At 41.1% G+C, this 144,179-nt stretch overlaps 3 protein-coding genes, 1 long non-coding RNA gene and 1 pseudogene across 4 annotated transcripts; 2 read left to right on the top strand and 3 right to left on the bottom strand.

Moving 5' to 3' along the window:
* Nucleotides 1-495: 495 nt before the first annotated feature.
* On the bottom strand, nt 496-30,732 carry LOC121192215 (immunoglobulin superfamily DCC subclass member 3-like). The gene is made up of 16 exons (XM_041053801.1): nt 29,877-30,732; nt 29,537-29,717; nt 25,354-25,361; nt 15,676-15,981; nt 13,946-14,090; nt 13,535-13,665; nt 12,963-13,100; nt 12,681-12,839; nt 7,368-7,533; nt 5,681-5,931; nt 5,383-5,547; nt 3,846-4,034; nt 2,093-2,212; nt 1,257-1,380; nt 1,009-1,123; nt 496-573 (listed from the first exon to the last, which is right to left on the bottom strand). Exons 1-16 carry the CDS (start codon nt 30,730-30,732, stop codon nt 496-498), a joined length of 3,132 nt encoding a protein of 1,043 aa, XP_040909735.1.
* Nucleotides 30,733-35,561: 4,829 nt separating this feature from the next.
* On the bottom strand, nt 35,562-49,345 carry LOC121192216 (NACHT, LRR and PYD domains-containing protein 14-like). The gene is made up of 8 exons (XM_041053802.1): nt 49,212-49,345; nt 48,432-48,554; nt 46,119-47,437; nt 45,557-46,040; nt 44,265-44,438; nt 40,041-40,214; nt 36,930-37,103; nt 35,562-35,763 (listed from the first exon to the last, which is right to left on the bottom strand). Exons 1-8 carry the CDS (start codon nt 49,343-49,345, stop codon nt 35,562-35,564), a joined length of 2,784 nt encoding a protein of 927 aa, XP_040909736.1.
* Nucleotides 49,346-65,613: 16,268 nt separating this feature from the next.
* Nucleotides 65,614-89,987, top strand: LOC121191542. The gene is made up of 3 exons (XR_005895117.1): nt 65,614-65,955; nt 71,644-71,646; nt 89,975-89,987. It is a non-coding gene; the product is annotated as an uncharacterized LOC121191542 (long non-coding RNA).
* LOC121192518 lies at nt 75,666-75,784 on the bottom strand (annotated as a pseudogene).
* Nucleotides 89,988-109,412: 19,425 nt separating the features above from the next.
* Nucleotides 109,413-119,960, top strand: LOC121192218 (protein NLRC3-like; the record flags this gene model as incomplete). The annotated part of the gene is made up of 8 exons (XM_041053804.1): nt 109,413-109,487; nt 109,650-109,878; nt 110,044-111,847; nt 113,722-113,895; nt 115,892-116,065; nt 118,136-118,182; nt 118,311-118,844; nt 119,872-119,960. Coding segments are annotated over 8 exons (3,126 nt in total), but the record flags the coding sequence as incomplete, so codon positions are not given.
* Between the last annotated feature and the right edge of the window lie 24,219 nt (nt 119,961-144,179).

Here is a 144,179-nt window from a genome sequence, read left to right on the forward strand (position 1 = left end):
ACTGAAGGCAAAAGTCAAGAGATCTGTCACAACATATTTTTGGCTTCGTTTGGGGTTTTTAAGCGTGCACGTCTTCACATGTCAGCTCACCAGGGGAGACATGAGAAATAGAATATTTTGGTTATGGAACAGACTCCCACTGGAAAAATGACATGAGTGTTGCTGTGACGTACACACAAAAAAAACAACGTGACAGTCCCTATAATCTGGAGTGGCAATGCAATTTGAAGGCTTTTTTTCAACATGCACCTGTGCACATACACAGGAAATAAAGGCAATAAGCTTTGGTTTGAGTTAAGGGTGGAGGATGGGGGTGAAGTAGCAAAGAACCAGTATGTGTCCCAGCTCTGTCACAGTATTCGTGGATGCTTAGCAGCAGCAGGTTTTTGAGGGGAGAACTAAAGCTATGGCTGACTCTTTGAGATTCTTGGGTTTCCTAGGTGAATAGAAGACATGGGATAGTGAGGGGGGGGGAGGGATGGGACAGGACCAGTGTTAGCCAGTGCCCATGCCAGGCAAACCCGATGACTGCTGCTCGATGACGACCTGGCACTGTGCTGGACAGACCGCCTGCTAACAAGAAGAGTCACACAACAGCAGGACAGAGAAGGACACAAGAGAGAAGACAGACATCAGACATCGTTCATGGATCGAACTATTTGACAATGCACAAGCAGCCATCCAAAGCACTACTGATGTTACCCCCTGGCTGTCCTGTGGAGCCATTGTACCACTGAACTAGTTTTACTTACTGTATAGTGGGTTTTTTTCTGGTAGCTCCATTTAACAACTAACAACCATCACTTGATTAGTTGTTTGAGGCAAGTTATCTGAGGATGATTTATTATTTTCACTCTTGACATAAGCCAACTTGCTGCCCCTGTTCCTTGCCTCAATAAATAGTGTACTTATTTTATTAAATAAAATAATAAAATACTTGAAAATGTAACCAAACTGTACTGAAATGAAATTGAAAACTGAACAAGCTGCATATTCTGAGTGACATACCTGAGGCACTGATTCCAACCTGGGGCAGTTTGCTCCATCTTTAGGGTTGCCCATGTGTCCTGTGTTGTCCTGAGGGACAGACCAGCTTTCCTGTGTCCCTTTACTGCAAAAAAGACTGCAAACAGGTTCCAATTATGAGTACATAGTCATATAATCTTCACATAATCTTGTGAACTAGCCTGCGCCAGCTATCTGCATCAGTAAACATGATACTATGCAAAGTACAAAGGATGTACAGGTGCATTTACCTGCGACGGTATCCAAACATGAGGAAGAGGACGCAGAAGATGATGCAGGCGGTGCCGATGTGGATGCCAATGACTATGCTGCCCAGAGAGGCCTCTCCATCCCTGCACTGACACAGAGTGTTCCCTCCTGGAGACAAACAGCATTTTATGATTTGATTTGATATATGATATTTTATTAAGTGGCTGTATTATAAATTGACTATGAGCAGCTTCCAAAAGACAGACATGTGTCGTCATGCAGTATGCAATATAAAAGTCACCACAACACCTTCAGCAACGTCCCTCAAATCCTGGAAATTTCTACTTCGGAGTCATAAAATATCTGATGCCTTTCTTCCAACTGAGTTGGAAGCTTGGGTTGGTGGTCTTATTCTGACTTATACTATGATCATCTTCCTCAGCTGTGTCCAGGCCTGATTCTCCTTCCACTACTAATATTTTTTTTTTTTTATCTAGTTTTGTGTGCTATTGAATATTTGGGATATTAGACATTTAAAGAACCTAATTTATATCATGCTGATTGTACTTCGTGTTGTGGAATGTGTTCATTAAATATCGTCTGAAGTCTGTTTTTATCAAGGTTACATGTGTGTCCAAAAACATGGATCTGTTCTTTACGTTAATGATGATACCTGACTGACTGAACATATTTGCAGCGTACAGGTTAAAAGGTGTGTATAGGCTGTAAACTGCTAACCAGGTTACAGCACTGTTTACTAATTTAAATGATTACTAATTAAAATCTGACCTTCCTACTACTTGGCACTCTTCCACAGCATTGACAGGTGTACTGAGGGTACCTGCTGAGAGCTGTTCCAGGACAGTCATGTGATCACACTCACCGGTGCTTTGGTCACTGAGGCCTTCCTCTGCCAGTGACACCAGTCTCTTGGAACAGTCACTCTCTCCGTTTCCATTGTAGGCCACCAGTTTGACTTCATACACTGCACCCGGTTCTGAAACAAAGGGCCCCACACAGTGTTAGTCAGGAGTTGTTGTTTTGTTTTACATGGAATGAGGATGTGTGTTCTTTTTAAGTGCAAAACAAAACCTAAACAGTGGCTGTTGTGTTGGTGGAGTGTGGGTTAAGATCAGAGGGAAAACTGGAATAGCTGGAGTAAAGACAATTATCAAAAGTTCAGTTTATTCATTTTAATTTCACAGTTTATTAAACCAATAAAACCTAACTGTGTCTTTGTTTTATACCACAACATACTGATTCTTGGTCTTGCCCCTGCCTGACATCTACCTCTTCGCTCAGTCATGTCCTCTCTCGGCTTTCTCGATCACCCATCACCCATCACCCCCTCTCCCTCTTACTCCTCCTCCTCTTTAATCTCCTATTAAATCAAAAACATCAATTTCGACCTGCTGCTGTGTTTCATGCTGTGAATTGGACTCGCTCAATCAGTAAGCGGCACCATCCCGTTTTGCAGAAACGGCCTTTTGAGTCCTTCTCTTAAGATGATAACTGAATCCTGTGTGCTGACACTAAGGCTTGATGTTGAGCCATGATACCACACTTTCCACTGCAATTAGATCGACGGTGGCTAAACGATGAACTGATGAGGTCATTCTAATGCGAGACGCTGCTGCTGTGAGGATCAGTACGTTTGGTGAATTGTCTACAGCAGCTGTTCAAGATGTTTTAAAGAGCAATCGTCGACTGATAACAGACAGACACAGACTTTTTACTTGTTGTAAACTGCTGTTGTTGTGGATCCCCTCTCTCAGAGGAGACCCTCTTTTATCATGCTGCATGTAATAAACTGGCGTAGCAGAATGAGCACCATCGGTTCTTTCCTCCCCTGAGCTAACAGACACTGTCAGCATGTAGCTTACTATGGCACTGGCTTGATTTCAGTGGTCGTCATTCATAGTTTTAACTAGATCTTTTGTCATGTATCTCAAGGGCTGTGGGCCTGGGTATTCACAGGGGAGCTGCAATGGCTATTGCTACTACTTCTGCTTCTTTAGCCTGAGCCATCTTAGTTGTGGGAATGCAGTGTGAGTGGGGTTTCTTTGATTTATTTTGTTCCTAATGTGTAAATCACGTGTGTCGCACTAATTGTCAGTGCCACTAATTGTATTTATTCCCTCCTTAGGGAAATTTCATGTGCTTCATGTAATTTTTACACATGATTAAGAGATAAGATAAGATAAGAGAATCCTTTATTAGTCCCTCAGTGGGGAAATTGCATTTAGCAACAGCAGGGATAAAGTACAGTAAGTGAGAGTGGGATATAAGTAAGAGGCCAATATGGCCAGAACAAGATTTAAATATGGTAGAATAACTAAGAAACAAGAAAATAGCTGCTGTAAAAAATAAAAAATATACCTACATAAATAAATAAATATGAGATGGAGATTGTTGAGTTGAGTGACTAGTACACAAATATTGCACACTAATAACTGGGTTATTGCACATTGATGTATGGACTATTAAAGTCAGTGTGTGTGTGTGATGGTTGGGACAAGAGTGTGTCATTTAGAGTCCAGTCAGAGACATAGCTGAGGATAAGCACTTAACCTCTCTGTTCCTGAATCTCTCTCTCTCTCACACACTCACTCACACATCCTCACTCTCACCCATGTTAGAGATGGTGTGGGCATTGATGTGACAAGGCAGCTGGATGGGTCCCTGGAAGCTGGTGTGGGGAACCTTGCGGTAAGACAGCCTGAAGCCCTCAGCCTTGCCAGCCTTACTGGGGAGCTCCCAGAGGACCTGCACGGCACTGGAATTCACCACCTTGGTGAAGAACGTGGGAGGGGTTGGCACTAGATGGAGAGCAGAGACAGAAAATAGTGGTGAGAAGCCTTCTTGCACCCGTGCAATATCATGAATATTCGGAACATTCTGCCTCAGAGTGATGCTGAAAAATTAGTCCATGCATTTGTTACTTCTAGACTGGACTACTGTAATTCCCTATTATCAGGATGTCCAGCTAACTCTGTAAAAAACCTCCAGCTGATCCAAAATGCTGCAGCGAGAGTACTGACTGGAATTAGCAAGAGAGATCATATTACTCCTGTACTAACTTCTCTTCATTGGCTTCCTGTAAAATCCAGAATTGATTTTAAAATCCTTCTCCTTACATATAAGGCCCTCAATGGCCAGGCTCCTTCATATCTCAAAGAGCTGATAGTACCATATCATCCCAACAGATTGCTTCGTTCCCAGAATGCAGGTTTGCTTATGGTTCCCAAAATCTCTAAAAGTAGAATGGGAGGCCGAGCCTTTAGCTATCAGGCCCCTCTCCTATGGAACCAACTACCAGTTTGGGTTCAGGAAGCAGACACCCTCTCTAATTTTAAAATTAAGCTTAAAACCTTTTTTGTTTGACAAAGCTTATAATTAGTTGTAGTTACAGTTAGTTTAGTCTAGTTAGTTATTATGACTAAACCTATAGTTAGTCACAATTATTTCTATAGACACTGTTACAGTAAAGGATAAAGCCCATAGTAGGGCTGGCTCAGGCAATTGAACCATCCCTTAGTTATGCTGCTATAGACCTAGGCTGCTGGGGGACTTCCCATGATCCTCTGCACACCTCTCCTCTTCTCTTATTCTCTCCTCAGACCCACTCTCACATTTATTAGCCTTTATTCCATGTCATTAACTCTGTGTCCTCTCTGTCCTGTAGTCCTGTGTTTGTTTCTCTCTGGTCTCTCTTTCTCTGTACCTTTCTGCAGGTACCTCTGGCTCCGGAGCTGCATGTTCTGTGGTCCTGGCTCCACCCACCTGCTGCTGTTTATTGTCTACAATGATCCATTTCTAACACATGACTATGTTCAATGTCCCACTCTGCTACAGATACATATTGGATTAATATTCTATGCAGACTGTAATGTAAATAATTACCAATCATGACAGCTTTTTGCTTCTGTGCTCTGTTTCCTATCATAACTGTAATCTGCTGAACACACATTATCTACTAACTGTCCTGTAATCTGAATGCTGGCCCTCTAACATTGTTCACTGCCAACCCTGTTTGTATCATTTAGATTTTTGATTGTGGAAGGAGCCATATAAATAAAATTGAATTGAATTCTTTTCATCTTTTCAACATAACTTCTCCAGGTCCTCATCTAAATCTCTGTTTTGGGCAGAGTGTTGCGTTCTTACCACCGCCCAGTGTTGTGGCTACCACAGTGTGAGACTGCTGGCTGGCTCCCAGAGGAGAGTAGGCCTTCAGGTAGAGGGAGTAGGTGGTGGCTGGTTCCAGGTTGGTCACATCATGCTGGAAGGTGCTTTTACTGATGGCTTCCTGCAGCTCCAGACTGTCAGGCTCTGAATCACACACACACACACACACCACAACACAGTAGATTTAGTAATTGTTAGAAATAACACTTTCTAATTTGAAATAAAAATTGTGTTTCTCCACAGAAGACTTTGACTGAGAGTGTGCACTGACGCTCACCTCCTATCTTGCGGATGTGCAAGACGTATCCGATGATGCTATCAGTTACGTTGGGGGCTGGCTGGTTCCATGTGATCTGCAGGGCGTTAGTGGACAGGACGCTGGCTTTGAGGCCCTGGGGGGTGGCGGGCAGGTCTTTAGCCTGGGCCACAGCCAGACGGGCGCTGGCCTGGTTGGTCCCGGCACTGTTCTCGGCAATGCACTGGTAGATGGCCTCATCCTCTGAGCTGATACGGGTCAGAGCCAGAGTGCTGTACAAACAACACACAGTCGTTAGGTTCCTCATTAAACATTAAAGACCAGCTGTATTTCATACATATGTATTTGGTTTTCTCCTCAGATGAAAATAGAAACCTTCCTGTGAATTTGACAAAGGTGCATCTGTCGGTTCTTATTTCAGATCATACAGTGTAGTATGACGTAAATAAATCAATGAACTGTGGGTTCTGTTTCCCAACTGCTGCCCAATTTAGCCCAGTTGGTAATCCAGTCCTACAGTAGTAGTACTAGTAGCCAGTAGTAATAAATATAGTAAATGAAGCAACAGTAAAAACAGCAGGAATATCAGGAATATAATATTAAAATATTAAATCCCAGCAAGGCCAAGGAAGTATTTTATTAGTACCCGATTCATTCAGTGAAATGACACTGTAAATTACATTATTATTATAATTATTGGATTCTTAAGTGTTACCCCCAAAATTTTGAGAATATGCACCACAGCACAAAATAAATGAAAAAAGCGGAAGACAGATAAAGTTAGCTCCTGCATCTTGAAGCCCTGTCTTATTGTGGGGGCTCTGTGTCAAAATCTAGTTTTGATACCTGTATTATTTTCAGGGCATATTGTGCTTGCATGTTGAATGTTGTAAATTGCAGATGTGTTTAATTACACATCAAACCTGTGTAGTTAGTTTAGCACAGGAGAAGTAGTTGGTTTCAAGGTAAAATATAATGAAGCTTTCTTGTGTGATTTTGCTACTTGCACTCTAAATACACACACAGTATTACAGTAATTGCTTTAATTAATTTAAAAGCAAACAAGAGATGTCGTTGCAATGAATGTTTGAAATATTTGAAAGAACACATAGAAGTTATACAGTATATTTGGAATACAGTGTAATTTAAGTATATATGTATATGTATATATAAATATAAAAACCAACATATAATCATTTATAAATATATAATACACACACAATTCTTTCGGTGGTAATCATAGACTGATTATCAGCAGACATTGGGGTCTAATGGGCTCTCCACTATCTGTGCAGTGCTACCACCATGTGGTACAACTGTTAAATGCAGGCTTGAGTAAAGCTCAGTTGGGTATTAATGGTGACTTGCATATAGGACACAGAAAACCAAAAGCCTGCGTGTGAGAATACAAAACCATTTCAGGAAATCTTCCCAATATGTGGATTTTCAGATCCTGGACTTCTGAGAAGAGCAGAAGACTTCTGCCTGCTTGTTAAACCATCGCTGCAGCCTATGTCTCCTTGTAACTCTTACTTTACTAAGTAACTAAGTTACTAAGTATAACTTTATAATCCATACGCTTTAGTCTTCCTTTTATAGGGCCAGTACATAACTTATAGTACAGTAACTGGCCCTGCAGGATCCTATTGCATTAGGTATGTTGAGTCAGACTTTACTTGTTTTGTATAATTTGATTTTAAAGATCTACCTGTTATTGTTGGTCAGCTTAACGTTGTGTCCGGGCATCAGGACCTTGCCGTTCTTTAGCCAGATGAGGTGAGGCTCGGGGACGCCCTGGGCCACACAGGTGAACACAGCACTGCCCCCTGCTGGTTTGGACACAGATTGTGGCCACTGCAGGAACTCGGGAGGAGCTGAGGAGGAGGACCAAAGAGGGAGAGGGGTCAAGACATAAACAACAAAAAGCATCAGGATATGAAACCAAAGCAGCTAACAGACTCATGTTCCTCATAAAACCTGCTGCACCCCATTGCCTGAAACACTAATATCAAGGAGACAGTTATTAAAATAGTGCTTAAACAGTATGAAAGAGGCCTAGTTGAAAAATAAGACTTTTATTGAGGCCTGAGAAACACTGCCTTAAAGGATAATTCCACATAGAGGGTTTTAATAAATAAAATTGTTTAATAAATCTGAAGAGGATTGTCAGGTCCCTTTACAACCCCCCCCTCCACACACACACAGCCTGCTGATTCCTGCTTGTCCTCATCTGTCCCTAGACAGATGCAAAGCTGCTCCTCTTGACACTAAGGTCAATAATAGAGGCACAATAGACATGCATATATATGCTGGGATATAGGGGCAGAGCTCTATAGGCCTCAGAGCCCCTCCCCACTTCAGCACATTCTCAGCTTCTCATTGATCTAATGACCTCAACACTGGTTGTGACCCCACACCCTATAACCATCTACCTACTGTGGACAAGCTGAGGGGGGTAGTAGTGTCAACAATATGACCGTTTCAGAAAGGACACATGGAGGGGACTGGTCAAACCACTTTGGTTGGAACCAGCTCACAGTTCAACAGAGCCAAGACTAACCCATGAAGGAAATGATAACCGCTGCCTGTCGGTGTGCATGGTTGCTATATGGTTTCTTCCTCTGTAGCATGTTTTTGCTTGCTTGAATTCACTTCCAACCACAAAGATAAATGTCTGCCCAGTTCTCCTGGCTTCCATCTTCATTATTCTATAAAATACAGTAAATCCACGGTTTTACTTTAGTATTTTTCAAAGCTGTATATGAACCATGTTTGGTTTTTGAACAGACATCTAACCTGGATATATTGGTGACAGAGTTCTTTTACATTCCGCACACCGTTTCTATTTAGCTAGCTGGCTGTCTAGCTAGCTAGCTAGCTAGCTAACTTGTCTAGTGATCTTGAACTGTGCCAATGAAAAAAATAACATTTTGTTATTTCTCAGTATCTCAGTATCTCAGGCAGTTTAAAGCATCTCAAAGTTAATTTTCATGAGACATTGAAATTAATGGATACAATCAGATGCCTCGAAAGGTGAAAAACACATTCATGTGCTGTACGTAAAGCTCTACATGATGTCTGTGATGATTAGCAGTAGTGTTAAGTCAATGAAATGTGTAAACAGCAGTATGATATTTGATGAAAGATCAAGTTCAGTGTGTGATTTCCTTCATTGTTATTATACATCAGGTTATACTTTCTCTCTCTCTCTTTTTCTCTTGCTCTCTCTTTGTCTCTCGTCTTTGTGTGTGCGTGTGTGTGTGTTTGTAGGTTCATTATGTCTCAGAGGGCATAGCTGTCCACCCCTTCATCTGTTCAGTTGTCCCGCCACGACGTTAGAAAGTGTCAGGCGTCCTCAGCTGACTGTTCATCAACCGATCCATACTCTTTATTGATCAGTGATTCTGTTGACCTTGAGTTTCAGTGCCCCAGACATCTTATTACATCTTATTAGCTCCTGTTGTTTGCAGCGTGTTTTTTGGGGGGGGTTCCATATTTATATATATTCACACAACCTTACTCTGTCATTTTATTCAGAAATCTGAACTTTATACTTTGACCACTCAGTTGTGTCACTAAGATGTCATTAAAGCACAATAAAAGAATAAAGACAGAATTTAGTGGCTGATCATGTGTTTTGTATGTGTGTAAAATCCCAGTCTAAACCAGATAAATATGGAATTGGAAAAAAAAAAACATGTCTGACCTCCTATTGAAGTGATATAACCTGGTACTATCAAAATTTGCACATTTATTTCAGGCCCTGATTATTTTGACTCTACTATTGAAAAAGTAAAGCCCAGCAGTGTAAATGAGATGTTATGCATGTATGCAATGCACTGTTCCATAAAATGGCTGACCATCCTTTGTGTGGGTCTCTCTCTACACGGTGACACCCTGGTTGCCCTCAGCCCTCTGCTGGGATGCTATCCATCTTCCAGCCCCCTCTAATTAACCCTGAGACCACACCTCCTTTGTCCTCCCACCTCCCTATGCGTCCTCCTCCCTCACTCCAGCTGTTTTCACAGACATACACCCTGAACCCCCCCCCCAGCTGAGGTCGAGGGTCAGGGGTTAGGGGTTACCAGTCATTCTTCACCTCCTTTCCCTTCCCCTTTGCACCCCCCCTCCTGCACCTTGCACCCTGAATTGACCATCTAGTCGCTCTCCAGTTTTTTGTCCCTCCGTATGTTGTGTTCTTTGTCCCCTTCCCTGTGACCATGGCCACAATGGCACACGTAGACACACACACACGCAGACTGTGTGAAAGTTCAGATCTCTGCTGACCTTCACACTACAAACACAGACAGCAGCCAGTCTCACTGACCCCTTCCCCCCTGAACTTGACTTGAGCTGAACAATAAAAACATTCACCTTCACTGAGACATCACATCTCTGCATGCACACTTGAACCTCAAGCTGTAGCACCTTCACTGCTGACTTCACTGTTACAAAAGACTAACAGCGACAGAGCAAATTGTCTCTTATTGTCTAATATAAGCATTTTTAAATGTGTTTAAATAGGAAACAAGTTACTTTTAAACATACAAATGGCTGTTTTTTCCAAAATCACTGTGGGCTCAAATAAAGTCTTAAACATTTTATGAGAAAAAATGTCATTGCTTAGACTGTAATTTGCGCACAAATTGTAATTAGGCATTCTCCGTTTCTCTGCAGTTTTTTTTCTGCACATTCAAAAACATCAAGATCAAAAACATATAATATTCATATAAATGTTAAACGTGCTTCCCAACACAGAGATACACCAACATAAAGTATATCCTATTTCCAACAATATACCCCTAACCCAGACCCCTTCACTTTTTCCACACACTTCGTTGTGTTCTAACTTCACATGTTAATTTAAAATGGATGAAATTGGCATAAAATGGTGTTTGTAACCAATCCATTCAGTTTTTTTTCACAGGTGGACACTAATCAAGTTCTAGACAAGGCTCAAGGATAAGACAGTTTTGTTTGAACATAATTAGCATGTCCTACAATGACCCGCTGTCATTAAAGGAATCAGAAAAGAATCATCTCACTTGTTAGTATTAACACACTTTGCCTGATATAGTTTTTGGGTTTATGATCTAATTTTGGATGCACCACTGCAGAATAATGAGGGCATTTTAACCACATTGTGGGTGGTCATGTTACCAGATGACCAAAGCCTAAAGTGTATTGTTCTCTATCCTCCTCCAAATGGAGAGCAGATAGATCGATAAATTCATGAATATATTAGAGATCAGGACCTCCTCTCCTCCTCTACACCACAGGCACTGCCAAGAGAGAGAGTGATGGGAGGGAAGTATTGATTGATCTGGACAAAACAGAAACTTGGATCTCCCTAATTTTATCAAAGCTCCTCAGCACCAGTGTAGTGGATTTTCATGTTACTCTTACGTTACCTTTACGTATTTAAGTTTGTTGTCCATGCTCTCACACTGTGAGTGGAAAAGTTTATCTGTGCAAATCTGGTGTGGGAGAATCTTCCTCCCTTAAACAGCGGAAGAACATTTGTTGTTTATCAGTGTCCGGATGTGATAAGCCAGACGCTTGAGATGCTGACACCACAGCATCCGAAGAGGGAATGGACAATTTTCAGTGAGCAGTATTGGAAAATACCGGGCAAGTAGAGGAAATGGGATCCCCCGGAAGTGACGTGTGCTTAGTATCAGTGATGTCAATGAGCAAAGAACCTTGGCATTATTTTAGGTACTCGGTGCTGTTATGTGGATAAGCTGTCATCTATTACCAACATGAATCCATACGACCTGACTGCAGAAAGCTGATGTACTGACCCTGCATTGCTCCCTCCAGCCTCGTGCTTGAACCTCGTCCTAAGAGCAAGGCTCAGCTGGCTATAATCGAGGTAACTTGTGCTTAGCATAGCAGACTTGACAGGTATTCCACTTTCCTCCCATTAAAGCATAGTTAGAAATGAACTCTCATGGGCAGGTATATGAGTGGAGCAGGTGGGAAAAGGTCTCACACCATCACTAGCTTCTTTTAAACAGAGATCCTGAAATATTGCCATGAGGAAGACATGTCATTATACCGGCTTTGCTTGCTTGTATTCCACCATGCTGACTCTCCCTTTTATACACAGGTATTAAGCAGGCGCAAGCTCACAGGCCTCCACCTCCACATCCAGGGCTAAGGTGAGAAGGAAGGGTAGAGCTTTGCTACTGACCCTTTCCTTCCCCACTACCACCACCACCACCACCAGTTCAAATGATCAAGTGCACACACAGACACCCACACACAGACAAGTTAATGCAACTATTATTGTTAAGACATTGTGGATAATCTAACCACGACATTAACCATAACCAAGTTATGCCTAACCCTAACCTTAACCAGGACTCTCACAAATGACGTTTTGCCTCATGAGGACTGGGCTTTGGACTCCATTAGGGCTACTATTCCCAATAAGGCTGGGGTTTATGCTGGAAAAGGTCCGTAAGAGATATGTTTACATTCTTTGCCTACACATATGATGGATTTTTCAAGGCTGATATTCATATTTATTAGTCTGGGTACTATTATTTCACAGTTTTAGACAAAGACTTAAATTTAAGAAAAATAAAGTTTTTTTTTTTTTTTTTGCATTTCTGTCCCAGAATTATATTCTTGACCGTGAAGGAGGTTCAGAATTGAAGGTAAATTAAATTTACAGAAAATATAGTTACATGTACAAAGTTTGAGATATACGACAGTAATGTGAAACTTTTAAAGATGTTTTTTTGCTAGCTAGTCATGAATTTATGAGAACGGGGTTGCTATGTGGAAATTCACATTCATGACCTCAGTATTTCTGAAACGCTGGTTATGGCCTTGTCTGTTCTGGACACATGATAACTTCTAACAATTTTCTCACCTGATGTAGATACGATAAACTTGACAGACTGTTCCTTGCTAACAAAAACAAAAACCTGTCTGTAGGGTTAGAAAGATTAGTGGCCAGCATTGATGCCCACGTTTGAGCTCTACCAGGCCAGCAAAGATATGGACTTACCTTGTACCACGAGTCGTCCGAGTGCAGTACGTCTCATTCTGGTGCCAGGCCGATTGGCAGCACACACATACACACCAGAGTGCTGCAGGGAAACATCTGAGATCATCAGGTTCCCCGTCCCCAGAACCTGGATACCCTCCACCCCAATGGAGCGTCCATCTGATGGACACACAGACACAGACACACAGAGATGGTTTGTGAGATAAAAGCTAAAACATGCTGCATGTTATTACCTGATCATCCTCCTATCATTCAAATTTGATTAGAATTTCTCAGCGGTACCTAGCCTGCTCCAGGAAACAATGGGCCTTGGGTTTCCTGTGGCGATGCACTCCAAGATAGCTGTCTGATGGACAGTGATGGTCAGATTCTGGGGTCCTGACAGGATGACTGGCTCCTTATAGATTCTGGGAGCTCCACCTGCAAAGACGAAGGAAGACAAAAAGTGGATGTAGATGAAATGATGAATAGTGTGGCTGAGATGTGTAAAGAAACTATGATATTTGTCTGCCCAGACTTGATTGCTTGACCCGTTGGAAAGTTACAGAGTTATAAATGAACCCAATACAATGCAACAGAGGACAAAGGCTGAGCTAGAGCCCAAGCATTGCATCAAAAAAAAAGAGGGTCAGCATTTATAAAATGGCAAGGATATCTGCTGAGTTCATATTTTCCATATGTTTTCAGCTGTTAAAGCCAGAAATTTTTTAAACAAAAATTATATTTTTGTTTAATTTAAGGACTGATGTTAGGAGAACGGCTAAAGATGTAAATAAAGGTAACCAATAGAGATCCACACCCTGGGTGACTCCACAGCTATTCCTGTATTACATTCTACATGTGTATTCACCCACCAGTGACATTGAGCACGGCTTCATGGCTGTAGCGAGTGTTGGCTGGATTGGTGGCCACACATCGGAAAACCCCAGTGTCCACCTGTCTCACGCCTGTCACCTGGAGAATGCCCATTGGCAGGAGAGTGTACCTGCACAGGGACGGGAGGTCAGGATGTAGGTGAGGTATTATAAATATGCTCAACAAAACAAATAAACTAAACAAATACATACACAATTGTACTGTATATACAATATAATGTAGGTCACAATTGTTCTAACCATGAATAAAACCACTGAAATATGGACCATCCCATATTTGCAAATACAGTATATAACTTTCAGTTGCCAGTCAGCAAAAAAAAAATAGTGTACTGTACATATTATCCAGTACGTTGTCCTTCAGCATAGTGTATATTTGTATGGTGCTACCTATTGTCAGTGGTGTTGAGTGGTACTCTGTCTTTCTCCCAGGTGATGTTGGCCTCGGGCACTCCGTTGATCTGACACTGGAAACGAGCAACGCCTCCCTCATCCACTGACATGGACACTGGGTGGGTGTGGAATTTAGGAAGAGCTGGGGAACAAACCACACAGAGATCAGGTTTAATGAGGAAAATACCGGACGTGGATATTGTGTTGAAACATGGAAACATTCCACCGATTTTACACATGAAAATCAAGTTACTAGTAATGGTTAGCATGACCTTAACCTGTGAAAACTCTTGTATAGTGTCTTTAGTAGCCTTACAAACTGTGGTTGTGGAGCTTCAAAGACGCGTCAGTTTATCAGAAATGGAAGGTCTAGTAAAATGATGCTGCTGGTTGCATTATGGAAGTGCTTGAGCTCTACTACCTGTAGGGACTTGTGTTGTGCTCTTTCAGTTTTGACCATTCATACATTCAAATACACACACACACACACACACACACACACAAATTCATAATAACCTGGTCACCATAATCAATAAGGGTGGATGAGGTGTCATAGAGGAGGGGTCTGCAAATGAGAAAGCATCACCATGGCAAATCTCCTGGATTACCCATAAATCCCTGGTTTTATTGGTCTATGTTGGGGTGGGGGTTGCGAGGAGAAGTTTGTACATTCAAGTAGTGCAGGTTCGTGTGTATTCAGCACATGTAACCATGTACAGTAATGCATAGGCAGTGTAATTTACTGGTTTTCCATAATGAGAATCTGGCATCTTCTGGTGAGGGGTTTCTAACTGGCTGCCTGTTCCCTCTGACAACAAAGGATCAGGAGTCCAGGGGGGGCTTGGGTTGCCAGGTATAATGCATAGTTGTTCACCATGTGAAGCATCATTTACAACAGAGGCTATGGGATGTTTTAAAAGAGGTGGCAGGTTTACAGCCTGAGTGTAAAGCAGGGAAATGGATATTAAAATGCCAAAGAAAATTACAGTTTGTTACCTTCAAGTGAGAAGGAGAGTGTGTAGCCCTTAAATCTAATTCACATTAACAAAGAATCATTATTACCTTATATATATTATTATATATACGTTATCTGTGTTTGAGCCTTTATCAAATACCCATTATACTCACTAAAACTTTAAGGTAAATCGTGTTTTAAAACAACTTGGAACTTGTAGTTTTGTCCATCATTCCTTCTGGATATGATAGCACTTTGTTCACCACTTTCACTGGAGAGTGGCTGATTTGAAGTCCCACTGAGCAAGACACTGAACTTCCACAACAGACCCCTCTGAACAAATGTACATGGATTTTTGAGTACGCTGAGATCATATCCTTCAGATTCTTTTATAATATAAATTCTTAAGAGTTTTCAGTACATTTAGGTTCAATGTATTTCAGTTTGACTCTCTGTTGGCCAATAAGTAGTCAAGTAAGTTCAGGGCATCTCAACTGGAACTTGACTAGGTCTGTGGCGAAGGTAGGTCTCCATATGGGGAAGGAAAGCTTTAAAATGGGTGAACTTTGGAGGACTCATGACCTCAGTAATTTTAAAATCCTGACAAAGGCCCATAATTATAATGAACTTCAATTAATACAAAACAGTTACTTGGAAATTTAATTTATATTTTGATCAGACCTCTACAGAAGTGGAGAAGCATCTCCTGAAAAAGCATATAGTAACATATATTGTAGCAGTCCTGTGTTGTGTTGCACTGTCAAACACTTACATGCCAAAAGGACTTTGGCCCTGCGGCTGACGAGCATGCCATAGTGATTTTGGGCAGCACAGTCGTACTCGCCCATGTCAGCGTCGCTGCCCTCTCTGCGTTTCTGGAAGCTTTGGATGAACAGCGTGCCATTTTCCAGCACTCGGACCCGAGGGCTGGTGAGTAAAGGCACCCCATTTTTACGCCACGTAACCGTGATCGGTTCCTCGCCTTGTACCCGACAGTCCAGCATGAGTGGGCGATCCCTCACTGCAATTACATCACTGGGCTCCAGCAGAAAAGACAATTCTGAGGCCAGACAACCACCTGCATGCAGACAGGAGAAAAAGAAGGACAGGTCATCAGAGAGAGATTAAGAGCTTGCTTAAAATGATCAATTGTTGTACAGTCCAAAGGAGTTCTTCAATCTCAGAAATCTAAACAGGGTTATGTACTTCTGTGAAATATCAGGAGTTTTTTCAGGACAGTTCAGAAACATGGTCTGAATTCAGACTGAATTCAAGAATATTTAGGGACCACAGGAAAAAGAGAGGAACTGTGGGAAAACAACAGAAAGACCTGGATTTCTGGGTCGCACAAACAAACACAACCATACTCCACATACACACACGGTGTGCATGGAAAGGGGCATGGAGAAAGGAACATTTTAAGAGGAGGACTTGTGGGATCTGTAGTAACATGACAGAACCAATAATTAGAGTAAAAACAACTTAGTTTTTTTTTTATTACAACAAACTTATTATTTACTTTAAGTGTTACTGGAGTTTTGATCTCTCCAATCCAGTACTGACCCAAGGAAAGAAAACTGTTAAGGGTTTTGTCAAGGCATTTAAAAATGAGAGTGGATCGTAAAATATTCAACACATTTTTCATCTCAGACCCAGAAACCAAATCCCATCCCAGAGACAATAGCACAAAGGAGGCTTCTCTGTCAGATACCAAGTCTCCGAGAACCCTACCCCAATCGCCCCAAAAAACCTCATTTAACAGCAAAAACCATCTCATTTGACTTATGGTGCATTTGGCTTTGCAGCCTGTAATGCTTTTACGGAAGGAGAGCCACAATGGAGGTTGAATGCCATTGAACCATCCAGCCAGAGAGGGAAACAACAATAGCCAAGCAGGAGAGGGGAAGACTGGCAAGGGTTGCTGGGGTCAAGTTAGGAGAGCTTCCATTGAAGGAGGAACCAATCGTGACAATAGTGTTGTGACGATACTTATTTGCACCCAACCCCCAGTAACCTCTGTAAAAAAACTCCTGTCAGCCACCATGGGCCCAAGGGCACCATCTGCCCCTTCTTATGCATCCCCCCCCACCCCGCCCATCTCGTCCCATCCTTTCAGAACCACCTCTGAGGTGACTTTCCCATGCCACCAGATCTCTCTTTGTCACCCTTGTTCCCTCTCGCCCATGACCTTGGTAATGCTCCCAGTCTCCCCCATTTTTGCCCAGTTCTTTTTGGTGTTAATGTTCTCATATGCAAAGAGCCATGAATCCTCGCATCGGCCACTTTCCTCCCCAGCTGTGAAGCGGCAACAATTGCAGTTGCACTTGAACCTATACACAATACCTCATCAGTCTCACTGCGGAGTTTTGCATCTGTTCAGTCAAATACACCCTTGCATCACATCCCACACACAGCAGCTTGAACTTGACTTCCATCATTTTGTATTTTTCTGTTCCCAGTGAAGCTCAGTTCCACTCTTAGGGTCAGCTGATGCTTTTAATTAAAAATCAAACTATATTTTTTTACTCAACACTTGCAATGTGAAGGCTGAAATCTCAAAACCTGGACAAGTAAAACAAAAATATCTGCATGTATAGAGACCTCTCAAATGCTTCCAGATCTAAGTGAGAAAATATTAATTTTGGTTCGACCTGCCCTTTCACAATTCCACTGCTCTCTACCCTGTTTTCCATCAGCACATGCAAATGAAGTGAATCAGTGGTAACATGGATGAATTATCCCCCCCAAGTATTTACATTAAGTGGTAGGTGCTGAGGTATCAGGGCTATCCACAACCTTAATCAGAGATGTTCCCTGTCATCATCATCATCTGTTATTGGCTTTACTATAATGTTTCACATGAAGAAATGAGCATCTGCCCTCGTTTTTAATGAGAGAGAGAGACCCCCCCACCCAGCCCCCAGAAGCACATGCAGCCAGCAGAGAGGATTGTGAGTCTACTGGTCAGCTGTGTCAGGACTAGCCGATAAAGCTCTGCCACCCCTGAGCCTCCCATCCCTCAGGCCTGGTAATGAAATTCAGTGCTCCCAAGGGGGAACCTGCATTGCATTCTCTAGCCACAGTTATCGAACACATGGTGTTGCTAACTGTGAGGCCTTAAAAGGCCAGTGGTGATACAACAGTGTCTAGATAGTAGGCACAAGATGGAGACCACACTGCAACATAACTTCTAAAGACTGGTTGCTCATAAAGTATATGTCACTTCTCTCAGAAGTTTCAAGTCTCGACCATGTGTAAAACACAACTCAACATAAGATAATGTAAGACAGGTGATGTAATGACAGGTAATGGAATGGAAGACAAGTTATGGCGACATAAAGAAACATAGTATGGGGTAACGTAGGATATGATAATATAGCTTCAAGGCAGTCCTGAGCTAACTACCCGAGATTTGTGCTTTGACACCATTGGCATCGTCATGAGATTAATCCCTTGTTTCTAGATTGAAGCCTCAAAACTCAGTGAGACTGGATGACAAATGATAACAGTGTGCCAAGAGTGAGGGATGTTAGACAACAACCTTTAAGGTGATTCCAGACTGGAGGATTTAAATGTTCTCCATACTAGTTCCAACAAGCTGAGCCTGCATGGGGTGTGATTAAGTGCATAGCATTAGAGATTGGACTGTTTTCAATATAGGGGCAGGACTATAATGAGATTTTTTTTGAAAGGAGGGGGTAGTCCAGAAACCCCCCACACAACCACTATGTGCCTGTAACCCCGAGCCCCTCAGGGGTCATGGGAGAGTCAGAGGTGAGGAGGATGGATGTGTGGATGAAGGTTGTGGTGTGTGTGTGTGTTTGGGTGGGGGGTGGGTGGCCTGCTATTGTTTAACGTGGACTGCTACCCCTGAACTTCACAGATTTCTGTCCAGCCCCCCCCCCAAAAAGGGTAAGAGAAAGAGAAGGGGGTCCTGACCACCAAATGATAAATCATTTCATCAACATCTTTCCTTTCCCCTCTCTCCATCTTGTTTTTAAGTTGGAGCAGTTTTGGAGGGATGTACGGTTTTGAACCAAGAATGACAACTAGAATGAAGTGGTATAATATTTCTGATGAAGGTTGCCTTTAATGGTTAGCTTTAGGACTGGATCTTCATATGTTATGGATTCACTGCAGATATACTCTTAAAGACACTAAAATCCCTTTAAACATTAAAAAATCAGAGCAATATTCCACATTCTAACACTCCCTTTTCTTTTTTCTTGCCCCTGATCTCTCCCTCTGTTATATCTTTTTTTCTGAAGAGGAAGCAGTTTAAACAATAAACGTGCAGTTAAAGGTTCTGGGCAGGAAGATGGGAATATCTGTTCAGACATGAAACCAATTGCCCCAGGGCTTCCTCCTTTGTCCTCCTAAGGAGAGCAAAACTCTCCTTGCATTAGAGATGGCGAGTTCTTTTTGCTGTTCGCTATTGTTTAAACCAGCTGATGGTTATTTACCAGGTGTCATATGCCACAGCGTTTCTGAGAATGAACTGGGAAAAAAACATGCTCGTGTCCATGAAATGATGGAAATGTAGTTGGATGACAAGCAGTTTTAGAACAGCTGATACTATTAAAAAATAAATAAATAAATAAAACTGGCAAAGTTCTGATTGAATGTGATTAAACAATAAATAAGATAATTAATCTACCAGCTTTCTGTACTGTTCAGTTATTGAAACCCTATGCTTTCAGTCCAAACCAGTACTAAAAATACATTGATATTTGGTACCCAGTTCTATTCAACATTTCCACACATTCTTGAAAACCTTCTTTTCATGTGACTTTCTTTTGACCAAATACAATGAAATCAAGGTTACATTTAGTGTTTGGATCAGGCCTAGTCTTTTTACAGCAGCATATGTTGGCTTGCTCTCCTATGCATAAACTGATAGTGGCCTCATGGGCCCTGGGGCTCAGGGCATCCAATCTGAATTTTGAGGGTGGGGGGGGGGGTTGATTTGGATGGATGGTCAGTGCAGATTTAAAAAAACCCTGACCAAAAAGAAGGTCCCCACCAGTGATGTGGATCAATAAGTAATAATCTCTAATGTGACAGAGAGGCTTCTTTTTTTTTTTTTGTTGCAGGGTTAGGGTTTTAATCAGTGAGATGTCAGCTCACAGAGTGGGTGCAGCAACTCTCATTAGGGAAATCTCACTTTAAGACAAAGAGCCTGTCAAACACTGAGACTTCACAAAAAGCAAGTTAATAAGACACTTGCCGTGGAGAAGTGATCAGCGAGGAGAAGCAGTAAATGTGGTGGTGACTGCTGTGCTTGATTTTCTGCTAACAATGTTTGTCGTTTGGAGAAGGAGCTTGTTCAGACATGATCGCCACTGCTTGTCCTGCTATTTTTATCCTCCTATGTTTATTTGAACCACCTTTATTATTTTTTTCTGTGACACTGAATGTGTGTTCTTTCTTTGTGTGTTTCTTTATGTTGCAAAGTTGGGATTACATCTCCTTTCACTTGCTTAAAACCAGTTTTAAGCCATTCGGGGACAACTTCATAGTATTTGCTTGCTGTAGTCCTTCCTTCTGTTCATACTGGACATGAAGAGATCCCTTCCTAATGAACTTCCAGTGTAACAGACATGAAATCCGCAGTCCAGAGTGTACACAACAGTTTATCTGAAGCTACTACAAGGCATCTGCACTTTGATTTCCACACATCACGTGGGAATCTTCCAAAGTCATAGTCTACTTGTTATAAAAGTAAGTGGTCTTTAGATGTCAGAATGAAAAGCAAGTTAAAAACTGTTTCCGTCACAGGCCCCTGACTATTGTTTTAAGAAAGACTTGAAAAATTGTGAACCTATGCTTTAACATGACAACTGAAGGACTGCCAACTAATTTAAGTCCAACATCAAAGAGACAATTTTCACACATCTGTTAAACTTTTCCAAGATAAGTCATCAGGGCTCCGTTTCATGTTTCACTTACACTCTGGGGAGCTGCTTAGTAAAATCCAGCTCATGATGGATAGTGGTCTTTGACAGTCTGGGACAGTCTAGCATCCTTTGCTAACAAGCTGGAAGTATACTGGTCATAATCATATGAAAACCGGTGGGTTGATGGGTGATTGTGCAGGAAAGCAATATATAAATACAGTCCATTAACTATTTACCATTTTACTTTGCTTGATAATGTCCCCAACAGTCAGGTTAATGCTGGATGATGCTTTTATGCTCTACATGATCCGAATCTTGTTAGCATTAGCCTCAACTCTCCACAGATTGGAACAACCTATTTTTGTTCACATTGCAGGAAATGCCAATCACCACTGGCCCTTTCTGGGTCTCTGCTGGAGGAGGAATCTTCTGACTGGCCTACTCCATCATGGACTCACTGTTTGTGAGACTGGGTGAGGAACCTTGATGGAGGGGTTGGAGGGGTGGATTGTCGAGGGCATGGTCATGGGCAGCTGTCGGGGGATTAACTCATACACATATCTTTAATAAGGTCTCAATCTGAGTGCAGACTGGGGGTAGTATTATGGAAATAACGGTGTGTTGGGGAGGGGGGGGGGCTATTGTGTCCATTGTCTGCCCTTCCACTGACTGTTTCGCTGACCAGGCGACTGCTAAAGGTCAGAGGTCACTAACTCCAACCCCTTATTATGGTTGAACCTAAACACAGAGTCTTCTACACCATCTGCACTGCTCCCCCTCTCATGCAAATTTGTTCTATGGTCACTCGAAAAAAAAAAAAAAAAAGTTGTCGCCATTCACAGCTTTTTTTTTTTGATCTACACATAAAAAATTTACAAATGTGTGCAATGCATTATGTGTAATTTTGGGTACTCCTAAATACCAAGCAAGTGCACATATCACAACCTGAATGATAATTTTATGTACACATTTTTTACTTCAGCTTCACAGATCTGATCATTTTCACTTTTGAAAAGTGTGTAAACAAACGTCTGAAAATATTTCTGACATTCTAGTGTTTTTATTTACAGACTGTTAAATGTGTTTGAACAGATCACCTGATATGCATGGATCAGGTTACATTTGCATGTGAAGTGATGTTGGGAACACAAGGATGCTCGGATGTAAATAGTTACATCAGGTGAAACGGTTAAAAATGACATTTTTAACCCAAGGTCTACTTAACAGCCTTTTTTTTCTGGAGCTTTCAACTCCTCTTCACAGCCTTCCTCAGCAGATGGAGCTTGCCTGGTGAAAATCTCCAGGAAAAGGGTGAATGAGTGAATGAACGAGTGGACCTTTACTGTTTAATCTGCTGTTTCCAAGTTTAGTGCACTTGCTTGCTTTGTCAAAACAGTGTCTGACGCACCTCCAGCTGAATTAATGTTCATTCAAGTTTAATTCTTACATCTTAGCACATATCCATATTACTGTTTTTTAGAGGAGACCACCCTGCCTCCACCTCCAAATAAGTGTCCATTCAATCACCTTCTACTGAGAAAGAGACACTGTGGCAAGTGAATTTACATAATCTTTTCAAAGCTAAAAAAAAAAGTTATTCAACATTTTCAGTGTAACATCTTTAAATGGACTATGAGGTATTTTTGCATTTTCATACCACAGCATTTTGAATCTTGATCTGAAACATTAGTCTGATGATAAATCCTTATCAGATCCACTTGGTTTTTCTAATTCTTGCCTTTCATCATGCGAATGAAGGCCACACGATGTGGCTAAAAGTTCTGAAAAGACTGAGTAGATGTTGTGATTAGTTTATGAGATCCACAGTTCTTGTGGAACTTCATATTAACTAATTTCCCTCTGGGATTAATAAAGTTATCTAAAGTTATCTATCTATCTATATTTAATTTTATATCCAGTTATTTACAATCACTTCGAGTTTGCATATCTTGCAGATTTGTGCAGGGGGTCAGTGGAAATCAATTCACATTCATGTAGATATTGGTAAGAGCCTGAGGGCATCTGGACTGAGTGGACCTGGCCATTCACTCTTTTGCTGGTTAATACTGGGATTTCTCCAATTCACAACAATTTAAAGTCTTAACTAAACTGTACTTACTCAGACAGAAGAAAGCTGCCAGGCAGATGAGAGAGATTCTTGATCTCATTTTGGTGTTCTTCATTCCAACCTCCTTCTGTGTTAAAGCTTCTTACCCTTAGAACCCTCAAAGATGAAAAAAATCAAAAAATGTAATCCAAATGGAAAGGTGTTTTATTCGGTATCCTGCTCCTACGTATCTTCTTTGGTAATAAAGCTAAAAAAATTTTTTTTGTTTTTTATTAAAGCATCGCTATTCTTAAGATTCCCTGGTCCAGCATCTGGCCCACCGAAGGCTGCAGGTCATGTCCAAAGCTACTCTGATAATAGAGAGAGAGGAAGACACCTCAGCCTGGACACAGCTCATTAGTTATTTAGCCTCATTGTTGTCACTGAATGGACACTGATACAGCAGCTTTCACTGGCCTCTGGCAGGTTGGTCTCCTGTGAACCAATCACGGCCCCGGCATGACGGAGGGGTGGTAGCTCGGCCTGTGAGGAATGATTGATATTCATTTAAGCAGAGGGCTGCTGGGTGGCTGCATTGCACCCCGCCCCGCCCCAGTGTCGGATGGACCAGCTGTGTCCTGAGCTGGACATACAGCTCCCAGCCGGGGTGATGAAGCACACTCTGACCTTAAACAGCTTTTATTAAGAATAAATACACATTTTCAGGTAACCATGATCAGACTGGAACTGAATTCACATAAGTGCTGAGATTTTGCTTTGAGGGTGTTCGAGGTTAGTCACATCCATTCCACCGGAGGAAAAGTGGAGGACCTTATATACCAGCTCAGCGTTATAAGAATCAAGTCCTTATTATTCTGCTCCTCAAAATTTATTACTACTAGTTTGTCACTAGGGTAGTGAACGGTTGTGTAGCTCATCTGACTTCCTGTCCTGTCACAGGCCTGCAATTCACGTTTGCCTTTTTATTAACCATGACCACAATCTTCCTCAACCCTAACTAGCTGTTTTAGTTGCTTAACCTTTATTTGCTGTACATTCCCAGTCTTTTGTTAACCTTCACTGTAGCTGAAAGCAAGAATTAAAAAAATTGAATACGTAAAATTATATATTATCATCATATTATTTTATGTTAAATAACATTTTCACTGAATGTAATCTAAGGTTTTGCAAAGTTGTCAGAATTGACATTCTGTCTAGTTTTAGATTAATGAAAATATTTTTTCGTACATAACTTCATCTAGCAGGTCATTTTCCCCTACAGTCATGAGCAGTTTGGGATTCTGTGTCTCACTCAAGGACACTGCCTTGCACATTACTTTTGCAGATTTGCTTATCTACATTTTTCTATTTGTTTACTGTGTATTTTATTATTGCTATTGTTATTGTTAGTTGAAGAATAAATCTGTATTCTCTGATTTGTGTTATAATTATCTGCATGGGTCTCACTAGCCAAATCTGAGGCACATGTTTGACTGTTTGACTCACAGGAAATAAATGTCTTTTTGAGACAGACACTGAATGTGAACTGTGATGCGCATGGAGACCCACATAACCTATAACATAGCTTACAACAGGCCTGCAATAAAATGAGCAAAGCAATTTGATTAATTGAATGATTTTGATCACGCTGATTTATAAAGCACAGAATCATAACAGATGTTTTTTTTCAGGGCACTTTTCATATAGCGCAGGTCAAGACCATACTCATTATTATATTATTTACAGACATTACAACATTTCCCCACCACTTAGAGACAGTGACAAGGAAAAATTCCTTTTAACAGTTAGAAACCTTGAGAGCCAAGCTCATGGTGTGCCCACTGGGACCAATGATAGCAATAGTAAAATTATAGCTAATAAGACTAATAGGACAAATAATAATAGTGAGACTAATAATGGGGGTAGTAGATGCAGACCCAGACTCAGACCCAAAGAGGAGCTTGGTGCATCAAGGGAAATCATATGTTGGCAGTGAGCAATGTTAGAAGGCCAGCATTCAGATTACAGAACAGTTAGTGGATACTGTGTACTCAGCAGATTACAGTTATGATAGGAAACAGAGCACAGAAGCAAGAAGCTGTAATTATTTACATTACAGTCTGCATAGTATATTAATCCAAAATATATCTGTAGCAGAGTGGAACATTAAACATAGTAATGTGTTAGAAATGGATCATTGTAGACAATAAACAGCAGCAGGTGGGTGGAGCCAGGACCACAGAACATGCAGCTCCGGAGCCAGAGATACCTGCAGAAAGGTACAGAGAAAGAGAGACCAGAGAGAAACAAACACAGGACTACGAGACAGAGAGGACACAGAGTTAATGACATGTAATAAAGGTTAATAAATGTGAGAGTGGGTCTGAGGAGAGAAAGAGAGAAGAGGTATACAGAGGATCATGTTCATCTTAGTTTGTGTTATGACCGGCATTCCTTTCCAGTGCTCCTCCCTCTCCAGAGGTACCCAGACTTATTAGCATGTTACCAGCTAAGCTACGAGCCACAAGAAAAATAGATAAAAGCTGCCAGAGTGCTCCCAACTACAGTTCGGAGCCGTCCAAACTGGTTCGGGTAACAGGACCAAACACAATGACCTTGGTTTTGTCTGAATGCAGAAGAAGAAAGTTACAGGTCATCCAGGCCTTCATGTCTTTAAGACATGCATTAACATGAACAAACTGGTATCTATCTGATAGATATGATTTAAACCAGCCTAGTGCTGAAGTAAAGGGGAGATTGGATATAGGTGTATAGTTTGCTAAAGTCCCATGGTCAAGAAAAGGCTTTTTAAGTAGAGGTTTGATAACTGCAACCTTAAAAGCCTGTGGAACATATCCTGTTACCAAAGAGAGATTTATCTGGTCTAATATGTTAGTGCCAATCAAAGGCAAAATATCCTTGAGAAGTTTGGTCGGGATAGGATCCAAAAGACATGTATGGGAGAGAAACAGTCTAACGACAAATCAGGACTGGCAGACATTTCTAAAGATGCTGTTCTAGACATACCTACATCATTAACAGTTGTAGGCAGGATAAGATGGATTCTGTCTCTAATGTCTACTATTTTGTTGCTAAAGAAGCTCATAAAGTCATTACTAGTGAGAGCTAGAGGAATGCATGGTTCAACACAGCTATGGCTCTTTGTCAGTCTGGCTACAGTGCTGAAAAGAAACCTAGGGTTGTTCTTGTTTTCCTCTATTAATGATGAGTAATAGGCAGTTCTTGCCTTACGAAGGGCTTTTTTATACATTATGAAGCTGTCTTTCCAGGCTAGGCGGAATTCCTCTAAGTTAGTGGATAACCACTTCCTTTCCAGCTTTCGTGATATCTGCTTTAAAGTACGTATTTGTGAATCATACCATGGAGCTAGCTTCCTCTGATTGATGACCTTGTTTTTCAAAGGGGCAACAGAGTCAAGGGTTGAACGTAATGAAGCAGCAGTACTATCAACTAGTCTATATCTGCTGGAGTAAAGCTTAGGCCACTGCCCTCTGTAAAACTGGCACATGGCAGCGGAGATAATAAAGATGGAATAGCTTCCTTATATTTGGTAACAGCATTATCAGACAAATATCTACAGTCAGTGGTGGAATGTAACAAAGTATTTGTGCTTCGTTACTGTACTTAAGTTTTTTTTTTTTTTTTACGTATCTGTACTTTACTTATGTAAAAATAATAATGCATACTTTGGATTTTACTCCATTACATTTTGCATTAATTATCTGTACTTTCTACTCCACTACATTTCTACAATTTATGCCGTTACTCGTTACATGTTGTGAACATAATTTCCTCAAAATCTTGCATGAAAAAAAAATAGACTGATTGCGTTGAGGCGTTGTTTGCCATTTCCAACCAATCAGCTTTGGGTAGCAGCACAAGCTAGTGGAGTGGCCTGATTCCAGCGAGAAGAAACGACATGCAACATCGACATGAACCCAGAGCCAACGTCGGCTGAGCCTGACTCTGAGCCCTCCAGCTCAGAATCAGACAGCCATCTTTGGCCGTATTTACGCAGGTGACATAGGCAGAGGCATAAATCAGTATATCTACATTCTTTATCAAAATTTGGGGGCGCAGCGCAGTACGTTAAGAGTGCGGCTTTGGACTTTGGACCGGCCTGAGATCCGAGGGTCGTGGGTTCGATCCCTCAACCAAGCGCAAAAATCGGATACGGTGGTGGTGAAGGAGACGCGCCTCCCCTGCCACTGCGACTATGGCTGTGGTGCCCCTGAGCAAGGCACCGATTCTCCCCAGCTCCCTGGCGCCTCACTAGGCAGCCCCCTGCCCCAGCGTCTCTAGAGTGCATGTTGCTCATGTCCATAATGCTTGTGTGTGTGTTTCGTTCACTTGGTGTGGGTGAAATGCAGAGAATAATTTCCCCAGGAGGGATCAATAAAATAATTTAAAAAAAAGAATAAAAAATGGCCTTGGCACTGAGACAACCCATTGCATGAGTACTTTTACTTTAAAAAATACTTTAAAGTAAATTTAAAAGTAAGTACTTAGTACTTTTACTTAAGTAAGATTCTTGATGCAGTACTTTCACTTTCACTTGAGTATATTTTTTGTGGGATATTTGTACTTTTACTTAAGTACTAAGCTTCAGTACTTTCTCCCCCACTGTCTACAGTAGTTTTTTTCCCAGGTGAATTCAGACAAAAACTCTGAGTAACATATTCTTCCCCTGACATACTCTTCCTCCTGCAGCCAGGTCTCAGTAAGACAGAATAAATCAATCTGCTGATCCATTATCAAATCATATACTAACAGAGATTTAGACAAGAGAGATCTGATGTTTAATAGCCCACATCTAATTGTGGTGTTTAAAGGTTCAGACAATTTGATAGTATAAATTTTTTTGAGGTTTTTGTGAATAACACCTCTTGCCTTTTTTTGGTTTATACACTTTTTGCATTTACATGTTAAATGACAAGATATGCATGTTCAGATGCTGTCAGTTAACATGCAACTCGTATTCCTTATGAAGCTATAATTTGAAATACACTGCTTTTTATTTTGATTTTCCAAACATACTTAGTTTTTGTACAAAGTATCGGTATTGGATCAGTATCGCCAATACCAGCCTGAAATTTACTTGGTATTGGATCAGTAAGGAAATCAGCGGTGTCACACATCACTACCAGGAATGCATTTAACTATGGTCGCTGGAGTCTCTAACTTCACATTTCGCAAAATGGAGCTGCCAATAACCAGAGTTTTTTCCTCAGCGGGTGTGTTGCTGATTGGGGAAAATCTGTTTGAAACATGAAGCTGTTGGTGATGAACCACGGGTAAGAAACTGTCTCAATAGTCCTGGTTAATTGTCAAATGTAGTTTCTTTCTGTTTTGGATCAGTTGTTAGAGAATTGTCTCAACCTTTCGGAGCATGTGTTTCAACTGATGTGAAACTGTGGTAATTCCCAACGCTGGGAGACACAAAGATTTTATCAGAGACAAAATATTATATGTTCAGCGCCCCCACCTACCCCCACCCCCTCAAACTATATACAGACAAGTATGTGAAGAAAGCTACAGTCCCTTCATTTTAACCCCCCATTCACCATCTACAAACATATTCATATCACAGCACAACATTAACACTACAATGTAAACACATTTATAAACAGAACTGACTCACGTCATCAGACATTTTTAGAAAAACAAAGGACAAAGGTCAGTTCAAAAGTTTTTTTTAGTGAATTAAATTATTAACTTATAGTGATTAAACATATTAGAAGTCTTTAATTATTCAGGTGGAAAACTGAAGGCTCAACATGTTAAAGCATGATGTGAAATATTCATTATTATAATCAGAATCAGAATCAGAATCAGAATAACTTTATTAATCCCCGTAGGGAAATTCTTGCTGTTACTTTAACTCCCAGTTGAAAAAGAAGAAAAAGAGGAAAAGAGGAAAAGTGCACAGTGTGTGGTAAGAGGAAAAAAAAAAAATTCTAGAATAAATAAGTGAAAGTGAAAAACAAAAATAAATGAAAAACAAGAGTATAGTATAATGAAAATCAAGTAAAAATATTGCAATAACTCCAATATCAAACAGAACAATATATACAACTAATATAAAAATAGAAAAGATAAGACATATTCATATTTTAATATTTGCAGATATGTACATGAGGTTTGTGGTTGATGGTTTAAAAATGAAGTATACACAGTATACATGAGTCCGTGATTCTTACAGTTCAGAGTTATATAGTTTGATTGCGACAGGCAGGAATGATTTCCTGTATCGCTCTGTTGTGCAGCGTGGAACAATAAGTCTGTAGCTGAACGAGCTTCTGTGATGGATCAGCACATAGTGGAGAGGGTGTGAAGGAGAGTCCAATATTGTCCTAACTTTGGACAACATTCTCCTCTACAACACTGTGTTCATTAAGTCCAGTTCCTCCCCTACAACATGGCTGGCCTTCCTGATGATCTTATTGAGTCTATTAGTGTCCTTCACCCTCAGACTGCTGCCCCAGCAGATAACAGCATACAGGATGGCACTGGCCACCACAGACTCATAGAACATCCGCAGCATCGTCCGGCAGATGTTAAAGGACCTTAGCCGTCTCAGAAAATAGAGACGGCTCTGGCCCTTTCTGTAAACAGTGTCCACGTTTTTGGACCAGTCCAGTTTGTGATCAAGGTACACTCCCAAGTACCTGTACTCCTCCACCATGTCCACATTGACCCCTTGAATGTTGACAGGGGTCACTGTAGCCTTGGTCCTCCTCAAGTTCACCACCAGTTCTTTTGTCTTCATCACATTGAGCTGCAGGTGGTTTCTCTTGCTCCATGTGACAAAGTTGTCCACAACCGTCCTGTACTCACTCTCATCACCACCTGAAATACATCCTACTACAGCAGAGTCGTCAGAAAACTTCTGAAGGTGGCAGGTCTCTGTGCAGTAGCTGAAGTCTGTGGTGTAGAGAGTGAAGAGGAAGGGAGAGAGGACGGTCCCCTGCGGAGCCCCGGTGTTGCTGACCACCCTGTCCGACGTACAGCACTGCAAGTGCACATACTGTGGTCTGCCAGTCAGGTAGTCCACAATCCAGGACACCAGTGGGGCATCTACCCTCATCGCCATCAGCTTCTCACCCAGCAGAGTCGGCCTGATGGTGTCAAACGCACTGGAGAAATCAAAAAACATGACCCTCACAGTGCTCGCCGGCTTGTCCAGGTGGGTGTAGACTCTGTTGAGCAGGTAGATGATGGCATCATCCACTCCGAGACGGGGCTGGTAGGCGAATTGAAGGGGGTCCATAAGTGGCTGAACCATAGGCCGGAGCTGCTCCAGGATGAGTCTCTCCAGAGTCTTCATGATGTGTGACGTCAGTGCAACAGGCCTGTAATCCCTGAGGTCGCTAGGGCGCGGCGTCTTCGGTACAGGGACGAGGCATGACGTCTTCGACAGCATTGGGACCCTCTGAAGACTGAGACTCATGTTGAAGACATAATGAAAAACTCCACATAGCTGGGGGGCACAGGTCTTCAGGGCCCTTGGGCTCACGCCGTCTGGGCCTGCAGACTTGCCTGCATGGAGTCTGTTCAGCTGTCTTCTCACCTGGTCAGCAGTGAAGCTCAGTGTGGGGGAGTCAGGTGGGGGAGGGGTGTATGTGCTTCCTTGATAAGTGCAGTCAGGGGATTCAGAGGAGGAGGGGGGAGGGAGAGAGAGTGGAGTTGATGGTTGCCATTGTGCTGCAGAAGAGTCTGTTTGGGGGTGAGCTGGGGTCACTTCGTCAAATCTGTTAAAGAACAGGTTCAGCTCATTCGCCCATTCCACACTTCCATCAGCTCCTCTGCTGTTTCTTGGTTTGAAACCAGTGATGGTCGTCATGCCACTCCACACCTCTCTCATGTTGTTATGAAACAACAGCAGATTGTAACACATGATTTCTGTGCAGTATTTCCAGCTTTACACATGAACTTCTACAAAAATAAACACTTCTGTAGTGATGAAGAAAAGTGTCCATGTAACATTTAGGGCTTGACCATGGTTCCTGGCCCCTAAACAGAGGAGGAGCAGAGAAAATGTGGGCCAATAGGAGCTGTTTTAGGGTACTGAGTAAAGTTGATCATTTTGAATCTGATTTCCAGAAATGTCATCTCTATATTGTTTCCAAACCTCTTTGCACCCACCCCACCAGGGATGGCAGCTGAGATGTTCAGATAAACAGAAGTGAACCATGAAGCACGTGCTGGGTTAAACATCATCACTGGCTGACAGATGAAGTCCAGGGTAAGAAAGCTGAGAGCAGAAGAGGAACACATTCACAAAGTGTGATATTAAAGAGAGTCAACAATGAAATCTGCTCTTCACCTGAGCTTCTTTCCACTAACTGACTCTAGAAGGTGCCAAAGCTCCTGAAGTGCTGATTTGGAAATGTTTCATATTATCTCAGGAATAATATGATGGAAACTTGAAATGATTGTGATGATTGTTTACTGTATAAGTCCATGTAAGAGCTCCTTATTTGTTATTATTTACTAGAGGAAGTCAGGCTGCTTCCTGAACGGAGACAACTATTCACAAATGTACTCAGTGGTTTCATTCTAAATTTAATTCTAAACTCCAGTGCACCCAGTCACTGCTCACTGGTAGCACATAGTAGGACAGACACTCAGCCCTGTACCCATTCATGGTTCATAACAAATAATTCCCCACTGTTTTCCTGTCACATTGGACACATGTTCATATACCATATACCCAACCCTCACAGTAAAACATAAGAAACACACTACACACCAGCTCTGTTATTTCAAGATGGTTTATTCACTCACATGCTTTTACCAGTGCTGCTGCCATCTTGGTCCTCTCCTTCTCTGTGCCTGGGGGCTGAACCAGAGCAGTTGAAGAAGGCTGCCTTATATAGTGGTAGGAGGTACCTGTGCAGCTGCTTAATTGCAGGTCATACCAGGTCCGACTGAGTGCTGAATAAGTAATATAATGGATGATATGATGAAGCAGATTCATGTATGAGTGAATTATTGAAATAATGATTTGTGTTTTGTTGTGGGTTTAATGTGGGACCTGATTATGAAGATGTGGTGACCAGAGATCTCATTTAATGCACTGATTGTAAATTGATTGGTCTTGGGAGGAGCTTAGGGTTTATAATGCTCCGGCCAACAAAGTACTCGAGGAGAGAGTGAGGGATGCAGCACCCAGTAAATTGTGGATTTCATTTTCGTTAATTTTGCTTTGGTTTATGGTAGCATATGGTAGCAAAAGAAAAACCATGTTTGTGTGACAATAATACACCTCAGCCACCTGGAGAGGGGGTAGCTGCAGCCTCACCACCTCTACTTTTGGCCTCTGCCCAGACTGAGGAGCAGCTGTGTCTGACGTGCATCAACAAACAGTGAAAACTTTCCTCAGTGCTCCTGAAGGTTTTTCACATTCTGCACTGAACACACAGACTGTTAATGCATCTCATCAGTCACATCAGTTCCCCTGAGGCTCCTTCTCCTCATGCAGTTCTTCAACCTTCCACATTTTTCCATCAACACATGTAAACATGTTTATTGACTGATCGTCTGATCTGTTTTGTTTATTTATTTTTGCTTCTCAGTCTTTAGTGTTGACTGAACAGGAGTCTTCTGCCCTCCAGTGGTCACTGTCAGTAACTACAACTCTGCACACAGCACTGACAATGATACTGATGTTCACACTGACATTATTCCACATTTACTGACTTATTTTAGCTCTAATGTTCATCAGTCTGATAATGACTCTCTGTATGTGAACACACATATTATTACACTGCTATAAATACTGATGTCTGACTGATGGACAAATAATCAGAGTTTACTGCCCTCCAGTGGTCACACTGACAAGTGTCCAACAGGACTCACACTGATTATTAGGATCAATATGTACCAATCAGTATTGATGACATCAGCAGGAAGATGAGGACTGGTCATAGTTTGAATAATGTTTCATGTATTATTCCATCCATGTTTTTGGTACAAGGAGATAGACAAGGAGATAAACTTCACAGCTTCTTGTTTTAGTCAAATTTCAGCTGCTGGTTTTTACTCTCATCTTTTCTGAATCTTTTTTTTTAAGTTTCCGTTAAAAATTCATAGAATCGAGGCTCAAACTCTTCAGTCAGGAGCTTTCTAACTCTGTGAACCTCTGAAAGACAGTTTGACAAGTTTCTATCTTAGTTTTTTCTCAGATCTTTCAGATAAACTGTGGCAGCATTTTAGTTTGAACTGAATCAGCTCAGTTGTCCCAAGATTCAGAGAAAGACAAAACACTGATGTTCACATTGATGCTTTTAATGTGAAAGGATAAGACCATAATTGGAATCTTAAAAAGTAAAATTCAACAACATTTTTCTCCTGTAATAATCGTAGCTTCCATCTTTAAAGGACTGGAAGAGGAAGAAGTTTACAAGGAATCATTTAGAAGAGTTTAACAAATAAACTGCTTTAATACATGAACCTGAAAAGGTGTGTGTGAAAGAGACAGACATGTACAGACTGAACTATCTGTTCAACAGTTTCTCTGACAGGAGGAGACTCTCTCTGCTACACTCTACACCAAACCTGGGCAAACTACGGCCCATGGGCCACACCCAGCAATTTGTGCGTCCCTGTCCAGCCCGCGTGAGGCCAATCATAAATTAGAATAGAAATTAAAAAATATTGAACCATCGTTTGCCCTGGTCTGCTCTACACAGAGACACTGAAGAAACACTCAACATGAGATTAAACCCAGGATACAGAGGTTCAGTGAATGTGCTGTTGAAGGTGTAGAGGTGGATCAGTGAGTCAGAGGAGACTCTGTAGAAGGACAGAGAGCCAGCAGGACAGTCCACATACACTGCTACTCTGTCAGAGACAGAGGAAGATGACGAAGAGCGGGGTGAGGAGGAGGAGGAGGAGGAGACATATGTGATTGTGTCATTGTGCCAAAAAGAGTAATGACCATCAGAGCAGCTCAGACTCCAGGACTGATCGTTCCTTCCAAACACACACACATTTTCTCCTTTTCTCCCGATTCCTCTGTAACTGACTGATATATGAACCCTTCCTCTGCACTCGACCTCCCAGTAACAGCGACCAGTCAAACCATTACTACACAGCAGCTGAGGACACTGGTCAAATCTGTCTGGATGATCAGGATATGACAGTTCCTTCCACAGATATGTTACCTTCCTGTTGTTGTCAGACAGTTTGATCTTTCTGTTTATTGTGTTTGTGTCGATGGTGAGTTCACAGAAATCTGATGGAGAGAAGAAGACACAACACAGCTGTAGTTATTGATCTATCACCTGATCATTGATTGACACTTTGAAGATGGTTGAATGTGAGCTGCTTTGTTTTCAGGAATCAAATGAAAACCACACTTACACTTCCTCAGACCTGGTATCAACCATCGGACTCCACCATTCTCCACCCTGAAAGGAGGAGAGGGGTCAGACCAGCACGTTCTCTTTCAGCATGCAAACATGGACATTACATGGCTCTCAAACACAGATGCTTTGATTATTCTGTTCATTCAGCAAAGAGACAAAGGACCTGGAGTCCTTATCTTGGAATGATACGGAGCAGGGAGGTGACATGGAGGAAAGATTTCATCATTTGTCTGTGACATCACTTTTGGTGTCAGACACAACAAAAGATCTCAGAATGACAAGATCAGGATCTCAGAGAGGTTCAGCTGATTATTGATCATGGATATTTTAGAAGACAGAGACATGATCAGAGACCTGATTTCATTTCCTCATTGGTTTGAGACACTGGCAGATGAATGTCTCTGAGCAGTGTAGATGCTCTTATTATTGTTGGGATGTTATTATTAGTGTGTCAGCACTGAACAGGTATCTAAAGTCTTTGGGGTTGTTGTGGTGAAAGCACTCTGAGTGCTCAAAGTGGCTCTGTTGGTTCAGGAGCAGTTCAACCAGCTGCAGCTCAAATGTTTCCACGCTGGCTTTGTGCTGATGCAGCATGAAATCCAGTCTGAGAAAGTCCTGCTCAGGTCACAGAAAACAGCTGACCACATCTGATTTAATGATTGGCACATATTTTCTCTTAAATATGACACAGTGAGTCATGATGAGATACTGAAGTCAGAATTAGAGAAAACCCCTCTTTGTGTTGTTGTTGAATTCAAAGCACTTCTGTAGAGATCTGTCATCAGCTGTGACACACTAAATGTTTCCAGCTCTTCCTCCTCTATCACACACTGTCTGTGGCTGCAGCAGGCCTCTCCATACCTGAGAGTGTCCAGTCTCCAGTGTGGATCCTTCAGTCCAGCAGACAGCAGATTCACTCCTGAGTCTCCTGGATGATTGTAGCTCAGGTCCAGCTCTCTCAGATGGGAGGGGCTGGAGCTCAGAGCTGAGGCCAGAGAAGCACAGCCTTCCTCTGTGATCAGACATCCTGACAGCCTGCAAACACACACAACATCACACAGGAACCCTCTGTCAACACCTGCTGCTCTGTATTGTTGTTCTTTTTCTGTTCATATTTTTGTTTTTGGTTCTGGTTCATTTTGGTCCAGGTTCAATGTATTTAAGGCAAATTCCTTAAACATCATCTGTAGGATTAAAAAAACAACAACAAGAGAAACGAATAACTGAGTCTAGTTCAGTCTGCTGAACTAAAATTTACTTTGAACAAACCTACACAAGTTGGCTGTTTATCCACTGATGTAAATCAGATATGAGCAAAACATCAACTGAACAGGTTGATGGATCCTGACCTGAATGTCTCCAGGGTACAGTGTGGACTCTTCAGTCCAGCAGACAGAAGCTTGACCCCTGAATCCTGCAGGTCATTGTTACTCAGGTCCAGGTGTCTCAAACTAGAGGACTGGGAGCTGAGAACTGAGGACAGAGCTTCACAGCTTCTCTCTGAGAGGTTACAGCTGCTCAGTCTGAAGAGGAAACAATGAAGAAAAAGTCAAATAACATTTGTGTTGAAAGGACAATCAAAGGAACAAAACTCTCAGTTTGCTCTGCAGCTCACAGCAAACTAACAGACCTGCATTTGAAAACTGGGCCAAACATCAAACACAGATTTGTTGAGTGAAGCAGAAATATCAGCTCTTTATCCACCTGCTAACCAATGAGGAGTTTCTACATTGATGATCATCTTTCATTGGCACTGATTCAAATCCTTTCTGTTTTATTCTCAACAATTAATAAAGTTATTCTGAACAAGTTGGAGACATGACAGTTAAATATGACACAATCTGTAATAAACACACATGTACAGTCAAGGCCGTAAGTATTTGGACAGTTAGACATGTTTTGTTCTTCAGGCTCTCAGCACATTCACTTTAAACTATAATAATGGATACTACAGTCAATGACTGCAAAGGATTTTACACTAAATATTAAATGTGATGAGTTTGTTTCACTTCATGTGTATTTGTCCAGTTACTGTTGAACCACTAAAAGGGCTGAGTCTCCCACACAGTTCTTTCTATACTGATGTCAACCTGCTCAAATTAAAGCTGAGACTTGGCTCTTTAATGTAGGATCCATTATTTTAATTCAGATTCAATGTGCTGAAGCTCAGAGTCTGAAGAACAATAACTGTCCAAATACTTCAGGTCTTGACTGTAACTGTGTTAATGTTGGTACCTGATTTGATTTAGTTTGAATCCTCTGATAAAATAGTTTATTAGTTGTAAGTACAGGACAGCTGTGTCTCAGCAGGTAGAGAGGTTTGTCCATTAATCACAGCTCTCCTCCTGTCAACATCAAGTGTCCTTAGGCTAAAAACATCAACCTCAAACCAGCCCTGATGGACAGACCAGCACCTTGTATGGTAGCTGGCTGCCATCAGTGTGTGTGAATGGGTGAATGAGAGGCAGCATGTAAAGAGCTGTAAGTCTCATCTAAACCACTTTATTACAAAGCATAGATGAGCTTGTGTATCTCAGTCAGAGTTCATATATGTGAGCTCTACAAAATATGAAGGATAAAAACAGAATAGACTGAAAAACTCAAAGATTGTATAAACTATAAAAATCATTAGATATGGGACTCAAGAAATATCTGCAGTCATTTCAAACAAACTGGAACTTGATCTGACCTGAGAGTCTCCAGTCTACAGTGTGGACTCTTCAATCCAGCAGACAGAAGCTTCATTCCTGAATCCTGCAGCGTGTTGTTGCTCAGGTCCAGGTCTCTCAGACTAGAGGACTGGGAGCTGAGAACTGAGGACAGAGCTTCACAGCTTCTCTCTGAGAGGTTACAGCTGCTCAGTCTGAAGAGGAAACAATGAAGAAAAAGTCAAATAACATTTGTGTTGAAAGGACAATCAAAGGAACAAAACTCTCAGTTTGCTCTGCAGCTCACAGCAAACTAACAGACCTGCATTTGAAAACTGGGCCAAACATCAAACACAGATTTGTTCAGTGAAGCAGAAATATCAGCTCTTTATCCACCTGCTTGGCTCTGATTCAAATCAAGTGTCCTTAGGCTAAAAACCTCAACCTCAAACCAGCCCTGATAGTCAGACCAGGACCTTGTATGGTAGCTGGATGCCATCAGTGTGTGTGAATGGGTGAATGAGAGGCAGCATGTAAAGAGCTGTGGGTAAAAGTTCTATATACACTAGGGATGCACCGAAATGAAAATTCTTGGCTGAAAACCGAAACACAGAAAGAAATTATTATGCCAATTATTAGTACCACTGCATTTATGGCTATGACTGTGTACTAACCTCATTAAAATTGCAAGGCATAGCAATTACATAAATTAATATGAATTTTTCAAAGAATAAATCAATTTAAACAAGACTGTAAAATTAAATGTTCTCTCATAAAAACACAAAGTGCAGGTCAAGTGCATTTTAAAATTTTCGCTGTAGGACTACAACATAATAGTGTATCAAAACAAAGTTTGCCATAGCCCATATGTTAACCGTAGGCCTTTAACAACAACAAATACACCAAGAGTTGCACCGCTTTAAGTTAAGTTTTAAACTTCCTTGCCTTTTCAAAAACGTCCGCCACAGACTCGTGCTCGGAGGGATTTTCCTTTTCTGCGCTGCATTCCTCTCATATTCAGCATAGTGATCGAGATGTTTGGATTTCAGGAGATAAATTAAACATTACATGTTTTGCAAATTGCAATCTGTGTGTCTTCCTCAGATTTACTGAAATCTGTCCACACCGCAGACATGTTGGACCTTCCAGACAAGCTCGTACTGGCCGCGGTTTTCGCTTGCGTCATCACAACATCCTGTTTCGGCGATGAAAGTCTTTTCTAAATTTTCGGTGGCCGAATATTTGGTGCATCCCTAATATAAATGCAGCCATTTACCAGTTTTTAGGTTTAGTCTGTGCAAGCTGAGTCATGATTTTTGAGTCAGAGCATTCTTATACTCAGGCTGTCTCCATCATCTTTGAGTGCACTTGCCATAGTTACAGTTGATCAATTATAACTCATTTGAAAGCCTCGTTCTTAGGTTTTCTCATCCAACCTGGAAAACATTACAGCCAGTTCAGTTTGTTGTAGTGTACCTCCCTCCTGGGCCGAACTCTGAGTTTCTGTCTGAATTCTCTGAGTTTTTATCAAGTTCAGTTCTCAGTACAGATGAAGTCATTTTTGTATTTTCAATATTCATGTGGATGTAAACAATGATAGCCTTCTTCTCTCAAAGTGTAAATAAACCACTTTCTCTCTAAGATCCTTGAGAAAGCAGTTGCCAATCAGCTGTGTGACTTTCTACAGTACAATAATTTATCTGAGTATTTTCAGTCAGGATTCAGAGTGAATCACAGCACAGAGACAGCATTAGTGAAAGTTACAAATGACCGACCAAGAGCATCAGACAAAGGATTCGTCTCTGTACTGGTCTTGTTAGATCTTAGTGCTGCATTTGAAACCACTGACCATCGCATCCTACTACAGAGACTGGAACATTTAATTGGCATCAAAGGAGCCGCACTAAGCTGGTTTAGGTTTTACCACTGAGATCGATTTGGAATAACTTCCTTATATTTGGTAACAGCATTATTACACAAATATCTACAGTAGTAATTTTTTTTCCCCAGATGCTGTGCAGTTCATTATTTTAAATTCAAATGTTACTAAAGAATGATCGGATAAAAGAGTCAAGTCAGTACAAGATCAAAGGTGTGATTAAAATAGTGAGTCGGTTTGTTAACATTTTGAAAGAAGCCAATTGAGTCTAATACTGAATAGAAAACAGTCTTAAGGCTGTCATTGTGGGTATCGACATGAATATTAAAGTCGCCCACTATAATTACTCTATCCGTACTAAGCACTAAATCAGATAAAAATTCAGTGAATTCAGACAAAAACTCTGACTAAGCAGCAGGTGGACGATACACCACAGCAAATAGTACTGGTTTTTCTGTCTTCCAATTTGGATGTGAGAGGCTGAGGATAAGGCTTTCAAATGTGCTATAACTACGCTTAGGTCTAGGATTAATTAATAAACTTGAGTGGTAGATTGCTGCCACTCCTCCTCCTCGGCCTGTGCCTCGAGGAATGTGATAATTAATATGACTAGCAGGGGTTGACTCAGTTAGACTGACATACTCATCCTCCTGCAGCCAGGTCTCAGTAAGACAGAATAAATCAATCTGCTGATCCATTATCAAATCATTCACTAACAGAGATTTAGACAAGAGAGATCTAATTTCCAACATTGTTTTGGCATAGTTACACACCGATTCCATATTAATTTTAGTGACCTGCGATTGGCGTAATCGGGTGTCATTACCACCGACGTGAATAACAATCTTACCAAATCTACGTTTATCCTTAGCCAGCAGTTTTAAATAGGATTCAACGTCGCCCGCTCTTTTTCCTCAGCGGGTGTGTCGCTGACTGGGGAAAATCTGTTTGAAATGTGAAGTGGTTGGTGATGAACCACGGGCCGTTGTGGTTTTCTATGGTGCAGAGCCGAGCCTCTACTTACTGCGAGTTCTGAAGGTTTCATTGAAGTCAACAGACATTATTCATGACAACTGACTGAAATGAAGTGAAACTGAAGGAATAATTCTTAGTCTGAGAAAAGAAAAAGTCACAATATGGAACAACAACTATTTCAAATCTCATTCATTCATTCATTCAAGATGAATGGATTCAAGTTGTGGATGAAGATAAACCAGGTTCAGTTGTGGATTAAAGATCTAAGATCTACAACAGTAACAGACAGTGAACTGACCTCAGAGTCTCCAGTCTACAGTGTGGACTCTCCAGAAAACCACACAGCAGCTTCACTCCTGAATCCTGCGGGTTGTTTCCCCACAGCTCCAGGTGTCTCAGATGGGAGGGGTTGGACTTCAGAGCTGAGGCCAGAGAAGCACAGCTGATCTCTGACAAACTGCAGGAACTCAATCTGAATAAAGAATAAATCATGTGGATAAAAATCATTTCTAATCCAATCAGATATGTCCTAATCAATGAGCTTTCACTAACATGAGTAGAGGGACTTTGTCCTTCTCTTATTGCGGATCATCATAATGTCAGCCTTCTACACACATTAGGGGTGGGCGATATGGCAAAAATATCACATCACTATTTTTTAATGGTAAAATCACGATCACGATTTTATCACAGTTCATTTTTACAGTGAAGTTAATTTAGAACCAAACTATTTTCTTTGTAAAAACTTAGTTATAAAAATAAAAAAAAGTCACGTCTTTCCACCGTTTGCTACTTCTCTCACACAGCGTGCTTTTATCAAAGGCTTGTGTTATAGTTGCTTGTTTCTGTGTAATGTCTTTAGCCGTTACCACTGGCTGATGTGTGGTTGGCCTCGCTGCTTGGCTCTCAGCTAATTGTTCCGGATGCTGCCTCTTCAGGTGGTTAAAGAGGTTCGTTGTGTTTGCGCTTTGTCGTTTGGAGAAAACCCAAACCAGTTCCATACGCAGTGTTGGGGAGTAACGGAATACATGTAACGGCGTTACGTATTCAGAGTACACATTCAGAGTAACTGTATTCCATTACAGTTACAGTTTAAATAGATAGTATTCAGAATACAGTTACATTGTTGAAATCAATGGATTACGTGACGATACTTCTGTTTCACGAGTTTATATTTATTCTCTAAATGAACGAAGGCAACCCGATGCGTTTCCCAGAAGCCCCAGCTCCACGAAAACAAACGGAAATAAACGAGCTATTTGCCTGATCAGTCGGTCAGAATGGAGTCGGACGAGGAGCAGCAGGAGCGAGAGCTTGAGCCGCAGCCGGCAAAACAGAGCCGGGACAGGAATGCGCTGGCCAAGACAGAAACGGCTTTACGTATTCTGAATACGTACATGTATTCCGTTACTCCCCAACACTGTCCATACAACTGGAGTTCTTTTTGGGAACCAACTCCAACCTTTCACTTTCGTAGTCGGCCATGGCTAACCGCTACACCTTGACTAAAACAGCGAGGGTAGTAAAAAAAAAAAAAAAAAGAAAGAAAAATCAGCACTGCTCGTACTTCGCCATGATTGGTTGGTCATTTTCACGTGAAGCAGGCTGTTAGTTGCCCAAGGAAAAAAAACTTCTCGTGCTTCTGTGCGCAAGCATAGAGCTGCAATTAATAGAATGTGCAGCAAAGTCACATACACACAATTGAATACAACTACTACTACTACTAATACTAATAATAATAATAATAATAATAATAATGATAATGCATTTTATTTGTTGGTGTCTTTCCAAACAGCCAGCGACACTTTACAATACAACAAGATTTGCAGTTAATGGACTGAAACATGTCAAACCAACAGTGTGGTCCTTTAAGTCTTTGCTCCTTAACACATTTAACAAGTCAATTCAACTCAATGAGAAAAGACCACAATTTACACACTTGTGTTAAATATCAAAACACACACACACACACACACTGAAGAACTGACATTAGTCCTGACACTTCATTGTAATGAACAAATATTAGTTCTGAGGATCTTCTGTATATTGTTAAAAAAAAATTGGACTTTGAACAACTCACGCTGGACATTTTCTACACTTCATTTAGAAAACATTAGTCTGCTGACTGTGACAAATACGAGTGTGTGAGTTCTGAAGGTTTCATTGAAGTCAACAGACATTATTCATGACAACTGGATCTGGTGGTTTTGAGTCTTTGGAAGGAGTTCTGTGACTATTCAATATTTTTATCCAGTTTTAAACCACTTTTTATTCCTCAGGTTTTAGACTCTGGTGGTTTTACAAATCTGTTTAAATTAGGTCAAAAGATTTTGTTAAGCTGCTTTTTCATTTTCAAACTTGCTTTACTGTACGAATTTTATTCAACATGTTTCACAGCCTGCCCATAACAAAGGCCACATTTTAGATCTATGTATTACCCATGGCCTGTCTGCAAATATTTCTTCAGTTGTGGATTCAGCCTTATCTGATCACTTCTGTGTTTTTTACTGTTCCTAATTGATAATTGACAACAGGAACAACCCCAAATCCTCTTCTCAACAATCGATCATCTAATTACTCCTGCCTTTATGAAGGTTGGCAGTCTGTCTAACAGCTTCAAATGTGAAGACTTTAGAGTCCACTTCAAAAATAAAACAGACTATCAAATGAAAATGATCTCAGTGTAAGCAAACAAATTCAATCACCACAGAACCTTTGTATGAGGAAACACTGGAGAAATTCATCCTGGTTGATGCTGAGATGCTTGATAAAGTAATTTCTCAATTAAAACCATCAATCTGACCCTTAGATCCCATACCTACATCCTTTTTTACAACCTTTTATAGCTTTTTTCATGAAGACTCACTTAACATAGAAAATGATTCTCTTCAAATGGGTGTCTTTCCTGCTGTTCTTAAGACGGCCAGAGTCAAATCCCTTCTGAAGAGAAACTATTTAGATCCCTCCATACTTAAAAACCACAGACCAGAATCCAATCTACCATTTTAAAGTAACATTTTAGAAAAGCTTGTTTTTAATCTTTTAATCAGTTGAATGGTTTTTTAAACTCTCACAGTATTTTTATACCAATTTGTCTTTCGGACCAATCATAGCACTGAGACTGCACTAGTCAAGATTGTAAATGACCTCAGGTGATATATGGATATGAAAAAACAAAACAAACAAAAAAATAAAAATAAAAACAAAAAAATCACCTGTATTAGTATCACTTGACTTAAGTGCAGCTTTTGACTTAAGGTCACACCATTCTTTTAGATAGACTTCATATCCTGACTGGCCTCTCTGGTACTGTTTTTATTTGTAGTAAGTCTTATCTTACTGACAGAGAATTTTATGTTAGCATGGGTGAATGTTCTTCTAAAAGCTATAAATTAAATTGTGGTGTTCCCCAAGGTTCAATTTTAGGTCCTACACTTTTAACCTTTACATGCTGCCATGCTACATGTCATCAAGAGGCACTGCATCAGTTTCCATAGCTATGCTGATGATACACAGCTTTACATTGCTGTGTCTCCTGATGACCCAGGGCCAATCCAGGCTCTTAACGCTTTTAACTGTATTTTAGATATCAAGTTATGGATGGCAGAAAATATTCTACAACTCAATCAGGACAAACAAACTCTGGCACTAAACGCCTGTAAACAAGTGAAAAATCAAGGAGTCATCTTGGACTCAGATCTTAGTTTTGAGCCTCACATTAAAAATGTAATTAAAACTGATTTTTATCATCTGAAGAACATTGCCAGAGTGCAACCATTTCTCTCTCAAGTCAATGCAGAGACATTGTTGCAGGCTCTTATCACCTGCAGAATTGATTACTGCAACGCTCTGCTTTCTGGTCTCTCTAAGAAGAACATATCTCAGCTACAAAATGCTTCAAAATTTAGCAGCATGTGTGCTGACAAAGGCCAGACAGAGAGCACACAATACACTGCTTTTTAAGTCTCTGCACTGGCTTCCTGTCTGCTTCAAAACTGATTTTAAGGTCCCTTTATTGGTTAATAAAGCTCTTAATGGTCTCGGTCCAACCTATTTATCAGATTTGCTTTTAACCTATGAGCCCTCCAGAACCCTCTGATCTTCTGGTAGTGGCATAAAAGGCAGAACCTCCAGACTCATCTATACTTTTAATTAAACCTAATGTCAGAACAAAAACCTATGGAGAAGGCTCCTTTTATTACTATGGTCCAAGTCTCTGGAACAGCCTCCCTGAAGACCTGAGGGCAGCAGAGAACTCTGATACTTTTAGAAGCAAACTCAAAACTATGAAAAGTGCTATAAAAAATAATGTCTGATTGATTGAACTGACTGAAATGAAGTGAAACTGAAGGAATAATTCTTAGTCTGAGATAAGAACAAGTCACAGTATGGAACATCTATTTCATATGTCATTCATTCATTCATTCAAGATGAATAGATTCAAGTTCTGGATGAAGATAAACCAGGTTCCGTTGTGGATTAAAGATATAAGATCTACAACAGTAACAGACAGTGAACTGACCTCAGAGTCTCCAGTCTACAGTGTGGACTCTCCAGAAAACCACACAGCAGCTTCACTCCTGAATCCTGCAGGTCATTGTCATTCAGGTCCAGGTGTCTCAGATGGGAGGGGTTGGACTTCAGAGCTGAGGCCAGAGAAGCACACATGGCCTCTGGCAACCTGCAGTGATTCAATCTGAATAAAGAATAAATCATGTGGATAAAAATCATTTCTAATCCAATCAGATATGTCCTAATCAATGAGCTTTCACTAACATGAGTAGAGGGACTTTGTCCTTCTCTTATTGTGGATCATCATAATGTCAGCCTTCTACACACATCATCCAAATGTCACCACAACATTCATACAACTATTCATGTCAACACAGATTCATAACATGCTGCTGACCTCAGTCAAGTCTGGAATTAGAAGATAAAGATCAAATCAGACACGTTGGACTCAAATCCTCTTCATCATCATTTATGAGCACGTGTCTACGTTACTGACTTGTTGACTGAAGTAACGGAGCAGAGCGGAGCGGCAAAGATCCGAGTTAGAATATTAATGGAAAGAGCGCTCACTCTGTCGCTGTTTCCAAAAACCAAGAAAAGTACAGAACACTCACTCTAATACAATTTCTATGAACTAAAGAAAAATACATATTTTCCATTTTTATACTTTTTAACACTTTTAACTTATGAACTTTAGATTTTATTTTTAACTTTTAAAGACAGCACACTTAGTATTTATTATTACAGCTTTTACTTCTTTTGTTTTTTTTAACTTTACTTTCCTGAACCCAGGAAACACTGTCTCATTTTGTCTGCACTGCAGTTGTATGTACAGCAAAATGACAATAAAACCTGATTTGATTTGATTTAACACAAAATATGGAAAGACTTTAAAGGAGAAGTGTGGAGGATTTAGGGGGATCTATTGGCAGAAATGGAAGATAATATTCATAATTATGTTTTCAGTAGAGTTGAATCACCTGAAATGTGAATTTGATTTATCAGGTTTACATGAAATCAAAAAGACTGAAAATAACATGAATACATTAACAAATGAATGTAGAATGTAACAGTTACTAATAAATAAACAGAAAAACTTAACAAGAATAATCACAACCAACTGAAAAATCTACGTTTGACAAACACAACATTTAAAACAGCTCCAGAAAAACACACAGCTGACCTAAAGATTATAAAACTATTATGAGAATAATGAGAATAATTTCATACTGTGTATATCTGAAAAAACTAAACTACTAATCTACACTGACTGATAATGTTATAGATCCTGTCTGGACTTACACAGCCTTTCTGCAGTTCCCCACAGCTGGGATCAGTCTCCGTCGTCCCTCTACTGATGTGTTGTACTTGTTCAGGTCCAACTCATCCAGAACCTCCTCTGACATCTGCAGAACGTAGGCCAGAGCTGAACAGTGGATCTCAGAGAGTCTCTTCTCTGATCTGTTCTCTGACTTCAGGAACTCTTGGATCTCCTGATGTACTGAGTGGTCGTTCATCTCCATCAGACAGTGGAAGATGTTGATGCTTCTGTCAGGAGAGATATTACCTCTGTTCATCTCCTTCAGGTTGTTGATGGCTCTCTGGATGATTTCTGGTCTGTTCTCTGTCTGACCCAGAAGGCCTCCTAAGAGTCTCTGGTTGGACTCCAGAGACAGGCCATGAAGGAAGCGAACAAACAGGTCCAGGTGGCCATTTTTACTTTGGAGGGATTTCTCCATGGCATACTTCAGGAGGACATCGAGTGATGAGTGGCTGCTATAGTCATATTCGTCCATATGTCTCCTATGTCTCCTATGTCTCAACGAGCTAAAAGAGTCTGAGTCCTGTTGTTCGTCGTCTTGTCCCAGGAAAGTCCTCAGCTCTCTTGTCTTCCTCTCTGTGTGACAGTGGAACATGTAGACTGCAGCCAGAAACTCCTGAATGCTCAGATGAACAAAGCAGTAGACTGTTTTCTGGAAGATCACACTCTCTCTTTTAAAGATCTCTGTACAAACTCCTGAGTAAACTGAGGCCTCTGTGACATCAAGACCACACTGCTCCAGGTCTTCTTGGTAGAACATGATGTTTCCTTTCTCCAGCTGTTCAAACGCCAGCCTCCCCAGCTTCAGAAGAACTTCCCTGTCAGCCTTCGTCAGCTCCTGTGGACTCGTCTCATGTCCCTCATCATACTTGTGCTTCTTCCTCTTTGTCTGAACCAGCAGGAAGTGTGAGTACAGGTCAGTCAGGGTCTTGGGCAGCTCTCCTCCCTGTTCTTTGGTCAACATGTGCTCCAGAACTGTAGCAGAGATCCAGCAGAAGACTGGGATCTGACACATGATGTGGAGGCTCCTGGATGTCTTGATGTGTGAGATGATTCTTCTGGACAGCTCTTCATCACTGAATCTCCTCCTGAAGTACTCCTCCTTCTGGGCGTCAGTGAAGCCTCGTACTTCTGTTACCCTGTCAACACATGCAGGAGGGATCTGATTGGCTGCCGCAGGTCGGGAAGTTATCCAGACCAGAGCCGAGGGAAGCAGATTCCCCTGGATGAGGTTTGTCAGCAGTACGTTGACAGATGACTTCTGTGAGACATCAGACACAACCTCCCTGTTGCTGAAATCCAGTGAAAGTCTGCTTTCATCCAGGCCGTCAAAGATGAACAACACTTTACAGACAGCGAGCTTCTCTGCTGTGACCTTCTTTAATGTTGGATGGAAAACGTGGAGCAGCATGAGAAGACTGTACTGCTCATCTTTGATCAGGTTCAGCTCCCTGAACGAAAGCAGAACCAGCAGACTGACGTCTTGGTTTTCAGAGCCCTCTGCCCAGTCCAGAGTGAACTTCTGCACTGAGAGGGTTTTTCCAACGCCAGCGACGCCGTTTGTCAGAATGACTCTGATGCGTTTCTGTTGGTCAGGTAAGGCTTTAAAGATGTTGTGGCACTTGACTGGAGTGTCATGGAAGGTCTTCATCTTGCAAGCTGTCTCCAGCTGTCTCACCTCATGTTGGGTATTAACCTCTTCACTCTGTCCCTCTGTGATGTAGAGCTCAGTGTAGATCGTGTTGAGGAGGGTTTCACTTCCTGTTCCATCAGTTCCTTCAGTCACACGTTCACATCTCCTCCTCAGACTGATCTTATGTTCATCTAAAACCTCCTGCAGACCACTGTCTGCTGAAAATCTGCTGACACAGAAGAAATAATGTCAGACTAAAGAAAGAGAATCTGAGAATCTGCTCATTTCTTTCATCAGCTGCATAAAAACTAAAGACAAGCAAAGAAAAGCTTTTTCATTTTGTGGTATTTCTAATCATCTTAAATGTCAAAGCTGTATGATAGAACAAATGACTCTGTATCAAACCACAGGTCCTGTTTTCAGAGATGATGACGTGAGCAGACGGATGTACAGTCTTACTTTGTACAGTACTGCTCTGACTGACTGTCTGCAGTCCAGCTCTTGTTCTGGATCTTTCTCTCAGATTTTATATCTTATACATTTTCCAACAAATATTTGAACTTACTGAGATACTCTTGGATGTTTTAGATGGATTACTGTGAGACTGTTGGGATTCTTTCAGGTTCTGATAATGTGTTTTATTTTGATGATGTATTGAATCCTATCAGCTCGTTGTCATGTTGGCCATTTAACTCATGAAGACCCTGTAGGGTCAAAACGTTTCCTTTTTCAGTCTGATCAAACTTTTTTGGGAGCTACAATCCAGTGTGAGGACATTCTGCTCCTTTCCAACAGTCATTAAATCCCAGAAACCTGACAACAAATGATTTTAGCAGCACGACCTGTGCTGAGACTAAATGTTCTGTTTATTGATGTGAACAAATATCCAGATTTGGTTCACAATGTCTAGAAGCTGTTAAAGGCTCAGACGTGTAAATCATTAAAGTGGAACCTCCAACATGGAGACACTGTGTTTCTTCTTTGTCCTTCTTTTCATTGACAGGTCTACAGACTTTGGAATCAGGCTCGTGTTCATACACCAACTCTCACAATGACTGAGACTGATAAAACAGCAACATGAGAAAGCTCTGCTTTATAAATCTGGTGAAAAGAGTGTGTGTGCATATTTCTGTCTTTGTGTGGACACAGAGTTTTATGGATCTGGCCCCTGGTGTCTCCCTGAATTATCCTCAGGTCAGTTTACACTAGAAACAGTCTCTTACTTTGTGTCTGAGGATCCAGGTTCATTACTGAAGTCTGGAGGATTAAACTCTTTGGACCAGTCCCCCTTCATAGACGGACAGCTGGATCCTAAAGACTCTGCTCTCAGTCTGTGGTCCTGACCTCTGAAAACACAAACACATTTTTATTCATATCACATCAATCACTGATAAATTGTCTGAGGACAAAGTCATTCTGGGAACTCTCAGCTGACGTCCTGCAGCAACATCACCATGTAGCACTGAACACTATACTGAAGGATGGAGGCAACACACCAGCATCCATAAACAACACTGTTGTGTCAACTGTAGTGGGACTATTTTGATCTGTGGATTTATCTACATTTGGTGCTCTGTGTGTGTGTGTGTGTGTGTGTGTGCGCGTGTGTGTGTTGATGGAGATGAAGGAACATGTCACCCAGTGTAACAGTGTGGTTCACTGATGTGTTTTAATATTTCCTGGCTCAGAGGAATCAGATCTATCAGGCTGTGATACACATTCTGTGGGTTTGACTCTGCACATGGGATTTATTGGTAATAAGAAAAATGTGGAAAATCAGTAAAAGTAAAAATGTTCTTTAGTCAGATCATTTCAATAGAAAAAAGCAGCCTCAGCAGTCAGTATTAATACACTGATGAGCCAGAAGAACCAGGAAGAACTGATTTTCTGTCGACGCTACAGCAGCTGTTACAGACAGAGACGACAACTGCAGGACCTCAACACACTGAACACTGTTATAGCCCAAAGTTTGGAGGTTCACAGGTTTGTAGCAGTTCTCTTACTTTGTGTCTGAGGGTCCAGGTTCATTACTGAAGTCTGGAGGATGTAAGTCTTTGGACCTGTCACTCTTCATAGACAGACAGCTGGATCCTGGACACTCTGCTCTGTCCTCTTCTTCCTCCACACAAACACTCATCTTCTGGACTTCAGTCAGTCTGAGAAGGAAACCAGTAAAACAGACTGTGAGCTCAGACACACAAAGAATCAGGACAAACAAGTCTGATCAAGACTCACATGCAAGACTGAGAGAACAGGAAGCTACACACTCATCATTCTCATCCTCCTTTTCTGTCTCTTTGTGTGAATAGAATTTCATCCTGAGTTTTCTTCTCTCTACAGTCCACTGACAGAGACTTTGACAGTAAAATAATAATAATGTTGTACTAATACTCACCCTGCCTCAGCTTTCAGTTTTCCTCCTCCTGCTCTGTTCAGTTAAAATGGACTCTGAACTGACTGAACACTTTCAGTTTTAGCTGCTCCTCCCCTCTCCATTTACAGGAAGTCACATGGTCTCTCTCTCTCTCTCTCTGTGCGTATGTGTGTGTGTATACAGTGGTATGCAAATGTTTGGGCACCCGTGGTAAGAATTTCTGTTCATGTGAGCGGTAAAGCAAGTGGAAGATGAAATGATCTCCAAATGGCATAAAGTTACAGATGACACATTCCCTTTATATTTTAAACAAAGTCATTTTTTTTTTTTTTTTCATCTTTTACATTTTCAAAATAACAGAAAAGGAATAGGGCCAGGAACAAAAGTTTGGACACCCTGCATAGTTAGTACCTAGTAGCACCTCCTTTGGCAAATATCACAGTTTATAAACGCTTTTTGTAGCCAGCCAAGAGTCTTTCAGTTCTGGTTTGAGGGATTTTCACCCATTCTTCCTTACAAAAGTCTTCCAGTTCAGTGAGATTCCTGGGTCATCTTGCTCACATTGCTCTTTTGAAGTCTTTCAGCTTGCGCCTCTTGAGGTAGTCCATCTTGGATTTTGAGGTGTGTTTAGGATCATTATCCATTTGCAGAAGCCATCCTCTTTTCAACTTCAGCTTTTTTACAGATGGTGTTATGTTTGCTTCCAGAATTTGTTGGAATTTAATTGAAACCATTCTTCCTTCTACCTGTGAAATGTTCCCTGTGCCACTGGCTGTAATACAACCCCAAAGCATGATCGATCCACCCCGATGCTTAACAGTTGGACAGGTGTTCTTTTCATGACATTCTGTGCCCTTTGTTCTCCAAACGCACCTTTGCCAAAGAGTTCTATTTTAACCTCATTGGTCCACAGGACTTGTTTCCAAAATGCATCAGGCTTGTCGAAATGTTTTTTTGCAAAATTCAGACACTGAATTTTGTGGTGAGGACGCAGTAGAGGTTTTCTTCTGATGACTCTTCAATGAAGGCCATATTTGTGCAGGTATTGAACTGTTGAACAGTTGAACAGTGTACCACAACTCCAGAGTCTGCCAAATCTTCCTGGAGGTCTTTTGCAGTCAAACCGGGGTTTTCACTTGCTTTTCTAGCAATCCTACGAGCAGTTCTCTCTGATATTTTTCTTGGTCTTCCAAACCTTGTCTTGACCTCCACTGTTCCTGTTAACTGCCATTTCTTAATTACATTCCAAACTGAGGAAATCAGTACCTGAAAACACTTTTCTATCTTCTTATAGACTTCTCCTGCTTTGGGGCCATCAATTCTTATCATTTTCAGAGTGTTAGTCAACTGCTTAGAAGTACCCATGGCTGCTGAGTGTTGGGACAAGGTTAGAGGAGTCTTGGTATTTATAAAGCTTTGAAATTTGCATCACCTGGGCTTTCCTAATGATGATTGTGAACAAGCCATGACCCTAACAGTCTAATTAAGGTCTGATACCTTGGTCAAAGTTATCTGAGAGCTCAAGTCTCCTGGGGTTCCCATTCTTTTGCAGGGTGCTGCTTTCCCTTTTTCACTCTAAAATTGTAGAAAACAAAAATAATGCACTGATATTGATTTTGCAAAAGAGTGTTTCATGTTTAACTTTATGCCTTTTGGAGATCATTTCATCTCCTACTTGCTTAACTGTTCACATTAACAGAAATTTTGACCAGGGGTGCCCAAACTTTTGCATGCCCTCTAGCTCCCTGGACCACTATCTGGCAGGTATTCACCAACAATCCCATCACATAGAGCAGTTTATAGCAGAGACTAAACTCCCTCTGGAGGAGAATAATGAGATCACATTTCATCACATCCTCTGCTGGTTTCCTCTTGTCGTCTGCCTGGCATGGGAGGTAAACTAAGGCCTCTACATCCGGATTCACCAAACTCATTTAAAGTTCACCTGATGTCAGTGATACCTTCACACATGCATCTATAGAGACACAACTCTGCTGTGTTGAAGCTGTGTGTGCTACACAACAGGATGCAAAGAACTAAAAGATTTCTCACAGATCAAGCCTTACATTCTCACAGACCAAATATGAAACATTAACTAACACTTGATCTTATCCTCACACACACAGACAAAATATATATATTTGTATTCTCTCTCTATTGTTCAGTGTGAGAATATACTCCAGCCTGACATCCCCTGGGCTAAACAAGCCTGTTTAAAATCTCAGAGGAAAAGAAGAAGGAACAAACAGGATCAAGATTCCTTTCAAGAATAAAAGTGATGAATTTAAAACCACCTCATAACCACAGTCCTGCTTTGTTTGAAACAGTCCACAGGGAGAAATCTGACAGAGACTTTGACAGTAAAATAATAATAATGTTGTATTAACACTCACCCTGCCTCAGCCTTCAGTTTTCCTCCTCCTGCTCTGTTCAGTTAAAATGGCGTCTGAACTGACTGAATACTTTCAGTTTCACCTGCTCCTCCCCTCTCCATTTACAGGAAGTCACATGGTCTGTGTATGTGCGTTTGTGTTTGTGTGTGTGTGTGTCAAACCTGAGATAACCATTACTGTTAACCCTGTATACATTATCAACAAAGCCTAGTTATGGTTAAATGTTCTGAAAAGTGTTGAAATCAACTCCCACAGAGTTGATTTCAACACTTTTCCAGGGTTTATATGGCTCCACACTTTCTGGAGTTAGATTAACACTTTCAAAATAGTTAAACATTCAGCACTCTGTGGGAGTTTCTTCTTTAACTGTCAGGGTTCACTCTGGGGAGCCAGGGCGCTCTTATTTTGTTTTGTGGATTTAGGGTTTCCTGTTTTATTTTGACTATATCTTAGTTTCCGGTTGTTCACTGTTCTTCCTCTCGTTTCAGGTGTCTCGACTTTCCCCTCTCCCCGTGTGCTCCTCCCACTTCCTGATTACCCTTCCTCTCCTAATGTGCTTCACCTGTTTGTAATTGACTCACCTCCCCCTGATGTATTTAGTCCTCGTCTTCCCTGCACTCGTCGCCAGATTGTCTTGTGTGTTGTTGACCAAGCTTTCCAGTGTTCTTTTCCCATTCGTGTTCTAGTGTGTCTCAGTGTTTGTGTATGACCCCGGCCTGGATTTCTGGATTTTGAGCTTGCCTTTTCCCTGTGATACCTTCGCTTCCTTGGACTGATTATCTGTGTATCGAACCTGGACTGATTAAACCGTTCTTTGATTCCTCACCCTCTGACTCTGCGCCTGTGTCCTCTTCCCTTCTCCCTCGAGCCTGACATTAACTCCCACAGTGGAGTTACATTAACACCCAGGGATTTGACATATAACCCTGGTCAGAGTTACATTTTTCACTATTTGGGTAGTGTTTGATTTCACTCCTGAAACTGGCAAGCTATTAACACTGCAAGTGTTAACATATGAATATATAAAATAATAATAATGAGTTCAACCAAATATTCTTTAGTAATAACATTTATTTTCTCCCTTGCAGTCATGGACACAACTGAATTAATACATTGTGAACAAAGGAATAATGTACAAGCATTCATCTGAAACACAGTATGAGCTTTGAATATCAAATGGTTTATGAATTTTAAGCTCAAATATTTTTATTAAACACCTTTCCTCACTTCATAATACTCTGAATGCATGATGATAGTCATCAAAATTCTCTGTGAATAGCTTGTTTGATCTTCAACCAAAAGTACATCAATTACTTGACAAAAGACTGGCACATCTTCTTCTAATGCACTACATATGGCAAGTCCAGCTCTATATTCTACACTATCGATTTTAGCCCAGCTCGATGAGAAAACCTCTGTTGATGATAAGATCATGTGAAACACTTCATTGTTGACTACATTCTCATCTCTGAGGGAAAAAGATTTCATTGGCCCGTACTCAGTTTTTTTGCGAGTGAAGGTTTCCCAGTAATGCAATGGCCATCTGATGCTTCTTAGCAAGTGATTTAGTTATGTTCTTGAAATTAAAAAAAAAAAAAAAATCTTTAAACACTTTGTTTTGCTTCAAACTTCATAGACCACATATGTAATAAGGGGCCAATGTTGCTTATACAAGACGGGTAATGGATCATAAAATGATGTTTAGGTATCAAATTTCTGTGTGGATATAAGTGTTTAAACAGTTTGTGATGGTCACCAATCAAATGCTTTAAATATATTGTCATACTATGAGTGAGAGTAGGTGAAAACACAATGTTCATTATTTGAAGTAACAACAGTAACAAATTCCAGTTTTCGTTTCCTGCAGGAATAATGTCACAAAGCAAATAAATATTGGAAAGCAAATCCTGTTCTGAAATAAAGTGCTGAGTGAGATATCCAAAAAGCAATCTGATCTCATACTGAGCCACACCCTCAAGAAGATCATGCATGATATCAAATGAATAGTTATTACTAACATGGAAATACTTCAATGAATTAAGTGTGATTTTTTTTTTTTCAAACCATATACAGACTTGAGTTGGTTTTTCTCTAGAGAATGCATTTCAAACATGTCTTTTCTGCGAAGGATCACCTTAGGATCATCTTCACTGAATACTGTTTGAGAATCTATGTTCTCAATCAAACAAAGGTGACAGAAATGATGGCTACTGAATGACTCATTAAAACCAAGAATTGTGTGCATCTCTACATTATCTCCGGTGATCTGTGAGATTGTACCATATACCAGTGCATCAGAAAATGGAACACTTCGCCCTTGGCTCTCCAGTTTACTCACATCATTTATTAGTGGCTCCAGTATAACATCAAAACCATATTTGTGCAGATCTTGTGTGTGAAAAAGGGATACCAAATGAATGTTCATCTAAACTGAATTAAACTTTGGGGGCAAGTTTCTTATTACAAAATAAAGACAATTTTGTGAATTCCTCGTTTGGAGCCAAGGGGATTGGCTTGGGATTGCATGTCTTCTTGTTGAAAACAAAGGATGGGTTTTAAAATAACTGTCATGAGGCAGCTCTGCTGCCTCTGGGGTTTGCTTGCTGTCTTCCTGTGGGCATGTTGGTGTGTGTGTTCTGTGTGGGTGTGTGGATTCCAGGGCGGCTCCTCCCTCCTCCCTCATCCTCATCAGGATGATTCCTCTCACCTGTGTGCAGTCTGGCAGCAATCTACTTCCCCAACAAGAGTATAAGAGGCTCACCTTTTCCATCAAGAAAAGTGGTGGTGACTAGTACTCTGTGCTCCTAGTGCTTTGCTCTTGTGTAGCCTTAGCCTGATTTTCTAGAGGATTATTATTACCTGAACCTACTAACCACCGTGCTCTCATCTCCTGCGGACTCGCACTGTTTCCCCATCCAGCGTCTCAACCATCACTGCTTCATCCGACTCCACCACGCCGCCCTGGAACTCCTCCTGTCCTCTGTCTCCTCTTTGATTTAGTTTGAACGTTGAGAATAAACTGTTTTTTCACCGCTAAGTCTCTTCGTCTGCTTTTGGGTCCAGGCCGAGACAACTTGACTAATCATAACAATAACTTCCATCAAAAAAGTCAGTGTAAATGTCAGGCTCTGATCTACATTCTTTCTTTAGATAATCACAAATGTCTGGATTTCTGCACATGAACTTCAATGTTTCCAAAATAGACACATATACAAAAGTATCCTTCACAGATACTTGATCATAAGTACTGGATTTTTTATTTCTCCTGTTGTCATATCTCACGCCCAGTGTTATTTCTACTGGCTCGACAATTCCCCATTTTTGGGTGAAGTATTTATTTCGCTTCCATTCTGTATTGAGATTTGTGAAGGGGTTTTCAAAATGTTCAAAAGATTCATTTATCACAGATATATTAGGGTCAGTTACATATAAAGCTGAGACAGCAGTATGCTTTGCTTGTGAGCAAAGCTCACTTGTTAGTTCCTCCAAATCTCCAACAATTGAGGACACCAAACTGTTAGAAATCCCACTACCCTGTAATTTGGCCACAATAGATGCACACATTTCTTTGGTTGGATCTTTTCTAACTCCTGAAGAGCTACATGGATCTGGTGGAATAAACCTGTCCTCCACAGTATGTGCCTGAGAAGATGTTGCAACTGGCTCACTAGAGCAACATGCAACAGTTGAAGTTTCAGCAGTTTGCTGAACATTGCTATGAGTACTGTTAAGCTGCTTACGAAAACCTGCATATGTTAGAAACTGATGCCTACAACCTTGCTGAGAACAAAACAATTTGAACTTGGGTCCAGGATAGTAACCATGTTCAACCCTTAAATGTACAATCAACTGCTGGGATACAATTTCTGACACATGAAACAGGTCAGCATTATTTTAGCCTCCTACTCAGAGTGTGAGAGTGCAACTGGCTGGCTAAGAAGTCTGGCTCTCACATCTCTAACTCTGGGCGACTCCTTCATTTTCCCCACATCAATGTTATACACTGTTGTCTGTAGGAATGTGTAAAAATTCACAAGTGCAACATCATAAGACAAACTGAAAACAAAATGTGCCTTGAAAAGTTCATCTGCTTCTCTGCTTCTGAGGAGTGCAGACGTGTTTCTGACTGCTCCTACTGTCTCTGGCTTGCTTTTTTGTTTCTCTTGCCTCGTCTTTGTGATTTTCTTTCCTGAGCACCCTGCTCTGCTGCTCTTGGGATATATTTTTTTGAGATGGAGCTTATTAACTGGTCACTCAGTGCATTGGACAAAATTTTCCCACAAAGAAAAGAATCACCGGGAGAACCACTCTGCCCTGAGGGGACATTCGCTGCGGGGTATGTCCGAGATGCCTGGGAGTCCTGGCGTCTGGTATGCCTGGAAGCGCTGTCCCTGGAAGACGTGGAGGATCTATTTATTTAATGAACATTGATAGCAGGGATACTACTGATTGGCCTGGGTATTGTCCTGATCTATCGGAGAATTGGAAAAACCGCTGCTGGCAGATTGGCACTACCGCTAAGCACGGAGATAAAACAGCACCTCGGGTTCATGGATACTCGGCTGACGGAATTCCATCAGAAGATGGCTCGGATCGAAGGACTGATCAGTGACATCTCAGCCCGATCTGAGGAGGAACAGAGACGGAGTGATAACATCGGAAGACAGTCCGAATACCTGTTGAGATCGGTGAAAGGACTGTCTGTCAAGCTTGAGGAGATGTCGAAGCTACTCCATGCATCTGCAGGGGATGATGAGCACCGATACCAGTCCGATTGACTACTGATCCAGATAAATTCAACGCGGATCGATAAAATTGCTTTGTGCATATTGGCTGTATTGTTTCTGTCCCTCGCCCCCCCCCCGGCCTAGAAGAATAGCTCAGCAGCTGTGCTCCTATCAAATTCCTATGCAGCTCATATCTCCCTTCGAGGACAACTGATGAACTGACCTGTAAACATCCTGGCAGTCTAGGTCATACAAATCGCAAACACTTCTCATAGACTGATGCACACACACTCCCCCGCCCTACCCACCCCCATCTACCGTCTGCCTCCGCACCTTATCTTTTGTAACCCCCCCCCTATGTGTCCATGAAAAAATTCCAGCATGTTTCCACGTGTACTGTGTACAAAAGTCATAATGTATGATGTGACTGTGTGTCAAATGTATGTATTGCAACTTGCAAATTAACTTTCAGGAAAGCGTGTGGCGGCGCAAACATTTTGCTGCGGCCCGGAGGCTATGCTCCTTAACGAAATTTCGCCTGTACTTCTGTGCAAGTGACAATAAAGTTCCTATCCTATCACATGCCCCAAGGGAGCAGTTTGCCTGGCATGGGATGAGGTGCTTATCCATGGTGATGTAGAAGCTGTCAATCTTGTTCTTCTGACGTCCAACAGCGAGGAGATATGGCTGCCGACTCTGCTGGTTGCGGAGATGCTCCTCCAAACTGCAGCATGACTAGGACTGAGATAAAGAAACCTAACATCAGACATAATGATAATGTGCAGCAACAGGGAAAACTACATTAGACCAAAGAAGTGACTATTCAAACATCTTCTCCGTGCAAGAGGAGAATGTCTTTAATTTAATTAAGAAGGTGGCAAATTATTATCACCATAATACAATTACCTTATGAAAGACTACAAGTCTCTCAGCTGCATCGCATGCATTGATTTTTGGAGACTTCGATCCCCCTGGTGATGGTGGCAGAAGATGTAGCAGCAATAACTGGGAGGCCATTTCTTGGTCATAAGCTTTTAACAAAGAGTCACAAGAATGAACTGAAAACTGTAACTATAACACATTTTAAGTTTGAATGAGAACAAGGAGAAATTGTGAGATAGTTTTACAGAGTCATCCACCTATTGTTCATATTTAAAACAGTAGTTAAACAACAACTCACTTGTTGCCTCGTCAAGATCACATCCTATGGGACTTTCTGCTGACTGCACCAAGCAACGCAGCTCTGGTGTGGAAGTCAGCTGCTTAGCCTCTTTTATGACTTGAAAAACACATCCCATTTCTGAAGGAGCCTGGCGGACGTCTTGTCATCAAATAGGAGAGTGAAGTCTTGATCCACCTTTACGATTAAACTATTACTACCAAAATGCTTTCAAATTTTAAGCCATTCTAAGCATCTCACCAAACTTACCAATCCTTTGGTATCCAGGAACCTCAGAAGGTGGAGGTGGAGAGGATATCATCACTTCTGCCTGGCTCACTAACAAGCTTCTGACAGTAATGAAAGGTCTTTCTCATCTTCTGGAAAATCAGAGACTTGTCTGTGGTGTGACTGAGCAAAGATATCGCATATATAAACCTTAGTTCTTTATCATTTTAAGCTTACATGCGAAATACTGTTAAAGTTAACTCTTCACTAATTAAGTTGTAGTTTAACTCTGAATGTGTTGAAATTACACTTTAGGAGTTAAAATCAACTCCTAAATGTTTAACCCTGAAATTTTAACTCTCCAGTTTTTGCTGTGTGAGCTGCATGGAGCAGAAAACAAGAATCAGAGCTGAGAGTCTAAAGTGGCAGAGTTAAACTTCCAAACTTATTCTGCCCTCACAGTCATCAACAGTTTTCCTCCTACACTCAAAACACTGCAAATGAACACTCATCCAAATGCATCACATGCCACCTCAAACACATCAGCATATTTTAGATTCCAGTTTCAGGACTAAGGTTTTCAAGGCAGGAAGAATTCTCAGCAGCCTAAATTTACTCCACAGTGAGGAAATCACTGATTGTTTTACTGTCCCTTAACCAAAGAGGGTAAACATGAACACAGCCTGAAACTCTTCATGCAACAGCTGATCCAGCTTTAAGTCCTATGACTCATTCTGGAGATTTACTACAGGACATAATTGTATTGAACTGGAAATGAACTAAAAATCAAGGCTCAAAGCCAAAAAGAGATTTGAACCTAGTGTTCAGTATAAGACACAAGTGGACTCAGTGATAGGTAAATGTAAGAAGGCTGAAACTTTAAAGCACAATAATAAGTAGATGATTGTAGAAGTGGAAACAGTGTGTGCTGGTTAGTTTGCATTGGACTGGGAGATTATTTCTCCTGAGTCTTAAACTGTGCTTCTTTGTTTTTGGGCCAAATCTTGAGAGATGATGAAAGTGATTCACACATTGGAAATAAGAAGATTTTACCAACACATCAAACTGTTTCCTGTTCACAGCACTTAAAGTGAAGTCCTCCATCAAGTATCATCATACATCACAGACCTGACCTACAGTACATTGACGTAACTTCCTAAAATAACACACAGCACACTCCACTTTGTGCTATGACATCCAACTCTATCATTTCCATTAGAATTTCTTTAGAAAGGATCTTGTTGCAGACAGTACAGACTTCCTACAAATCCTTTCCTTTAACACAAACTACAGTGCATCACACCAAAACAAAGTTAAGAAGTTGAGCAACCATGACAATATCTCACAATCATGATCAGCATTAAAAAAAAAAACTCCATATTGTCCATGAATGATAAGCACACAATCAAACCACTGGGCTTATGGGTATGATTACTTGTCGTCACAGTTTCACAAACATATCATTTGGACAAAACATTTCAAAACATTAACTTCTAAACTAAACACTGACATGAACTACTAACATGTACTGACTTACTGAAAACCTTGGAGGTGATCTGGACTTTCCTGTAGTTTCCTCTTGTCCTTGTAACAGCAGTAGCTCCTCCCTTCCTTGTCAATAATTGTGCAGAAATATCTGAGTGCTTCTTTCTTCCTAAATCATGAGCAAGTCCTGTCCAGTCCAACTGTTTCTGCTCCTGTTTGACTTGTGAACTTGTCTCTGGCTGTGTGTCCACTTACTGCAGCCTGTGACATCAGACTGTAGAATGTTGATACATCAAAGGCATCAAAGGACAAACACACACACACATATACATATACATATACATAGATAGATATATATTGCTTATTATTATTAGAAGTTACCTCATATGCTGAAAATGCAGAGTGTTGTACCACCAGGGCTGAAGTGAAATCAAGTTTCCTCAATGTTAAACTCAGCACGATTTTCAGCAAGGTTTAACTGACACTACATCAATTCATGACACTCCATACCATCAACATGAGCAGAGATGGAAACATCAAAGGCATCAAAGGACAAACACACACACACACACACTCATGCACACATACTGGTACTTATGTCTTTGTGAGGACACTTGCTGACATAATGCATTCCTTACCCTAACTCTAACCAAAACCCAATTCTAACCCTGAAACCAAGTCTTAACCCTCAAACAGCAACATGAACACAGATGGAAACACTGCAGAGCTGCTTTGGATGGTTTAACAGGTAGAGATCATCAAATAATGGAATGACCTGATACCTTCATCTGTTTCCATAAACACATGGAGGAAATCTCCCAAACACAAACTTAACCACAATGTGATTCACAGTTAACAAACACACTTGCATGTAAACTCTCACACCAGCATAAAAATAAGTCATTGTTTTAGGATCTGAAGAAGAAGATCCAGGATGAAGGAGATCAGGAGACAGGAGCCCCACAACAGAAGAGAGAGAAATAAAAGAAATACAATTAAAACACAAACTTACAAACAGATGAAGAATCACCTTAAAGTCATTGTAGTAAACAAAGAAAGTTTTGTTTCTGGACCCAGACTGAGAAAATACCAGTAACTGAAAATAATGATGAAATAATGTTGGAGGAAAAAAAATGCTTCCTCCTTCCATCCAGCCTGGTTATTTTACAGCTTCTACTCCCAGAACATGATGATATAGTGTCAGCTTTAACTTTCACCATCAGCTTCCTTCTTGATTCAGGTGACAGGTGTAACTGTTATCTCAGTGTGATGCAGAGAAGAGACCAACATACAGCAGGACTCTGTGGATTTAAGGTCTAACAGCACAAGATAAGTTGAACGAGATCTAAAAGAAACATGAGTCAAAATGATTCTCTGTGCAGCAGCTGATCTGTTGCAGAAACAACAACTAAAACTGTCTGTGGCAATGGAGAGATAGTGAATATCACTCCTCACTTTCAATAAAGAGGTGAAGACAGAAAATAATGTCTACTGCAAAGTCACAGGAAAACCAGAGTGTGAGGAAAGAGCACGTTACTGTATTGATCAAAAAACAAAGATGTGATGGACAAAAACTCTTCTCAAAGTTGTAATGTAGGTGGTGCAAAGCACAGAGAGCAGAGAGAGATGAAGATGAGTGTGTGTGTATCTCAGGATGTGGGTTATAAGGAAAATTAGACAGATGAGATGTTGGTCATGAGTTTGGAGTGACAGTATTTTTGTTTATGTTAATGTTAATCTTAATGGAGAAAGCACAAGTCCACTCTACCTTCTGTGGGTTGTTGCAGTGGAAGTGGCATTTTCTCCAGCATGTGGCATGTCCATTGGTGTGTCTTCCTCCATTTCTAAAGGAATAGTGCTGTGAATAGTTGTGCCTGCCTGATTGTGCTGTTTATGACATCAGTTGAGGTTTGGTATATGTTGTTCTGTAGTTCAGGCTCAAAGACCTGGGGGTCACATGCAGCGTCCTGGAAGCAAAGAAATATTAGTTAGAAGAAGTGTCAAGGAAAGGGTCATAGTTCTAGTTTATCAGTCTGCAGAAACAGGAAAGCACTTACATATAGTAGCTGCAGAGCCTGTCGGATTTCCTGTACATGTGGGTGGTTCATTGATGGCAATTTTGAGGGTGAAGAAAATGTCATGTCTGTGAAGAACATGAAAAACTTATAAACAATGCAGTATAGATAAAGTAAGGTTTAGCATGTGTGCATGCAGTAAATGTAAATTATTTAGAAAGAGTTTAGTGTTAAAAATGTTGTCATGGGGAGACCCCGTGCCCTAAAGTACGGCACATGCACTCTACACAGTCTTTCTCGCTCTTTTTATCAGAATGTCGATCCCGTATTTAGTTCAATTTGCGGCCATGGCGCAGCAAGTTAAGCGTGCTGCTTTGGACTTTGGACCGCCTGGAGATCGGAGGGTCGCCGGTTCGATTCCTTGGATATGGATGGTGCTGAAGGAGAACCCCCGCCTCTGTGACCATGGCGTGGTGGCCATGAGCAAGGCACTGTTCTACCCCAGCTCCCCGGGCTCCTTCTAGGCACCCCCCTGCCACAGCGTCTCTATTGGCAGGGGGCCACTCTAGTGTGTCTCTAGTGCACTCCAGCCAAACCTGGAGTGGTTAAATAGGAAAGAAGCCAAGTGTGGTAGAGTGGGAGGGGTGTTTTGTCTTTTGCAGTGGAATGACCAGTGTAAGTATCTTGTTTAAAAAAAAAAAAACAGGTGTTTTTAAAGTAAGGTTAAGTGAACGTCTGTTTGATCATGATATTTGATGTTGTTGTTATTGTAAGTGTGCTGGAAGAGATACAGTGCATCACAGCGCTTCACTTTTTCCACATTTCGTTATGTTAAAGCCTTATTCCAAAATGGATTAAATTCATTTTTTCCTACAAAATTCTACACACACCACCCCATAATGACAATGTGAAAACAGACTTTTTGGAAATGTTTGCAAATTTATTAAAAATTAAAAATCAAGAAATCACATGTACACAAGTATTCACAGCCTTTGCCATAAAGCTCAAAATTGAGCTCAGGTTTATCCTGTTTCCACTGATCATCCTTGAGATGTTACTACAGCTTAACTTGAGTCCACCTGTGGTAGTTGAATGGACACGATTTGGAATGGCACACACCTGTCCCACAGTTGACAGTGCATGTCAGAGCACAAACCAAGCACGAAGACAAAGGAATTGTCTGTAGACCTCCGAGACAGGATTGTCTCGAGGCACAAATCTGGGGAAGGGTACAAAAAAATTTCTGCTGCTTTGAAGGTCTCAATGAGACCCGGCCAGTGGTCGGAACTTTTTTTACCCCTTAAAATGCAGCATCAGTGTAAAGCAGCAGCTTGTCCTCGGTGGCACAGAGTGGAACTTAACGTTAGACCGGGATGATTCCGCACCGCTGGACTGGGTCAAACTAATATTTTGCATATTAAGGGGGGATACGAGCGGCCCCTCCTAATTTGAGCTGATCCCTGTTTCTACTGAAATGTGATTGGCTCAGCCGCTCAGTCAGTCATCAAACTGTCAAAAGAAAACAAGAAAGATGGGGTTAATTAAGAAAGAAGCCAGAAATATGGAGCTGAAAAAATCAGGTCTAAAAAGAAAAAACAGTTAGCGCAGGTTGCAGCCAAACGCGCTAAATTGACGGAGCTTTTCCGTGGCAGAACTGATCAGCAGGGCCACAGAAGGTTATCAAGGACTGCCCACATGTTCCTATCATCCCAGACTTGATGTGTTTAGGAAACACAGAACATTAAAGGTAGCCTCTCAGCAATGATACACCATACATGAATAAATCATTAATCTGCTTTATCAATTAAAAATAAAATCCATAGTGGCTGACCAAAAGAAACACACTTTTCTTTATTGTAAAAGAAAACATATTTCAGGAGAGAGTCTGGTTTCAAAGTTAAAAAGATCATATTTGAATATATAGGCTACATATCCTGTACTCCTGCTCTGTCTGTACATTAATATATGGCCGTGTTGTGGTGTAGTTTCAGTATATGGATACAACAAGCCATTTGTACCAGCTCAAGAAAAATGTATCATTGTTGCTGTAATTGTTAATTACTGACAAGGCCAGTGTAGTGGATGCAGAGGGACAGGCCAGTCAGGAGGAGACGGTGGAGGAGGGACAGAAGAAGGAGGAGGAGGAGATGGAAGAGGAGGAGGAGAAGGAGAAGGAGGGAAGTGGAGCAGGAACCACCAAAAAACAGTGACAGGTACAGGTGCAGTGTGCAGGAGTGGGTTGGCCATACAGTAGGTCATTGCATAGAATGATATTAAGATGTCATATGTTGATGCTCCAACTCCAGTCACACAGAACAATAAGCCTATCCACTCCTGCAGTGATGTCAGTGGCTTTCTGAATTAGACATTCTTTCCAATGTCAATGAGCATCTTCTTCTCCATGTTTTCATGCTGCCAAATAAAGCAGAAATTGAACAAAGTTTTGCCAATTTTTTTTTCCTCTGTTCTCTGCACACACACACACACACACACACACACAGTAGTTTTAATTAGTGTTTGAATATGCATAGCATGTGTGAGCATATATAGCTTACTTTAGTACACTCTATTGACTGTATATCATGTATATCATTCGATTACTTTTATACTGCATTCATGTTAAAATCACAGTTCTGCTTGCGTCCGTCATGCAATCGGATAAAAGGCCTCTCCAAACCAAGCTCCCAGGCTGAATTTCAACCCCAGCCCGTCCCTGCTTGTATACTTTTACTGCTGATGTTTTCATTTGTTGTTTTCATTTTCACACTGCATCACATATTTCTGACAGTCCTTTCCCTTGTGATGTTTTCCATGTTGTCACCCTGGTTGTTGTGTTTTTAACAGTGCAGCCTAACTTCCACTTCACAATACATCTGCTGCTTTTTATTTTTTACATGTTCATAACACTGTTGTAATATTTTACAGTTCATCCTCTGGTTGTAAGTTAGTCCAGAGCTCATCTATGACCATAATTTTTTATTTGATGTATCCTGTGTCACCTTTGTTTCCATTTTACACAGTGCACAGCCTTCATTAAATTCTTCTACAACACAAATTCTTTCCTGATAATCAATGTTAAAATTTTTGACAGTGCATCTCCTATTTATCATTTTAGTTGTCACATTTTTACAGTGTATCTGCTTGTACTGAAAACATGGATGGAATGATACATGGAACATTATTCAAACTATGACCAGTCCTCATCTTCCTGCTGATGTCATCAATACTGATTGGTACATATTGATCCTAATAATCAGTGTGAGTCCTGTTGGACACTTGTCAGTGTGACCACTGGAGGGCAGTAACCTCTCTGATTATTTGTCCATCAGTCAGACATTAGTATTTATAGCAGTGTAATAATATGTGTGTTCACATACAGAGAGTCATTATCAGACTGATGAACATTAGAGCTAAAATAAGTCAGTAAATGTGGAATAATGTCAGTGTGAACATCAGTATCAGTCAGTGCTGTGTGCAGAGTTGTAGTTACTGACAGTGACCACTGGAGGGCAGAAGACTCCTGTTCAGTCAACACTAAAGACTGAGAAGCATCAATAAACAAATCAGATTGGAATTGGAGCATTGTGTGCCCCCCATTACACCCCTACACCTCCCAAAATGACTTTTCAAGTAAAAGAAGAAAATGAGATACATTAACAGTCTGTGTGTTCACTGCAGAATGTGAAAAACCTTCAGGAGCACTGAGGAAAGTTTTCACTGTTTGTTGATGCACGTCAGACACAGCTGCTCCTCAGCCTGAGCAGAGGCCAAAAGTAGAGGTGGTGAGGCTGCAGCTACCCCCCCTCCAGGTGGCTGAGGTGTATTATTATTAGATTGTTGCTTTACATCCAACTTTCCTGATCCCTGTCACTCACAACAGGCCTATCCTTTTACTAAATACTCATACTAAAGTTTTCCAGGTAGTTTGGTTTGTCCTGTACAGCTTCCTGTAGTGATCTGTCTGTAGTCTGATCTGTTGTGTCAGAAGGTAATCCTAGCCATGTTTTGGAGCAACAAAGATGTTGTGAGCATTGTGGAGCAGAGAGAGGTGGTTTTCCATGGAGGACTGGATGTATGACCAGTCTGATTTCTGCAGCTAAGAGGAGACAGTGCTATGAATCAGCCCCTGCTCATATACAGTGAATACATGTGGCAGCCACTTCCCTTTGGTCCTCACTGTGGCTCATTGTTCCTCAGGTGTGTGTGGGTGCAGCTGTGCTCATAGTGGTGTAGGTGTGATATCTCTTCTTCTGTGGTTGGTATTGACACTGGCAGTGAGGCTGGAGGGTTGGCAGTGTTGCTTGCTCTGTCAGTCAGAATGAAATAGCTAAACTGATGGATTTCCATCAAAGTTTGTTCTTTCATAGTCTCTAGAGGATGAATCCTGATGACTCTGCTGTTTTCTCTGCCATTAGTAGGTCAAATGTTTTGTTTGTCCAGTCACATATCTTCACATCTATTCAATGTATTGTCACAGAATTTGGTGAAGACATTTTCCTTCCCAGCAGGATGAATCCTAATGACTTTGTTAATCCAGCACCACTATAGTAGACACAGGAGTGGAGGTTAGAGTGTGACACAACATCCAGTTCAGTCCCTGACTGATTTTACCATGTTGTCACATACATCACAGTAATGTTTGAGTCTGCTGAAGTGCTAATGAATGAGGAAAAAAAACTTTAGAGTCACTTCTCTGAATGATGCCTCGATTACACTGAGGAACAATGTTTCTAGAAAGTAAATCAACTGACTTTATGTTTCTTGATGTTTCTTTAGTTGAAGAAACTATGACAATGTGTGTCCTCTGTCCTACTCTGACACTGATGCAGTCCTTATCTGCTTTGACATCCGAAGACAAAAGACATGAGACAGTGCTCTTAAGAAGGTGAGTGTTAGGAAGCAGTGATGGCTCTTAGAGCCCGATCTTTTAAGTTAACTGGAGCCGACTCCTGCCTGGGAGCCGGAGCTGCTTTTTTTTTTTTTTTTTTTTCTGTTCAATCTGCAAGTGATTGGTCAAGTACATGATGTCTGGTGGTGTCTGTGTGTCCGCACAGAGCAGGAGGGGAAGACTTTTCTTAATGCCAATCTTCTCTAAAGACGAGCTAAAACTGTTGGTTGCTGATATATACATATTTTCTTCTGTGGTTCTGTGGAGAGATTGGATCTTTTTGTCAAATTGAGATGGGGATTTGCTTTTGTACTTAAAATGTATTTCTTGTTGCGCTCTGTTGTGTAGCTTGAGTATAATAAGCCATATAAATAATAAACTTTTGATATAATGTATGTTTTGTACATTACTAATTCATTTTACACATAATTTTACATTATTTTAGTAATAAATTCATTTAGGCAGCTAAATAAATAAATAAATAAAAAAAACACTGAGGAGCCACATTGATGCAAAAGAGTCGGCTCTTTTAAGTGAACCGAGCCACAAGAACCGGCTCTCTGAAAAGAGTCGGAATTCCCGTCACTGTACTCCACGGTTGCTGCAAATTTACTTTCACTTTCGCTGACGTTTGTGGTGCAGAGTTCTGTCTGAAGGTAAATGTATGCACTTTTAATGTTTTACTCGTCAGAACTTTCTGTAGTTACCGGAATTATTTGATGTTCAAATTTTTAGTGTTTTATTGTTTTGTTTTGTTTTTTTTATACTGCGTTGTGGTGTTTAGTTGCGTAGACTCAGTTGTCACTGTAAATGAGGCAGGAGGAGGGCCGTCATAATCCACCATGTTGTGTGGATATTTGCAGTAGAAGAAGAAGAGTCAGAGTAGAAGCAGAGTGAGCTGATGGTCAGTAGCTGAACACGGAGCCTTTGTTAGTCTGTGGCTCCACTTACTGCTGACTGAAGGCAGCTTTTCCTGCCTGAATCAGCCTGTGGAGGAGGCGGACCTGAGCCGCTGCTCTCCCGCAGTCTGAGCCGCTGAATGCGGTCTGAGCTCGGCCGGACAGCGGCTGGAGAACAGCTCTGACTTTCTCTGTCATTAGATGAACTCTACGGGACTGAGCTCAGAGGAGCTGACAGGGTTTTTCAGGCTCTATGTGATTTTCAGAGAGACAGTTAACACTCCTGGTCCTATCAGGACAAACTCTACCTGATGAATTAGATGATAAAGACCCAAATCCATAAATACTCTCACAATAAAGCATCTCAGCGACTCTGATAGGTGATTATATCTCTGTGGCTGGTCACAGTACAAACAGAGAAACTGTCTGTCAGGACATATTTGCTGTTTTTATTGATGTCTATCTGTGTCTCTGCTGTTTGGTCTGGTTTGGTTTGTTGTTGCTGCTTCATATTGTTCAGACATTTAAATTAGAAAAGGCAGGAAAGTGCCAGGGGCCCCAACTTAAAGGGCCCCTGGAATAATATTGAGGAGAAATGAACTGAGTCTCAGTTGTTTTGTGTGGAATAATCACCTGCAGCTTGTTTCATCAAGTCATTTTCTACAGAAACACTGCAGACAAACAGATTGTCAGATAAAATCAGTGGATCTCAGTCCATCTGTGTGTCAGTAAATGGAAATGGTCGCCTCTGAATCATGTGTGAAAGATATGAAAGAGGAAAGAAAAGCCAATCAGTGGAGGAGCAGCTGATATTTCTACAGGACAAATGATGGAGAGGATGATTTCAGCTGATGTGCAGATGAATGATTTGTGTTTTCTCTCCAGATGAAGGTAGAAAGTGTGTGTGAGCTGATGTGGATGTGAATTCAGCATCATGAATCAGTGTGAGGACAGAGAGGAGGGAGCTCAGAGGTGAGATGAGGATCTCTAACTGTCCATGACTCTTCTCCATGTCAGAGCTCAGCACTCACATCACTGCACCATCATTATTCACACTCAAAGCTCTGTGTGTGTTGTGTTGAAGGCCAGAGCAGCAGCACACACCAGACTCTGCTGGACCTGGACCTGAACATGGACCTGAGCCCAGCTGTGTGTCCATGAAGAGTGACAGGTCAAAGGGTGGCCTCATTAATTTCAAAGGACAGCCTCCCTCTGCTGCAAAGAAGTGAGCTGCAACTGACTACATGTTTTCTTCTTTACTATGAGAACACTGTATGAATAATAGATATGTTGTCCCTGTCCCTATGTCCCTGATGGTCTTAATTTCTGTGTCCACCAGGATCCATCAGAGACCTGATTTCCCTGGACCTGAACCCAGCTGTGTGTCCATGAAGAGTGACAGGTCAAAGGATCATGTCATTAATTTCAAAGGACAGCCTCCCTCTGCTGCAAAGAAGTGAGCTGCAGCTGAGTTTAAAATGTATCAGACAGCTGTCCTGTATAACTGGTCTTCTATGAAAGATGAAGTGATTGTGTTTTGTCTCCAGGCTTCATGAATGACACAGTATATGAACATGATCAGGCTGAAACACAGGCTTTAGTGGCAAAGTTGATGTTTCTCTTTTCAAGAAAAGCACTTCTTATGTTCTTATATGTGTCATTCAGATCAGAACTAAAACTCCCTGTAACTCAGCATCTATCCAGTTCCAGTGTTTGTGTTAGTGTCCTGTAGCAGAGGTGAGACTTCTGTCAAACCCAGTGTGAGTCCTTAAAACCCATCATTTAAAAGGTGGACTTGTTGTGATGACTCTAGGTCATGAGGTACAGAACTGATTGCTTGTTTCCTCTCATTGAGAATGTCACAGCACAGTATTGTTTGCTTTAATCAGGACAGTCACCACAGAACATAAAAGCAGCTGTTGTTTGTGTACAAAGCATAAAACATTCACAGATGCTGCAAACATAATGTGAGCTAATTCTTCATGATTCCTCCACAGAGTGGACCAGGAGAGCTCAGAGGTTCCCAGTGCTCAGTCTGCCCAGCAGCATCAAACACACCTGGACTCCATATTTATGGTCTGTACATGGACAACAACTACTTTGACATCTGTTGTGTTGACAATAATCTCCATGCTGCACTTTTTAGAGCAGTGGATTGTCAGTGTGTCCAACATGGATCTGATGTTTGGCTCCATGGTTTTACTTTGATTGTGTCATTCATATAGTTTTCTGTTTCAGCTGCTGGAGGAGAACATTGTCACTTTTGTGAAGAAGGAGCTGAAGAAGATTCAGAAGGTTGTGAGTCCAGATTACCCAGAATGCTCACAGAGTCAGAGGGAGGATGAGGATGTGTTGGACGGTGAGGATGAAGAGCAGAGGAGGAGCAGCAGAGAGGCTTTTGTGAAGATCACAGTGAACTTCCTGAGGAGAATGAAGCAGGGGGAGCTGGCTGACTGTCTGTACAGTAAGAGGATTTCTCTAAAGATTCAACATGATGGACAAATGGGACATTTATTAACGTCTCAAGACATGGAGGGAAATATGTTCATGTGTGTTCTTTAGGGGGATGAACATGTCATGTTTTCTTTATGAATCAGTCATTGATGTTGTTTTTTGTTTGTTCATTCAGGACATGTTGCTCCAGTTTGTCAACATAAACTAAAATCTACTCTGAAGAAGAAGTTCCAGTGTGTGTTTGAGGGGATCTCTAAAGCAGGAAACCCAACCCTTCTGAATCAGATCTACACAGAGCTCTACATCACAGAGGGAGGGACTGGAGAGGTCAATGATGAACATGAGGTCAGACAGATTGAAACAGCATCCAGGAAACCAGCCAGACCAGAAACAAGCATCAGACGAGAAGACATCTTTAAAGTCTCACCTGGAAGAGATGGACCAATCAGAACAGTGATGACAAAGGGAGTGGCTGGCATTGGGAAAACTGTCTTAACACAGAAATTGACTCTGGACTGGGCTGAAGACAAAGCCAATCAGGACATACACTTCACATTTCCATTCACGTTCAGAGAGCTGAATGTGCTGAAAGAGAAAAAGTTCAGCTTGGTGGAACTTGTTTATCACTTCTTTACTGAAACCAAAGAAGCAGGACTCTGCAGGTTTGAAGAGCTCCAGGTTCTGTTCATCTTTGATGGTCTGGATGAGTGTCGACTTCCTCTGGACTTCCACAACACTGAGATCCTGACTGATGTTACAGAGTCCACCTCAGTGGATGTGCTGCTGACAAACCTCATCAGGGGGAAACTGCTTCCCTCTGCTCGCCTCTGGATAACCACTCGACCTGCAGCAGCCAATCAGATCCCTCCTGAGTGTGTTGACAGGATGACAGAGGTCAGAGGGTTCACTGACCCACAGAAGGAGGAGTACTTCAGGAAGAGGTTCAGAGAGGAGGAGCAGACCAGAAGGATCATCTCCCACATCAAGACTTCACGAAGCCTCCACATCATGTGCCACATCCCGGTCTTCTGCTGGATCACTGCTACAGTTCTGGAGGATGTGTTGAAAACCAGAGAGGGAGGAGAGCTGCCCAAGACCCTGACTGAGATGTACATCCACTTCCTGGTGGTTCAGTCCAAACTGAAAAACGTCAAGTATGATGGAGGAGCTGAGACAGATCCACACTGGAGTCCAGAGACCAGGAAGATGATTGAGTCCCTGGGAAAACTGGCTTTTGAGCAGCTGCAGAAAGGAAACCTGATCTTCTATGAATCAGACCTGACAGAGTGTGGCATCAATATCAGAGCAGCCTCAGTGTACACAGGAGTGTTCACACAGGTCTTTAAAGAAGAGAGAGGACTGTACCAGGACAAGGTGTTCTGCTTCGTCCATCTGAGTCTTCAGGAGTTTCTGGCTGCTCTTCATGTCCATCTGACCTTCATCAACTCTGGAGTCAATCTGCTGTCAGAAGAACAGTCAAACTTCAGCAGGTCTAAACTGTTCAGATACCAACCTGATCCAACTCAGCTCTACCAGAGGGCTGTGGACAAGGCCTTACAGAGTCTAAATGGACACCTGGACTTGTTCCTCCGCTTCCTCCTGGGTCTTTCACTGCAGACCAATCAGACTCTCCTACGAGGTCTGCTGACACAGACAGGAAGTGGCTCACAGACCAATCAGCAAACAGTCCAGTACATCAAGAAGAAGATTGAAGAGACTCCCTCTGCAGAGCAAAGCATCAACCTGTTCCACTGTCTGAATGAACTGAATGACTGTTCTCTAGTGGAGCAGATCCAACGGTCCCTGAGTTCAGGACGTCTCTCCACAGATAAACTGTCTCCTGCTCAATGGTCAGCTCTGGTCTTCATCTTACTGTCATCAGAAAAAGATCTGCACGTGTTTGACCTGAAGAAATACTCTGCTTCAGAGGATGCTCTTCTGAAGCTGCTGCCAGTTGTCAAAGCCTCTAACAAAGCTCTGTAAGTGTATAGATAGTTGGATTCATGATTATATACTCTGGTATTTTATTCAGCAGGAGGGAAAATAAATTCCTCTCTTCTTTAATTCCTTATCATCATCTCTGAGCTTCATCACATTGAATCTGAATTAAAATAATGGATCCTACATTAAAGAGCCAAGTCTCAGCTTTAATGTGAGCAGGTTGACATCAGTATAGAAAGAACTGTATGAGAGATTCAGCCCTTTTAGTGGTTCAAAAGTAACTGGACAAATACACATGAAGTGAAACAAACTCAGATAACAAACAGATTTTATATTTAGTGTAAGATTTACTTGATCTCAGTGCTACATTTGACACTATTGATCACAATATTCTATTACAAAGATTGGAACATGTCATTGGGATTAAAGGAACAGGTTGGGTCGAGAAAGAGAGAGAGAAAGAAGGATGGAGGGGAGGAAAGAGAACATAGGACAATGCAAGTTTCATGAAGACAGCAAGATTAAAATTTATAAGACAACAATAGCATGATTAGTAACAGCACTATTAGTAATACAAACAACAACAACAAAAGAACTACACTGTGTGCACAATTATTAGGCAAGTGCGTTTTTTGACCATATCATCTGTTTTATGCATATGTTCCAACTCCAAGCTGTATAAACTTAAATTATTACTGGATTTAAGCATATCAGCTGATGTGTATTTGTATAATGAGGGAGGGTGTGGCCTAAGCAGATCAGCACCCTATATCAAGGTGTGCATACTAATTAGGCTGCTTCTTTTCCTCAGGCAAACTGTGCCAAAAAAGAACTTTAACTGACTCTGAAAAGTCAAAAATTGTAAAAAGTCTTTCAGAGGGATACAGCACTCTTGAAATTGCAAAGACAGCAGCAGATCCAGGCTCTACAGCTCCGAGGGCAGATGAACCTGCAGAGAGCGACAGCAGAAGAGAGGATAGAAAGAACAAAACTACAGAAAAGGGAAGAAGTTGAGTTAGTAACATGTGTTAACGGGAGTTAATGAATGAGTACAGATAGAGAGAGAGAGAGAGAGGGAGGAACTTGGTGCATGATGGGATGTCCCCTGGCAGTCTAAGCCTATAGCAGCTTAACTAGAAGATGGTGTGAGCTGCAGAGCAAACAGAGTTTTGTTCCTTTGATTGTCCTTTCAACACAAATGTTATTTGACTTTTTCTTCATTGTTTCCTCTTCAGACTGAGCACCTGTAACCTCTCAGAGAGAAGCTGTAAAGCTCTGTCCTCAGTTCTCAGCTCCCAGTCCTGTAGTCTGAGACACCTGGACCTGAGTAACAATGACCTGCAGGATTCAGGGATGAAGCTTCTGTCTGCTGGACTAAAGAGTCCACACTGTACTCTGGAGACTCTCAGGTCAGGATCCATCAACCTTTTTAGCTGATGATTTGCTCATATATGATTTATATAAACAGCCAACTTGTGTAGGTTTGTTCAAAGAAAATTTTACTAAAGTTGATGGGAACTTTCTGGACTCAGAATACATCATTTTTTCTTGTTTTCAATTCAGTTGATTTTTTTAAATCCTACCGATGATGTTTAAGGAATTTGTCTTAAATACATTGAACCTGGACCAAAATGGACTAGAGCCAAATACAAAAACACGAACAAAAAAGAACAACAAAACAGATCAGCAGGTGTTGACAAAGGGTTCCTGTGTGATGTTGTGTGTGTCTGCAGGCTGTCAGGATGTCTGATCACAGAGGAAGGCTGTGCTTCTCTGGCCTCAGCTCTGAGCTCCAACCTCTCCCATCTGAGAGAGCTGGACCTGAGCTACAATCATCCAGGAGCCTCAAGAGTGAAGCTGCTGTCTGCTGGACTGAAGGATCCACGCTGGAGACTGGACACCCTCAGGTATGGAGACGCCTGCTGCAGCCTGAGACAGTGTGTGATAGAGGAGGAAGAGCTGGGAACACTTAGTGTGTCACAGCTGATGACAGATCTCTACAGAAGTACTTTGAATTCAACAACAACACAAAGAGGGGTTTTCTCTAATTCTGACTTCAGTATCTCATCATGACTCACTGTGTCATATATAAGAGAAAATATGTGACAATCATTAAATCAGGTGTGGTCAGCTGTTTTCTGTGACCTGAGCAGGACTTTCTCAGACTGGATTTCATGCTGCATCAGCACAAAGTCAGCATGGAAACATTTGAGCTGCAGCTGGTTGAACTGCTCCTGAACCAACAGAGCCACTTTGAGCACTCAGAGTGCTTTCACCACAACAACCCCAAAGACTTTAGATACATGTTCAGTCCTGACACACTAATAATAACATCCCAACAATAATAAGACCAACTACACTGCTCAGAGACATTCATCTGCCAGTGTCTCAAACCAATGAGGAAATGAAATCAGGTCTCTGATCATGTCTCTGTCATATAAAATATCCATGATCAATAATCAGTTGAACCTCTCTGAGATCCTGATCTTGTCATTGTGAGATCTTTTGTTGTGTCTGACACCAAAAGTGATATCAAATGGAGAAGACAAATGATGAAATCTTTCCTCCATGTCACCTCCCTGCTCTGTATAATTCCAAGATAAGGACTCCAGGGACTTTGTCTCTTTGCTGAATGAACAGAATAATCAAACCATCTGTGTATGAGAGCCATGTAATGTCCATGTTTGCATGTCGAAAGAGAACGTGCTGGTCTGACCCCCCTCCTCCTTTCAGGGTGGAGCCTGGTGGAGTCCGATGGTTGAGACCAGGTCTGAGGAAGTGTAAGTGTGGTTTTCATTTGATTCCTGAAAACAAAGCAGCTCACATTCAACCATCTTCAAAGTGTCAATCAATGATCAGGTGATAGATCAATAACTGCAGCTGTGTTGTGTCTTCTTCTCTCCATCAGATTTCTGTGAACTCACCATCGACACAAACACAGTAAACAGAAAGATCAAACTGTCTGACAACAACAGGAAGGTGACACATGTGGAGGAGGATCAGTCATATCCTGATCATCCAAACAGATTTGACCAGTGGCCTCAGCTGCTCTGTAGTAATGGTCTGACTGGTCGCTGTTACTGGGAGGTCGAGTGGAGAGGAGGAGTTTATATATCAGTGAGTTACAGAGGAATCAGAAGGAAAGGAGGCAGAGAAAACTGTTTGTTTGGATGGAACGATCAGTCCTGGAGACTGTACTGCTCTGATGGTAGTTACTCTGTTTGGCACAATAACAGAGAGACACCTGTCTCCTCCTCTTCATCATCTTCCTCTGTCTCGCATCGAGTTGCAGTGTATGTGGACTGTCCTGCTGGCTCTCTGTCCTTCTACAGAGTCTCCTCTGACTCACTGATCCACCTCTACACCTTCAACAGCACATTCACTGAACCTCTGTATCCTGGGTTTGGGTTCAGGTTCTGGTCATCTGGTTCCTCAGTGTCTCTGTGTAGAGTGTAGCAGAGAGAGTGTCCTCCTGTTAGAGAAACTCTCTCACTGTTGAACAGATAGTTCAGTCTGTACATGTCTGTCTCTTTCACTCGCACACACCTTTTCAGATTCATGTATTAAAGCAGTTTATTTGTTAGACTCTTCTAAATGATTCCTTGTAAACTTCTTCCTCTTCCAGTCCTTTAAAGATGGAAGCTACGATTATTACAGGAGAAAAATGTTGCTGACTTTTACTTTTTAAGATTCAAATCATGATCTTGTCCTTTCACATTAAAAGCATCATTATGAACATCAGTGTTTTTCTCTGAATTTTGGGACAACTGAGCTGATTCAGTTCAAACTAAAATGCTGCCACAGTTTATCTGAAAGATCTGAGAAAAAACAAAGAACCACACTAGTTTAGGGATGATGTTTTTTGTTTATTCGGAATCAAAAATGGAGATAAAAGGCTTACAGAACCTAGTATTCCCAGGCGGTCTCCCATCCAAGTTCTAACCAGGCCCTACTCTACTTATCTTCTGAGATCAGACGAGATCAGGTGTGCCCAGGGTGGTATGGCCGTAAGCAACACCAACCCATATAAAAAGTCTCTTTATACATGCTAAAACGCCACTAACAAATCCAGTGTTTAACCATCTGGATTTCTCTACAAATACAAGCACAAGAAGCAATCAAAAATGACCTTATCCACCTGACGAGAATTTTCTGACTATCTATCGTCTGATAAAGGATGTTACTGAGTCTGATCACTTATAGGTCCATTCCTGTCCAACATTGAGTAAGACATAAATGAACCACACTAGTTTAGGGATGATGGTTTTTGATTATTCTGAATCAAAGATGGAGGTAAAAGGCTTACAGCACCTGGTATTCCCAGGAGGTCTCTCATCCAAGTACTAACCAGGCTCTACCCTGTTCTCCTTTTTCCAGATAAGATGGAAATATTAAAAACAGCTACTTTTTGTGTGTGTGCCCAAACACTTTTGGGCTGAACATCGTGATCTCGTGTGCTTATGTTACACCCTGAAAAGGGGAGATATTAATAAAGACTCTCAAACATGAAGCTTCCTCTCTGGCAGCAGGATCGAGAATTGTATTGTTTTCAAAATTGTTCACAAAGTTACAAGATCTCTTTAGATGCAACATATTACATATTACAATAAAATTATCAGTTTCCTTTACAGTTCTACAATGATTTCAAATTTAACCTTTTCTTTTAATCTTATTTTCTTCCAGATTGCTTTTACAGGTAAGTAAAGAACATATATAATAACATTTCTCTTTCTTTTCAACAGGAAAAAACACTAGGTCAATATTTATAAAATGAATCTATAATCAAATAAACATAAGCTGACACCATCAAACTCTACTGTATTGCAAATAATGATAAAAAAAAATAATATTCTATAAAACATCTGCAATAGTGTGTTTTCTATATGCTCCTTATCACAGCTACACATTTGAACAATGAGCATACTATATTCAAAACACACAAAGATTAAAAAACTATCCACACACTAACCTTAATGCTCTAGATCAAGTCGAGCACAATCAAACAGCGCACAATATATGCTGTAGCGGTGCTAATCACGTGCCTTCCGGTGCTAGCTACTGCAGAAACGGAAATTAGCTGCCTGCTCACCATACCTCAATTAACAATCAAACACTCAAACTGGCTAAGAGAACATCAGAAATATGTGTCAGCAAACATATGTCAAAGTTCGGGAGGATTAAAACTTTTTTTTTTTTTTTTTTTTTTTTTTACCTGAAAAGGGGAGATACTAATAAACACTCTCAAACACGAAGCTTGCTCTCTGGCAGCAGGATCGAGAATGAAGCATCGTGGCGAGAGCTCCCCCTGTCGGACCCCGCAGACATAATTAATCAACAACAGATTTTTAATCTCAAAGGATCAAGTCGATCATGGATTAATTCATTAAATGTAGGTATACTTAAACCTTTTTACATGTTTTTGAAATCCACATGAACTGTTTTTAGCATTTTAAACCCTTTTGCAGGATTTTTACATTTTTTTACCCATTTGCACTCTTTTTCTACATGACTTTGCGTTTTTAATAGGACATTTTTACCTTTATAGCCATGAATTATCATAAATGAATTTTCTGTCACTGTCTATTTTAATGAAATTTTAAATAACAGTTTAAATGCTTAATGAGCTTCTGTACTCACTGAATGGACAATCAAAAAAAATAAAAAAAAATCTTCAATCTATCACACTGTGAGTCCTGAACCATGAAACGCTGCTTTAGTAGCAACATACTGAGCACACACACACAGAGAGACAGAGGACTCACACACAGACACAGAGACAGAGACAGAGGACTCACACACAGTCTCTTCCTCTCTGGATAAAAGTTCCGTCCGTGTGAAAGCAGCAGAAGAAGCAGCGACAGAGTCTCCAGCTCTTGTGTTCATCAGCAGCGTTCACACTGGGATTTCTTCCTCCGCTCGGCTTCATCTGCAGCGCTTTCTCTTCTGGAAATGAACCGCTGGACGCGGAGCTTCGTCGGGAAGAGCGCGGAGCTTTTGCACCCGATTAAAGGACACCATGCTTTACTTCTGGATACACACCGTGTGGATCCCCGCCGTCGCTTTCCTCTTTGGATTTCAAGGCAGCGGATCGTTTCACTCTTTTCATTTCATGTCCTGGCGTTTTCCACTAGGAAACACCGGAGCTGAGAGGGAAATTCCAGCTACCGTGGATGTTTATTGTGCGTGTGTCCGTCTGATGCTGACTCGAGTTGTGAAAGTGACGTCCCTTCCTGAAAACACCTGACATGACAGAGAGGTCTGCGCTCCTCACGGCGAAGCCTCTGACTTTCTGCTGCTTCCTGTTACAGCAGAGCTCTGTTTGCTCTAAATGAAGTTAGTGATGAGTGGAGCTGAGCCGAGCTGACAGCAGTCTTCATGTACAGTAGCAGTGTGTGACACAGAGGCTGATGGTACAGCTGACAGCTTCAGTACAGTCTCCTCTCAGCACAGAAACATGTGGAGCCTGTTGGACTGTCTCCACTGCTGGACTTATTTCTGAGAGCTGGTCTCTCTGATGAAATGTGTGTGTGTGACATTTGTATTAGGCCGTATGCAAGTTAGCTTGTGTGTATTGTTAAATAGCTGTAAATACCAAACCTAACCACAGAGTGGACTCTGGATACAAACCCCAGTCTCCCACCTCCACTGCTGTTAATAAACTTCTGTTTCCTCTGAACATCATCCAGCCACATTATGTTTCACACATCATGGATTTACTACAGTTTAGTGTATTTAGTGTATGTGGTTGTAGTGAGCGAGGGAGTGAGAGAATGAATACAGGAAGACAGATGGATCAACACGGTGAACAAAACATACAGGTGTACAATGACAGTGTTGTGGTAAAGCTGAGTTACAATCCAATATCATAATACAGAGAGGGAATATATACTTCATTAAAATGAGCAGTGAAAGAGCACAGACGAGTCACATCAATTCACTGAACTCCTCCTGTCACAGTCACAGAATAATGATCACATTACTATAGAAACTTCTGGATAAATGATGGAACAGTTCGTCATTTTCTCCGACCAACAAGAAAATGTGTTTTTCTTTGAATCATGAAAATCTTTAAAACGAGTGTTGTGAGAAAAAAAAGGCAAAAATGACAGAAGAAAATTTCTCCTCTCTCTTCAAAAACTTTCAAGAGTCATCATGAAGAAATAAAGTTACCTCAACACCTCAGACCAACGGGGGCAGGTGGCAGGGACTCCAGCTCATCACAGACTACAGAGAGAAAAACTTGTCTCCAACTACACCACACTCCCTGATGAGCTCAACGAGATTTATGATCGCTGTGACGCTGCCAACACTGACCAACCGGGAGGAGCTGTGGCCACAGAGGGGACACAGGACACACTGCTCTCTGTGACATCAGTGGAGGTGCAGGCTGCTCTGCAGAAAACACACCCACGGAAAGCAGCGGGCCCAGACCAAAGATTTACCAATGACCCTATGTATGTACAGAAAAGGTTCCAAATAAGTTACAATGATTGGTAATAACGTCCAATTGTCAATGTATATATATCTCCATGAACGCAAAACCCCATAATATGCTACTTTTCAGGACACCTCTGTAACAACCTTAAGCTTCTGAACATCTACCACAACATCCCTAATTCAGTTTCCACTGGAAACATTGATGCCTCTGCCTCCACCTGATTTCCTGTCATCTCTCTAATGTCCATAATAAAGGCATAAAAAACCCAAATCACTTAAAGATATACTCACATTCCCATTTCCACATTCAAAGCACTGGTGTTTGATCTAATTCTTCCTGCTGTCCATACTGGCTGCCAGGAGATCCCTTCTTTAAACAATTTCTGTGGAAATGATAGGCCACAAAATCCACAGTCCTATTTCTGTGCAGATAGTAATTCCAAAATTCATCAGCATTGTTAAACAAAATCAAGTGGGAATCTTCAAATGTTTGTCTTTTAGTGCAGAATTTCCTCTCTGTGTTTCCATCTCTCCACCACAGCTTTGCAAGGAAACATTAGGTGTAGAAACACAAAGAGGGGAATTTTGGACTAAAAATACCTGGAAGATAGAAACTTCTACTCAGACTGTTGAAGCCTCATGTTTGCTTCTTTTCAACTCTGGAAGTCAACTTTTCCACAGGACAGGGACTGTGGATTTTATGCTCCATCATTTCCATTAGAATTTCTTTAGAAAGGATCTTGTTGCAGACAGTACAGACTTCCTAGAAATCCTTTCCTTTAACACAAACTACAGAGCATCACACCAAAACAAAGTTAAGAAGTTGAGCAACCATGAGAATATCTCAAAATCATGATCAGCAATATTGTCCATGAATAATGAACATATCATTTGGACAAAACATTTCAAAACATTAACTTCTAAACTAGACACTGACATGAACTACTAACATGTACTGACTCACTGAAAACCTTGGAGGTGATCTGGACTTTCCTGTAGTTTCCTCTTGTCCTTGTAACAGCAGTAGCTCCTCCCTTCCTTGTCAATAATTGTGCAGAAATATCTGAGTGCTTCTTTCTTCCTAAATCATGAGCAAGTCCTGTCCAGTCCAACTGTTTCTGCTCCTGTTTGACTTCTGAACTTGTCTCTGGCTGTGTGTCCACTTACTGCAGCCTGTGACATCAGGCTGTAGAATGTTGATACATCAAAGGCATCAAAGGACAAACACTCTTTCTCTCTCTCTCTCTCTCTCTCTCTCACACACACACACACACACACTGGTATTTATATCTTTGTGGGACACACTTGCTGACGTAATGCATTCCCTAGCCCTAACTCTAACCAAAACCCAATTCTAACCCTGAAACCAAGTCTTAACCCTCAAACAGCAACATGAACATAGATGGAAACACTGCAGAGCTGCTTTGGATGGTTTAACAGGTAGAGATCATCAGATAATGGAATGACCTGATACCTTCACCTGTTTCCATAAACACATGGAGGAAATCTCCCAAACACAAACTTAACCACAATGTGATTCACAGTTAACAAACACACTTGCATGTAAACTCTCACACCAGCATAAAAATAAGTCATTGTTTTAGGATCTGAAGAAGAAGATCCAGGATGAAGGAGATCAGGAGACAGAAGCCCCACAACAGAAGAGAGAGAAATAAAAGAAATACAATTAAAACACAAACTTACAAACAGATGAAGAATCACCTTAAAGTCATTGTAGTAAACAAAGAAAGTTTTGTTTCTGGACCCAGACTGAGAAAATACCAGTAACTGAAAATAATGATGAAATAATGTTGGAGGGAAAAAAATGCTTCCTCCTTCCATCCAGCCTGGTTATTTTACAGCTTCTACTCCCAGAACATGATGATATAGTGTCAGCTTTAACTTTCACCATCAGATTCCTACTTGATTCAGGTGACAGGTGTAACTGTTATCTCAGTGTGATGCAGAGAAGAGACCAACATACAGCAGGACTCTGTGGATTTAAGGTCTAACAGCACAAGATAAGTTGAACGAGATCTAAAAGAAACATGAGTCAAAATGATTCTCTGTGCAGCAGCTGATCTGTTGCAGAAACAACAACTAAAACTGTCTGTGGCAATGGAGAGATAGTGAATATCACTCCTCACTTTCAATAAAGAGGTGAACACAGAAAATAATGTCTACTGCAAAGTCACAGCCGTGACTGTATTTAAGAGGCAACATACTATGATTCACATTAACAACTGGCAATCATATCACTAATAAAATCTGTTTCATACTTGAAAGTGGCTCAACAGGACAAACTAAAACATCAAAGACATTTCATCACATCTCGTGTCCTTTCTATTCAGCAGCAATCAAATCAGTTCCATTGGATGTTGTCTGATGGAGAGTTTGTTCCTGGCCTGTGGACTGAGGAGCAGACACTTGGCTGTTGAAAGTCAGGTTATATTAATCCATTATATTCACCCTGATATGAGAGTTTGATTTATTAGTGCTTAGATTATATTTAGTTTTCCTTTGTTAGAGTTGAGAGCCATTAAATTAACGTCATTTTCTGTTTGCTGTCGGTTAAAGTAAATGATTAATGTGGAAGATGAAAGCAGTTATTGATAAACACAATTAACAAGTATCAGTTTTACAGTAATGGATCTCAGTGAATTTTTTGTATGATTTGCAAAAAGCACGGTTGAGTTTGTGACAAACTGTTTTTATTGGAAAATAAATATGAACATGTATACAAACGCCTTTCTTTTACAGTGGTTCTGTCAACAATGAAAACCAAACAAGTCTAAACACACTCAAGCATGCACATTTTTTATATGTAAAAATACACAGCCACTGTAATGAAAGGCTTTGTGTTTTGTGGGTCCAGCCTCTATTTTTCTTGCAGCTGGCATCTTTTACTCTTTGGAGGAGTGGTCTTTTGTCCAATATCTGATAAAAAAAATGGAGAGGTATGATTAGTGTTTATAACAGGATGTTTTGATATAGTTAAATATCTTGTTTGGTCATGTTAAGATATTGCTACATATGTTGTAGTGCTTTTACCTTGTGTTGCCTGATCAGTTGCATGCTGCTGTTCAGGATCCTTGACATCATAGCCTGGATGGTCTGTGTCCACAACTTTCTTGTCTACAGTTTCTAAAGAATTAGATAAAAAAAATATGATTGCATTTTTTGCAAAGTGGACGGAATGAGTGTGTGTGTATTTCAGGATGTGGATTATAAGGAAAATTAGACAGATGAGATGTTGGTCATGAGTTTGGAGTGACAGTTTTTTATGTTAATGTTAATTTTTATCTTAATGGAGAAAGCACAAGTCCACTCTACCTTCTGTGGGTTGTTGCAGTGGAAGAGTGGCATTTTCTCCAGCATGTGGCGTGTCCATTGGTGTGTCTTCTTCCATTTCTAAAGGAATAGAAAAGATAATTAGTTTGAGAAAATTCAAAGCAGGACACGTGAAACAGTTTTGTATTGGTTTATAAATGTAGAGATTCTTATCTGTGAGTTTTCAGTACCTGGTGGAATAAGGGCGTGCAGGGCTTCCTGATAACGCTTTAGTTGTTCTTTTGTCTTTTCAAGTTGTTTTTGTTGGAATTCTAGCTTTTGTTTTAGTGCTGTGAATAGTTGTGCCTGCCTGATTGTGCTGTTCATGACATCAGTTGAGGTTTGGTATATGTTGTTCTGTAGTTCAAGCTGAAAGACCTGGGGGTCACATGCAGCGTCCTGGAAGCAAAGAAATATTAGTTAGAAGAAGTGTCAAGGAAAGGGTCATAGTTCTAGTTTATCAGTCTGCAGAAACAGGAAAGCACTTACATATAGTAGCTGCAGAGCCTGTCGGATTTCCTGTACATGTGGGTGGTTCATTGATGGCAATTTTGAGGGTGAAGAAAATGCCATGTCTGTGAAGAACATGGAAACTTATAAACAATGCAGTATAGATAAAGTAAGGTTTAGCATGTGTGCATGCAGTAAATGTAAATTATTTAGTGTTAAAAATGTACTTACTGTTTTTCCAAGAGTAAGCAATGAAGTCCACTTGATGTGTAGAAACCTGGCTGCAGGCAGAAGTGTTCTAAGTGGCAGTTTTTGGTCGAGGGGATTTTAAACATGGAGTGGCTCCTCCCCTTCATGGTGTTTGTTTTTAGTGTGTGAAAATGCAGAGTTTGGTCAGAGGAGAGAATGTGAGAGGAAATGGGTCAGGTCAGGGTCTGTTGAGAATGTATTTGAATAAGTGAAAGTTACAGGTAGGTGGTTATCTTGTGTAAAGGTGAAGTGTTTGTGTGAGTGAATTTACATGTAGAGGTGTGTATTTTGTCTGGCAAGTATTCAAACTGCATAGACAATAGGTTGACTGAGTTGTGTTAGGAGTGTGTCCAAATGTTTGTAGACAGAGCAGGCACTCTTTTAATCACATATTAAACATGTGGTTTAATATGTCACATGTTAAAGTTAAGTCAGGCAGTATTTGGTATGTGAGAGTATGAGTGAGTTTCACCATATGTGGTTTATGAAAGAAATATGTTGTTTCCCATTAATGTTAAGGGGATGATTATGGCAACTTGTATTACAGAGTATGCATCAATAACAGTCATATGTTTGGTTGTAAAATTAGTACGTTTGGAATAACTAGTGATAACTAGAATAAAAAGTAATAATGTATGATAACATGGAGTGCATGGTCATAAAGAACATATGGCATCACCACCTTTGACATTCCAGTCATTCTTGCAACCTGTTGAGCTATTGCCCCTTCTGATTCATGGGGCAGTTTGTGCTCATATTCTCAATTACTGAAACATAGTTGTTTTTTAAGGTGTTACATCCCCTACGGGAAATAGGATAGCCACGGTTCAACAAAGAAAACTGAGAGAGAGGCAGAGCAGTGGACAATACAAAATTATTTAATCCTAGTTGCTCTCACATCACAGAGGGTTACAACAATGTGCGGGAGGATGATAAAATGAGGTTGTGCCAAATAAATGAAACCAATAAAACAAAACCAGACCTGACTGCTCCCTACCTCTGACAACCAAATCAAACAAAAGGGCAAATTAGCTTCTCTAAATAAAAGGTGATTTAACCAAAACCAATACAGGGGGTGGCACCAACCACTAACCTGGTGTGTCTAACAAAGGAAACTAGATGTGTGAAACAGTGTATAGTGTACCCCAACTCACCTATTGTTCCCTCCACCTCCCTCCACATACTTCTTTTTAACAGACATTAAATCAAAGCTTTCTGCTGTGGCATGCAGGCAGCAAGGAGAAAAGAAAGAGAGAACGATACTCTGCGAGCCTGGTCCTTTTATTCTAGGGTCCTGGATGAAGGCAGCTAGTCACAGGTGAACACTAATCACTAAGGCAGCACCTAGAGAGCAAACAGGGGGAGGAGAGAAAAACCAGGAGCAGAGAGAAGGAAAACCAGGAAAGAAAAGAACACACACACACACACACACAAACACTCCAGCCTGGCATTAGAATGTTTTAATAAGATCAATGTCAGAGTAAATAAAAAAAAGAATATGAAACGTGTAAGAGCTCCTTTTCTGTGGTTATGAATGTATGAAAAAAATAAATTAGTATAAAGAGTGAAGTTTGATGTGTAGCTGTAGTTTTTGTGGGCTTTTGTGTTTTACATGAGCTATTTGAGAGTGATGGTCAAAGGCAAACAAATGGAAATGTAAGCTGTGCTGACAGTGTCTTATGTGTGGGTGTATTGTCATTTGATCAAGAGGTGATATAAATGTGAATTGAGGCAGCTCTGTGATGTCAGCAAGTATGTAGCAAGTATGTCTGGAGTTTTGTTTCAGCCAGGTCCTTTTGATAGGGACAGTTCAGCCAGGTGTGTCTGTTATCTGTCAGGCCTTTTCAGTGTGTAGTTGAGCTGTTTGTCAGGGATGGGCAAAGTTATACAAATGGAAATGAAAGTAATCCAGATGGTTGCTTTGTGTGGATGTACTGAGAGTTGTTCAAGAGGTGATATGCATCTGATTCTGTTTAACTCAGGGATGTGATCCAAGATGTCAGCAATGTTGTTGTATGGCAGGGAATTTAGGTAAAGAGAGTTGATTCATGTTAGTATAAAAAGTTGCATCATGTTTAAAGTTTGTATTTTATTATATTGTGAGAGTGATATATGTGGAAACAAAACAAGCTTTTATTAGCAGGTAAGAAATGTGTCATTCTTACCAATTTTACTACAAATATATAGCTTTTCATTTCCAACCTGCATACAGAGCATGCACGCCATTTTGGATGCATGCATGCATCCAAAATGGCGTGCATGTATCAGTAACATGTGTTCCTGCAAACACAGTGCAAACAAATACCCTGTTACCTTGATCCAATATGGAGAGGTCTTTATTGCCAGTGACGTTAAAACCTAAGCTTACATATAAAGGGCATTATGAATATCAATTCATTAACACCTCACAAATTAGAAACACATTGATCTGTTTAAAACAGCAAAACCATCTGAACAAAGAAGTGATGTTTAATGAGGACTGGGTGAACCAGTTTTGTTCTCCAACAAATGTTGAGAATGATTCTCCTAAAGTGGAACTTGTTGTTGAAGATGAATTATTACATGATCGTCAGCAACATTGCATGTTTCAGAACACATGTCTTATGCCTGTTGATACTGGACAGGAAGCTTTGGACCAGTATTATGATTCTGTACTGAATGTGTCTCCTGCAGAAGGGAATAATCCTGTTAGAATGTTATCCGACCATGATAATGAAGCTAAATGCTTCCCTGTTTTATTTCCCAATGGAAGTAATACATTTCATACTAGTAACATCATATAACTCGATCAAGATACTTTAATAGCAGGATTCTTCGTGCATGTTTATATGTCGTCCACCAGCACTTGAAGTTAATAATGAGTCATGCACTTGTAGTTAACCCTACTAAGAAAAAGTGAGACTGTACGTTTGCCACTTAGCCAGCCAAAACTCATGGAAAAAAGAGGATGCACACACTATACTAACAGCCTTTAAAAAAATGTTAGATGAGGACGCAACTTATGATCATTTTGTGCATTTACTTAAAACATTACGCATCACACAAGAAATTTTTGAGGAAGCATATCAGCATCTTGCTAAAAAAACGAGGGTGATATTAAAATGTGACATCAATGCAGTTTAGATAAACCAATATAACAAATCACTCCTTAAGTGTTGGAATGCCAATTTAGATAATCAATATGTTGTAGATGCATATGCATGGGTTGTATATATAATCTCGTACATATCTAAATCTGAGAGGCAAATGAGGCTTTTATTTTTTATAGTTTTTGTTCCAACTGGAGATAATATTGTTAAGATGAGTTTACCTATTACTGTCCTAAGGCAAAAGGCAGCATCTGGAGATGTCACAACATCAGATGTGTGGATGACTGGTTTGGTTGATCGTTACAAGAATGGATGCTCATCATCCCCTGTAGATGCATGGAGTAGCCTCGTCATCTCCTCAAACTGACAGCCCCTTCACTGTTCTCAACAGGTGTTCGGACTGATGTTATCATTCTGTCTCCGTTCCTTCTCAGATCGGGCTGAGATGTCACTGATCAGTCCTTCAATTCCAGCACGTTTCCACGTGTACTGTGTACAAATGTCATAATGTGACTGTTGTGTTAAATGTATGTATTGCAACTTGCAAATTAACTTTCAGGAAAGCGTGTGGCGGTGTGAACATTTTTGCTATCTATCTATCTATCTATCTATCTATCTATCTATCTATCTATCTGTCTATCTGTCTGTCTACATGCATCGTAACCTCTGTTTTTTTCTGTAGGTTTCCCCACCTTACACTCACTCTCCAACCTTCATAATCCAAAGCAATCCTCTCTGTCTCTTTATATCTGTTTCTTGCTCTCTCTCAGTCTCTCTCTCTCTCTGTCAAAGAGAGAGAGAGAGAAAATGTATACCTTAGTATACATTATTTACTTTCATTCAAGAGCGTGGTGTGGATTTTTCAGACCAGGCTGTAGACCCAGCTGAGGGCCAGTCTAAACTGAGTCCAAGTCCGGCTGAGTCCCCACACCGTACTCTTTTACTCTTAATTCTCTAAGTCTTTTTCTTCTTTTAAAAAGAAGAGTGTTCAACTCTTCTTTTTAAAAGAAAACACAAAGAGGCACATCTTAAGCACTGGAGACCAGGGAAGTTGAATCCATAGAGCTTTATTCTTCAATACAGAATTCAAAAGCTTGAGCTGCCCTGCAGAAAAAGACTGATCTTTACCATCTGTGCATCATTTTTTATATTATATAATTATATAATTGTAGGTGTGTTATAGACCAAGGGACATGTCTGACCACGTCCCTTTTTCCTTTCATTGGTTATTTTTGGGATGATTCTACTCATATCTAAAATTTAGCCCTTCCCATAGCCCTGCATATAAAAAAGTACAGCACGTGGCCTTTACACATGACCAGTGGCAGACTGTTGACCAGGTTCAAGGACAGGTCTGGGCGTAACTGGGTATATCCCTTTCTAATTCCCTCCATTTAATTGGTGTGCGTCTATCTTTTTTTTTCCTGGTATTTTGCAGGCCTGATCTCTAATGGAGTTTTTTCTCATCTCACGTGCACCACAACACCCTCCTAACAACCACTCTCTAACCACACTTTGTTTTTTAATGGAATCTGGGCTTCTTTCGATTGGGTTTTTTAAAAAAAAACTTTACAGTGCCTCTAAAGAACCCAACACATGCATGCAAAGCATGGGTGATTATCCCTTGCGATGCAGCAATAGCAGGCAGAGGCACACAAGGCAGCAACAAGTGCTGCAAGAGCAACCACCAATGGAATTTCCCTCATTGAAGTACACACAGATGGGTGAAGCATAGAAGGGTGAGGAGGGGTGAAGCATAGATGGATTCTTAACTCATTGCACAAAACCTGACACCACAAGTGTGTACTCTACACAAATTGTCATAGCAAATACTTTTGTGATCTCCATTTCATCTGAACTATGACTTACACCATTTTCTTGTGGTGTCAGATTTGTACAATGTATATTATGTATTCTTCAATGTGTGCAAATCCATTTGTGTTCTGCTTATCCTACACCTGATCCTCTGTCTGCTGTCCCCCGCTCTGTCTCCCCAATACCCCTACTCTGTCTCCCACACACACATACCCCTACTCTGTCTCCCACACACATCTCCGCTCTGTCTCCCACACACACATACCTCTGCTCTGTCTCCCACACACATCTCCGCTCTGTCTCCCCCACACACACACACCACATAGCCCTGGCGCACCGATGGCACTGTTATGAGGAGATGTGTGGAGAACAATGTCAGTGTATGTAATACTGTCAGTGAATGTAACGCTAGAAAAAGAAAAGTGTATGTAACATTAGAAAAGAATAGTCTGGAAAGTTTTTAATGAAAATTAGTCAACAACACCACAGATTCCATTACAAACAGAGTGTGGGTAATAGGAGTGGGTGGTGGTTGGCATGAGATGGGGGGAGACATCAGTGGAGATCGGGCCAGCTGGGAGCGGGGAGAGGGATAGGTTGGACACAAGTTTTGACGTAAGCAAAAAACGCACCAACCAGACAAAGGGAGATGAGAAAGGGACATGCCCAGTTACACCCAGACATGTCCTTAAACCTGGGCACAACCTACAATATAAAAAATGATGTACAGAGGATATGTTTCAGTTTTTTTCTGCAGAGAAAGCTCGAGCTTTTGAATTCTGTATTGAAGAATAAAGCTCTATGGACTCAACTTCTCTGCTCTCCAGCACTTGACTTTGACTCTGTGTTTTTTCCTTTGAAGAAAAAACACTTTGATATTTTTTTGGAGAAGGGAACCAATAGAGTAAAAGAGTACGGTGAGGGGACTCAGACGGACTTTGACTCAGCTTCAACTGGCCCACAGCTGGGTCTACATCGAAACTGGCGAGCCAGCCAGGAGGGACACCTGTCAACAGGACCTGACCTAGACCGGGACGCAGATCGGCATTTGCCATTCAGACCACAAGCGCACCAAAACTAAGGTAAGCAGAGGGGAGAGAGGAAAAGAGAAAAAGGGTTCTTGCTGCTTAGCCTGTAGATAAGAGTGATAAATATATCCACTAGCTGCCCTGGAGGGAGAGGGCTGCTTAAGTGAGATAGAGATTTGCCTAGGATTGAGTGTGGGTTTTGAATAAACCTTTTATGGTTACTGCTCTCAATGTAAAGAGGTCTGCACAGGTAGGGGTGTTTTGAAGGATCCTCTGCGGATACCACTTTTGGTGTTGAGAGGTCTGTACGGGTAGAAATGTTTTGAGAAAACATACCTTTTACAGATACCGCTCTCAAATATCCTAAAATACAGGATGAGAGGTTTGCATGGGTAAAAGAGTATTGTTCTGCTGTGCCCTGTTTTAGTGAGAAAACAGGAAGGGTCATCTTGGGATGGTGATCACTTGCAAGTAACGTCAAGGCTGACGAATATTGCTGAGGGCAATACTGGCCAGTTGTTTAAAGTGTACATATGAGACTGCACAGATAATTGTTGTATGTGTCCAGTTGTCTGCAGCAGTTGTATATAAAGTATATGTGTGTAATTTGTGTTTATTATAATTGTGAGTGTGTTTGAGACGTGCTGTAGAGAGGAGATAGTGTAAATAATATAAATTGTGTAAATAGTGTTGATAATCTGAGTGAAAAGTTTCCCATTGGACATATAATTTGTGGAATAATAGCATTAGTAGCTTTCTTATTGTTCTTTAGTGGAGTTGAATGGAGAGTGATCGAAGATATCAGCTAAAATACAGTGATCAGCTGAAGTAGTAAAAATAAAATAATAGTAAGTTATATGAATGGATCCAATATAATAATATAACAAATAAGAATAATAAATATATTAAATAATATAACAAACAAATAACAATATTGAATAAAACTAGCAAAAAATAAAGAAAAGTTTTTAAAGTTTATAGACGGATGGAAGATGAAAGCAGTGGTGAGGACAAAATAGTGTCTTTAGACCATTCTGTACAGGAAGGAAATCCAGAGACAACAGTGGCAAGATGATTCATTAACCAACCTAAAATTGTGGAACATAAAGTTTGTTAATCTGTCTGCAACAATAAGAGAATTTCCAGCTGTAGACTGGACTCATATACTGCACAGGCTGTGGACCCCGGTCTTATTGGCTCCTCTATTCGAACAACTCTGTGATGCTCCTAGTGCAATAGTAACTGTGCCTTTAAAACCGCTCATGAGAATTCCTAAAAACAGATCCCTAGTGGGGTTAAACACAGGATCGGAGAATCCAAGATTTTCTGTTTCAGTGGTGCCCAGGAGACTGCAGTGGGAAACAAGAAAATTTGGCTGGCTGGTCAAAGTTCCAGGTGAAGACGGAGAGGAGGGCCTGAGGTTTGATTACAGACAAAACAGAAAATTAAAACCCTGTCTTACTGCAGATAAAATTATTGTATTAATAAAAACCAAAGAAGTTTCTAGACCCACACCCAGTGAAGCCAGACAAGCATACATGGGGACAAAAGTGATGAAGGGAATTGGTGCATCGACGTCGCTGGAGTTGGTGATAAGACAGCAGCCAGACCATGAAAAGCAGACTAGATGAAGAAGTGGCACAAAAGAACCACTGGACGGCTACAATGGCCTAAGGAGGGAATCTTCATGGAGGCCTGTTGTGAGGTGGAAGCTAGCATCAAACATCATAAAGCTAGAGAGACTATCAACAGCAGATTAGGCATAAGAGCAAGGGAGAGAGCGGTATTGAGATGGTTTAGGCAGAAAGAGCGAAGACAAGTGCTAAATGTAACACAACTGCCAATAGTGGAGGAGAAGCAGGCGCCAATAAAAGTGAAAACAGCAGAGAGACACACACAGGCAGAAACAGAAAAGAAACAACAGAAACGGCCTTCAGCCCCACAGTAGCATGATAAGCCTCCCCCATATGCATCTAATACAGCAACGCCACTGTCAGGGCTATATCCTCTAGTGCAGGTAAAAGATCAGCTTCAGGGAGAGATTAAAGGAGCGCTATCAGGAAAATGTACAGGTAAAGATGGAAACACTGCCAGAAGAAGAGGGAGAAATAGACAGTGTATGTATTGTCCCCAGTAGTGTGAGGAGTGAAAGAAGCAGTGTAAATATGGAGGATCAGAGATTCCTTAATATGAGGCAATGGATTAGGAGCCAGACCCCTGGAGCACAAGCTGATAGAAAGGAATACACAGAGATTGAGGAAAAAAGCAAGAGAGGGAAAGAAAAAGAGCTGTAGTACATGCTGGAATGAATTGAGCTTGAAGAAAAACAAAAAATGGAAAAATATCGTGCTGCAGCTGAAAAAATAAGAGGCAGCTCAACAATTCAAAATGTGCGAAATGCGCCTACATCACAAAGTACTCCACACCACTTCTCTATTCTGATCAAATGCCAATCAATCTACTAGGGAGAGACATTTTGTCCTCTCTAAGAGCTAATGTCATGTGTACACCAGATGGAGTTTGGTTGGATCGGCCCCCAGACTCCTCAACCTCCCCAGCCATCATGATGCCATCCTCTGTAGTCCAAAATTCCATGACAGCAGAAAAAAGCAGCTGTATATTGGATACAATTAATGCAAAAGCCAAACTTGGAGCATGAATGGTCCCCCAGTGGAAAATATGGGCACAGAGCCAATTCAATGAAGCAAATGAATTATGATTTCCCCTGCATTGTACTCTTCAGTATGATGCACAACAGGAACATGTGGACTATGCAAAAACCTATGAATCTCATGACTTAGGACCAGTGGTGAAATCTGCGTTGCAAGTTCCTCAATGGAAACGATTTCTGAATAAAAACCTGCATGTATCTGCAGACAAACAATACAGTAGAATATAATTTAGCACACATGATGAGGGACAGGCAGAAAAGGTTTTAACTGTTAGAGAAACTCCTAAACAATTACCACTCACAGTAAAACATGAACTACTTAAACAGATACCTACACAGTTATGGTCACAACACAAGACAGATGTAGGGTTAGTGAAATCTGCACAGCCCGTCCGAATTAAACTCAAACCTAACATTACATTGCCCTACAAAAAGCAATATCCACTAAAACAACAGGCTGTAGAAGGCATCAAACCCACAACTAAGGGTTTGTTAGCTGCAGGGGGGGTTAATTAAAACCAAAAGCCCCTGCAACACTCCAATTTATCCAATCCGAAAGCCACATTCTACTGATTATCGTTTAGTGCATGACCTGCACATTGTCAACTCCATAGTTGATGCAGAAACCCCCACTGTGCCAGATTCACACACACTTCTATGAAATATCCCACCAGACACCCGATGGTATGCTGTTATAGATCTATGCTCAGCATTTTCAGTGTACCTTTACATCCTGATTCACAACACTTATTTGCATTCACATTTCAAAACCAACAGTATACTTACACTCGTTTGCCAGGATGTGGAGAGCCCAATAATATTCAACAGGGTTCTAGCTGAAGATTTGCATCATCTCAATGTCCAGAGCACTATAATCCAATATATGGATGACATTTTGCTCGCCAGCCCTACTAAAGCTCAGTGTGGAAAAGATTCTATCACTGTGCTAACAGCATTGGCTAAGGGGGGGACACAAAGTTAGCTAAACGTGAGATTAAAAAAAAGTAAAAGTAAGATAAATTCCAATTCTGCCAAGAAGAGGTAGAATATTTAGGAAGAAAGCTTAGTGGTAATCACAGAAAAATTGCCTCCTCTAACATAGAAGCAATCACCAACAGACCAAAACCACAAACAGTAGGACAAATGCTGATTTTTCTGGGCATGGCTGGATACAGTAGAGCTTGGATTTGTGATTATGCTATCAAAGCTGCACCTCTGAGATCACTGATTCATGCTATAGTACAAACAGACAGCTCAGCCACACTGCAGTGGACTGATGTTGCTGAACAAAATTTTCAAGCACTCAAACATAATCTGCAGACTGCTTCTGCACTAGGAAACCCTGATTATAGTAAACCATTTTATCTGTATGTTGCAGAAAGATCGGGCTATGCATGTGCAATATTGATGCAAGACACTCCAGTTGGTAAGCAACCATCAGCATATTATAGCACCAAATTGGACAATACTGAAGTAGGGTTATCACCCTGCTACCAAGGAGCAGGGTGCTAGCTGCAGCAGTCTTTGCATTTCAAAAAGCATCTTCTATTACCATGAGACATCCAGTTACTTCATACACATCCCATCATTACATGCATTACTGACAAGTCCCGGTTTTGTTTTAACACAAGCAAGAAAAACTGGCTATGAGTAATTCTCTCTGCGCCAGAACTAACTATCCAACATTGCAACACAGTTAATGCAGCAACACGCATGGTATTACCTGAAGAGGGCACTCCTCATGACTGTGTCCAACAAACAAAGGCTTTCATGAAACCAAGAGAAGATATACATAATCAAGCAATACCAGCAGCTTTAACTTATTTTGTTGATGGTTCATGTTTCAGAGATGCTACAGGAAATCATGCAGGATATGCTGTGATACAAATGAATTCTGATGACACATTTACAGAGGTACAAGCAATGAAACTGCCTCAGCCTTGTTCTGCACAATTGGCAGAAATCAAAGCATTGACAACAGCCTGCCAATTAGCTGAAGGCAAGCGTCTGAATGTTTATACTGATTCAGCACATGCATATGGTGTATTTCACATCAATGGCAAAATTTGGCAACAGAGAGGCTTCAACAGAGCAGATGATATGCCAGTCACTCATGGTGCCGCTACCTCAGAACTATTAGATGCTGTTCACCTTCCATCCGCCTTAGCTATCATTAAATGTCCAGCACATCAGAAAAATGAGTCCTTCATAGCTAAGGGGAACAGTGAAGCCGATGAGGTGGCTAAGCAAGCGGCTACTGAAACATGTATAGGTCCCTCACTGGTAGCAGAGGACTGTGAACCTCTCACTACTTTAGCTTAATTGATGGAAGCACAGCATCAGGCTAGCGTCTGTGAGTATATTGTTTGGCTTAAACAAGGGACTATTAAATGTATGCAAGCTGGACCAAATAAAGATTTGTGGCGTAGTCCGCAACATCATTTTGAGTTACCCACATCACTGCTAAAAACAGCTGTTCTTAATGTGCATGGTCCTGACCATTGTGCAGGGGGCCAGATCTTGAAACTTAAAACTTTGAATGACTGCATCGTATGTGCACAACATAATGTAGGAAAGGCTTTTTCAGCACCTATAGCCCATATACTGCCACCAAATGGTCCTTTTAGACACCTAATGATGGACCACATAGATATGACAGAGCATATAAGAGGCTACAGATACGTTCTTGTGGTAATTGACAGATTTAGCAGGTGGATAGAAGCTGTTCCTACAAAAGGTCCAGATGCTAATTCAGCAGCTAAGTTTTTATGTAAAGAAGATTTCCCAAGATTTGGTTTCCCAAACACCATCAGTTCAAATAATGGTCCTGCATTTGGAGCAAATATAATGAGGATAGCATTAACAATGCTAGGGATCAAGCAGAAGTTTGGATGTGTCTATCACCCACAGTCACAGGGTGTAGGAGAATGAGCTAATGGAACACTGAAAGCCAAGTTAGCAAAAATAATAGCAGATAGTGATTATAAGCTTAATTGGATGGATGCTTTGCCACTTGCTTTAAGGCCTTTGAGGTCACAAACTAACCAACTAACACACCTAACACCGTATGAAATGATGACTGGAAGACCTATGCCTGTGTCATATCTTAGAGGACCTTATCATGGGCCACCCCTAGAACAATATGAAAGAGAATTGGTGGCCTATTTGCAACATTTAACCTGAATGCAAAAGGTGACGCCTGGTGACTGGGTATACGTCAAGGTGTTCAAAAGAAAGTGGGACCAACCCAGACGTGAAGGTCCTTTTAAGGTTACTCTAGCAACCCCAACCGCCCTTCAAGTGCAAGTAGGCAAAACATGGCTGATTGGTGCCTCAGCTCTCAATATATGCCCCCCACAAAGTGTGAAGAAGAACCCCAACCTGGTCCCAGTCAACCGGTCCAAGGCATCAGCCCGCAACTGCCAACATCATGGCCAAACCCACAGCCATCTCCTCCACATCGCCAACCACGATGGGACCAGTTCCGGCCTTGGCAGCAGCCCCTGGAGTCACCGGAGCCACCTCCGTCAAGAGCTGAGTCAAATGGGACCTCTGGCAGCCCCACCTCACAGGAGACCCCTGGCAGCCCATGGCCTTCTCCTTGGCCAACCCCATGCAGCCCATCCGATCTGAAGGTCCTCACGGCCATTCCCAGCGCTATGTCCAGAGGGTCATCAATACCTCACCTTACAGGAGGTGGGAGACCTCTCCACAGCAGAATATATCCGTATTCATGATAGCCTCTCACCTGAGAATCAAATTCTCATTCAGGTGATTCGCGGAGGCTTAAGGCACCTCCGCGGAGAGCTGCAGAAGATGAAGAGTGTGCCAACAGCCCGTGCACTACAAGCTATTCTTGGTAGGGTGGAAACCCGCTTTGCCATCTGCTTGGGAAATCCTCAACACCCGCAGAAGTACAGGGCAAAGATGTAGGATGTGTTTTGCCCATCACCGTGATCTCCGGCTGGAGATCACTAGTGCATTTAATATATATAACCTGCTTCCCAGGATTGGACAGTTTCTTCTCTTGAATAGACTGTTTTCATCTCTGGACTCACGCAACAACATATACTCACACTACATATCTTATCATGGGCACAACTCACATTTCATGCAATATGATTATTATTATATTTTACTTGTGTGTGCATTAATATTCCCTCACATGTGTGACGTCTCCATAGTTTCACCGTATAGTTGACAAGTTTATATTTGCATGATTAATTCACCTTGTTAGCTTTGTTTGAAGTGTTTCACCATATAGTTGACAAGTTTATATTTACTTGGTAGAGTTACTAGTTACGTTTGTTTTCTTATTGTTCAGTCCAAGTAACAATGGCAATGTTCTCCTCTATTTTATGATTAAGTCCTTTATTCCGTTCCTTATTCTTTATCCTGTTCTTTAATCTTCCTAGTTTCTTTTTAACATGCTGCTCAAATTTTAATGCTTTGGATCCTTACATGTATTATGAACCAGTGTTTGACATTGCACCAGTTTTGTGATGTAGCCATCACGAAAGGGGGGAAATATAGTGTCAAATTTTGTGCAATGTGTCCTAACCCATCTGTGTATTCCTCCTGTATATCTGCATATTCCTCCTGTATTCTTCCAGGAAAAAAAGGCCATTTGTTCTCTTCTTATCTTGCGCCTGTGGCTGCCTTGGGTGCCACTGTGGCTGTTATTGGTGTATAAGAAATGAGTTATCTCTCATGCTCTGTTACTTTAATGACACTGTAATGATGAGATATGTAGAGGGATGGTGTCAGTATATGTAGCATTTAATAAAAGAGATAGTCCGTAAAAGTTAAAAAAAAAAAAAAAAGTCCATAGACACCTAGATACTATTAAAAACCAAGTGTGGCTGATATGAGATAAGGAGAAGACACCTGTAGAGCTCAGGCCTGCAAAACAAGGGAGCAAAAAGATAAGTTTGACTTTACACCAATCAAATAGAGGGGAATGCAGAGGGACATGCCCAGTTATGCCCAGACCTGTCCTTGAACCTGGTCAACAGTCTGCCACTGGTCGTGTCTAAGGTAGGAAGGGCCAAATTAGTGATGTGGCTCGTTCAGGCTGGATGGGTGAACCCCGTCAAGGGCCAGTTGAAGCAGAGTTCAGGTCCAGCTGAGGCCCCACACCTTCTTCTTCTTGCAGTCTTTTAGTCTTCAGTAACAATTCTAAGTTTTTCAGATCTTAGTCAGAGTAAATGCACAGAGTCAATCAAACACAGGATATCAGAGAAGTTGAGTCCAGGATGCTTTATTCCTCCAGCACAGAGGTCAGAAGCATGAGCAGTCCTGCAGGAACAACTCATTTTCACCAAGTGTACATCACCTTTTATACGGCGGGCTGCACCTGTTTTGAAGGACAAGTCTGGGCGTATTTTTATGTTTGGGCATGTCCAATTCCATTTTCATTGATCAAGGTCAGCCAGTTTTTATTGGAGTCAGGAGTTATCACATCTACTTTTGTCTCTTCAAATACACTCCAGGGCTGATTTTTACAGGTGTCTTTTCTACCCCGCACGAGCTGTAGACGCCACCTGTGCCTTGGCCCTAAGTCGTTATCTAATGGTGTCAGGGAGTTTCCTTGTTCATTTTTTAAAAATTGTCCAAGCCAATCTCATCTCAGTTTTACTCCTGCAAAAACTGTCCAAGGCAATCTCATCTCAATTTTACTCCTACAACCTTTAATAATAGCTCTTTCAATGGTTCGGCAGTGCTAGAGAAAGAGTGATACACAAACAGCAGGTGTCTGTCCTGGCAGGGAGTGATACTCAAACAGCTGGTCTCTTATCAGGTAGACACCCTGCGGAAATTCCCGTAAATCCCCATATTTCAGTGCACACACAGTGAAACAAAGTATAGATGGGTAAAGCATGAACAAATTTGCAACAAACAACTCAAGACCCTGTCACCACAATAGAATCATCCCAAAAACAAACAAATAAGGGGAAAAAAGGGGCATGATCAGACATGCCCCTTGGTCTGTAACACACCAACTATTTACAATATAAAAAATGATGAACAGATGGTGAAAGTCATTTTTTCTGCAGAAAATACTCTGGCTTTTTGATTCTGTATTGAAGAATAAAGCTTTATGCACTCGACTGCTCTGGTCTCCAGCATTTGACTTTGACTCTTTGTTTTTCCTTTAAAGAGAAGAATTGAACACTTAGAAGTTTTTGGAAAAGACTAAGACTAAGGTGACTAAGGTGTGGGGACTCACCCGGACTTTGACTCAGCTTCAACTGGCCCTTTGCTGGGTCTACAGCCTGGCCTGAAAAATCCACATCAAGACAAAATCCATTTCTACTGATTTGAACTTTAACTTTCATACCATGCTACTGGCTGCTACCATTCAGCTCACATAAGTTTGAAAAACAAATGTTGAAATTGTGACTCAAGAACAGCATCTCTTTCCAGAAACAATAAGTTGGTTGCTATCACCCACCAACCTTGTTGTGATAAGAATCACAACCACAATCGATGAGGAGTAGAGGCCAATTCAAAACAGGCCTACAGCATCTCTAGTACATGGCACAGGAATGAAAGACAGGATTATTCTTCTTTTGCACGTCTCATAATGTTGGATTCAAACCTTTTACTTCTTGACTCATATGTTCATCATGATGGACTGAAGCCAGAAACACTGTTTTGAAAGACTTTTATGTCTTTTATGTCTTTACTGATAATGAAACTCATAAATTGAGGCTATAGTGTGTTTCTCCTCCATTTTTTACAGTGCAGAGAGCAATCTTGTTAAAACACAGACAGAGTGTCATGACAGTGCTTAATGACTTAATGAGAAGTGTACATGTTTATATTATAGTACACTGGGTGCCCCATGATCATATAGATATGTCTGTATATGCCTGGAAATAATTAAACAGGTCAACAAGGCTTCGTCTTTACTTTTTATACCTTTCTATTGAAGGTCTCTTACAAGGACCTTCCCTTAGATAAACAGTGGAGAACTGATGTCCCAGAACTTAGACATGATTTTGATTGGGATTCAGTCTGGTCTAATATTTTGCTGACTTCTCATAATCCAAATCACCAGCAAATCCATCTGAATTCTGCTCATAGAATTGACCTCACTCCAAGAAGACTGCACTTGATGGGTCTTGTGGCTGATTCTCAATCTCTTTTTTTTTTTTTTTTTTTTTTTATTTGACTATTCCTGTGTCAGTAACTACTTTACTCCTGAACAATTTATCTCAGCTGGCGATGCCTGGGCACCAGAAAAGACTTATTCTTGCCGGCTTTATAACTTAGTAGCTATGAGGTGGAAACACCTTGATAAGCTCTCTGTGACTGGATTCTCACATTTCTTGATAACATTTACTTGGAGTTTTCCACTGCTCATGTGATTGGTGTCAAGGAATCCAAGATTTATCTATGGGTGTCGGCAGTGGGAGAACTAAAGGAGTGGATCTAGCCATCGAGCCTGTTTGGAACATTTGATTCTGAGGTGCCCTGGAGTGGTGGGAGGGAGTGGGATTTTATCTTGTATTGTTTTTTCTTTCTTCTTTCTTTCATTCTTTGTCCTGGTTTTTATGCTGTTGTTATTTTTATTTTTTATCTGTTGCTTGTTATATTGGTTATTATTGTATGTTGTCTTCTCAAAATGTGAATAATAAAAATTTGATCACAAAAAAAAAAACAGGTTAGCATGTAAAAGTTATTGTCCATAAACAATTTCTTCCATCATAGCTCTTCATAGTTTTACAAAAAAACTTTACAAAGAACTTCTGCAGTGTTTGTTCAGTAGCAGAAAAGCAGATTAATCCCAAAAGGTATTTGTTTTTATTTATGAATAAAACATCTATGGTTTATTTCCTCCACATTACAGCTGTGCATTTTTTGTACTACAGGAGCAGTGGGATTGTGTTTATTGACACACATTATCCCTTAGATTCAAGTCATCACACACAGTTCCTCAGAAATATGAGCCTTTCTGCTTTGCCACCAGAGACGACTACATCAAAGTGCAGACATGATGATAGTAAGGACCCACTTGGATGAATGGAAAACACATTCAGTACTGGACACGTGTACCAGCAGCTCCCTCAAGTGGAAGATCTTCAGAAATATTTTTGCCCCATTTTCAAAAATAGTCAAATCTGTTTTTGACCTGCAAAGTAAAGTATGAGTGTAGGAACGAATCAATGAAATAAATCACACTTTGTATAAGAGAACTATTGATTTGATTTGATGTTTGATTATTAGAAAACACCAATTTAAGCAATGAATCCTTTTCATTTACAAAGACAACAATACTCTTTGATGACTTTCATTATCTTTTCAGAAAACTAAGTTAAATCATAAACTGTGGAACAGATTGTGGGACAGACAACAGCTCGTATTATGTAGAAGACAATGCAACAGTGCAGCAGGTTTCTGTGTATCTTTGATATATGGTCTCTTCTCACACCTCTAATGCCTCCATGTGAACAGACTTCCTGCAACAACCTGCAGCTTCCTCACTGACCGTTTCCCCCTAATCTTAGTTATGAGCTGATGAGGTGGAAAAACAGGCAATTTAAAGCTTTCATGCTTCACTATTTTATGAATGATGCAAACATGCTGATGTCTGAATGGAAGGACTCAGTGTGAATATTCTCCTTTTTTATATCTTCAGCTTAAATTAGACATTTTTTCCACTAATGTTTACAAAATATGAAAATGTAAAGATATTATATTTACAGTTTGGGATTTTTTTTTTGTTCAGTTACAAGCATCTTCTAACTCTGTCAGTGTTGTTTATAGCTAATTTCTAACCTGCAGGACCCGAGCTGACAGATAACACAACTATGACTTCATACTCTAATAATACTGTTTATATTATTCATGTGACTCACCTGAGACACAGTAAAGACACATAACCAGCCTCTTCAAATGAGAAAAACAGTAGATTTGCTGTACACTAAAAAGTTTATTCCAAAGTTTTTAGTTTCTGAAAGGGTCTCTTTTTTTAGGGTTACTTAACTTTACCCACCTACAATATTATAGAAAAATAACAATAGTTTTTTTTATACGCTTCATTCTGGTCATGCTAAATGTAAATCTTCCACTGTGTGTTCTCTGCCAACTTGTCCCCCAGCCTCTTTCAATGGAGCGTTCAGTCAGGTCCTCTGTTTGCACTGAAACAAACATTACAAAGGTTAAGTGGTCAAACACACTCAGAGATGGTGCAGTTGGACATTTATATGTCTATCAGGATGTTATACAGTTTGCCTGAACTCAGCTTGAAATTACCTATAAATAGTCTGCTATGCATCTCTTAGGGTGGCAACTTCTACAAAGCTTAACATGAACATAGGTCTATTCTTCACTGAAACTATCTTGGAAAAACAAAAAGCAAATCACAAAGCATAGCGTGACCTTCATGTCTACATGGCTGGACTCCTGCTGCTATCACCTGCTTCTCTGCGTGATTTTGGACTTCCTCTTCACCAGCTAGAAAACCATCAGATTGGAAAACTTCTCTGGATAAGAACATCTTCTCTGCAGCTGAGATATATTCTGACTTTTTTATATAAGACTGCAAAATGAGGTTGGACCAGTTAAACCTAAAGAGAAAGGACGAAAAGATTAGAAGATGGGCCACCATCTAACAGTGAAAACACAAAGCTGAAATATAATTTCACTGATCCTGAGACAAATAATCTGCAGTTTCTTTGCATTTTTTCCACACAACTATATTCTCATCTAGAAATACAATATCTACAGAGTTATTTCTGAAGATTTGTGCTTACATTTTCACATTCTTGACACTGCACACAAAACATGAAACATAAAGGTGTTAGCATACCATTACGCCCTCTGACAATGTTCCATCCAAACTTCTTCTTCCTACTCTTCATATTGAAATGTTCATTGTAATATTCATACATGTTGCATTGTTTATTCATCTGACAGCTAAATGAATGTGTGTTCTACCTGTGAGACTCAGAAACTGACATAATCAGAGCACTTTAAAACTGTGCACTCCTGACCTCTAGTGGCTGGAGTCAGTGTGACATGCTCTCACATTACACACCTTCTAATGCACGTTTGAACTTATACGTCAGTTAATAAATGTACGTTATAATTTTAAATATTAATTTAAAGGAAATGGGAAATTTATCAAACAAAAAAAATCTTTAGATAAACTAAAAATTAGGTCAGAAAAAACTAAAAAATCATCCAAAATAATAACATTTTACTTTTGATTGGTATTTTGTGTTGTGTATGTTCTGTCATTTTACTGACATATAAACTGTGGGAAGAACATGTTGGGATGGAATATTGTCTGTAGAAGCCTTTTACCTCTGTCATGGAAGTTATGCCAATTTGGTCTCAATTGACAGAATTATTACATTTAGAAATGTTTTAAATGGTTGAAATACTTAGATAAATACTTTGGGACTTATGTACTAAGATGCACTAAACCTATATACATAGTAAGGTGAATTAGTTTTTTTTTTCACTATAGAAGAAAAGAACAAGTTTGAAGGAAGGAGTTGGAAAAAGAGTCAGGGTGAATACTTCCCATGACTTTTTTTTTATTAAGCGTTATTAAATACAATTAAGAGTTAAAATGTATCTTACACACAAAACAGACTAGAAACTTATCTAAATAGTAAAAAGAGTAAAAAGTCTAAACTTACTACTACATCTATGTACTAACATGCAATAAACATATATACTTTTTTTTAGGAAAGTGTAGAAGAAAATGAAAGTTTGAAAGAAGGAGTTGGAAAAAAGACTTACCAATACTTTTTTCTCTTTTAAAAGGTTTTAAAGAAAGTGCTATTAAATACTATTGAGAGTTCAAACTTATCTAAATACTACAAAGTTAAACTTATCTTACACACTAAAGAGAGCAGAAACAAATCTATATACTAAAAAGAGTAAAAACTTGTCTAAATACTAAAAAGAGTTGAAACTTTCTACATCTGTTTACTAAGATGCAATTTTTTTCTTTTTTTTTTAGGAAAGTGTAGAAGAAAATAAAACTTTGAAAGAAGGAGTAGGGAAAAAACCTACCATTACTTTTAAATACTAAAAGAGTTAGAACTTATCTAAATACTGAAGAGAGTAAAAATTTTTCTCCGTGTGTGTGTGCGTGGGGGGGGGGGGGGTACTCTCTGGCCTGTCTCTTGCTGGAGGCTCACATCTCTGGGTTGTATGGAGAGTCAGATATCCAGGACATGAAAAACTTCAGTGCATCAAAAGCAGAGGGATGGTGAGCACCAGGCTGGGGGACGGGCCAGAGGGACAAGTACATGATGTCATCCTGCTGAACGTGGGCCACAGGCTGTGGGAGGACTCTGGGCTGGATCATTTTACGGAGACAGAGAGTGGAGGAGAAGGAAGGTCAGACTGGATCAGCTACACCCTTTAGACTGCTGCAGTAGAGTGGGACAAATGTGTGTGGTGACCACTGAGCCAGGATAAAATGCTTCTGACCAACACAAAGACAGGAGGCAGGTGAAAACCAACACTTGTCTATACATTTAGAGCACTGACCTCCTGCTGGACACCGTCCAGTATGGCCTCAACAAAATAAATTTCATCTCCAACAATCCAGTGAATCTTCTAAGGTTGGTGGTAAAGTAATGTAGTATTTGGAACACACACTGACTGAGTAACAAAAATATAAACACCACACAAGGGTTAATTGAAGGAACTATGACAATGTGTGTCCTCTGTCCTACACTGACACTGATGCAGTCCTCATCTACTTTGACATCAGCAGACACGAGACATGAGGCAACGCTCTCAAGAAGATGGGTGTTAGGAAGCAGTGACGTGTTGGCCGACTCCTGCTTGGGAGCCGGAGATGCCAGGAGATGGAGATTTGTTTTTGTACTTAAAATGTATTTTTTGTAGCACTCTGTTCCATGTTGAGTATAATAAGCCATATAAATTATAAACTTTTGATATAGTGTATGTTTTGTACATTAGTAATTCATTTTACACATCATTTTACATTATTATAGTAATAAATTTATTTAAGCAGCAAAAAAAAAACTTGGAGGGGAAAGAGTCGGCTCAGCTGCAGCTCCAGCTCTCTTAAAAGGGTCAGTGGTGCCACAGCTGGACACATCCCCCACACGTTTGAAAAGCTTGTTACGCCCCTGCGGAATTCCCATCTCTGTATCCCACAGTTGCTGCAAGTTTACTTTCACTTTCACTGACGTTTGTGGCGCAGATGATTTTCTCTGTCTGAAGGTAAATGTCCGCGGTTTTAATGTTTTTCTCGTCAACACTTCCTGTAGTTAACTGAATTATCTGATGGTCGAGTTTTTAGTGTTTTATTGTGTGTGTGTTCTCTATATTGCGTTGTGGTGTTTAGTTGTGTAGACTCTGAGTTGTCACTGTAAAGTCGGGATGAGGCAGGAGGAGGACCGTTATTCAGACATGGCGGCGCGCAGAGACGCAGCGGTTTCTGTCTCTTTATTCATTATCCTCCATGTTGTGTGGATATTTGCAGTAGAAGCGGTGGAGTCAGAGTAGAAGCAGAGTGAGCTGATGGTCAGTAGCTGAACACGGAGCCTTTGTTAGTCTGTGGCTCCACTTACTGCTGACTGAAGGCAGCTTTTCCTGCCTGAATCAGCCTGTGGAGGAGGCGGACCTGAGCCGCTGCTCTCCCGCAGTCTGAGCCGCTAAATGCGGTCTGAGCTCGGCCGGACAGCGGCTGGAGAACAGCTCTGACTTTCTCTGTCATTATGTGGTGGGGAATACTCCCCTAGTCGAGGTGGAGCTGCATCCTTCTTTAATCTGTTTTGTTTGAATTTTTTTAAACCAACTGGTTTACGTTACATTTTTTCTTTGTTGATTATTGTTATTGTTTATTGGGTTACATTTCATTTTTTTTAATATTATCATTGTTTATTTGATTGTGATTTAATTTTGTTTTGAGATTCTTTTCTTTCTAGTGCTACTGTGGAGAGGCTAGGCACCTGTGGTGAGGCCCCTTCACTTAACTGCATGTGAGTTAATACACAGGGACACTGTAGACTGCACCGTTTGCTGTGAGGTTGCCGTGAATTTGATTAGCTGCACCAAGGGTGAGTAGTGGTAGCACTCCTGGCACTGCTTTCTGTAGTCTGCCTCTCTGCATGCGGCCTCTGCCTAGTGTTTTATCTTGAATTTTAAAACCTTAAATATGTTGTTCTTTTTTTATTTAATGTTGAGGCCTTCTTCTTTTTAGTATATAAATTCTAATAAAGTACATTTTAACTGTTTCATTCAGTTGCAAATATTCTTTTCATCTGCTTGTAACATTTTACTTTCTTTTTCAACAGTTCCAGTCTTTGCTTGTTTTTTTGATTATTAAATACTTTTATAAATCTTTCAACTCATGTCTCTGCCTCAGTAATGTACCTGTGTGTCTTGTACTTTCACTAAGTATTTATGCTAGGAATTCGTCCCCGCATTGTCAGTAATCTCAGTCCTCCTCTTAGTGTCCCTCGCCACAATTAGATGAACTCTACAGGACTGAGCTCAGAGGGACTGACAGGGTTTTTCAGGCTCTATGTGATTTTCAGAGAGACAGTTAACACTCCATCTACAGAGTCAGAGGCCTCCTGGTCCTATCAGGACAAACTCTACCTGATGAATTAGATGATAAAGACCCAAATCCATAAATACTTTCACAATAAAGCATCTCAGCGGCTCTGATAGGTGATTATATCTCTGTGGCTGGTCACAGTACAAACAGAACTGACTCATCTGTCCAGACCTTTATGTCCCTGATCTTTTTCTTCTCCCTCTTTAAAACTGTTTTATATGTGGGCAGGTGCTCTGCCTCCAGGGACTTTTTAACTGCATGGACTGGAATGCTTTCACACAGTCCTGTGGGATGATTTGGACTCATTGGTGGACATAACATGCTCATACATGGTCTTTTGCAGGGATATGATCATTCCCTGTAAGTGTGTTAAAATATTTTCCAAAAACAAACCATGATTTACTAAATCAGTCAAAGCAGGATTACAAATCAGAACTGGAAAACAAGATGGCAGCAAACAAACTTGGTTCAGCCTGGGCAAGCATGGAAACTACTGCAGGCCTTCAGAGCACAGAGCTCAGTACTCATGTCTTTTTAGATGGTTGGAACTCGGACACAGAGCTGGATAATGCTCTTAATTGTTTTTATTGTTGTTTTGATTCCTTTTATTTTAACACAAACTCAAAGAAACTTCAATATATTTCCTTATAGACACAACATGTCCCTAAGCTCTGGAAAGATCGGTTGTTGTCCCGGTTCCAAAGTCCAGTGATTTTATAGCAGTTGCCCTGACTTCAATTTGAATGAAAGCTTTATAGAAACTGGTCAGATCTGAGGTCCTGAAGCAAAGTGAACATGCACTGGATCCTCTGCAGTTTGCATACAGGCCTCACAGAGGAGTGGAGGATGCTACAGTGACTCTGCTCAACATGCTTTTTAAACATCTGGATTTTAATGGGACACACACCAGGCTTTTATTTGTGGCGGTTCTACATTGAATTACTCCCTGGGCGGGACACCCTCCGAGCCTCCCACACAAATGAAAACACACCAAAGGAAATCTAATTATAACACTATTGCACTAAGAACAACAAACAAAAACTAAAACTAAAACCTGACCTTTCTGACCTTTCTTGATGCAAAATCATCAATAATGTCATCATATGAAATCTGCTCCCCTATTGAGTGATTGATACTGATGACAGCAAGGCCAGTGACCCATTCCTGAGACATGGTTGACCTCAGGTACGACTTGATCAACTTTAGCTTTGTAAAGCTCCTCTATACAGTGGAACCCCCCCATCCCCTTTTTGTCTGTTCCATTTGGGAGAGTCCCAGAGGTGAACTGTCCCCCGTGCCCCCCTCCCCTTTCCCCTCGTCCCACAGCTTCTGAGCAAGCAGGGGCACCTGCAGCTGCAGGGGGCGCCAATTTGCCAATTCCCCACAAAGTAATATGATAGATAATAGAAAACCACTTAGCGGCGCATATATATATATATATATATTTTTTTTTTCTTTTCACGTGGTTGTGCCACCCCCTATGTGATGTTGCCCCGGGCGGTTGCCGATTCGCCCATGCCAAAAAACGCCACTGATTAAAAGGCTCCTACAACAGTTTGATTTAAATAATAATGTGGTGGGTTGGATTCTGGATGTTTTAACCAACAGGACACAGAGAGTGAGGGTCAACAGTACATTGTCTGACCAAAGGTGTTCGTCCACTGTTTCTCCTCAAGGGTGTGTGTTGTCACCACTATTGTTCATTTTATACACAAACATGTGTCAGAGCAGACATGACAGCAGAAGCATCATAAAGTGCTGATGACTCAGTTATTGTTAGTCTCCTCCAGGACAGTGAGAGCAGCCATGGACCAGTCATTGATGATTTAGTTCAGTGGTGTGAGGAATCCTACCTGCAGCTAAATGCTACAACAACCAAAGATATGCTCATTGATTTTAGGAGGAAACCCCACAGGCACCAAGTCACTTTAATTAAAGGTCAGATCATTGAGTATGTGCAGTCTTACAAATATCTTGGGACTATCATTGACAGCAAATTGACTTTTGAAGAAAATTGTGAAGTGGTTTGTAAAAAGGCTCAGAAACGTTTACACTGTTTAAGGAAACTTGTACATTTTCACACTGACTGAACCATAATGAGCATGTTCTCTCTCTTTTATAGAATCCATTTTATCATTTTCTTTAGTGTCATGGTTCAGTCACACAACTTTAAAACAGAGGAAGTCCTCAGACCAAATAGTTAAGTGTCTAAGTCTAGTCGTCTGCTTGGTGAGTCCCAGCCAAGCCAGCGTCCCTGTACAGCAGACAGGTACAGAGGACAGCTACCTCCATTTTAAATGATGACTCCACCCTTTGCACTGCCACTTTCAGCTTCTTCCCTCCGGTCGGAGGTTTATCATCCCAAGATGTAAAACCCAGTGATATAAAAACAGCTTTGTTCCTGCTGCTGTCACAGAGTTGAACAAGCTACAGCGATACATTGCACATACTTACTTACTTATGTATTTATTACATATTTATTTATTGTGTGGGTTTTAATTTTTTGGGGGGTTTTTAACTTCTTTCTCTTTTTCAACTTCTTTTAAACTAAAGGTTTTTATTATTTTACCTTTTACCAGAGTTATTCTTTATTGACCCTTCTCTCTCTCTCTGATCCTGATTGTTTGAGCCTTGAGCACTTTTACTTTTATCATCATGTTTATAGTCAGCTGTGTTGGTTTTGCGTTACATGTCTTTGTGTTTTGTGTATATGTGTCAAAAGGATGTCGTCATCTGATCATCTGACTGCAAAAGAAATCTACCTACAGGTACAAATAAAGTAACATGAACCTGAGGATGATTTCAGTTGATGTGCAGATGAATGATTTGTGTTTTCTCTCCAGATGAAGGTAGAAAGTGTGTGTGAGCTGAGGTGGATGTGAATTCAGCATCATGAATCAGTGTGAGGACAGAGAGGAGGGAGCCCCTCCCCCTAAAAGCAGTCTGTGTGGGGACCATGAGATCCAGACCAAAGCTCAGAGGTGAGATGAGGATCTCTAACTGTCCATGACTCTTCTCCATGTCAGAGCTCAGCACTCACATCACTGCACCATCATTATTCACACTCAAAGCTCTGTGTGTGTTGTGTTGAAGGCCAGAGCAGCAGCACACACCAGACTCTGCTGGACCTGGACCTGAACATGGACCTGAGCCCAGCTGTGTGTCCATGAAGAGTGACAGGTCAAAGGGTGGTCTCATTAATTTCAAAGGACAGCCTCCCTCTGCTGCAAAGAAGTGAGCTGCAGCTGACTACATTTTCTTCTTTACTATGAGAACACTGTATGAATAATAGATATGTTGTCCCTGTCCCCGTGTCCCTGATGGTCTTAATCTCTGTGTCCACTAGGATCCATCAGAGACCAGACCTCCCTGTACCTGAGCCCAGCTGTGTGTCCATGAAGAGTGACCGGTCAAAGGGTGGTCTCATTGATTTCAAAGGACAGCCTCCCTCTGCTGCAAAGAAGTGAGCTGCAGCTGAGTTTAAAATGTATCAGACAGCTGTCCTGTATAACTGGTCTTCTATGAAAGATGAAGTGATTGTGTTTTGTCTCCAGGCTTCATGAATGACGCAGTATATGAACATGATCAGGCTGAAACACAGGCTTTAGTGACAAAGTTGATGTTTCTCTTTTCAAGAAAAGCACTTCTTATGTTCTTATATGTGTCATTCAGATCAGAACTAAAACTCCCTGTAACTCAGCACCTATCCAGTTCCAGTGTTTGTGTTAGTGTCCTGTAGCAGAGGTGAGACTTCTGTCAAACCCAGTGTGAGTCCTTAAAACTCATCATTTAAAAGGTGGACTTGTTGTGATGACTCTAGGTCATGAGGTACAGAACTGATTGCTTGTTTCCTCTCATTGAGAATGTCACAGCACAGTAGTGTTTGCTTTAATCAGGACAGTCACCACAGAACATAAAAGCAGCAGTTGTTTGTGTACAAACCATAAAACGCTCACAGATGCTGCAAACATAATGTGAGCTAATTCTTCATGATTCCTCCACAGAGTGGACCAGGAGAGCTCAGAGGTTCCCAGTGCTCAGTCTGCCCAGCAGCATCAAACACACCTGGACTCCATATTTATGGTCTGTACATGGACAACAACTACTTTGACATCTGTTGTGTTGACAATAATCTCCATGCTGCACTTTTTAGAGCAGTGGATTGTCAGTGTGTCCAACATGGATCTGATGTTTGGCTCCATGGTTTTACTTTGATTGTGTCATTCATATAGTTTTCTGTTCCAGCTGCTGGAGGAGAACATTGTCACTTTTGTGAAGAAGGAGCTGAAGAAGATCCAGAAGGTTGTGAGTCCAGATTACCCAGAATGCTCAGAGAGTCAGAGGGAGGATGAGGAGGTGTTGGACGGTGAGGATGAAGAGCAGAGGAGGAGCAGCAGAGAGGCTTTTGTGAAGATCACAGTGAACTTCCTGAGGAGAATGAAGCAGGAGGAGCTGGCTGACTGTCTGCACAGCAGTAAGAGGATTTCTCTAAAGATTCAACATGATGGACAAATGGGACATTTACTAACATCTCAAGACATGGAGGGAAATATGTTCATGTGTGTTCTTTAGGGGGATGAACATGTCATGTTTTCTTTATCAATTAGTCATTGATGTTGTTTCTTGTTTGTTCATTCAGGACTTTTTGCTCCAGTTTGTCAACGTAAACTTAAATCTACTCTGAAGAAGAAGTTCCAGTGTGTGTTTGAGGGGATCTCTAAAGCAGGAAACCCAACCCTTCTGAATCAGATCTACACAGAGCTCTACATCACAGAGGGAGGGACTGGAGAGGTCAATGATGAACATGAGGTCAGACAGATTGAAACAGCATCCAGGAAACCAGCCAGACCAGAAACAAGCATCAGACGAGAAGACATCTTTAAAGCCTCACCTGGAAGAGATGGACCAATCAGAACAGTGATGACAAAGGGAGTGGCTGGCATTGGGAAAACAGTCTTAACACAGAAGTTGACTCTGGACTGGGCTGAAGACAAAGCCAACCAGGACATACACTTGACATTTCCATTCACGTTCAGAGAGCTGAATGTGCTGAAAGAGAAAAAGTTCAGCTTGGTGGAACTTGTTCATCACTTCTTTACTGAAACCAAAGAAGCAGGACTCTGCAGGTTTGAAGAGGTCCAGGTTCTGTTCATCTTTGACGGTCTGGATGAGTGTCGACTTCCTCTGGACTTCCACAACACTGAGATCCTGACTGTTGTTACAGAGTCCACCTCAGTGGGTGTGCTGCTGACAAACCTCATCAGGGGGAAACTGCTTCCCTCTGCTCGCCTCTGGATAACCACACGACCTGCAGCAGCCAATCAGATCCCTCCTGAGTGTGTTGACATGGTGACAGAGGTCAGAGGGTTCACTGACCCACAGAAGGAGGAGTACTTCAGGAAGAGGTTCAGAGAGGAGGAGCAGGCCAGAAGGATCATCTCCCACATCAAGACTTCACGAAGCCTCCACATCATGTGCCACATCCCGGTCTTCTGCTGGATCACTGCTACAGTTCTGGAGGATGTGTTGGAAACCAGAGAGGGAGGAGGGCTGCCCAAGAGCCTGACTGAGATGTACATCCACTTCCTGGTGGTTCAGTCCAAACTGAAGAATGTTAAGTATGATGGAGGAGCTGAGACAGATCCACACTGGAGTCCAGAGACCAGGAAGATGATTGAGTCTCTGGGAAAACTGGCTTTTGAGCAGCTGCAGAAAGGAAACCTGATCTTCTATGAATCAGACCTGACAGAGTGTGGCATCCATATCAGAGCAGCCTCAGTGTACTCAGGAGTGTTCACACAGGTCTTTAAAGAGGAGAGAGGACTGTACCAGGACAAGGTGTTCTGCTTCGTCCATCTGAGTCTTCAGGAGTTTCTGGCTGCTCTTCATGTCCATCTGACCTTCATCAACTCTGGAGTCAATTTGCTGTTAGAAGAACAATCAACCTCCCTGTGGTCTAACCTGTTCAGATACAAACCTGATCAGACGCAGCTCTACCAGAGCGCTGTGGACAAGGCCTTACAGAGTCCAAATGGACACCTGGACTTGTTCCTCCGCTTCCTCCTGGGTCTTTCACTGCAGACCAATCAGACTCTCCTACGAGGTCTGCTGACACAGACAGGAAGTGGCTCACAGACCAATCAGCAAACAGTCCAGTACATCAAGAAGAAGATTGAAGAGACTCCCTCTGCAGAGCAAAGCATCAACCTGTTCCACTGTCTGAATGAACTGAATGATCGTTCTCTAGTGGAGCAGATCCAACAGTCCCTGAGTTCAGGACGTCTCTCCACAGATGAATTGTCTCCTGCTCAGTGGTCAGCTCTTGTCTTCATCTTACTGTCATCAGAAAAAGATCTGGACGTGTTTGACCTGAAGAAATACTCTGCTTCAGAGGAGGCTCTTCTGAAGCTGCTGCCAGTTGTCAAAGCCTCTAACAAAGCTCTGTAAGTGTATAGATAGTTGGATTTATTCATCATTATATAAAGACTCTGCTATTTTATTCAGCAGGAGGGAAAATAAATTCCTCTCTTCTTTAATTCCTTATCATCATCTCTGAGCTCTGAGCTTCAGCACATTGAATCTGAATTAAAATAATGGATCCTACATTAAAGAGCCAAGTCTCAGCTCTAATTTGAGCAGGTTGACATCAGTATAGAAAGAACTGTGTGGGAGATTCAGCCCTTTTAGTGGTTCAAAAGTAACTGGACAAATACACATGAAGTGAGACATCATCAGATTTATCAGATTTTATATTTATTATTTAATCTTTGCAGTCATTGACTGTAATATCCATCATTATATTTTAAAGTGAATGTGGTGAGAGCCCGAAGAAAAAAAGATTTCTAACTGTCCAAATACTTACGGCCTTGACTGTACATGTCATGTTTATTACTGATTGTGTCATATGCCTTCTCTTGACACTGGTGTTTTAGCAAAGTACAGACCTATATCCGCCTTCTTTTACCTGCACAGTATCAGGAAGATTAGGAACATTCTGTCTCAGAGTGATGCTGAAAAATTAGTCCATGCTTTTGTTACTTCTAGACTGGACTACTGTAATTCCCTATTATCAGGATGTCCAGTTAACTCTCTAAAAAGCCTCCAGCTGATCCAAAATGCTGCAGCGAGAGTATTGACTGGAATTAGCAAGAGAGATCATATTACTCCTGTATTAACTTCTCTTCATTGGATTCCTGTAAAATCCAGAATTGATTTTAAAATCCGTCTCCTTACATATAAGGCCCTCAATGGCCAGGCTCCTTCATATCTCTAAGAGCTGATAGTACCATATTATCCCAACAGATTGCAGGTTTGCTTATGGTTCCCACAATCTCTAAAAGTAGAACCTCCTATGATCTTCTGCACACCTCTTCTCTCTTTCTCTCCTCAGACCCACTCTCACATTTATTAACCTTTATTCCATGTCATTAACTCTGTGTCCTCTCTGTCCCGTAGTCCTGTGCTTGTTTCTCTCTGGTCTCTCTTTCTCTGTACCTTTCTGCAGGAATCTCTGGCTCCGGAGCTGCATGTTCTCTGTCTGTGGTCTACAATTTCTAACACATTACTATGTTTAATGTTCCACTCTGCTACAGATACATGTTGGATTAATATTCTATGCAGACTTTAATGTAAATAATTACCAATCATGACAGCTTTTTGCTTATGTGCTCTGTTTCCTATCATAACTGTAATCGGCTGAGCACACAGTATCCACTTACTGTTTATTAATCTGAATGCTGGTCCTCTAACATTGTTCACTGCTAACCCTGTTTGTGTCATGTTTTATGTGCTGCATGTCCTTCTCCTCCTCTCCTCCATTCCCAGCTGTCTTATCTTCCTCCTTTTCCTCCTTTCACCCAGTTTGGCCATCAGCAGGAGGATCCCCCATATGAGCCAGGTTCTGCTCAAGGTTTCTTCCTGTTAAAAGGGAGTTTTTTCTTGCTACTGTCACCTTAAGTGCTTGCTCTAGGTCTCTGTAAAGTGCTTTCATACAATTTTGCCTGTGGAAGGAGCTATATAAATAAAATTGAGTTGAAAATTTAACTGTCATGTTTCCAATAGAATCAAACAGAAAGGATTTGAATCAGAGCCAATGGAAGAGGATCATCAATGTAGAAACTCCTCAGTGGTTAGCAGGTGGATAAAGAGCAGATATTTCTGCTTCACTGAACAAATCTGTGTTTGATGTTTGGCCCAGTTTTCAAATGCAGGTCTGTTAGTTTGCTGTGAGCTGCAGAGCAAACTGAGAGTTTTGTGACTTTGATTGTCCTTTCAACACAAATGTTATTTGACTTTTTCTTCATTGTTTCCTCTTCAGACTGAGCAGCTGTAACCTCTCAGAGAGAAGCTGTGAAGCTCTGTCCTCAGTTCTCAGCTCCCAGTCCTCTAGTCTGAGACACCTAGACCTGAATAACAACAAGCTGCAGGATTCAGGGGTGAAGCTTCTGTCTGCTGGACTGGAGAGTCCACACTGTATCCTGGAGACTCTCAGGTCAGATCAAGTTCCAGTTTGTTTGAAATGACTGCAGATATTTCTTGAGTATAATAATCTAATGATTCTCATAGTTTATACAATCTTTGATTGTTTCAGTCTATCTCAGATTCAGCTTCATATTCTTAAGAGCTTGCATATATGAACTCTGACTGAGATACAGAAACTCATTTATGCTTTACTATAAAGTGGTTTAGATGATTACATGTCAGTGTTAATGTCAATAAAAACTATGATAAAAATTCACTGACATTCACTTTTATTTCACTATGAAATCAAGATTTCAACTTAATACTAAGTACTGAGAACTGTGACAAAATATATTACGTTTAACAAGATATTGCAAAAATGAGTGGAAGTGGAACACAGATTAATGCAAAAAACATTAACAGCTTCATATTCCTTTTAGTTTGTACTAATAATTTAATATAAGGTCTCACTAAAGGAGTAAGTTGAGGATTAATGTGGACAGTCAAACATGTTAGCATTTTTTACTCAATAGCTTTCAGGTCATGTGAACGAATGACTCAAAATCAGTGCAGAATCACAGTACTCCACTGGCTGGTTGCGATACACCTCTTTTTATTCCATTTTAACACTCCTGATCATCAATTTTGGATATATATCATCATTTTTTTTCAATTCACCTCCAGGTCATATGACATAATGATTCAAAACCAGTACAAGATCACACCAAGGGGGGAGTTGTAGGTTTCAGCAGTGAGGATCACTTCTGTGTTCAAAAAGCTGCAGTTCCTCGGCTGCCGCTGGGGGCTGGCTCCAGAAGTGAGCAATTCTTCATTGAACCCCATGTTAAAATAGCCAACTTTACAGCCTAAAAAAACATATTTACAGCCTGGTACATTTTTCGTTTCTGGTCTTCATTGATAGTTTAATTGCCGATTTATGGTCACTGCTGATACAGATAGAGGACTGGAGCAGCTAATGTTAGGAACCCTGTTGCAGTGTGTTCCGTGCTCTCAGAGTCTGTTTATTGTGGGAATATATATTTTTCTGTTCCGACATTGCATGGACAGAGCAGCTCCGTCAGTAAGCGATGGTGTGCTGCTGTAACTGTAAGTGGATAGTGGGTGGAGGCAGCGGTGAAAAGCGGTAAATATTAAATATTAAACATTTTAATATATTATTATCATTATTTTTTTATCGTTATTAATAATAATGACAATAATAATAATACTGTTTTTAACTTTTGAATATATTTTTTCAATATAAGATAATAATGATTGTTTCACAGTTAAATAACTAGGCTAGAAATACATTTTCCCCCACAACTCCACCAAACCCTGCAGCTCCATCTAAAACCTCTCTATCTGAAACAGTCATGTTTAAAACATGGCAGCAACATTATGATCTCTGTTGTATGTTGTGTGTCGCGGTTACACGGGGTCGAGCTAGTTGGGTCGGACTCGGGGACTGTCGTGTGGTGGATGTAGCTGCGTGTAAATTCTATTCTGGATTTTACAGGGAGTCAATGCAGAGAAGCCAGTACAGGAGTAATATAATCTCGTTTCCTGGTTCCTGTCAGTACTCGTGCTGCAGCTTTTTGAATCAGCTGGAGAGCCTTTAGAGACTTTTTGGGACAGCCTGATAATAAGGAATTGCAATAGACAAGTGTAAAAGTAACAAACTTTACTTTTAGGCTGGACAAAAGTGGCATCTGCATCATTATGTTAAAACAATGTGAGGGTCTAATCCTGCAGAGGGAAAAATCAGACCAGGTGTTGTGAACCAAGTCTTTAATTTAATGCAGCATGGAGACAAGACATACAGTTCAGAGTGTGTTCTGTAGTGTTGATTATAACACGTCTAATTGTCCAAATACTTACGGCCATTACTGTACATGTCTATTTATGTGTCATATTTACCTGTCATGTCTCTAACTTGTTGAGACATGAGCAAACTGAGAGTTTTGTGCCTTTGATTGTCCTTTCAACACAAATGTTATTTGACTTTTTCTTCATTGTTTCCTCTTCAGACTGAGCAGCTGTAACCTCTCAGAGAGAAGCTGTGAAGATCTGTCCTCAGTTCTCAGCTCCCAGTCCTCTAGTCTGAGACACCTGGGCCTGGGTAACAATGACCTGCAGGATTCAGGAGTGAAGCTTCTGTCTGCTGGACTGAAGAGTCCACACTGTACCCTGGAGACTCTCAGGTCAGGACCTGTTTAGCTGATGATTTGCTCATAACTGATTTACATCAGTGGATAAACAGCCAACTTGTGTAGGATTGTTCAAAGTAAATTTTACTTAAGTTCAGCAGAACTTTCTAGACTCAGACAATTATTCATCATTTCAGGAATTTGCCTTAAATGCACTGAACCTTGACCAAAATGGACCAGAACCAAAAACAAAAATATGAACAAAAAAGAACAACAATACAGAGCAGCAGGTATTGACAGAGGGTTCCTGTGTGATGTTGTGTGTGTCTGCAGGCTGCCAGGATGTCTGATCACAGAGGAAGGCTGTGCTTCTCTGGCCTCAACTCTGAGCTCCAACCCCTCCCATCTGAGAGAGCTGGACCTGAGCTACAATCATCCAGGAGACTCAGGAGTGAAGCTGCTGTCTGCTGGACTGAAGGATCCACATTGGAGACTGGACACCCTCAGGTATAGAGAGGCCTGCTGCAGCCACAGACAGTGTGTGATAGAGGAGGAAGAGCTGGAAACATTTAGTGTGTCACAGCTGAACGGAAGTGCTTTGAATTCAACAGCACAAAGAGGGGTTTTCTCTAATTCTGACTTCAGTATCTCATCATGACTCATTGTGTCATATTTAAGAGAAAGTATGTGACAATCATTAAATCAGATGTGGTCAGCTGTTTTCTGTGACCTGAGCAGGACTTTCTCAGACTGGATTTCATGCTGCATCAGCACAAAGCTAGCATGGAAACATTTGAGCTGCAGCTGGTTGAACTGCTCCTGTACCAACAGAGCCACTTTGAGCACTCAGAGTGCTTTCACCACAACAACCCCAAAGACTTTAGATGCCTGTTCAGTGCTAACACACTAATGATGCTGACTCACCTTTCCACACTCTCACCAGATATAATACTTCTGGGAGATTTTAACATTCACATGGACAATGCCAATAATACTCTCATCAAGGACTTCACATCCTGTTTGGACAGTTTTGGACTACAGCAATATACTAACCTTCACACGCATATTAAAGGACACATTCTGGATTTAATGTGCTACTCAGGTGTTACACCTGTTGACTGCAAAGCAGACTCCCTCCCTTTCTCTGACCATATGCTGTTGTCAGCATACTCAAGAAACCTGGTTCAGATCCCAACAATCTCAATAATTTTCAACCCATTTAAAATCTTCCCTTCATCTCGAAAATTCTTGAAAAAACAGTTGCCACTCAACTCCATACACATTTATCCTGCAATAATTTATATGAACAATTCCAGTCTGGTTTCAGTCCCCTCCATAGCACTGAAACTGCACTTCTCAAAATCACCAATGACCTCCTCCTGGCTGCCGACTCTGGTTCACTATCCATTCTCCTCCTACTTGATCTGAGTCCAGCCTTCGACACAATTTCACACAACATCCTTCTGGACAGACTCTCCTCCATTAACATCACAAACTCACCCCTCAACTGGTTCCACTCTCAGGCCGCACTCAGTTCATCCAGCTAAAATCATTCACCTCTCACTTAGTCCCAGTCACTACAGGCATGCCCCAGGGCTCTGTCCTGGGCCCCCTGCTGTTCATCATCTACCTTCTCCCTCTTGGTCACATCTTCCGTAAATATTGCATTCATTTTCATTGCTATGCGGATGACACCCAGCTCTACCTTTCAACCAAACCCAACATTACACTCCCTCCCTCCTCCCTTACCAATTGCCTCCTTGAAATAAAATCCTGGTTCACCTCAAACTTCCTCAAATTAAACAGTAACAAAACAGAACTTAAAACTCTAAAATATCCATGATCAATAATCAGCTGAACCTCTCTGAGATCCTGATCTTGTCATTCTGAGATCTTTTGTTGTGTCTGACACCAAAAGTGATATTAAATGGAGAAGACAAATGATGAAATCTTTCCTCCATGTCACCTCCCTGCTCCGTATAATTCCAAGATAAGGACTCCAGGTCCTTTGTCTCTTTGCTGAATGAACAGAATAACCAAACCATCTGTGTGTGAGATCCATGTAATGTCCATGTTTGCATGCTGAAAGAGAACGTGCTGGTCTGATCCCCCTCCTCCTTTCAGGGTGGAGCCTGGTGGAGTCCGATGGTTGAGACCAGGTCTGAGGAAGTGTAAGTGTGGTTTTCATTTGATTCCTGAAAACAAAGCAGCTCACATTCAACCATCTTCAATGTGTCAATCAATGTTCAGGTGATAGATCAATAACTACAGCTGTGTTGTGTCTTCTTCTCTCCATCAGATTTCTGTGAACTCACCATCGACACAAACACAATAAACAGAAAGATCAAACTGTCTGACAACAACAGGAAGGTGACACATTCGGATAATCAGTCATATCCTGATCATCCAGACAGATTTGACCAGTGTCCTCAGCTGCTGTGTAGTAATGGTCTGACTGGTCGCTGTTACTGGGAGGTCGAGTGGAGTGGAAGGGTTTATATATCAGTGAGTTACAGAGGAATCAGAAGGAAAGGAGACAGAGAAAACTGTTTGTTTGGAAGGAACGATCAGTCCTGGAATCTGATCTGCTCTGATGAGGGTTACTCTGTTTGGCACAATAAAAAAAAGACACCTGTCTCCTCCTCATCATCATCCTCCTCTGTCTCTGACAGAGTAGCAGTGTATGTGGACTGTCCTGCTGGCTCTCTGTCCTTCTACAGAGTCTCTTCTGACTCACTGATCCACCTCTACACCTTCAACACCACATTCACTGAACCTCTGTATCCTGGGTTTGGGCTCTGGTTCGAGTCGTCTGGTTCCTCAGTGTCTCTGTGTAGAGTGTAGCAGAGAGAGTCTCCTCCTGTCAGAGAAACTGTTGAACACATAGTTCAGTCTGTACATGTCTGTCTCTTTCACTCACACACACCTTTTCAGATTCATGTATTAAAGTAGTTTATTTGTTAAACTTTTCTAAATGATTCCTTGTAAACTTCTTCCTCTTCCAGTCCTTAAAAGATGGAAGCTACGATTATTACAGGATAAAAATGTTGCTGACTTTTACTTTTTTAATATTCTAATCATGATCTCATCCTTTCACATTAAAAGCATCATTGTGAACATCAGTGTTTTGTCTTTCTCTGAACCTTGGGACAACTGAGCTGATTCAGTTCAAACTAAAATGCTGCCACAGTTTATCTGAAAGATCTGAGAAAAAACAAAGACAGAAACTGGTCAAACTGTCTTTCAGAGGTTCACAGAGTTAGAAAGCTCCTGACTACTCTGAAGAGTTTGAGCCTCAATTCTATGAATTTTAAGTCAACTTAAAAAAAAAGACTCAGAAAAGATGAGAGTGAAAACCAGCAGCTGAAATTTGACTAAAACAAGAAGCTGTGAAGTTTATTTGAAAAGTGTTTAAAGAGTTTTTCAGCTTCATCTTTCATTTTTACAGTGTATACCTGGTGTTCACCCTGTTTTTCCATGTTTTACAGTGAATCCTCTGGCTGCTGATAATACTTTTCGTTGGGACTCGGTAATATGCCTGCCGTATTTAGGTTTTACCCAGATAACATGCTGCAACACATCCGTATGGCCTGATTTATGTGCGAAAAGCTCGGGAAAGCTGTCAGATATAACTTGCAGTTCAACTGGTCTCTTGCCATCCAGATGAGAGAGCTCCGCCTTGGCTGGTTGTTTCCAAGCCTCCACCACACCTTCAGAGTCATCTTCCTCTTGCACCTGACATGCTAGAAGGGAGGTTATGGAAAAAAGTTGGCCCCTTTCTTCCCAGGCTTTCAAAAGGTTTACATGGTAATTTTGCTTTTGTTTCCCCCTCTCTGGATGAAAAATTTCATATGTTATAGGCCCCATCGGCCTAGTGACTTCAAACGGCCCCTGCCACTTAGCCAGCAGCTTGCCGGATGCTGAGGGCAGGAGCAGCAGGACCTTTTAACCTGGTTTGAACTCACGTTGGCGGACCTGTTGGTCATACCGCCTCTTTTGTGCCTTCTGAGCCTCCAGGAGGTTCAATCTGGCCTCCTCTATGTACTGCTCCAACCTGTCCCTCAACTGCAGGACATAGTGTATCACCCCTTTCCCCTGCTCCTCTTTGGTAGGCTGTTCCTCCTCCCAATTCTTCTTCAACAGATCCAGGGGCCCCTGTACAGGCCACCCATACAGCTGCTCGAAAGGAGAAAACCCAGTGGGAGCTTATGACACTTCCCTATAGGCAAAAATAAGAGTAACCACTTGTCCCACTCTTTTCCTGTGTCAGAGACAAACTTTCTCAGTGTCCTCTCGAGGGTCTAGTTAAACCTCTCCACCAGCCCACCTGTCTCTGGGTGATAGGGAGATGTCTTGATTGCTGTTATGCCCAACTCTATCTCCTCTGGGATGCCTACTCGAGAGAAGAGCTGGACAAGAGCACTGATCAGTAGATATGGACCGCAGGGGAAAAGCTTATGAGAACCGAGTAGCATAGTCACATACAATGAGAATGTACTGATGTCCAGCTGAGCTTTTTTCTAGGGGTCCCACAATGTCCATGGCAATTTTCCTGAATAGGGTGGTAATCACTGTCATGGTCTGCAAAGGTGCTCGGTCTGCTTTACAAGTGGCACTGTTTTTTTGGCACTCTGCACATGATTTGCAATATGCCTGGACATCTGTGTACATTGAAGGCCAAAAGAACTGAGAGGCCAACTTGAGATATGTCTTGTAGTGACCTAAGTGCCCCGCCCATGGAATGGTGTGGGCCAGGTGTAATACCAAAGATCTGCAACCGCCTGGCACCACTAACCGCATGCTGTCTCTCCCACCTGGTATTTACTCTTGGGTTCAGGTTGCATCGATCGCCGATACAGGCCCTTAAGTTGATGGTACGCTGGCATCTCCCCAGCCGGCACTGAAGTGGCCCTGAACCGCTGACTGTAAGTTTCAGCCGAGATATCAAACTTGTAACAATTGGATCTGTCTTTATCCATGGCTGTAGGCCTCCACAGCTTTTCCACTCAGCAGGGGAATGAGTCGGCAGGGCTACTCCTCCTCTGGCCACTGCCACAGACAGATTTTATTAGACAACCAAAGTCATGACAACCCAGAGTTGAGACCAGGAAGCAGAGTTGCAGTCCTACACGCTTCTCTGCAGTTTCTCTAGAGCTGTCACCCACCCATGATTCCTACCATTCCAACAATTTCCTTTATCCTGTAGAGATTGTGTCTGCTCCCCGTCAACAAAAAGTGTATAAACCAAAAAATGCAAGAGGTGTTATTCATAAAAACCTTGAAAAAATTAATACTATGAAAGTGTCTGAACCTAAAAACACCACAATTAGATGTGGGCTATTAAACATTAGATCTCTCTTGTCTAAATCTCTGTTGAAATGATTTGATAATGGATCAGCAGATTGATTTATTCTGTCTGACTGAGACCTGGCTGCAGGAGGAAGAGTATGTCCGTCTAAATGAGTCAACCCCTGCTAGTCATATTAATGATCACATTCCTCGAGGCACAGGCCGAGGAGGAGGAGTGGCAGCAATCTACCACTCAAGTTTATTAATTAATCCTAGACCTAAGCCGAGTTATAGCACATTTGAAAGCCTTATCCTCAGCCTCTCACATCCAAATTGGAAGACAGAAAAACCAGTCCTATTTGCTGTGGTGTATCGTCCACCCGCTGCTTACTTGAGTGTTCATCTGGACAACAAACTGGAGTGGTGGGTGTTCATCTGGACAACACAAACACTGATGCTGTCTACAGGAAGGCAATGAGTAGACTTTACTTCCTGAGGAGACTCAGGTCCTTCAGTGTTTGCAGCAGGATGCTCCACGTGTTCTACCAGCCTGTAACGGCGAGCACCATCTTCTTTGCTGTGGTGTGCTGGAGTGCTGGCATTAAAGCAAAGGATGCCAACAGACTGGACAAACTCATCAGAAAGGCAGGGTCTGTTGTTGGCTTTAAACTTGCCAACCTGGAGGAGGTGGCGAGGGACAGAATGCTGTCAAAGCTGAGAACCATCATTGACAGTCCCTCCCACCCACTCCATAAAACTGTGAACAATCTGGGAAGCAGCTTCAGCAACAGACTCTAAGGAACGGTATAGAAAGTCACTATAACTCATCTGTCAGTGCTGTGCTCAAAACCCTGGACTAATGCATCATCTAGGGTGCACTATAAATCTCAGTTACATATATATATATATATATATATATATATATATATAGACATACATATACATATACATATATGCATATTTATTTATTTATGTGCAATTGTCTGCTTCTATGTGTGTATGTATGTGTATACAAGACCCCCTGTATATATTGTATTTCTTTTCCAAGTTTATTTTTCCTTTATAGAGGTGCATTTATTGCTCCTTGTGACTACTGCTACAAACGAATTTCCCCACAGGGATTAATAAAGTATCTCTCTTAATCTTAATCTTACTCAGAGTTTTTGTCTGAATTCACTGAATTTTTATCTGATTTAGTGCTTAATACGGACAAAGCAATTATAGTGGGTGACTTTAATATTGCTGTATACCCACAATGACAGCTTTAAGACTGCATTCTATTCAGTATTAGACTCAATTGGCTTCTTGCAAAATCTTAACAAACCAACTCACTGTTTTAATCACACCCTTGATCTTGTACTGACCTATGGCATAGACGCTGAATATTTGACAGTATTCCCTCAGAACCCTGTTTTATCCCATCATTCTTTAGTAACATTTGAATTTACAATAATGAACTGCACAGCATCTGGGAAAAAATTAACTACTGTAGATATTTGTCTGATAATGCTGTTACCAAATATAAGGAAGTTATTCCATCTTTATTATCTCCGTTGCCATGTGGCAGTTTTACAGAGGGCAATGGCCTAAACTTTACTCCAGCAGATATAGACTATCTAGTTGATAGTACTGCTGCTTCATTACGTTCGACCCTTGACTCTGTTGCCCTTCTGAAAAAGAAGGTCATAAATCAGTGGAAGCTAGCTCCATGGTATGATTTGCAAATACGTACTTTAAAGCAGATATCACGAAAGATGGAAAAGAAGTGGTTATCCACTAATTTAGAGGAATTCCGCCTAGCCTGGAAAGACAGCTTCATAACATAAAAAAGCCCTTCGTAAGGCAAGAACTGCCTATTACTCATCATTAATAGAGGGAAAACAAGAACAACCCTAGGTTTCTTTTCAGCACTGTAGCCAGGCTGACAAAGAGCCATAGCTCTATTGAACCATGCATCCCCCTAGCTCTTACTAGTAATGACTTTATGAGCTTCTTTAGCAACAAAATAGTAGATATTAGAGATAAAATCCATCTTATCCTGCCTACAACTGTTAATGATGTAGGTATGTCTAGAACAGCATCTTTAGAAATGTCTGCCAGTCCTGATTTGTCGTTAGACTGTTTCTCTCCCATAGATCTCGCTGAGTTGACTTCAATAGTTTCTAAATCTAAACCATCAACATGTCTTTTGGATCCTATCCCGACCAGACTTCTTAAAGATGTTTTGCCCTTGATTGGCACTTCCATATTAGACCAGATAAATCTCTCTTTGGTAACAGGATATGTCCCACAGGCTTTTGAGGTTGCAGTTATCAAACCTTTACTTAAAAAGCCTTCTCTGGACTCTGGCATTTTGGTAAACTACAGACCTATATCCAATCTCCCCTTTACTTCTAAAATTCGTGAAAAGGCTGTTGCAACTCAGTTGTGTGACCATCTACATAGGAACGGTTTGTTTGAAGTTTTTCAGTCAGGATTTAGAGTTCATCATAGCACAGAAACAGCACTGGTGAAAGTTACCAACCACCTTCTCATAGCATCAGACAATGAATTCGTCTCTATATTTGTCCTACTAGTTCTTAGTGCTGCATTTGACACTATTGATCATAGTATCCTATTGGAAAGACTGGAACATGTCATTGGTCTGGATCTCATGGTCCCCACACAGACTGGTTTTAGGGGGAGGGGCTCCCTCATCTCTGTCCTCACACTGATTCATGATGCTGAATTCACGTCCACATCAGCTCACACACACTTTCTACCTTCATCTGGAGAGAAAACACAAATCATTCATCTGCACATCAACTGAAATCATCCTCTCCATCATTTGTCCTGTAGAAATATCAGCTGCTCCTCCACTGATTGGCTCTTCTTTCCTCTTTCATATCTTTCACACACGATTCAGAGACGACCATTTCCATTCACTGACACACAGATGGACTGAGATCCACTGATTTTATCTGACAATCTGTTTGTCTGCAGTGTTTCTGTAGAAAATGACTTGATGAAACAAGCTGCAGGTGATTATTCCACAAAAAACAACTGAGACTCAGTTCATTTCTCCTCAATATTATTCCAGGGGCCCTTTTTGTTGTGGCCCCTGGCACTTTCCTGCCTTTTATAATAGTAAAGTGTGAACTATATGAAGCAACAACAAACCAAAACCAAACCAAACAGCAGAGACACAGATAGACGTCAATAAAAACAGCAAATATGTCCTGACAGACAGTTTTTCTGTTTGTACTGTGACCAGCCACAGAGATATAATCACCTATCAGAGCTGCTGAGATGGTTTATTTACTGGTTTGTTTACTTTATTGATCCCTCCTGGGGAAATTACTTTCTGCATTATACCCACACCAAGTGAACTAAACACACACACAAGCATGCACACAAGGGGCACCACAGCCATAGTCGCAGAGGCCCGTCTCCTTCACCGCCACCATATCCGTTTTTTTGCGCTTGGGCGAGGGATCGAATCCACGACCGATCTCAGGCCAAAGTCCAAAGCAGCACTCTTAACGTATTGCGCCTCGGCTGCCCCCATTGCCTGCCTCCCATTGTGAGAGTATTCATGGATTTGGGTCTTTATCATCTAATTCATCAGGTAGAGTTTGTCCTGATAGGACCAGGAGTCCTCTGACTCTGTGGATGGAGTGTTAACTGTCTCTCTGAAAATCACATAGAGCCTGAAAAACCCTGTCAGTCCCTCTGAGCTCAGTCCCGTAGAGTTCATCTAATGACAGAGAAAGTCAGAGCTGTTCTCCAGCCGCTGTCCGGCCGAGCTCAGACCGCATTTAGCGGCTCAGGTCCGCCTCCTCCACAGGCTGATTCAGGCAGGAAAAGCTGCCTTCAGTCAGCAGTAAGTGGAGCCACAGACTAACAAAGGCTCCGTGTTCAGCTACTGACCATCAGCTCACTCTGCTTCTACTCTGACTCCACCGCTTCTACTGCAAATATCCACACAACATGGCGGATAATAACGGTCCTCCTCCTGCGTCACCCCGACTTTACAGTGACAACTCAGAGTCTACACAACTAAACACCACAACGCAGTATAAAAAAAAAACTTTCAGCAACCGTGTGTGCAACAGTGATGGGAATTCCGACTCTTTTAAGAGAGCCGGTTCTTATGGCTCGGCTCACTAAGAAGAGAAGCTCTTTCGGCTCCCAAGTGGCTCACCAGATTTTTTTTTTTTTTTTGCCTAAATGCTGCCTAAATTAATTTAATACTAAAATAATGTAGAATTATATTTAAAATTAATTACTCATGTACAAAACATACATTATATCATTATTATACATTTTAAATACAAAAACAAATACCCATCTTAATTTGACAAAAAGATCCAAGATCTCTGATTGGATGTATAATATTTGTACATTTTTAACTATTTACAGTGAAACAACACAGAGAAGCTTAGAGAATCACACAAGAAAATCTAAACGAAAATGTGTAAAATAAAAAATCAGCATCAGGAAACAGTTTTAGCTCATCTTTAGAGAAGATTGGCATTAAGAAAAACCAAAACCAGATAACTGAACTGGATGTTGTGTCACACTCTAACCTCCAATCCTGCGTCTACTACAGTGGTGCTGGATTAACAAAGTCATTAGGATTTATCCTGCTGGGAAGGAAAATGTCTTCACCAAATTCTGTGACAATACACTGAGTAGATGTGAAGATATTTGACTGGACAAACAAACATTTGACCTACTAATGGCAGAGGAAACAGCAGAATCATCAGGATTGATCCTCTAGAGACAATGAAAGAACAACCTTTGATGGAAATCCATCAGTTTAGCTATTTCATTCTGACTGACAGAGCAAGCAACACTGCCAACCCTCCAGTCTCACTGCCAGTGTCAATACCAACCACAGAAGAAGAGATATCACTCCTACACCACTATGAGCACAGCTGCACCCACACACACCTGAGGAACAATGAGCCACAGTGAGGACCAAAGGGAAGTGACTGCCACATGTATTCACTGTATATGAGCAGGGACTGATTCATAGCACTGTCTCCTCTTAGCTGCAGAAATTAGACTGGTCCTACATCCAGTCCTCCATGGAAAACCACCTCTCTCTGCTCCACAATGCTCACAACATCTTTGTTAATCCAAAACATGGCTAGGATTACAGCAGTGTGTGTTCCACCAGAGGATCCAAACACTACATTATCTTACCACCAACCTTAGAAGATTCAATGGATTGTTTCATACAGTGTATTTGCAATTTAGCCAGTAAAATGACAGCATTAGAGTTACACTTAGTTACATTTTTATGCAAAAAAGTTTCATAAAAAACAGAATAAAAACTGCAGAGACAGGAAGAAATCAAGATAACTGTGCTGAGTCATTGCTGAGACAGTAACACAGATTTTAAGTGCTACTGATGGTTGAAGGCTGGAGATGAAACTTATTTTGTTGATGCTGCAGAGTCAGTATGAATCCAAACCTTCTGACACAACAGATCAGAGTACAGACAGATCACTACAGGACGCTGTACAGGACAAACCAAACCACCTGGGAAACTTTAGTATAAGTATTTAGTAAAAGGATAGGCCTGTTGTGGGTGACAGGGACTGGGAGAGTGGGATTTAATGCAACAGTCTAATAATAATCAGAATCAGAAACACTTTATTGCCAGGTATGTTACACATTCAAGGAATTTGACATGGTGTTAGTGCAAAAATAAGAAGAAGAAGAAAAAGAAGAAGAAGAAGAAGACGAAGAAGAATACACCTCAGCCACCTGGAGGGGGGGTAGCTGCAGCCTCACCACCTCTACTTTTGGCCTCTGCTCAGGCTGAGGAGCAGCTGTGTCTGATGTGCATCAACAAACAGTGAAAACTTTCCTCAGTGCTCCTGAAGGTTTTTCACATTCTGCAGTGAAAACACAGACTGTTAATGGATCTCATTTTCTTCTTTTACTTGAAAAGTCATTTTTGGAGGTGTAGGGGTCTAATGGGGGGCACACAATCCTCCAATGCCCCTACTTGGTGACTTCTCAAAGTGACTTTATGACTTTATTAGATGAATTCAACTGCTCCTCAGTCTTTAGTGTTGATTGAACAGGAGTATTTTGCCCTCCAGTGGTCACTGTCAGTAACTACAACTCTGCACACACAGCACTGACAATAATATGTATTGTAAAGTGGAAGTTAGGCTGCACTGTTAAAAACAACCAGGGTAACAACGTGGAAAACATCACAAGGGAAAGGACTGTCAGAAATATGTGATGCAGTGTGAAAATGAAAATGACGAATGACAACATCAGCAGTAAAAGTACACAAGTATTATCAGCAGCCAGAGGATTCTATTCAATTCAATTAAACTTTATTTATATAGTTCCTTCCACAATCAAAATTGTCTCAAAGCACTTTACAGAGACCCAGAGCCTGACCCCAGATCAGCACTTAAGGCGACAGGGACAAAAAACACCCTTTTAGCAGGAAGAAACCTTGAGCAGAACCTGGCTTATATGGGGGACCCTCCTGCCGATGGCCGGGCTGGGTGAAAGGAGAAAAAGGAGGAAGATAGGACAGCTAGGAATGGAGGAGAGGAGGAGAAGGACATGCAGCATATAAAACACGATACAAACAGGGTTGGCAGTGAACAATGTTAGAGGACCAGCATTCAGATTACAGAACAGTTAGTGGATACTGTGTGCTCAGCAGATTACAGTTATGATAGGAAACAGAGCACAGAGGCAAAAAGCTGTCATGACTGGTAATTATCTACATTACAGTCTGCATAGAATATTAATCCACAATGTATCTGTAGCAGAGTGGAACATTAAACATAGTAATGTGTTAGAAATGGATCATTGTGAACAATAAACAGCAGCAGGTGGGTGGAGCCAGGACCACAGAACATGCAGCTCTGGAGCCAGAGATACCTGCAGAAAGGTACAGAGACAGAGACAGAGAGAAACAAACACAGGACTACGGGACAGAGAGGACACAGAGTTAATGACATGGAATAAAGAATGGTTAAGTTGCCTGAGCCAGCCCTACTATGGGCTTTATCCTTAATTGTAACAGTGTCTATAGAAATAATTCTGACAAACTATAGGTTTAGTCATAATAACTAAAACTGTAACTACAACTAATCATAAACTTTGTCAAACAAAAAGGTTTTAAGCCTAATTTTAAAATTACAGAGGGTGTTTGCTTCCTGAACCCTTATCTTCATATTTACTGCTTGTTAACTGTTTACCCAGCGCTCTGTGGTTTCTTCAAGAGTGCTACTAATTACTAATTAATATATTAATGCATATATTAGTAATATATTGACCCAATGTATACGCTTTGTATTGACATATTCTTCATAAGCAAGACTTTGAAATTATTTTAATCAGTTTAAGCTTTGATAACGTTGCTGGAGCAGAACCTGACACATGAATGTGGTTAATATTATTAAAGTTAGTCAACAAATGAATTGTCATCTGTCACCGAGTTGAAAGGAGAGAGGACGAGTGAAAATCCCAGTATAAACAGCATGAAAACTTAGTGAAGCAAGTTTCCAGACACAGTTCTTAACATGTGCTTTGCCATGTTTCTAATTAAATATGTTTCAGTCTCTTTACCTTGCTCTGACTGACAGGCATCATGTTGCACCTGTGTCACCTGTGTGATGAACAAATGTCATGTAAACTGTCTTTTACATGAATGTTAGCTGATGTTACTTCAGTAAAAGTCTGTAGCGTTGTGAGCAAAATGTTCTTTAACTATCAAAGTAAAAGTAGGTAATGTGAAGACTCTTCTGTTTGTTTTATTTACTGCAATGTCAACATGATGTTTAGATGGTTATATAATAAATGTTTAAAGAACAGTAGTCAGTGATGGCTGACCACTGTTTCAGATCCCTGATTTAAGTAAACATACCAATACAACACTGTAAAAATATCACTGGATATGACACGATCAGATGATTAATACTGAATCAAAGCTGTGGTCGTCTTTAATTCACTGTGGTTAAAAAGAAATGGATTCCAACAGTGACAGGTTTTCAAACAGGACAAAACAGGCAAGATTTCAGAATCAAAAGCTGACAGAGAAGATAGAGACATACAGGATCATCTGTAGGTTCACATACAACAAACATTCAGCCTACAGATGCAATTATTTAGATTCTTGCTGCATTTATTTTAAACTCACAGAATCTTTATCAGAACCATGTTTAGTTCCTAAAAGTTCAAAATGACTACAACAGTATGTTGTAGTGATTACTTATGATTTAATAAATGAAGTTATTCAGACCACATTTGTAAATGTAAAAGACTATATTAGTTATAAGGTTATTGTGTTTGTCCTCATCCCAGTTCAATCTCATGACTGGATTTAAAATTTCATTTGGAAATTTACTGTTTTGATGTAAAATAACTTCGGTGTCTCACTATGAGAGACTCCCACTCACTCATTCACTCACTGTCACCACTGAGACAGCGGATAGACTTTGAAGGAGTGAAGGTATTTGGAAAGTTTTTGTTTTGTTTGTGTGTGTGTGTGTGTGTGTGTGTGTGTGTGTGTGTGTGTGTGTGTGTGTGTGTGTGTGTGTGTGTGCGTTTGTCCTTTGATTCCTTTGATGTATCAACATTCTACAGTCTGATGTCACAGGCTGCAGTAAGTGGACACACAGCCAGAGACAAGTTCAGAAGTCAAACAGGAGCAGAAACAGTTGGACTGGACAGGACTTGCTCATGATTTAGGAAGAAAGAACCACTCAGATATTTCTGCACAATTATTGACAAGGAAGGGAGGAGCTACTGCTGTTACAAGGACAAGAGGAAACTACAGGAAAGTCCAGATCACCTCCAAGGTTTTCAGTAAGTCAGTACATGTTAGTAGTTCATGTCAGTGTCTAGTTTAGAAGTTAATGTTCTGAAATGTTTTGTCCAAATGATATGTTTGTGAAATTGGGACGACATGTAATCATACCCATAAGCCCAGTGGTTTGATTGTGAGCTTATCATTCATGGACAATATTGAGTTTTTTTTAATGCTGATCATGATTATGAGATATTCTCATGGTTGCTCAACTTCTTAACTTTGTTTTGGTGTGATGCTCTGTAGTTTGTGTTAAAGGAAAGGATTTCTAGGAAGTCTGTACTGTCTGCAACAAGATCCTTTCTAAAGAAATTCTAATGGAAATGATGGAGCATAAAATCCACAGTCCCTGTCCTGTGGAAAAGTTGACTTCCAGAGTTGAAAAGAAGCAAACATGAGGCTTCAACAGTCTGAGTAGATCAAGTTTCTATCTTCCAGGTATTTTTAGTCCAAAATTCCCCTCTTTGTGTTTCTACACCTAATGTTTCCTTGCAAAGCTGTGGTGGAGAGATGGAAACACAGAGAGGAAACTCTGCACTAAAAGACAAACATTTGAAGATACACACTTGATTCTGTTTAACAATGCTGATGAATTTTGGAATTACTATTTGCACAGAAATAGGACTGTGGATTTTGTGGCCTATCATTTCCACAGAAATTGTTTAAAGAAGGAATCTCCTGGCAGCCAGTATAGACAGCAGGAAGAATTAGATCAAACACCAGTGCTTTGAATGTGGAAATGGGAATGTGAGTATATCTTTAAGTGATTTGGGTTTTTTATGTCTTTATTATGGACAGTAGAGAGATGACAGGAAATCAGGTGGAGGCAGAGGCATCAATGTTTCCAGTGGAAACTGAATTAGGGATGTTGTGGTAGATGTTCAGAAGCTTAAGGTTGTTACAGAGGTGCCCTGAAAAGTAGCATATTATGGGCTTTTTCCATTAGCACATAAGCTGTGATGGCATGCATTTCCATTACAGCCTCACAGGAGTTAGCAGGGTAGCTGTGCCAAATTGCACTGTGTTGGTCCTGCTTGGTAGCAGAGCTGACCATTGCCAACCTATGACATTCTCCTCCCTTTAGCTGTGTCTGCAGTCGCTACACTCCTGTGTGTCTATGCTGTAGACTAGAGAGAAAGCTCTATTCTTAATTCTCTCTGTTTTCAGCTCTCAAGACTTTTGCAGCTTCTACCTGAACCTCTGTGATCTGGGGTTTACTTTCACTCCTCTGTTCCAGTTTGGACTTTCAGATATCAGCCTTATTTCACTGTTTACTGATCATTTTCAGCCACATCACAGCTGTTATGTTACTACTAATGCAAAGCAAACTTTTTAATGTTTCTGTTAAACTACGAAAAGGTTGTAAGAAAATGAAATGTGTTTCTCAGTGAGGTAGCATCACTTTATTAGTGGTTCAGATGAACAAATCAGTTTGCTGTGCAGTAAAGTGGAAGAAACACTTGTAGCGTTCCAGCACAGCTTTAGTGACAGTGGCTGTTCACAGCATGGCTTAATGTGAGTACACCTCCACAATGGAAAACACTATTTGTTAGAACGAGGAGTATATTGATTTTAGATGTCACATTTCCAGGCCACTCACCTTCCCAGTTTAGTATAAGGAAGCTGGTATATTTGTTTGGAAAGCTTGCTTTGTGGTTTTGGAAGCCACGACCCCTTGTCTCTTGTGACCCCAGTCAAGTTGTCTACATCCTTGAGTCCTTGCCACATGCGCCGTGGGTCTGAGGTGTTGTAGCAATCCTCCAGCTTCAGTCTGTACTGTCTCTTGTCTGATGGATCTACGAAGTTCATATTTAGCCTTTTTGTATTCCTCAGCATTGCCTGAGACATAAGCAGCAGAGCGAGCACGTAACGTACAAAATAAAAGTTTTGTGTTCATGGTGATATATATATTGATAATTGGAAACTTAGGGTCATTGGTAAATCTTTGGTCTGGGCCTGCTGCTTTCCGTGGGTGTGTTTTCCACAGAGCAGCCCGCACCTCCACTGATGTCACAGAGAGCAGTGTGTCCTGTGTCCCTTCTGTGGCCACAGCTCTTCTCTTTGAGCGTTGTTGAGCTCATCAGGGAGTGTGGTGTGGGTGGAGATGTTCATCAGGTTTTTCTCTCTGTAGTCTGTGATGCGCTGGAGTCCCTGCCACATGCGCCGTGGGTCTGAGGTGTTGTAGTAATCCTCCAGCTTCAGTCTGTACTGTCTCTTGTCTGATGTCTGATGGATCTATGAAGGTCATATTTAGCCTTTTTGTATTCCTCAGCATTGCCTGAGACATAAGCAGCAGAGTGAGCACGTAGCATGGACCACACTTCACAGTTTATCCAGGGTTTGTTATTGGGGTAGGTTTTAATCCATTTTGTGGGAATGATATTGTCCGTGCATGTGCTGATGTAACCAGTAACTGCTGCAGCATTCTCCTCTAAGTCCACAGTAGACTCCTCTCTAAAGGCAGCAGTTTTGAACACCTCCCAGTCTGTGTTGTTAAAGCAGTCCTGAAGCATCTGCTCTGTTTCTGCATTCCATACTTTAACAGTTCTGCAGACAGGTAGTGCTTGAGGAGCTTATAAACAAAGAACCAGAGAACAGCAAGAAATCAGGCTTCAGGTTTCAATAAAGATATTCAAACTGACTGCAAGTGTCAGTGAAGGAAGTCAGTAGCGACACTATAGGTAAATGAACTCGATACATAAACTTGGTTCATGTCTAACCAGAATTTTTAGGCCCTGTTTGAATTTGCTACCATGGATAGATGTCTGTTACCCTCCCTGTCTAATTTAGATGAAGTTTTGGTGTTTGTCACTTTAACCATTAATATTTATTTCATTTCTTTTTCAGTCTATTTACACAAAATTATCTAATCAACTCAAAGGTTCATAGACTGAAAAGGTTCTGGGAAGTTCTTTTGAAAAATGGATCCTAAATTTAACTCTAACAAATTGCACAGTTCTGAAGCACTAATGAAATATTTGATTGGTGTGTTGGAGTAAAGTGAGACACACACACATTGTGTTTAGATGTAACAGAGCCCACAGCCATTCTGAAGAATGACACAATCAGAAAATCCATTTGGCCTTTGAGGAATTTAATTGTGTGCCTGCTCCAAATGCTATGCTAGGTCTATGTGGAGCAGCTTGTGTGATACATTATGTTTCTGTTTGTTTTCTATGTAACTGTGAATATTATTAGCTGACTGGATGAATAGAACACAAGAGAGATGTGTTTGTGCAGATAGATGAGACCTTAATGTGTCTACTAACCCTTATTTTAAGATGCACACACACACTTTGTTCTGCAAGTGGTTATAGTTTGTTATGTCAGAGCAGCATCAGGTAAAACAATGAAGAATGATCAATACAGATCCTGATTTGCTGTAAGTCCTATATTCTCCATGATGGTGTGTGTGTGTGTGTGTGAGGTGTTTAGGGAACTGACAAAATCATCTTGACATCTTGATGGAAAAGAAGGATGAAGGAAAAGTTCTCACTGCAGCAGCTGTAGAATTTTATTATTATGACCACAATTACAGCACAAGAGCCAGTTTGACTCTGTCATTTCCAGGCTCTGTGTTTCCAGTTCACCATTCACCTCACAATGATGTACTTTATTTCTTCATGATGACTCTTGAAAGTTTTTGAAGAGAGAGGAGAAAATTTCTTCTGTCATTTTTGCCTTTTTTTCCCTCAAATCTTGTTTTAAAGATTTTCATGGCTTGAAGAAAAACACGTATTCTTTTTGGTCGGAGAAAATGACGAACTGTTCCATCATTTATCCAGACGTTTCTATAGTAATGTGATCATTATTCTGTGACTGTGACAGGAGGAGTTCAGTGAATTGATGTGACTCGTCTGTGCTCTTTCACTGCTCATTTTAATGAAGTATATATTCCCTCTCTGTATTATGATATTGGATTGTAACTCAGCTTTACCACAACACTGTCATTGTACACCTGTATGTTTTGTTCACCGTGTTGATCCATCTGTCTTCCTGTATTCATTCTCTCACTCCCTCGCTCACTACAACCACATACACTAAATACACTAAACTGTAGTAAACTGTGGAAAAGCAAATCCATGATGTGTGAAACATAATGTGGCTGGATGATGTTCAGAGGAAACAGATTTTCTGAATGAATGAGGTAATGAAGTTTATTAACAGCAGTGGAGGTGGGAGACTGGGGTTTGTATCCAGAGTCCACTCTGTGGTTAGGTTTGGTATTTACAGCTATTTAACAATACACACAAGCTAACTTGCATACGGCCTAATACAAATGTCCCACACACACATTTCATCAGAGAGACCAGCTCACAGAAATAAGTCCAGCAGTGGAGACAGTCCAACAGGCTCCACATGTTTCTGCACTACTCTACTACTGTGCTGAGAGGAGACTGTACTGAAGCTGTCAGCTGTACCATCAGCCTCTGAGGCTGCTCTGCTCTCTGTGTCACACACTGCTACTGTACATGAAGACTGCTGTCAGCTCGGCTCAGCTCCACTCATCACTAACTTCATTTAGAGCAAACAGAGCTCTGCTGTAACAGGAAGCAGCAGAAAGTCAGAGGCTTCGCCGTGAGGAGCGCAGACCTCTCTGTCATGTCAGGTGTTTTCAGGAAGGGACGTCACTTCACAGACCTTCACAACTCGAGTCAGCATCAGACGGACACTGCTGGAATTTCCCTCTCAGCTCCGGTGTTTCCTAGTGGAAAACGCCAGGACATGAAATGAAAAGAGTGAAACGATCCTTTGCCTTGAAATCCAAAGAGGAAAGCGACGGCGGGGATCCACACGGTGTGTATCCAGAAGTAAAGCATGGTGTCCTTTAATCAGGGGCAAAAGCTCCGCGCTCTTCCCGACGAAGCTCCGTGTCCAGCGGTTCATTTCCAGAAGAGAAAGCGCTGCAGATGAAGCCGAGCGGAGGAAGAAATCCCAGTGTGAACGCTGCTGATGAACACAAGAGCTGGAGACTCTGTCTCTGCTTCTTCTGCTGCTTTCACACGGACATTAGCGACCCCTACCGGAACTGTTATCCAGAGAGGAAGAGTCTGTGTCTGTGTGTGAGTCCTCTGTCTCTGTCTCTCTGTGTGTGCTCAGTATGTTGCTACTAAAGCAGCATTTCATGGTTCAGGACGGACAGCAGGACTAATCTGAACAAGACCAACTCATTTCATTCAGCACCACAACCATGCTTTGTCACATGGAGTGAAGTGAAGCCAGTGAAGAGGAGGGGAATGGGAGGAGGAAGCAACACAAAGTGTTTGCTGGTCTCTGATGGGATCTTAGCCAGCAGTTTGTCTCTGTTATTCTGTCTCTGCACCGTTAAACATTCATACTTAGGTGGACAGTCACTGTGGACACTGTCTAATGTCCAGAGTGGGAAAAAAGTTCTTTTACCACATATTAAAGCTGTGTGATGTTCACTGACACTGACCATGTGTAGTTTAAATACATGCGTGCAAGTTTATTTTCCTTAAGACAGAAGATGAGCTGATTAATGCAGGAAACAACATGAGTCACACTCAAGTATCTGCCTTTATAATGTTGTGGGCTTCACTTGGTTTTTGGATCTTTGCCCTCACACAGAAGAGACACTGCTACTCCCAGTTACATTTTCTATTATTTTATTTGTAATTTATTGTATTTTTGTTCTCACTTTTGTTTCCATTAGCGGAGCTTCCACCCACGAGACCTTGTGGCACAGGTGGACTGTGTTTGTAGTTTATTTACATTCTCCACCTGTTTCCATCCCACTGCTCATTTGTATTTTAGGCTCAGAGGAAGAAGGAAGAAAACTGTTTTCATTATAACATGCAAGCAGCAAGAGAAGCAAAGCAAAGGTTAGATGGAATCCCATCACAGCAATATGATGGGAAATATAGTTTGGTGTCAGAGTCAGAGAAGTGAGACGGCGAGAAGTCAGGTCTGTTTCATGTTGGTCAAACTGGTCAGGTGGAGGAAATGGAAATGATTTCTGCACTCACACTGAAAGTTTTCATACATTATTGCTGTCCACATGAGACCAGAGGACCAGAGACCTGATGCAGGTTAGTTAAGGCGATGCAGTTGCTGTGTATGTTATAAGAAGCCCTCCATTCCCATGTTCCCCAGGCCTCATACTGCTTTCTCTGTTTCAAAGGTGAGACATATGATTAGGGAATTTGAGGTGTAGGGGGTTGCAATGGTAGAAAGGAAGCACCAAACTAATATATTCAAAAACATCAAAGACATCATACAAGATTTTACTGCTGTGATGTAATATTTGGTTGCTATGGAAACCTGTGTGTCAATAGTAGCCTGTTCAAAGTCAGGTTCACACTGTGGTGCAGCCTCACCAAAGCTTTACAGTTAATGTTCATAACAAACACAAAGGATTTAATTTAGGTTCTTCCTCAAAGGTCAGAATACATCAAAGGCACATCAAAGGCAGGTCAGTTGATGACATCACAGTCGGTGACATCACAGAGACACCAGACCAGAAATATATCAGAGGACACCAGAATACATCAAAGGCACATCAAAGGCAGGTCAACTGATGACAGATGAGTTTTTTATTACGTGTGTAATATACAGAGCTTAGATGAAGCTCCATACTTTCAATACCTGTCTTATGGGGAATCTAAATATACATACTGTTCATTTTTGTTTGCTTTATGTCACTGTTGTTTTTGCACATTGTGTAAAAGTGTATGTACATTTGTGTCCTAGTGTGTGTGTGTGTGTGTGTGTGTGTTGTGACAGAGTTATCTTTATATTTTTAGGTTTCTTCAAAGTTTAGAAACAGACTTTAACCTGAGAAACCTCCTCTGTCAGAACATGTCCTCCACATTGTATTTTCTCATTAGAGAGAAAGATTCGGATTCATTTTACAGAGTTCAGTCCACTCATGTCTACTGCTGAGTTCAAAGCTCCTGACCTCTAAGAGCCTTGTTTCATAATTAATTTCCAGCCCACAGTGTTTCTGTCCTCCAGCAAACCTTTGGATGTCAGTGTGTCAAGCTAATGTTGGTGAATCTGAGGCTGTGTTGACTGAGAGAAGAAGCTGTGAGATCTTTTAGACCCTGAGGACTCACTCTGGACTGATTTGATAGATGCTCCACAAATAAAAGTGCTTCTCCACTCAACTAACTACTACTCCTCATAGGGACTGTCTGCAGGAACTGAAGCTGCTTTTGGTCAAAGAGATATTCATGTGTTCACTGTTCACTCAGGACCACTCAGCTGGGTTGGTGAATTCAGCACCAAGGACAGCAGCAGCTGAACTGTACACAACTACTAACAGATAGATGGAGTGTGTACAACATTCATGTTAATATATCTGCTGAAATCCTGTTGGAAGCAGCATAAAGTGGCTTCCAGGCTGATGGCAGTAACCTGCTGCAATTAGCCAAGAATGAGCCCATTAGCCTCTATAATGAAGTTCACACATATTTTTATTTGCAACACAGGATGAAGACAATTAAGTTTAAGTTATACTTTATTAATCCCTCTTGGGGAAGTTACTCTCTGTATTTTACCCACACAAAGTGAACGAAATAAACACACAAGCAAGCACATGCACTAGAGACTCTGTGGCAGGGGGGCTTCCCTAGAAGGAACCCGGGGAGCTGGGGTAGATCGGTGCCTGGCTAAGGGGCAGAGGTGGGGGTGGTGTCTCCTTCACCACCACTTATATCCATTGTGCGTATCACTTGTGCTAGGTCGAAGAATTGAACCGGCGACCCTCCGATCTCCGGGCGGTCCAAAGTCCAAAGCCGCACGCTTAACTTGCTGTGCCACGGCCGCCCCACATTAGTTTAAAAAATAATGATTTGAAGGTTTTTTGAGAGTTGCTACTTTATTTTTAATCCTGTTGCTGTAGATTTTCCTCAACTCCGAACAATGTGGACTGTGAAGTGAAGCATTAACAAGCTCTCAGTCAGCACCATGGAAAGAGGCAGAGACGACTGCTGTTCTCTCTACAGTACAAAACAATTATCACTGTTTATGTCGCATGGGTAAAGTAAGATTTTATTGTGTGTCTTTTAACTCCCAGTGTGTTTTTTAATTTATATTTTTTGATTTTAGAGTGTGGTGTGTTTTATTGCATGTATTGCACACTGGGAGTATATTGTGCTTTTATTCAGCTTAAGATTGGCGAGCGCTGATAAGTTCGGGAGGAAACCGGAAGGGAGAACGCGGAGAGCACAGACGAGAACTCGGAGAGCACGGACGAGGCGGAGAAGACACAGGGGACAGGCTGCAGGACCACGCCGGAGGAACCAGGGACGGATTGTTTGCAGGCTCCATGAAGAAGCGGTGTGAGTAGCGATCTGCGGCGAAGCGTAACCTGTAGCGATACCTGTATGTGTTTAAAAGTGCAGTGACTGCTGTCCCGCTTTCCTGTTGGTTCGAGGTCGGCGTTCCGAGGAGGACAAGGGCGCGGTGCGGCGGCGTGGTGGGATCGTGGTGCCGAACGACTCGACGCTTCTGCGGTGACCGAGCCTTTTCCGCCAGCGCCCGAGTGTGTGCGATAATCCCGGCCTCCACAGATAAGACTCTGGATTGCTCCATTGGACTCTCCCACCATTCAGTTTTAGTCTCTCTCCTTTTAAAATACCTTTTTACCAACCCCGGTCTTATAGTCTTTTTAGTTTTATTTGTGTTCTTATATTTTATCTTATTTTATGAATAAACATCCGTGTTCCTGTCAAGATCTGTGGTTCTCTTGGTTTTAGCAACTGCTCTCTCGCCTGATTTTTTAAACTACATGCACTTTTAATATACTTTTATTAAATATAGAAGGACACCTAACATAACCCATCCACATTTACACTTTTTATTTTTCTCATATGGTTACATTTTTTCAGTGTTACTTCAAATTGATGAAATCACAGTTGCACAATCATCTCTCTATCATCTCTTATTTTCATCCTACACTTTTTGACTCCATCCCAGTGGTTTCCATCACAGCAGACTCCCAGCTGATTACCTGTGACTCTGCTGAGAGTGTTTGATTTCTGACTGTTTTGCTGTTGTTGTTCTTCAGCTCAGTTGAGTCCATAGAGCTTTATTCTTCAATACAGAATTCAAAAGGGTTTTCAGATGGCTGCAATTGCACCCCACCCCAGCTCCCCGGGCGCCTCACTAGGCAGCTCCCTGCCCGCCCCAGCATCTCTAGTGCATGTGCATGCTTGTGTGTGTTTCGTTCATATGCTTTGGGTAAAATGCAGAGAGTCATTTCCCCAAAAGGGATCAATAAAGTAATTAAAAGAAAAAAATCAGCCAAGAATAATGAGACTCTATACTGATGGAGTAACTGCTGCTGGGAGGTAAATGTTCTGTTAGTCTCTGAGAGTCAGTCACATTAATTAAAAGATAAAAAGTGAAGTAGTTAGTTCATACAAGTGTGAGAACAATTAGTCTGTAAGCAGCATGGAACAAATCTGTGGCTGCTGCGTCTCCTTTAGCTGCTTCTCTGCTGCACTTCACACTGTAACAGCTGCTGCTGTCCGTGGTGCTGAATTCACCAACCCACCTGAATGGTCCTGAGTGAACAGTGAACACATGAATATCTCTTTGACCAAAAGCAGCTTCAGTTCCTGCAGACAGTCCTTATGAGGAGTAGTAGTTAGTTGAGTGGAGAAGCACTTTTATTTGTGGAGCATCTATCAAATCAGTCCAGAGTGACTCCTCAGGGTCTAAAAGATCTCACAGCTTCTTCTCTCAGTCAACACAGCCTCAGATTCACCAACATTAGCTTGACACACTGACATCCAAAGGTTTGCTGGAGGACAGAAACACTGTGGGCTGGAAATGAATTATGAAACAAGGCTCTTAGAGGTCAGGAGCTTTGAACTCAGCAGTAGACATGAGTGGACTGAACTCTGTAAAATGAATCAGAATTTTTCTCTCTAATGAGAAGATGCAATGTGGAGGACATGTTCAGACAGAGGAGGTTTCTCAGGTTAAAGTCTGTTTCTAAACTTTGAAGAAACCTAAAAATATAAAGATAACTGTGCCACAACACACACACACACTCTCTAGGACACAAATGTACATACACTTTTACACAATGTGCAAAAACAACAGTGACATAAAGCAAACAAAAATGAACAGTATGTATCTTTAGATTCCTCATAAGACAGATTTTGAAAGTATGAAGCTTCATCTAAGCTCTCTATATTACACACATAATAAAAAAAACTACCCTTATTATTTTTTTTACACAGGTGAGTGTGATAAATTGAGATAGATAGATTTGGGGATGATGATGAGGTTAGGTATGAGTGCTCCATGGGGCACGGGCATTATGCATTTAAAATCTTTAAAAATGTTCTTATTTATAATCCTATAGAAAGATTAAAATTACCCTTTAAAAAAGGTGTCATAGATACAGATTTAAATATCTTTTTACAAAAAAGGGGTGGGTTTAAAAGGGGACCACAGACTCAATGGAAGCTTCACTTACTGCAGACGGTGGCGGTGAACGTAGACTTTGCAGCTCCCCTTTGCCCACTACTGCAGGGGAGCAGTAGTAGTGGGGAACAGGGGAGGTTCAAAGTCTTTTCTAGACGTTGTAATGTCTGCTGCAGTTAGCGGTGCAGGGTAGCGGGCTCCCCTGCAGTAGTAGTGGCCGCTGTCTGCAGTAGTGGGGAACAGGGGAGCTGCAAAGTCTGCTGCAGGTGTGAGTGAGATCTGATCCTCAAAGACCACAGGTCTTATTTATAAACAGCTTGGTGTCTCTGTCATGTCACTGTGATGTCATCAGTTGACCTGCCTTTGATGTGCCTTTGATGTATTCTGGTGTCCTCTGTTTGATATATTTCTGGTCTGGTGTCTCTGTGATGTCACTTTCTCTGTGATGTCACCGACTGTGATGTCATCAATTGACCTGCCTTTGATGTATTCTGACCTTTGAGGAAGAACCTAAATTAAATCCTTTGTGTTTGTTATGAACATTAACTGTAAAGCTTTGGTGAAGCTGCACTACAGTGTGAACCTGACTTTGAGCAGGCTATTATTGACACACAGGTTTCCATAGCAACCAGATATTACATCGCTGCAGTAAAATCTTGTATGATGTCTTTGATGTTTTTGAATATATTAGTTTGGTGCTTGCTCTGACTTGTCTCTGAGAATCAGCCATCTCACTTCTCTGACTCTGACACCAAACTATATTTCCCATCATATTGCTGTGATGGGATTCCATCTAACCTTTGCTTTGCTTCTCTTGCTGCTTGCATGTTATAATGAAAACAGTTTTCTTCCTTCTTCTTCTGAGCCTAAAATACAAATGAGCAGTGGGATGGAAACAGGTGGAGAATGTAAATAAACTCTACAAACACAATCCACCTGTGCCACAAGGTCTCGTGGGTGGAAGCTTCACAGATGGAAACAAAAGTGAGAACAAAAATACAATACATTACAAATGTAATAATAATAGAAAATGTAACTGGGAGCAGCAGTGTCTTTTCTGTGTGAGGGCAAAGATCAAAAAACCAAGTGAAGCCCACAACATGTAGTGACATTATGGAAACAGCAGGTGGACAAACACGCGCTTTTGTATCTGTGAAGTTCTTTGTTCTTTCTATTCTGTGACAGTGTAAATAAAAAGTTGCGTTGAGTAAATGTCCATCATTTACACTTTACTGTGTTGGACAGTAAATAATAATAATAATGTTTCTTCTGTAGATGTTCTCACTGCAGCTCGAGGGAAGAATAGAAAGTAAAGAAACAGCTTCAGTGGCTCTGACAGAACTAAGTGGAATAAATCTGCTGTCACACTTGTTTGCACACAGATAACTGGCTTTATCCAATGAGACCAACTAGACTGTCTTCACTTTGAACTCTGACATATACTGGAACACCGCTGTATATATGGGACTAATCAGCTCCTGTAGATACACTAGAAGGATTTTAGACTGAAAAGACATATATATATTTATAATACCATCATATATCAAAAGTGGAAAATATACACTAATATTATTCACACACAAAATATATTTTTTCTTAATGCACCAATTTTCCATATGAGCTGTCGTCTTCACATTTTGTCCTCAGCCCATGATTTTAGAATTATAAAGGCAGATACTTGAGTCTGACTCATGTTGTTTCCTGCATTAATCAGCTCATCTTCTGTCTTAAGGAAAATAAACTTGCACGCATGTATTTAAACTGCACATGGTCAGTGTCAGTGAACATCACACAGCTTTAATATGTGATAAAAGAATTTTTTTTCCTCTGGACATTAGACAGTGTCCACTGTGACTGTCCACCTGAGTATGAATGTTTAACGGTGCAGAGACAGAATAACACAGAGACAAACTGCTGGCTAAGGTCCAATCAGAGACCAGCAAACACTTTGTGTTGCTTCCTCCTCCCATTCCCCTCCTCTTCACTGGCTTCACTTCACTCCATGTGACAAATCATGGTTGTGGTGCTGAATGAAATGAGTTGGACTTGTCCAGATTAGTCCTGCTGTCAGTCCTGAACCATGACACACTGCTTAGCAACATACTGAGCACACACACACAGACAGAGGACTCACACAGACACAGTCTCTTCCTCTCTGGATAAAAGTTCTGGTGAAAGCGGTGAAAGCAGCAGAAGAAGCAGCGACAGAGTCTCCAGCTCTTGTGTTCATCAGCAGCGTTCACACTGGGATTTCTTCCTCCGCTCGGCTTCATCTGCAGCGCTTTCTCTTCTGGAAATGAACCGCTGGACTCGCTTGCCTAAAGCTGCTTTGAAGTCCTCCATCAAGTATCATCATACACCACAGACCTGACCTACAATACATTGATGGAACTTCCTAAAATAACACACAGCACTCTCCACTTTGTGCTGTGACGTCCAGAACTGGAATATTTACAGTAAAGTCACAGATACTATTACACTCTGAGCTTAATGACTCCTGGAGCTCCAGGTTCTCCTGTTGTTGGTCTGTGTCTGTGACTTCACCAGCAGTGGACTGACATTGGACCTCTAGCTGACTGTGTGAAACCCTATGGGAGAAAACCCACAAAAAAAGAAAAAAGAAAAAGGAGAAAAAGAAAACCCCACAAAGCAAGGACCGAGTTCATTTACCTAGTGTCGCTACTGACTTCCTTCACTGACACTTGCAGCCAGTTTGAATATCTTTATTGCAACCTGAGGCCTGATTTCATGCTGTTCTCTGGTTCTTTGTTTATAAGCTCCTCAAGCACTACCTGTCTGCAGAACTGTTAAAGTATGGAATGCAGAATCAGAGCAGATGCTTCAGGACTGCTTTAACAACACAGACTGGGAGGTGTTCAAAACTGCTGCCTTTAGAGAGGAGTCTACTGTGGACTTAGAGGAGAATGCTGCAGCAGTTACTGGTTACATCAGCACATGCACGGACAATATCATTCCCACAAAATGGATTAAAACCTACCCCAATAACAAACCCTGGATAAACTGTGAAGTGTGGTCCATGCTACGTGCTCGCTCTGCTGCTTATGTCTCAGGCACTGCTGAGGAATACAAAAAGGCAAAATATGACCTTTGTAGATCCATCAGACATCAGACAAGAGACAGTACAGACTAAAGCTGGAGGATTACTGTAAGATGAGATTTATTTTATTTTTAATTTTCTCAAGGGTATTGTTAGTTTATATTAATGTTGGACTATTTGGCGGAGTGATCCGGAGATGTGTGAGGTTCCACATCACTTGGTTAAGTTTTGCCCATGTTGCTACAGGGGTTCTTCTGGTTAGTTATTAAAAGAAAGACATCTACACAAGACGGTGTCCCCGTGCTTATTGACTACAACCACAGAAAAGCCTCCGGTTAAGAACACAGGTCATGTGTGTAGCTAAGGGTATCAAAAATAACCCTTACACTGGTGGCAGCGGGTTTTGTGGACTGCTAAATTTTGGCGGAGTTTGAGTTTTGCCGGGGATTAACAGCCGAACTGTGCGACGACGGCACTACTTGCCATGGACCGCTCCTGCTTCAAGCTAACGCTATGGCAATGACTCGGTTACGGCAACAGGTGGATTAAAACGGATTTTTTGGGGGATATTAGGTCGTCATGATAAC

Source organism: Toxotes jaculatrix, chromosome 13 (genome assembly GCF_017976425.1).
Source record: "Toxotes jaculatrix isolate fToxJac2 chromosome 13, fToxJac2.pri, whole genome shotgun sequence".
NCBI classification, from domain to species: domain Eukaryota; kingdom Metazoa; phylum Chordata; class Actinopteri; family Toxotidae; genus Toxotes; species Toxotes jaculatrix.

What these genes read in the sequence shown, in the direction of transcription:
- LOC121192215 (XM_041053801.1), bottom strand. Translation starts at nt 30,732, where the DNA reads ATGAGAGAGGTGTGGAGTGGCATGACGACCATCACTGGTTTCAAACCA. An exon ending in TGTTTCCTGGAGCAGGCTAG is followed by an intron (nt 12,840 to 12,962) that starts GTACCGCTGAGA and finishes TGTGTCCATCAG; the next exon opens with ATGGACGCTCCATTGGGGTG. An exon ending in CGGACGACTCGTGGTACAAG is followed by an intron (nt 7,534 to 12,680) that starts GTAAGTCCATAT and finishes CCTCCTCCTCAG; the next exon opens with CTCCTCCCGAGTTCCTGCAG.
- LOC121192216 (XM_041053802.1), bottom strand. Translation starts at nt 49,345, where the DNA reads ATGAGTGTTTGTGTGGAGGAAGAAGAGGACAGAGCAGAGTGTCCAGGA. An exon ending in CCTGGATCCTCAGACACAAA is followed by an intron (nt 47,438 to 48,431) that starts GTAAGAGACTGT and finishes CTTCTGTGTCAG; the next exon opens with CAGATTTTCAGCAGACAGTG. An exon ending in GGGAACTGCAGAAAGGCTGT is followed by an intron (nt 44,439 to 45,556) that starts GTAAGTCCAGAC and finishes TTCTTTATTCAG; the next exon opens with ATTGAATCACTGCAGGTTGC.